This window comes from Saccopteryx leptura, chromosome 7 (genome assembly GCF_036850995.1).
Source record: "Saccopteryx leptura isolate mSacLep1 chromosome 7, mSacLep1_pri_phased_curated, whole genome shotgun sequence".
Lineage (NCBI taxonomy): Eukaryota > Metazoa > Chordata > Mammalia > Chiroptera > Emballonuridae > Saccopteryx > Saccopteryx leptura.
In genome coordinates, this window is record NC_089509.1 from 118,376,233 (window position 1) to 118,515,721 (window position 139,489).

Consider the following 139,489-nt stretch of genomic DNA (forward strand, 5'->3'; position numbering starts at 1 on the left):
AAACAATAAAGAGAGCAGAATAAACCTTCAGAGAAACGGGTTCTGCCACCTCGGACAAGTAAGATCAAATCATGTGTTCGTCAAACAAGGACACTATTTTTTTTAACTTTAAAAAAAGTAATAATGGCCACTGGACACATCAACATGTGAGGATGGCAACAGGAAAAAAAAGTGATAGAAAACAAAACAGAATGAAACTCCCTAAGCATGCAGAACAAAAACCCAAGAAATTTCCAGGGAAGAAAGAGAAGTAACACCCTTTAGAGCAGGGGTCTCAAACTCAACTCAGCATGTGGGCCGCAGAGCAAGATCACAGCCGTTCGGCGGGCCGCACTAGGTCTACAAAAGGCAACTGTTACGCAACACTTTTCTCACTGCAGTTGAAAACAAAAACAAAAAATCAGTACAACAAGCACAATCGTACATGCAGTTTACTCAGTGTCACAAAACGACCAGAAACTGTAGTTCGCATCACAACTGCTGTTAACTAAGCTAATATCTAGCTAGGATGCTAGAGAAATGAAAAATACAAGTAGGCCCCTAGGCTTACTTAATTTTATCCAAAATATTTTGAACTTCGTGGATTAGTCGGCGGGCCGCACAAAATTGTTCGGCGGGCCGCGTGCCGCGAGTTTGAGACCCCTGCTTTAGAGAATCAGTCGGTCTTAGCGGCGCGAGTGGAGAAGGGAAATCACAAGGAAATGAGACGAGAGAACATTCCAGAACTGGGCGACTTGCGTCAGCAGCGTGAGGGGCTGACAGCCATCGCGAGTCCCCGGGGGAGACTCCTGGACCCCCCACGTTGTGAGGACAGGGTGGGCTTCTGTCTCCCTCTGCCCATCTATCTCTTCACCCCCTACCACCCCAGCCCTGTGTGAGGAAGCCTCGCTCTTATTTTCTCATTTTATAAAAAAAATGGTGACACTTAACGTTTGATGACGTTTCCACATTGAGTAGACGACACAAAAATTGAATCTGAATGTGAAACGCACACCCACACACGCAGTGTAAATGTTTTTCACCCCGTAACTGAATAACGTGCTGAGATCACGTCCCTTCCTCTAGACGACCAACAGCCCACTGTAAAGAAACTCTCTCTGAGGCCCTTTCCACGCTCACCAGTTGCTCTGCCGCGTCTGGGAGACCCTCCAGAACCTCAACTCTTTCCCCCTCGACCACCGACGGCCTCCTCTCCCAGAGACCCCCTTCCCAGAGCCTCTCCTCTGGCCCGTGTTCGGGCCTGCCCACCGCCGTCCTCCTCGGAGGGGACGCGTGCATGGCCTGGGGTATGACCCGCACTGGCTCCTAGGATCCAGGTTCTTGGAGGGGTCGGCGCACCTCGGTGACGCCCTGCATGGCCTCCCAGAGTCAGGTCGGCCTCTTCTTCCTCTGGGGGAATGGCTCTCCAGTAACTTCCCAGGGGCGGGGGGCGCCCTTCCTGAGCTCTTGAATGTAAGACATGCCGCTGTTACTCGCTCATACTTCGCCAAGGCACCGAACTCACCAGGTGTGGAGACAAGGCGGGGTGACAGGCCTTTCTTGGCAGAATTTGGACGACTTGGCTCCACCGTCTTCCGGCTCCCTGTGCCGCTGGTGAGAAGTCTGGGGGCAGTCTGCTGCTGACTTCTTGTAGGGTAACTCCCCCCCACACACACACACACACACACACACACACCGCTTTTTCTCACCACCACCTCCGAGTCCTTCCCTGCCTTCCCCCTGCTCTTACCAGGCGGCTTCCAGAGGTCAGGACGACCAGCTAGGGACACACTGGGAAGTGAGGGACAGGCGGGCCAGACGGGAGGTCAGCGACCCCCCACACACACACCCCCGAGCCCGTGCAGCCGGGCTGAGTGACGTGTCTGGCCGTGAACGCTGTGGGCCCAGACTGGGCCGACGTGCCCACCCAGGGGCAGTGACGGAGACCACAGCAGAGCTCCGGAGAACGTGCACCCTGCCGGCTGCTCCCTTGCAGAGGAAGGAAGAGGGGGTTGCCGCACTGAGAACTGTCCCCGGTTTACCGGTCAGGAAGGTCAGAGAGGAGCAGACGGTCACGCCAGGGGAGCCCCCCGGAGCAGAAGGCGCTGAACCCGACAGCTGTTTCTGAGACTACTCCTAGTCTGACCCGAGCACCCTAAGTTTTCTCCGTTTCTTTGTCTCTCGTCTTGTTTTCCAGCAGATGATCTTCTGCTTCCAACACTCGTACTGAAACTTTCCCCGTGTTTTTAAGTGCACAGCACGCTCTGGTTGGGCCACTCTATTGTCACAGACCTGTGCTCCTGTGTCATGGGTGTGCCATCTCCTTTTTTGGGTTTTTTTTTTTCAATTCTTTGAAGACACCAGTGAATCGAGGTCTAGGTTTGAGTTTCCGGTTGACTTGTTTTTTACTTTTTCTGTTCGTGTTTCGTGTCTCTCATCGTGCCGGTCGGGTCATCTGCGAAGCAGATGTGAGGGTGGGGAGAGTCGCGAATGAAACCTGTCGGCAGGGACGCCTGGGCCGACTCGAATCAAAGGGGACCGGAGCGTTCCCATCTGGCCTCCGGGGGCCACGCTCCGCCATCTGGGAAGCTGAGCCCCTTCCTCCTCCCTGGCAGGTCCTCCCTGACACGTGGCGGGAGATGCCAGCTGGGGGGGCACCGGCCCAGCTGCGGTGGGAGACGCGGGGGTCTGGACACTCCCTCCCCATGCCCTGGTTCTGCTCAGGATCCATCCTGGACTTACCGTCTCCGCGACAGGATGGACTGCCCTGGGCACATCCAGCATCAGGACTGGTGGGATCTAAACAGAGACAGGGGAGGGGCCACCAACCCAACATTCCCACGATCTTCCGGGGCAGCGTGGATTGGGCCGACCCACCCGCCTTCCGGAACATGACGTTGGTTTAGACCCCCTGTCTTGGCGGAGGCGGGAGGCACGTATCCGAAGTCTCCGTTCGGTCTTTGCTCCGTGTCAGCTCTCACTGGCCACTCCCAGGTCCAGCACGGGGGCCACACCGCACCGTGTATGTCGACCCAGGGATGTCCTTGGGAACTGAATGCAGTGTGGACTGCGCCACCGCCATAACCAGCCACCTCCGGGTCCTCCTCGGGGTCACTGCCCCCTGTTGCCAGTACTCGAAATGATCATACTCGTCCGGGCATCCTTCCCCGGAACATTCTCCCAAGTCACCACCTTTAAAATCGTCGGCACCTGGACCACCTTCTTGTGTCAGGGAATACCCACTTCCCACATGCCACTTGGGGGTGGGGTCCCCCTTGCCAGCCATGTGGTGAACGATCTAGTCCCCCAAACCCAAATTCTGGGTCCTCCGCCAAGTAAAGGCAAAGACGGACAAGCAGGACACTCGCTGGGCATCACACCTCTGAGGGATGAAGGGAGGGGGCACAGGGAAGGGAGTCATCGACGGCGATGCAGGTCTGGGTCCTGTGAGAGGAGATGAGGAAGGACAGAGGACGGGGCAGGGAAGCCAGGCCGCCATGCGCCCTAAGGATGTCCCACTGGCCTGTGGGAGAGCACGGGGCAGCCATCATCCACAGAGGAATCCCTCACTGGGCGGAAGTGGGGAGCCTGGCACCCCGCCGTGCTCTGTCACTGGCGGGCGGGGGGCTGCAGGTGGACCACTCAGCATCAGCCCGGAAGCAAGGAGGGCCTGAGGCCCCAGCAAGACTGCTCAGCGGTGCGGCCACTCCGGGAGGGCGTACAGACGGCACCTCTACCTCCCGGCTGCCGCATCTCTCTCAGTGCTCTTTTCCTCTGCTATTTTTCCTGAGGGCTTCTCTTCACTCCTCTCCTCCACCTTGCCAGCTTGCCTTAAGTCCAGGAAGGGACAGGGGTGTCCACCCCGGCTGTGCGCCCCAGGGGGGCATGGCGGTAGAAGCTGTCCCCGGAGAAGGAAGGGGCTGGCAGCCGCAGGCCTCCCCCTGGGTGATCAGCTGGGACAAGCTGTAACTAGGGACCTCGGGACAGGGTTCGGGGCAGGGGTCAGTTCATGTCCGGCGGCCAGCTTGGCTCTGAGGTCCCCAGAAGAGGCCGTGCCGACTTCCAAGCCTCCCAAAATAACTGGGTGAATTTCCTCCGAGCAGAACCTGCAGTGGGTTGACTGACTGGTTGAGTTTTCGGGTGGAGGTGAGACATGCTGGCAGGGGGAGCAAGGTGTACATGCCAGGCACGTCGGGGAGCTGTGCTTCCCCTCCACCCCTCCATTCCAGGGCCCCGCCCCTATTCCAGGGCCCCGCCCCTATTCCAGGGCCCCGCCCCCGCCACCCCGCCCCTATTCCAGGGCCCCGCCCCTATTCCAGGGCCCCACCCCCGCCACCCCGCCCCTATTCCAGGGCCCCGCCCCTATTCCAGGGCCCCGCCCCCGCCACCCCGCCCCTATTCCAGGGCCCCGCCCCTATTCCAGGGCCCCGCCCCTATTCCAGGGCCCCGCCCCCGCCACCCCGAGCGCTCTGAGTCTGGGGCTCTGTGCGTGTCTGGGGTGACAGACCCTCCTCGACCTCTTCACCTCTGCAGGTGCCCACATCGGGCTCCTCCTCCGCCTCCCAAATCCGTGTTCTCTGAGCTGCCAGCTGGAGACAAGAGGAAGCCACTCTGTCCATCCCCATCCTGACCCGGGGGCCAGAACGCACCCCCGTTAAGCACGGTCATCAATCATACGTCTGCTCAGCTCCTGCTTAGAAATAAACACATTGTAGCATTTCTGCTTCTAAACGGCACTGATGGAGCTCGCAGACTTTCCCCTCCCCTGGCCGCTTCCTCCGGCCTCCTCCTGATGTCACCCTGAGCTCCGGGCCTCACTATCGGTCCCCACCTCCTGACCGAAGCGGGACGGGAAGCCCCGTGCGCCCACAGGCGGCCCCATCCAGAGAAAGGCGCCAGTCGCCAGGGCGTTCCCGGAAGCAGCTGTGTCCCTCCGACTTGCTCAGAACAGTCCTAACTCCCAGAAAACTCCCTAGAAAGTCGCTCGGTCCCCGCAGTGGCGCCCTCGGGGTCTCCTGCCCTACATCCCGTCCACGCAGGCTCCTCAGCGATCCCCCCTTCGTCCTCGGGGTCTGCCTCCCGGGACCACCCTCGGGCTGACCAGACATTCACCTACCGGCATGAGCACCGAAGCTGGCCCGCCCCACCCGTCCCTGAAAGGCGGCCTGGCTGGGGGCACCTTGGGGACACCAGAGATGGTGGACCATGGTGAGACCCACTCGTGTGTCTAGTCAGAGGTGACCAGTGAGGTCAAGATGACCAGTGTCCCCAGGAGAAGGCTGCGTCAGGGAGGAGGAGACGGTGTCCAGCGGAGGCCTCCATCCCCACCCCGAGGCAGGACCCGAGGAGGTGAGAACACCGAGCGGACCCTCAGCGCCGTCCCTGCCCACAGCGCTCCCGCTCCCGACGTGGGCCGCGGTCAGCCGCCCAGAGACTAGAGTCACACACACAAAAACTTAAGTGTACTAGGCTTTTGCTGCCAGCCCTGGAAGGGGTGGCACCCCGAGACTTGTGTAAATCCCCCGGATCTGCTTATAACCGTACAGCACGTGACCGTCTCCTCGCCCGCGCGGTGATTCACGCGGACATTTGAGCGGCGCCCTCCGATCCGTCCTGACGATTGGAGAGGAAAGTGGTTTGTGAACACAGCTGGCTTGGTTCGAGGCCCTGGATTCCTGAACTCTCCTCACTCTCGGGCCATTTCACGCCCCAGGCCAGCAAGCTGCGGAGAGCTGTGCCCCGGCCTGGGTGCGGCTGTGGACCCCGGCAGGAGAGGGCAGGAGACGGGGTGGTTCCCAGCCCAGGGCAGGCAGATGCCCCTCGGGGGGACTGGGCGGGGTTTGCCCTGCGTTCCTGCACCGCTTGGCCCCTCTGGACCCCCCCGCCTGGCGGGCAGCGCCCCTGTGTACCAGGCCTCTTGCTGACTGTGGCCCAGCCCTGGACCACCACCCTCCCTCCTGGCCGAGTGGGTGAGGCTGCCACAAGCGAAGGCCCGGGAGCAGCAGAGTGTGGTGCCGCCACGGGGTAACCCACAGCTGGGAAGAGGTCAGCGGGCAGGATGAGCTGATCCCAGCGGGGCCTCAGCCCGGCTGCTGGACTGACCACCATGTGGCTCCTGTTCCATGGGAGAAGGAAACACTGCATTTTTTCCACATATTAAGCAACACCCAGTCCTGAGTCTCCAGCTAAAACTTCCCCAGATGTTCCTCTGGGCAGGGCTGTTCAAGGGCTGGGAAGGCAGCTGAAGTGGAGCAGAGGTATTCAGGAGTGTGGAGAGCCTGCTGGTGGCCCCGCAGAGAAAATGTGAACCCTAGTGAGACCAGCTTGGCCAGGGACCGAGGGGAGGGGAGGGGAGGGGAGGGGAGGGGAGGGGAGGGGAGGGGAGGGGAGGGGAGGGGGGACGGGAGGGGAGGGGAGGAGGGGAGGAGGAGGGGAGGAGGAGGGGAGGGAAGGGGAGAGGGGGAGGGGAGGAGGAGAAGGGGGAAGGGAGGGGAGGAGGGGAAGGGGAAAGGAGGGGAGGAGGGGAAGGGGGAAGGGAGGGGAGGAGGGGGGGGGAAGGGGGGGGGGAGGAGGGGGGGGGGAAAGGAGGGGAGGAGGGGAGGGGAGGGGAGGAGGGGAGGAGGGGAGGAAGGGAGGGGAGGGGAGAAGGGGAGGGGAGGGTGAGAAGGGGAGGGGAGAGAAGGGTGAGGGAGGAGGGGAGGGGAGGGGACGGGAGGGGAGGAGGGGGAGGGGAAGGGACGGGAGGAGGGGGAGTGGAAGGGAGGGGAGGAGGGGAGGGGAAGGGAGGGGAGAAGAGGGAGGGGACGGGAGGGAAGGAGGGGGAGGTGAAGGGAGGGGAGGGGAGGGGAGGAGGGGAGGGGAGGAGGGGAGGTGATGAGGAGGGGAGGGGAGGGGAGGAGGTGGGGAGGGGAGGGGAGGAGGTGGGGAGGGGAGGGGAGGAGGGGGGGAGGGGAGGAGGTGGGGAGGGGAGGAGGAGGGGAGGGGAGGAGGGGAGGAGGGGAGGAGGGGAGGAGGGGAGGAGGGGAGGGGAGGGGAGGAGGGGAGGAAGGGAGGGGAGGGGAGGGGAGGAGGGAAGAGGGGAGGAGGAGAGGGGAGGGGAGGGGAGGAGGGGAAGAGGGGAGGAGGGGAAGAGGGGAGGAGGAGAGGGGAGGGGAGGGAGGGCAGAAGGCACAGGAGGGGTGGAGGAGGGAGGGGAGTGGGAACGAACTAAGAGGTGTCAGCCTGAGAATACCAGGCAACAGGGAAGCAGCATTGAGCAACCCCCATGAGTGACCTTTGGGACTGGACAGAGGGGTCAGATATTTTCCAGCCAAGGGAGGTTTTTATTACGTCCCTGTCCCAGGACCCTTCTCCAGATATTCCTATTTCATTCCAGCAGGCTCTGTGGGTTCAGCCCTTTCGAGAAGCTGAGTCCCAGAGAAGAGACTAGAGTCCCGGGTGGGTGCCCAGGTGGGACCAAGGGAAGGGGGCAGGAGGAGGCGGGTGGGCCGCAGGGCGGGATGCTGGGCGGACACCCGGGGATGGAGCAGGGGAGGGAAGAGCCTGGGCCCCCAGCACAGGTCCGAGGAAGTTTCAGTCGGGCTGGGAAGTCCCGGAGCCAAAGCCCGCGTGGTTGGAGGGGTTCCCACAGCACCCGGGAAGGGGCCAGCATCAATGCCCCAGGGGTTCCATCATGGGCCGGGAGCAACCCGTGGGAAGTGAGACTCGTGGGAACACCCTCCCCATGGCTACTGCACCCCCTCCAGCGTTCATCCCGTCAGAAGGGACCTCCCTGACCCAGCTTACTTCCTGATCCCCAGCGTTCTCCTCGGCCAGGGTATCAGCTCCCTGAGGGCCGGACGTCATCATCATCATCGTTGTATGGAGTTCCGGCCCCTCACACGTGGCCGGACACGTGGTAGGCCCTCAGATATTTGTGGAAAGAAAGAATTCGTGGAGGCATATCTTGGCTTGACAGAGTATTATATTGAAACAGGGACTTTTGAAACCATAGACACTTAACTCATCAAGTTAGAATAATAAATATTCACATTATTTTTTCCTTCAGTGACTGAAAAAAAATCATTAATTTGTATTAAAAAATAAAATTGGGCCCTGGACAGTTGACTCAGTAGATAGAGTGTCAGCCCAGCATGTGGACATCCCAGGTGCAATTCCCAGTCAGGGCACACAGGAGAAGCGACCATCTGCTTCTCCCCCCCCTCTCTCCCTCTTCTTTCTCTCTTCTCCTCCCACAGCCAGTGGCTCAGTTGGTGGGAGCATGGGCTCCTGGCACTGAGGATAACTCGGATAGTCCAAGTGTGTCAGCTTCAGGTGCTAAAAATAGCTCAGTTGATTCGAGCATCGGCCCTAGGCGGGGGTTGCCAGGTGGATCCCGGTTGGGGCACATGCAGGAGTCCTCCCCTCCTCTCACTGAAATAATTAACTAGTAATGAATTGATTAAATAAAATTGTCTACACACCCATGAGGAGCATAGCCCTCACAACCACAGTGCTGGGGACGCCTGCGGTTGTATTCCTTTCGGCCAGAGGCTCGTGATACGCAAAACTACACATGGCATTGTTTTTATGCCTCTGGTAGGCTTTCCAGATAAAAACATTCCTCAATCAGGGAGGGGAACAAGAGACTAGATGTCAAGCCAGGCCGCCTGATTTTCGGCTAACGATACGGAATTCGGGTAGATGAAAGCGTAATAGCAGCGTGCCCTCACCACCTCCGGTATCGAGGCGCGCTCCGACCAGCAGAAAGCCGCTTTTACCTCACCGTGTTATACAAACAGCCCTCTCCGCGCCAGGGCCAAACATAAACATTTAGAGCAGAGTAATCAGAAAATCCTGAAGCCTGTGTAATCAGAAGCAGCCCCGGGGGGTGGGCCCCGATGTGAGGACAGTGGTACATTATGGGTTTTACAAGTAGGCTTTACTTTTCAGCTGGGGGTTGGGGGCGGGCAGGATGGGGACTCAAATGCATGTGGTACTAACGCTGACAAAGTTAAAAGACATTCTCATGACACCTCAGGATGAGAATGACTCCAGATGGGACAGGGAGCCTCTTGAAATGCAAACCACTTGGACGAAGCCCAGGTCTCGCTGTCTCTCTCTCGAAGGCCCTGCCGCTATTCTGAGTGGGACCCTTCTGAGTGGCTGCCAGGTGTGGGAAGCCAGCGAGGGCCAGGACAGGCTGAGGGTAAGCAGGATGTCCCAGGCCAGGCCCAGGAAGGGTGTGGCTGGAGACAGTTCTACTGCTGTGATGTGACAGTGACCATCTGAGTCCTGGTCTCCAGTGGATAAAGTCTTTTTTTGTTTTCAGCAAGAAGAGGGGAGACAGAGAGACAGACTCCTGCATGCGCTCCAACTGAGATTCACCCAGCAACCCTTCTCTGGGAACAATACTCTACCCATCTGGGGCCATGTACACAACCCAGCTATTTTTAGCACCTGAGGCAGAGGCTCCACAGAGCCATCCTCAGCACCTGGGGCCAATGAGCCTGAACCAATCAAACCATGGTTGCAGAAAGAGAAGAGACAGAGATAAGGGGGAGGGGGAGAGACGGAAAAGCAAATGGTTGCTTGTCATGTGTGCCGTGACCAGGAATCAAACCCGGGACATCCACGTGTCAAGTCAATGCTCTACCACTGGGCCAACTGGCCAGGGCCAGATAAAGTCTTTAAATCTCAGACTGAAACACACTTGGGCCACTTTGAAACCACACGACAGTCAACATAATTCTGCTAGAAACATTTCTGCACACAGGTGTCACGGGTGGGAAGATGCGGAGATTGACCACTGGACGGGCCCAAGGAGGCTACAGGGTCCAGCAGAATCACGAGTCGGGGGCGGCAGGCCAGCAGGCCCAGCTCCTCGGCTCTGAGGAGGGCGATGAAGCCAGCGTCCAGGGTCTGGAAGGGGCTCTTTGGGGACCTCATGACGGAGACCAGGGAGAGAAGGGTCTGGAAGGGGCTCTTTGGGGACCTCATGACGGAGACCAGGGAGAGAAGGGTCCGAAGCCCCAGAGCCGGCTGACATCGGAGTTCACAGCAGGCACCCAGAGCCTCTCCCACGTCTGCCTGTGGAGCCAGCTGGTGTCTGTCGCTCTGAAGAGTCACTTCCCAGGGCCGCACAGCTGGGCCTTTTCAAATGGCCTCCTCTTGTGGTCACAGAGGAGAACCAACCTACACAGAGATGAGGGGGTGGCCCTGCGGGGGGGGGGGGCTGCTCAGCCCCTACTTAGTGAGCCCCTGCCCTGTGCTGCGGCCGCGGAGGTGCCTGGGACATCGTGCACCCTCCCCCCACCCTGGAACTGTGCCCACAAGCCGCCAGGCCCGGGTGCAGTGCCTCTGACAGCAGGTCAGGGGGTCTAAGGGCTTGTGGGGGCAGGGGGGGGAATCAAACCCTATGGGGACCTGGGGAGAAAAAAGAGGGACCGTCCTGTGGGCTGGAAGACCCAGGAAGATCCTGGGGTGGACCTGGTGCCAAGGCTCCCACAGGGAGTGTTCTCTGGTGTCAGACCTCCAGGAGAGAGAAGAAAGGAACCAGGACAGGGCGGGGGGGAGGGTGGCAGGGCCCCCTCCAAGAGGGAAACTCTTCAGTGGAAGCTGAAGAGCCCAGACCCCTCCCAGCTTCTCAACCCTTTGATGAGGGCCCTGCTTGTGACACCAGGGTCCTCGTCCCCCGGCAGGACAAGGCGTGGCGAGACAGCACGGAATGAAGGAACCGTGGCCGTCACCCTGGAGTGTTCCTGAACTCACAGATGGGGTCTCGGAGACAAACGTCACTGAAAACATTACTTCATGATCAATGAAATGGCAGTGGACTATGTCACAGACGGCGAATTTTACCTGCACTTATTTAAGAATGGATGACAAGGCATCAAAGAGGTATGTCACCCACCCAGCCCTCCAAGTCCAGACCCCTGAGGTCCACGTGGCTTGTTCCCTGCTCTCCCCAACCAGGGCTATTGGGTGGAAAAGTGTGAGAATTCCAGAGAATTTGCAGAGAAGCTAGATGTGCCTCCAGGGAGAGGCTGCCTATGAAGTCACCAGCGAGAGCTGGTTCCTCAAGGTCTGGGAATGAATCACAGGCACCGGCCAACCTGAGCATCCGTGGGGCACGTGGGCAAGGAGCTGTGGAGGGTCCCTGGGAGAGTCCACGGGCAGGGAGGGCCCAGGGCACTGGGGTGAGAAGGGAGGATCCCAGCTAACACGTTGCAAAGACTCCGCCTCCATACCTGAGGCAAATCCGGCTGACGCGGACCCCTCCCCATCCTGACGTCTGACTCTGATTGGTCAGTGGCTGCTCTGAGGGTCCTCAATGGCAGCAAATACAACCCAGCCAGGTCGCCATCCCTTGCCAACCTCCCTTTCCTGAGTTAGTAGGGTTCTTGCTACAAAGAGCAAATATCCCAGTTCCAAGGGACTAAAGCAAAGAGACTTAACAGGTATAAATAACACTGGGGAGCAATTTTTTTTTTTCATTTTCTGTTGCATGAGGTTTTAGAACTGTTTCTATATATTTCTGCATCAGCTGATTGCAAATCTGAAATCCGTTTTTTGGTGCATGCTCTAGTTTTTATGCAATATTAATTTCTTTTTGTTACAGTTAATGGCATGCATTGGTTTTGAAATTGGAGTTAAAAGGGCAATGACTCTTGGATTGAACATAACCACAAGGCAATTAATGTTTTACAAACATCATTTTTACATAATTGTAGTTGTTTTAATATGTAAAAAATTATTATCTGATATAAACACCCTCTTATTTTGTTGTAAGATTGAATCATGGCTTCTTCGAGTAGGCGTAAATGTAAGAATAGTCCTAACACCTTCTGTTATATTTGTGGCTGTTACATACTTCAATGTCAAAGACACAATATTTCATCATTTGTGACACGTGCGTGTATTGCCTATTTTCACGTTCCTCTTGGCGATCAAGACAAGAATTGGGCTCCTCATATTGTGTGTCATAATTGTGAGGAAATGCTTCGTGACTGGACAAAAGGAAAACGCAAAGGAATGCCTTTTGGTATTCCCATGGTTTGGCGTGAACCTAAGGACCACAGCAGTGACTGTTATTTCTGTCTGATCCATACAAAAGGCATCGGCAAGAAAAAAACGGCATATGATTGCATATCCTAATATTCCTTCAACAATATGACTTATCCCCACACTCTGAGACACTCCCGGTTCCAGTTTTCAATGGTTTTATTTCTTCTAAGGATGAAGAAAGTAAACATGGTGATCAAATGTATTTTGATAAGATGTGTGAGGAAATGGTTGTAGAATCTGAAGGGTCTTCTTCTAATGCCAAGTAGTCATTAACCCCTCAGCAGTTTAGCCAACCCGAATTGAATGACTTAGTAAGAGATTTGGGCCTATCAAAGAAAGCAGCTGAGTTATTAGCCTCCAGGCTTCAAGAAAAGAATGTACTTCACTGGTCAGCTAAAGTATCCCATTTCAGGAAGAGTGAACAAATTTTTGTGGACTTCCTTTCCAAAGACAAACACTTTGTTTACTGTCATGATATCAGTAGTCTTCTCAGCCAGCTAGGTGTTACCACTTACAGCCCAACAGAATGGCGGCTATTTTCTGGACACAAAAGGAGTGGCCGAAACGTGAAGCTCTGGAAGTAAGGATGCAAAATATTGTGAATGAACCTGTAGCTAATCGAGACAGGATCATTTTTCCCCCACTTCACATCCAACTTGGCTTAATGAAGCAGTTTGTTCAGGCTTTGAATAGAGAAAGTGAATGCTTTCAACATATTATTTCTGCTTTTCCTGCCTTGTCTTTTGAGAAGATAAAAGCAGGTGTATTCGATGGACCTCAAATTTGAACCCTCATACGTGATGAAGAATTTGCCCAGAAGATGAATAAGGAGGAGAAAGAAGCATGGCAGTCTTTTGTGGCAGTTATAAAGAACTTCCTTGGCAACAAAAAAGCAGAAAACTATGAACTTCTGGTTCAAAGGATGCTGTTTGGCTTTCTGCAACATTGGATGTAACATGAGCATTAAGATTCACTTCCTGAACAGTCACCTTGATAAGTTTTCTGAAAATCTTGGAGCTGTTAGTGATGAGCAGACTACTTCTGGAGCATCAAATGAGATTGTCCACAAGTACACAAAACAAACGCAAGAGCTACAAATGTAAATTTTCGCCTGAATAGAATTTAAATAGGTTTTGCGCAAATTTTACGATTAAAATGTTTTAATATGTTCTATTTAGAAATTGTAGACAAATTCTGATGCAATCATATCTTTTAGTGTATTTACTGCATTATATAAATTATTATATTTTCACAAAGATGATGCCCAACGAGACATTCTACTTCGTTATGTCAAACTAAATGTTGAAAATTTTACAATAAGATGAAAACCTAAAATCTTGAATTGCAAAATAACTGTAGCTTGCAGAGAAAAACTAAGGTCAGATTTGAGATCAGCACACTTGAATTAGGGAAGAACAAGTGTTTTTGTGGATGCAACAAAAATTTTGTTCCCCAGTGTAATTAGTAAAGGAGACCTCAACCAAGATTGGAGTCAGGAGGACCTGTGGGGTGGGGGTGGGGTGCCTGCCACTCATAGTGGGTTGACCCAAAACAGGAAGACAAGTGCTTTGCATCTTGAACAGGAAGATGTTTTGTACTCTACTTCCCCAACAGGAGGAAGGATGATTTTCTCCTCCCCGACAACAGCCCAGCCAATGAGAAGCCAGCATTCTCCTAACTCCCAGTTTTCTCCATCTGTTTTGTTTATAAGAGCTCCTCCTAACTTCCACTTCCCTCTATTAAAAAAAAACAACAAGTTCCTCTCCTTTGTTCTCTGGACAGGCCCAGATCTTGCCATTGTCTAATGCCCCAAATTGTAATTCTCTGCCATAGACCCATTTCTGCTGGGAAAATAACTTTTATTTTTAGCTCAACACAGGAAAGTTTAGGAACGGCACCAGTTTGAGTCACAACTGGATCCAGGACTCAACATCATGAGAGTTTTCTCTTTCTTTCTCTGCCTTTTCTCTGCTTGACACCATGCCCACCAGCAACCCCAGGCATACAGCCTCCAACGAGAGAGACGAGAGGTCTTCTTCCTCCCGGGACCCACACACCAATCCCAAGGAAGACTCACATTGGCCCTGCGTGGGGCACACACGTAGCCAGGAGGGCGGGGCACTCCCTCCGGCCAGCTTGTCTGGGTGGAAAGTGAGGTTCTAATTAGCAGTTCCCCAGAGTTCCATGGAGGACAGGACTACCAGGAAGGGAGGCAGGCAGCCAAAAATGATCTTCACACAGACTCTCACAGAGATCTTTGACATTAGCAAAGCAGTGTTGTAGACAGGACCCTAGTCTTGCAGCCAGCCGTGGAGGGAACAGGGCAGGAATGATGGCCAGCAGAGAGATTGGGTGGCCAATCCAGTGCCACCCGGCGAAGAAGTGCTAGTGTGAGCCCAGACCGCGTGGATCTCTCCTGCTGTGGCACCGTTCAAACAGCAGCCCTGGAGAAGCCACTCTGACCTGCCTGTGCCCAGGGCACCCTCCTCCCGTTCTTCCCACCACCACCGGCGGCTCTCAGCCTGAACGAGGGCTCTCTCTGGACACAAGAACATGAACGCCCCCCACACGAGGGCAGGACAAAGGTGCTGAGGCTGTCATGACCGATGATGGACCCTCCATCAATGACAGACTAAAAAGGCGGACTAAATACCCTGCCTCCTTGCTTCCAGATAGGGACAGCTCTGGAAACATCCAACCCGGTCCCCAGAGGCCCTGGGGTAACCTGTGCCTTCACACACCCCGTCCTCACTGTCCCACGGCAGCAGGGTTCCTCTGGGTCACCTCCCAGTGAATGGCCTGCTCTCCAACTCTATCTCAGGGTCTGGTCTGTCTGCTTCTGAAGAATCCCAAATCAAGGGGCTCTGGCCTTACCAATAAACTAGTAGTGATACAATGGATATAAGTAAGTTACACAATAACTCAATGATATGCCAGTACCCTCCAGCCCTGCCACCATGAGTCCCTCCCCACGCGCTAGAAACAGACATAGCTAATGGATCATGGCCCCTTTCTGAGGCCGATTCCCAGCACAGGGAGAGCAAAGCATCCTGATCGCTTAGTCATGTCTGTCGCTGGTAGAATAAATGGGGGGTGGGGGCAGAAAGTTCCTCCTTCTTTGCCACCCCTGCCCCAGCCCACTGGCTTGCAGGGCCCATAGAGCCATTCAAAAACTAGCACTGACATCATGTCACCGGTTCCCAAAATGGCACATTTTCCTTCCTCCACGGCCAGCCTTGCTCAGAGTCACATGTACAGAAACGTCGGCTGGAAAATGCGAGTCCCTGGCTGTCCAGCCGCTCCGCAGAGGGAGCAGAGATGCCAGTGCAGAGCGCCGTCAGCTGAAACCTGGCCCACCTGGGCCAGCGGGCCGGCTAAAAATAGGGATGACTCACCGAGGGCTGGGAGGGCCAAGCGGGCTGGGAGGGCCAAGCCGCAGTGCAGCGAGCCGCCCGCCCTACACGCCACCTAAGGCGTCCAAGGGGCCAGGCGCACGTGTCCTGTGTGGAGAGCTCGGCATGTGCCCGTCACGCGGGCGCAGGGACGCCCAGACCCCCTTCCCACCGAGTCACGTGGCTCAGGGAGGGCCGGAGGGGGGCCGGCTGCCCCTGCTACGCCGCTGAGCACGGCCCCGCACCATCTGGCCAGGCCGGGAGCCCACTCGGAGTCCCTGTGTAAACACATCCCGTCACTTAGGAAAACACAATTACATTTTCCATAGCGATGAAATACATCTCTTGTGAGGGGTGGGGGCAGGGGGGACTTCCAGAAATGTACGCTTTGTGAAGGAAGAGACGGCGTGGTTCTTGCCGCTTGGCTAGAACGGGAAGTCTTTGCACCGCGTCATGAACAGCAGAAAAGTGAGTAAAAGACGGAACTTGCGTGTGGACAGTCCAGCGAGTCCACGTTCAAAATAAAGAACGTTTCGAATCCTAGGCAGCCCCTGATCTACACGCAGGCCGGGCTCCAGGACTGCGGTTCCAAGTCACCCGCTGGGAGTCTGGGATGTCTTTTCCCACGGACCCCGTGGTCAGCGGTCACCGAGTTAACCGAGCTGTCTCTGCCCCTGACACTGCCGGTAGCCTCCGCCAGCGCCCCTCAACGCCCTCGCTGGCATTGCTTCCGTGCGAAAGTAAGTCCCGGTGTCCGGAGCGGGACCACGGAGCTCCTCTCTCCTGGTGGGTGTGGAGGTGGGGAGAGATTCCAGGAACACGGGTGGGGCAGGGAGACTCGGTGGGTGGCATGTCTTTGGGTGAATCCCGGAAGCCCCTCAAGTTCTGGCAAGAGCTATAATGATCTCGCTTAGCCTTGGTGACCTCACCTCAGAGTATTTCCCAACCTATGTTGTGGTCGGGAAGGTTGAGTGGCAGGAAGAATGTAGAGCAGAAGGTACACAGGGCTTGGCCCCAGCCAGAGCGGGACAAACAGTGGCCATTATCTTCACTCCTACGTTCCGTGTCCGGGAGAGAACTTGATCACCGAACCTGAGCATCTCACTCAGGGTTAGAGGGGTTCACTAAGTGTTTCCAGCAAAGAGCGGGACTAATATGATCTTGTGCCTGACTCATGGCTGGTTCTAAGAAGGGCCAGATGGATGGATGGGTAGGTGGGTGGATGAATGGGTGGATGGATGGATGGATGGATGGATGGATGGATGGATGATAAATGGATGGATAGACGAATGAATAGACGAATGGATGGAGAGGTGGGTGAGTCGTGGGTAGGTGGTTGAATGGATAGATTTATAGGTTGATGGGTAGATGGACAGAGAAATGGACAAATGGATGAATGAATGTATGAAGACTACCTGCTGCCTTCTTTCTGTTCACCACTGCCTCTGGTGTGAGTCCAGGTCCCTCTCCCAGGCCCGCACCCCTGAGCACTGCCACAGGCTTTGATGCCATTGACTCCCACCGAGTAGTTGAAACTCTCTGAACCAAGGCTCTGAGGAATCACCTCTTTGTAGCTGCTGTGTGCAAACCATTCCAAGATTCAGTGGCCATTTCATTTTCACTCGTGACTCTGGGGATTGACTGGGTTTATCTGGGCGGTTCTTCTGCTCCACATGACGTTGTCTGGGGATTGACTGGGTTTATCTGGGCGGTTCTTCTGCTCCACATGACGTTGTCTGGGGATTGACTGGGTTTATCTGGGCGGTTCTTCTGCTCCGCATGACGTTGTCTGGGGATTGACTGGGTTTATCCGGGCGGTTCTTCTGCTCCACATGACATTGTCTGGGGAAACCATCATCTATGGCAGGGATCCCCAAACTTTTTACACAGGGGGCCAGTTCACTGTCTCTCAGACCGTTGGAGGGCTGGACTATAAAAAAAAAACTATGAACAAATCCCTATGCACACTGCACATATCTTATTTTAAAGTAAAAAAAACAAAACGGGAACAAATACAATATTTAAAATAAAGAACAAGTAAATTTAAATCAACAAACTGACCAATATTTCAATGAGAACTATGGGCCTGCTTTTGGCTAATGAGATTGTCAATGTGCTCCTCTCACTGACCACCAATGAAAGAGGTGCCCCTTCTGGAAGTGTGGCAGGGGCCAGATAAATGGCCTCAGGGGGCCGCATGTGGCCCGCGGGCCGTAGTTTGGGGACCCCTGATCTATGGACTGAACTGGCAGGAGCTTCCCGCCTGGCTCATCAGATGTTTGGCCCCTGAGGAGAAATGGCCAGACACTGGGCACCTTTCTCTCTGTGTGTAGAGCACGCATCTCCCCCTCCACCTGGGGAACTCAGAAGAGCAGAAGGGCACCAGGACGTCTTATGTGGCATCTCAGGGTCCCCCAAATGGACAAGCACCAGCTTCCGGGCCTTCCCAAGCCTGGGTCCATGACAGCCACCGCACCCTTCTGCCACATTTGCTAACTGAAGGAGGTCGAGGGGCCTCCCAGACTCAGCATGGGGGAGGGCATTGTACAAGGACAGTGCTGAGGACAGAATGCCTAATCCTCGATGTGGTGGGATTTGGTGGTGAGCCCTCTGAGGGGGGATGAAGTCATGAGGACAGAGCCCTCATGACGAGGATTCGTGCCCCTCTAAAAGGGACCTTAGAGCTCCCTGGCCCCCTCCCCCATGAGAGGTCACAGCAAAAAAATAAATAAATAAAAGAAACTCTCACCAAACACCAAATGTGCCAACACCTTGACCTTGGACTTCCCAGCCTTCAAAACTGTGAGGAATAAATGTCTACTGTTTATACGCCCCCGCCCCGTCTGTGGTATTTCGTTAGAGCAGCTCGCATGGACCAAGACTGGCATGAGGAACAGCAGGTGTGGCCGGGAAGGGTCAGGACTGGCTGTCCGTGCGGTCGGTCCTCATCATCTCTGCCCTGTCACGGATTTCCTCCAAGGATGGGACCCCCTGTGGGTGGGCACGGCAGAGGCTCCATTCACTGCCCGTGGGTGTGCAAAGGGGCACGGCCGCTGCTGGAGGACAGTGTCACCTGCCCCGCTTCCTGCTTGCTCCTGGCCGGGCGCGGAGACTGTAAAGCCAGAAGCCAGGGCCACCATCACAGCAGCCTTCTGGCCCATGCAGGTTCGCATTGGATTCGGACAGTCGGTAAAGAAACAACGGAGCCAAGAACTGATGGGCCATAGTCTTTAATCCTAGCTTGCACCCGGCGGGCAAGTAAAAACACACACTGGGCTCCAAAACCCACTCACATTCAGTGCTCACAAAGCTACTGATTTATCCGAGTTTCCTAGAATCAAAGGTTTCTAGCTCACCAGCCTTATTCTCCTCAGTTCCCCATCTCCTTCCTTATCCCAGATACAAACTCTACACAAACTGGTATCTCACTCAGCACTCCGCCATCTTGGCTGCTTCTCCTGGCCTCCTCCACATGGCCTTTCTCTGCTCTCCTCTGCTCTCTCTTCTACTGATAATCTCAGAAACCAAGAGGGCAAGCTCCCGTTCTACCCCTATTTTATAGTGTAGCTTCACAACCTCTAATCCAATATACAAAATAGGGAAGTCTCTAATACAAAGTCACTTCTCTGAGGCATGATTGGATTGTACCGCCCTACATCAAAAAAGGGTAGGAAAGGCTTAATCCCAAAACCAAGCCCCAGGCTGCAAGGATTCTCAACACACATTAATATCACCTGGGCGGCGGCCTCCTCGTGGGCAGCACCGTCTTTAACAAAGTGAGCATAATATATTTTATCTGCCCAACAGAGACCGTGTCGTGTGCTGGGCCCTCTGGTTCTGGACTCAGTGGGCACTACTCAGCCACAGACGACCGGGGCTTGGTGAGAGCGGAACACCAACACCCGCCCCCCTCCCCACCGTCCTCCTTCCAGAGTGTTCCGTGGTATTGGCCGGAACAGAGAGGAATGGATTCCTCCCAAGGGTGGAGGTTGCTTGTGTGACTCTGCTGGTCCCACCTAGCTAAGCAGGAGAACAGAGTGTCACTGTGAGGCGAGCTGGGCCACACCGGGCAAGGTGACCTGTGCAGCCTCTTCACAACACTGGGCCCAATTCAGGGTGCCATGTTAGTGCAAAGATGGCGGTCCGGAGAGAAAGCCAAGAGCAACAACGGTACTTAACCAGCACGTGAGGGTGGAAAGGACTTGGACTGATTTACCGAGAGAACGAGAAGTGACTTGGCATCAAACACCTGAGAACAGCCAATCACCACGGGCGGGGCCCGGGCTGTCAAACGGACCTGGGTTCCAGCGCTGGCCCCATCACTTACCGGCGGTGGGGACTCAGTCACCTTACCTAGCCTCTCGGGATGTCACCTTCCTCATCTCTAAAGCGGCCACAGTCAGAGGAGCCCCCTCACAGTGTTTGTATGACCAGTGAGGTGAACCGTGTGTGTGTGTGTGCCGGGCCCGTGGGGAGCGCTCAGGAAATGTGGGTGGCATTCCTGCCGCTGTTACTCCCGTTTCCAGCTGTGCTGGAATAACACGGCGGCTTCTGCACGTGACTGGTGTAGCGCAGAGGGGAGGGCACTACCAGTTGGTCTATGCTGCCGTCAGATCCTGCATGCGGCAGGGCAGGATGTCCCTGGTCCCTGTCTCTCTCTCTAGTGCGATCCTACCTCACACCACACACTGCATTCCTGGTGAAGGACTTACAGTTTGGTTTAGGGTTCTTCTGGGTGAACTGGAGTGAACTTGAGCAAACCAGAGAAGTTCTGAAACCCAAAAAGGCACCAAAGCAGCAGGAGTTGGGAGGGCCGGAACCAGTCTCCTGGAAGAGAAGACGTCAGAGGGGCTTCTACGCCCCCGGAGTTTCTCATTCCCGGGAAAGGCAGTGGGAACTCACAGTGCGAATGGCCTGGAACCACTCACGTGTAACTCAGAGGAGAGGCTCCGCTGGGGCCAGGAGGACCCCCTAACGAGGTGGGGCCAGTCTGCCTGGAGCCCTGCCTTAGCACAGCCACATCGGTGTTGCCTGCAAGGGGCGCGTGTGTCCTTAGAGTGCAAGCCGTGACCTCCAAGGGTTTAGGCACAAGTGTGTCTCATTTTGTGTTAGGGGGAAAAACCTGCTGAAGACACCAAACTCTTGCTTTTGCAGGGACCCCTACTTAGGAAGGGTATACAATGGGCCTTCACTTTAAAAGGATCCGTTTTCAAGTTCTAAGGAAATGGAGGTGACGCGTGGGCGTGGAGAGGCGCGGAGGGGCTTCCTGGATCCGGGGGCGGAAGGAAGGGAGCCGCGAAGGGCAAGTTGTGAGCGATCATGATTCAGAGGTGTGTCCGAGGTCCTCAGTGCAACCGTTTTCAGGGACAAGACAGGGGACCTAAGTGACAGAGTGGGCCAGCTGGGAGGCAGTGGGGACAGCGGAGGTTCTGGGGACCTGGGACTGGCGCGATCCACCGGGCGCGGCTCCATTCCGCGGTCACCGTGGAGAGGTGCGGGCCAGGGGCTGCCGCGTCTTCTGGTTTCAGAGAAAAGTGGGACATCTGGACTTCCGTAAGAATTTTCCAGATGTTTAAATGTGAGTGGCTAACACAAAAGCCGCAGAGTCCTGCACAGGCCACAGATGGTTTGTCGTGGATTGAAGCCTGCCTGGGGGGTGGGGGGGTGGCGAGAGGTGGGGGGAGGTTTGCAATCAGCCCTGCCCCCATCCTAACCAGGAATGGACGAGGTCACAGGACCGGACCCCTCACTGTGGTCCCAGCAGGAGGAAGAAAGGGCTCCTGGCAGAAAGAGTTATGCTAGAAACTTCTCTCCTCTCGCCCCTGAAAGATGAATATTTTACCTGAAGAGGGTATTTTCTTTACAACATTTTATTAAATCTCCCTGGATTGGTTTTATCATGCAGGGAGCCACCCACCCATCCCTCCGGCCACCCACCTGCACCCACTCGAGACGGCCTTTCCGGTAAGTTGGGGGGGGGAGGGGGGGTTGGAAGGTGTCCTGGTCCTCTCCTGTCTTCTTTCAGATTCCGCCCTGACCTCCCTCTCCGCTCTGTGCTGAAGGGAGGCAGAAGCCTAGGACCCCGTCCTTCCAGCTTCTGGGGCCGGAGAGGCAAGAGCAGACACTGGTGAAGGGGCAGGAGGAGAAGTCAGGGTATGCCTCCCCACCCCCCTCAAGTGGCCTCCAACTTGACTACCAGTAAGGTGACCAATCGTCCTCCTTTAGGGAGGACAGTCCTTCTTTTGTAAGTTCTGTCCTCCCTCGAAAAGTGTCCTCCTTTTTGATATTGGGAGACTCATCTGTAAATGTCCGTATTCGATCCATGCAGAGTCGATCCATTGCGTGTGATGTGACATATCTATCTGTATTTGACATGACGGATTAGTCAAGGATCAGTACAGTGCGGCCAGATGCGATTATGAGACGCATGCGCTCCGCACGGGAGACCTTGAGAGAGCGTGTGATATCCCGAGCGTGCAGATGGCTTTGTGTACTTCTTACTGAAACATGACACAGCACATACGATGTTGTAGACTCGCGATTATTTCTTTCTCAGTGAATATTCAATCATAGACAGCAAGCACAATTCATCTATTAATTCATTATCTAATTAATAATTTCCAAATACGTATAATTTTATTTACAAGTATTTTCCTGAAATTTGAGTTTTAAAGTGGAAATCTAACCTCAAACCATATCTATTAATAATGCATTTTGATGAAATAGTTGCATAAAACATGTTTTTTAATCAGAAAATGATAAATACACCCGAATATCACTCCAAATTAGTGGTTTTGTTTGATATTTAGTTTTACTAAATGAGTACTTTTTCTTACAATTATTATTTAAAATTAATAGGCATATAAGCATATACAATATAAGATATTGCAAATGTTTTATTATGCATTTATCATATTATAGTGTATTATTGTTGCAATGAATAAAATGTTTCTTTTATTTATGATATTGTTTTCTTCTGTTTATTATGGTTCTCCATTTTTATTTATTTATTTTTTATGTGTTTTTTTTCCAAAGTTAGAAGCAGGGAGGCAGTCAGACTCTTGCATGCGCCCCACCAGGATCTACTCGGCATGCCCACCAGGGGGCAATGCTCTCTCTGCCCATCTGGGGCGTCACTCTGTTGCAACCAGAGCCATTATAAAATGGAGCCTTGGCTGTGGGAGGGGAAGAGAGAGACAGAGAGAAAGGAGAGGGGGAGGGGTGGAGAAGCAGATGGACGCTTCTCCTGTGTGCCCTGGTCAAGAATCGAACCCGGGACATCCACATGCCGGGCCGATGCTCTACTGCTGACGCAACCGGCCAGGGCTATTGGTCCTCCTTTTCATAGTAAAAAGGTTGGTCACCTTACTACAAGGAGACATGCCTGAAATGACTCCAGTGTCCACCAGGTGGCCTGAGATCCTGGGCTCCAGCAACACCACCTCCTCCTCTCTGTCCCTTGAGGCCCGGAGAGGCAAGTGACTTCCTGCTCTTGCCAATGTCTTCATTGCCTTATCATTCCGTGTCTAGTCTCTTAGCTCCTCCCACGACCTGTGGAAACACTCCCTGCCCTGTGCTTCTGTTTGGAACAAGCAGCGTGGATTCTGTTGTCTTGGTTGGATCTCGCTGAGACAAGAGGTTAGCCAGGACGTGAAGTCCAGTCCCCTGTGAGGCACAGGCCCTGCTGCAGGTACCTGTGCCAGGGGTCTGGGGTGGGCGGGGCCTGTGAGAGAAGGGGCGGGGCCAGCCGGTGTCAGGGAGAAAGCCTCGGGCTGAGATGAGGACCAGACCGGGGACCCTGACACCAGCGAGGAAGGGGAGAAGTGGGGCTGTGCTGAGATCACACTAGCCAGCCCTTCAGGGTCCCTCACTGGGTAGAAATGACCAGACTCCAACCCCCTCACCATGGCCTGAACTTCCAGAGCTCCCGGGATGGATCCCACCGGCGCGGAGCCAGAGGCTGCCCGGGAACGCCCCTCCGGGAGATCCCAGGAGCCAGCCACCCCCATATCCTCAACAGCAAGCTACCCTTCCGTAAAAATTGTCCAAACTGAGTCTTGATTTCAGCCCTCAGGAACTCGGCCTGAGTCATGAAGCAAACGAGAGAGAGAGGCTTGACCACAGGACCTGAGGCATGTGGTCCAGACGCCAGAGCCTCCTCCCCAGGGACCCTGCTCTGAGCGGAGGACACATCACAGGAGTCACGGGGAGGGGCGGTCAGGGCCCAGCTGGGCTGAGTGACTGTCTACAAAAGGCAGAGAGATGTTTTATGAGACAAACTTCATCCAGCTGTCAATCGGAACAGGGTCACCACCCTCTGAAAGGGTCGTCTGTAACCAGCTCCAGCGCCTGAGCCAGAAACCCGCTCAGACCTAGGAAAACCCATTCTTCTGAATCAGATACAGTTTACATTCAACCGTCTGTACTGTTTTACATGCACACTTCGAGGAGGTGTGAGACACGTGCACACCTACGTGTACTGAGTGCACGTTTTGATGAGTTTCAGCAAACGCCTACAACCGTGTAGCCACCACCGGAACAAAGACAAGAAACACTTCAGCACCCAGAACGGGCTCCTGTGTCAAAGCCCCCTGTCAGCGCCGGACAGCCTCTGACCTAAACTGAGTTAGATTTGTCTTCCCCGGAGTTTCACGTCCACGGAACCGCGTTCTGTGCGCTCTTTGGTGCCTGACCTCCTGCACTCAGCGCGGTGTCTGCGAGGGACACTCGGGTAGCGCTGTGTGTGGTCAGTTTGTCACTTTGCATTGAGGAGGAGTCGACATTCCACTGTACAGAATGCCACATTTTCTTTTCCATCCACCTGTTGCCAGGCTTGTCCAACTCTGGGCAACTGTGCTCTGAACGCCTGTGCACAAGTTTTCTTTTTTTCCTTCTTTCTTTTTCTTTTTTTTACAGAGACGGAGAGTCAGAGAGAGGGGTAGATAGGGACAGACAGACAGGAACGGAGAGAGATGAGAAGCATCAATCATCAGTTTTTTGTTGCGACACCTTCGTAGTTCATTGATTGCTTTCTCATATGTGCCTTGACCACGGGCCTTCAGCAGACCGAGTGACCCCTTGCTCGAGCCAGCGACCTTGGGTCCAAGCTGGTGAGCTTTTGCTCAAACCAGATGAGCCCGCGCTCAAGCTGGTGACCTCGGGGTCTTGAACCTGGGTCCTCTGCATCTCAGTCCGACGCTCTATCCACTGCGCCACCTGGTCAGGCCTGGTCAGAAGTTTTCATTTCTCTTGTAACCCACTCATGTCTTCTTCCAGCTTTCCCCTTTGAGGCCATTGTAGATTCATGTGTCGTTGGGAGAAACAATACAGAGAGACCCTCAGATGCCCTTTACTTAGGTTCTACCAGTGGCAACAATAACCATTGCACAATAACACAACCAAGAAACTGACCGTGAGGCCCTGGCTGGGTGCTCAGTGGATAGAGCATCAGCCTGGTGTGCCAAGGTGGCAGGTTCAATCCCCCGTCAGGGCACACACATGAAGCAATCCATGAGTGCACAACTAAATAGAACTGAGTGGAACAACTTCCCCCCCTCGAAATCAATGGAACATTTCTCTTAAAGGTAGAAATTGACCTTGATACAATCCATTGACCTTATTCATAGTTTACCAGTTTTATATGCACTCATACGTGTGTGTCTAACCCTATGCCATTTTATCGTATGTGCAGGTTTAAGCGGCCACCACCCCAGTGAAGATACAGACATGTCCATTGCAAGGATATGCCTTTATCACCACAGCCACTTGGTTCTCCGCCCCATCCCTACCCCTGGCAACCACTCACCGGCTCACCTCTATAAGCTTGTCACTTTCCAGGGTGCTGTTCAAATGGAGTCATATAATTTGTGACCTTTGGAGAGTGACTTCTTTTCAGGCAGCACGGGTCCCTGGAGGTCCACCCAAGTGGTTGCCCGTTCCCTGCTATTGCCGAGAAGTATTTCAAGATGTAAGCGAGTCATCGTTTCCCTTTCACCCACTGAAGGAACGGGAGCTGCTTCCAGTTTAAAGCTAACACAAGGAAAGTTCTATGAATGTGGGTGCATACGTGTGTGTGTGTGTGTGTGAGAGAGAGAGAGAGAGAGAGAGTAAAGATAAATTTTCACACTTCTGGAATTAACACCCAATGGTGTAATGCAGAGCCAGGTGCTAAGGGCGTGTTTAGTTTTGAAGAAAACTGCCATGCTCTTTTTCAGAGGGGTTTTCCTACCTCCCACCTTCCATGTCTGCCAGCAAGTGTAAGCGATCTAATAGTTTCTCCTCATCTTTACCAGCATTTGGGGTTATCACTCTTTTGGGTTTTAGCCATTCTCATAAGCCGTATGTCATTGTGGTTTCATCTGCATCTCCCTAATGACTAATGATGTGGAATACCATTTCATGTGTTTATTGTTCATCTGTGTGTCCTCTTTGGTAAAAGAAAAAAAGTCTGTTCACAGTTTGAGTTCTTTATATATTCCAGACGCTAATCCTTTATTGGGTGTGCAGTTTGCAGACATATTCTCCCCGCTTGTACCTTCGCTTTTCACCGCCGGAAGGGAATCTTTCACAGCGTAAGAGCTTCTAGCGTTGATGCAGTTCAATGTATCCATATTTTTTCCTTTTATGAACAACATTTTTGGCCAAATCAGGCAACTAACACCTTGGTCCAAAATATTTTCTTGTCTTTTTCCTAAATGTTTTATATACTGCTCACAAAATTTAGGGGATATTTCAAAATGAATATGAAGCAAAAAAATATGCCTTAATTTCTATGTACAGAATTAGAGGCTATTTCAAAATGAAAATGAAGCGATAAAATATCCTCTAATTTTTGTGAGCAGCGTAGTTTAAGTCTGTGATCCACTTGGAGTTGGTTCTTGTTTAATGCGTGAGGTTCAGGTCAAAGTTCATTTCTTTGTCCATGGATGTCCAGTGGCTCCGGCATCATTTGTAGAAAAGATTCCTTTCCTTCCGTAGGTGGCTTTCACGCCTTTGTCAAGGATCAGTTGGGCATTTTTGTGTGGATCTATTTCTGGTGTTTCTATTTTGTTTCATTGATCTATTTTGTTTCATTGCCTGCCCATCTACATACAATACAGTCTTGATTACGGTAGTTACATTGTAACCCCTAACATCATCATCCATCCTTTTTTTTTTTTTCTTTTTTGCATTTTTCTGAAGCTGGAAACAGGGAGAGACAGTCAGACAGACTCCCGCATGCGCCCGACCGGGATCCACCCGGCACGCCCACCATGGGGCGAAGCTCTGCCCACCAGGGGGCGATGCTCTGCCCATCCTGGGCGTCGCCATATTGCGACCAGAGCCACTCTAGCGCCTGGGGCAGAGGCCACAGAGCCATCCCCAGCGCCCGGGCCATCTTTGCTCCAATGGAGCCTTGGCTGCGGGAGGGGAAGAGAGAGACAGAGAGGAAGGCGCGGCGGAGGGATGGAGAAGCAAATGGGCGCTTCTCCTGTGTGCCCTGGCCGGGAATCGAACCCGGGTCCTCCGCACGCTAGGCCGACGCTCTACCACTGAGCCAACCGGCCAGGGCATCATCCATCCTTTTTTAAGAAAACAACGTGCCCTGGCCGGTTGGCTCAGCGGTAGAGCGTCGGCCTAGCGTGCGGAGGACCCAGGTTCGATTCCCGGCCAGGGCACACAGGAGAAGCGCCCATTTGCTTCTCCACCCCTCCGCCGCACTTTCCTCTCTGTCTCTCTCTTCCCCTCCCGCAGCCAAGGCTCCATTGGAGCAAAGATGGCCCGGGCGCTGGGGATGGCTCTGTGGCCTCTGCCCCAGGCGCTAGAGTGGCTCTGGTCGCAATATGGCGACGCCCAGGATGGGCAGAGCATCGCCCCCTGGTGGGCAGAGCTTCGCCCCATGGTGGGCGTGCCGGGTGGATCCCGGTCGGGCGCATGCGGGAGTCTGTCTGACTGTCTCTCCCCGTTTCCAGCTTCAGAAAAATGAAAAAAAAAAAAAAAAAAAAAAAAAAAAGAAAACAACGTAAATTGAACGAAATGTCTATGTAACTTTCTTCATAGCCTTTGAAGATCCTGCTGGAGCTGAGACACAAGTTAGAGACGAGAGAGTAGCCTGAATGGTCCTGATCCTGGTCACACCTGGAGAACAAGGGGCGGGTCCGATCCTTGGGGGGGGGGGGGGCTCAGCAGGTTCCCACCTTCCACCTTCCCTAGTCACAGGGAGCTGGAGATCTGGCACCCAGGGCAGGACGTTTCAGCAGAGGCCCCCGCCACTGAACCCGGGGACACAGAGCACACAGAGGATCTAGAGCAGAGGAATGTCGTCAGTCCCTCATTTATCTCTAGGCTGCGCTACTTACTGTTAACCCAAGAGACTCTATACCTGAGGCGTCTCTCCTGCTGGTAGGAGCCTCCCCCATGATGGACCGGGAGTTGGTGGATAAAATCCCAGCTCCCTCAACCCAGGCTGGGGTGACTCTGGGGCATGTCTGCCCTCACTTCCCAGTCTCCTGGCAGGCAGGGCTCCAGTCGCCCTGGGTGGTAACTGGCTTGATGATACACTCTATCACCTCGATTCCCGGGCTTAAGTCCCCTGACCCTCTCGCAGGTGCTTCCCTGGGGTGCGCTCCAAAAATAGATTATTTTCATCAAGTGTACACGGCGTACACAACCCGGTACAGCGACCCAGAGTTGACGTTGGGCTGGTTGCCCTCGGCCCACACTTCGCACTGACAGCTTCGTGCCTTCACTGAGAGTCTGACTCTCACCCACCAGCCGCTCCTCGCAAGGCGGACTCTCCCGTGGTGAAGCTGCCCTCTCGGCCCACAGCACCGGCATCTTCTCCCGGAGGGTCGGGGCGGGGGCGATTATTGGAATGCTTTATTCTCATCTTAATGACAAATGTATAGTGTTATGGACTGTAAATATGTCCCTCCCAAATTCACATTGAACCCTAACCCCCAGAGGGGCTGTATCTGGAGACAGGGCTTATAAGGAGGCACATAAAGTTCAATGGGGCCGTAAGTATGTGGGTTTGATGTGACAAGAAGAGGGAGAGAGACCACAGGCCTTCCTCCACACAGATGCACCGAGGAAAGGCCACGGGAGGGTGTCTGTCAGCCAGCAAGGAATAGGCGGAAAACTTGACCTTGGACTTCTAGCCTCTAAACCAGTGGTGGTCAACCTGGTCCCTACCGCCCCCTAGTGGGGGTTCCAGCTTTCATGGTGGGTGGTAGTGGAGCAACCAAAGTATAAATAAAAAGATAGATTTAACTATAGTAAGTTGTTTTATAAAGATTTATTCTGCCAAACTTAGCAAAAATCTGACATAAAGTACTTGGTAAGTAATTCTTATGATATGCTTTAACTTGCTGTAACTCTGCCTTATAAATTTTATAAAGTAAAGTTACTTCCCTACTTTATAAATCACCATGACTGTGGCACCGGTGGGCGGTTAGAAAATTTTACTACTAACAGAGATACAGAAGTGGGCGGTAGGGATAAAAAGGTTGACTACCCTGCTCTAAACTGTGAGAAAATGAATTTCTGTTGTTTAAACCCCCAGCCTGCAGCCCAAGCGACTAATATGAGTAGTATATAGAAAAAAGAAGTAGCGGGTGGAAGGGAGGACAGGGGGAAGGACAGAGGGAGAGAGAAAGGAAGGACGTTCATCCTGGTGGTAAGTCATCTTTAACTCAGTTCGGCTGAGGCAATGGTGGAAGTCTTGGGAAAGGCCAGAAGCTGCCGCCAGCTTTGATAACACTCCTAGGACCGAACAAAACAGCAGCAGCTGCAGTTCACTTAGGACGAAGCCGTGAACAGGCCTGGCCACCCCGTTCCCTTTTGGAGTAAACTCTCAACAAGTAAGCGTCTGCTCCACTTGGAAACAAGCCCTAGTCGGAGCTGAGGAGAGGGCTGGACTCGTAGGTAGGCCAGGCCGAGCTCGCTGGGGATCAGCCGGCCGCCGAGGGACACTGACCCGCCTGGCGGGCTGCTGCTTCCCTGACCGGCAAACGTCCACGCACCCCAGATGGGACAGCGGGGATGCTTGGGCAGAACTGCTGACTCCAGCTTCCAGACGTCTGAAATCATTCTGCTTGTGAAATCAACCCACCCTAGACGTAAGATCCCCCAAGATCATCCAGCTGAAACCAGACACCTAAGGACGGGCAAGCCCTCTGGCATCAGAATTTAAAAAACATTCAAGCGCTCAAGCCACCACGTAGGTCTGCCCGGGAGAAATCTGTCATCAGAGCTGCCGCAAACACTTCATGGCAATCAGATGGCGCCGCCTGACAGCCACCCAAGCTCCTGGCGGTGGGCGCGGGCCAGGCGGTGCCCAGGTCAGTAGATCCAGGCCTGCGCAGCGGTCGCTCTTCCTGCGCGCGCCCGGGATCCTGGGTCCCCCGGTTCCCCTGGCTCCGCCGGGGCCTCAGGGTCAGCCGCAGTAACAGTCTCTGGCCAGTAGAGGGCACTCGAGGGCAGCAGGACTGAATGGGTTGCACAGGGAGTCAGGCTGACAGGGGGGTGGATCGTCATTAAAGGCGGGGGGGGGTGTCCGAGTGCCCAGGCTCAGCCGGAAGCTCTCCCAGGAGCCCGGTGAAGCAGATGGACAGACAGAGGAGCTCCTGCAGACTTTGCCCCCTGGGACAATGGTTTTTCCCCTGGGTTCCAGGAGGAGCGCCCAATAGACACAGATCTCAGGGTCAGACCTGTGACCCCCGCACTCTGAGGGGAGCTCGCAGGGCAGTGCCCGCTGCACTCCAAGGGTGGAGGGGTATGGGGGGATGCAGAGGGAGCCCTGCACTGGGTGGCCAGCTCACAGAGCCAGGGGCTGAGGGGGGGGCTCAGATCACAGAGCCAGGGGCTGAGGGGGGGGAGGGGGGCTCAGATCACAGAGCCAGGGGCTGAGGGGGGGGCTCAGATCACAGAGCCAGGGGCTGAGGGGGGGGCTCAGATCACAGAGCCAGGGGCTGAGGGGGGGGCTCAGATCACAGAGCCAGGGGCTGAGGGGGGGCTCAGATCACAGAGCCAGGGGCTGGGGGGGGGCTCAGATCACAGAGCCTGGGGCTGTGGGGGGGGCTCAGATCACAGAGCCAGGGGCTGAGGGGGGGGGGCTCAGATCACAGAGCCAGGGGCTGAGGGGGGGGCTCAGATCACAGAGCCAGGGGCTGAGGGGGGGCACAGATCACAGAGCCAGGGGCTGGGGGGGGGCTCAGATCACAGAGCCAGGGGCTGAGGGGGGGGCTCAGATCACAGAGCCAGGGGCTGAGGGGGGGGGGGAGGGGGGGCTCAGATCACAGAGCCAGGGGCTGAGGGGGGGGCTCAGATCACAGAGCCAGGGGCTGGGGGGGGGGGCTCAGATCACAGAGCCAGGGGCTGAGGGGGGGGGGGGGGGGGGCTCAGATCACAGAGCCAGGGGCTGAGGGGGGGGCTCAGATCACAGAGCCAGGGGCTGGGGGGGGGGCTCAGATCACAGAGCCAGGGGCTGAGGGGGGGCTCAGATGACAGAGCCAGGGGCTGAGGGGGGGGAGGGGGGCTCAGATCACAGAGCCAGGGGCTGAGGGGGGGGAGGGGGGGCTCAGATCACAGAGCCAGGGGCTGAGGGGGGGGAGGGGGGCTCAGATCACAGAGCCAGGGGCTGAGGGGGGGGAGGGGGGGGCTCAGATCACAGTCAGGGGCTGAGGGGGGGGGGCTCAGATCACAGAGCCAGGGGCTGAGGGGGGGGGAGGGGGGGCTCAGATCACAGAGCCAGGCCAGGCAGCAGGAGGGCACAGAGACCCCAGGGAACCATGGAGGTGGCGGGAAGGAGCTCGCTGGGCAGAAAGTAGGACATGGGGCTGGCGGGAAGAGAAAGGGCACAGGGGAGTGTTTAGGGGTACGCTCCAGAACAGGTCTGTGTGAGGCCCCAGGACCACTGCAGGGACACCAGTGGCCGGGTGGCCCTCTGGGAGAAGCCATGTCCACTTAGCAGGGTGGCAGAGGCCAGGCTCAGCTCTCAGTGGGAACCCCAGCTCCAACCACACTGCCCAGTGACCTCTGGAAAATCACTTAACTGACATTCAACCTCCCTGAGCCGTCTCCTCACCCATGCAGTGCCCGTCCCACGGGAGTGCTGGGGACTGAGTGAGGACATGCAGGCGGTGCTCAGCACAGGGCCCCACACAGTGACGGCCATTGCTAGCATCACCTGGTTGTCACTCAGGGTGTATCGGGGAGCAGGTGACTGTCAGCCGGGCCCTGGGCACTGAGACTGGGCTTCACCAGAGGACCAGGGAGCCCCAGGTCACCCTCCCCCACTCCTGACGCAGTGGCCTGGCTCTTAGAATTAGCAGCGGAGACCCAGGACACCACTTACTCATTCCCTCCACAAATACGTGCTGAGCTCCAGGGCGGGCAGGTGGACACCACCCTGGGTGCTGGGCAGAGAGGGGGCTGGGAAGAAAGTCAGGCTGGGTGGAGAGACCAAGAGGAGGGAAGGCTCTGTCCTCTCTGGGGGTCCCTCCTTGGAGGCCCTGCCCTCCAGATTCCTGCCCCAGGACCCTTGTGGCCAGAGTGGTCAGGGGGCCTGGGTGTGGTGGACAGCCTGTCATATATCAGCTGCTGCTTATACGGGACCCCCCAGGAGCCTGGGCGGAAGGGTGAGGGGAACCAAGGGGAGGGTGGGGGCAGGCGATCTGCTCCCGAGGCCCCGCCCCCCCCCCCTGTGGCTGGGACACTGGCCAGGCACTTGCACCAGCAGAGCCCTGGCCTCTGCCTTCCCAGTGGGCTAGGTCCTGAGGGGGTCAGCCAGGCCTGGAGACTGGGGGACAGGCCAAGGCCCTCCCCTTCCCTGTGCGGTGGCCCTGACTGGCCATACCCACAGCGCTGGTGGCAAAGCTTTCTGCTCCTCTTTGTTCTGGAAACTTCTACCTCATCTGTGTCTAAGGTCTGAGGTGCCATGGCTTCCGCAGTGGCCGGCGCTAGGAGCAAGTCACCCTGCTCTGCTGCCCGTGTCACCCTACTTTGCTGGTTCTCTGCTCACACCCCTGTCCCCAGGCAACCAGTCTGTTTCCTGCCCAGCCCCTGGCCAACGAGAGGGAAGGACTCCGGGAAGTCCATGGGGTGCAGGGCCTGGAGCTCCCATGAGGCCAGGATAAGAGTGTGGGCTTTGTTCTCAGCTGGGGGCCCCTCACTCTGTTGTGGGGCTAACAGTGTCCCACCGGGTGGGGCTGGAGCCCAGGACAGACCAGATGGAGCAGAACCAGGGTGTGGGGCTCAGGTCCCAGCGACCCCCAGGCCTCAGCAAACCCCTCAGGTCGTAGGTGTGGGGTGTGCACAGACAGTGAGGAGAGCTTCTGGACTTCTCTGCAGAACACTCACTCGATTGCCTGGAACCCAGGACACATGTTCCCACAGCCACAGAACCGGCCCGGCTCCAGAAACCACACAACCCACGGATGACTCAGCCGCCATCACAGCCAGCCAGTTCCCACTGTTTCTTGGGAAACGGCAGCTCCCATCCATCCGCTTCCAGGAGCTAGAACAATGCCTGGACCCTTCCCCTACCCAGCTCTCCTGGCCCACCCACCCACTCACTGTCTGCCCTGAGTCTGTGGCCTAAGTGACTCTACCCTCTGGTCTAGCCCAAGGCAGACACTGGGCCACCTCCGGTGTTCAGGCCAGCGCCTCTTCCCAGCAGTAGCTGCTCTTTGCGGGTGGGGAGAGAGGGCGCAGCCCTGGCCTGGCTGCAGAAGAGCCCCAGCGGCTGTGGGAGGGTTCCTGGGGGCCTCTGCAGCCTCCTGGTCCTGGGGCTGCAATGGGCAACAAGCCAGGATCTTGACCTTGTGCAGGGAGAGGGAAGTCCCGGTGCTTCCGATGCCCATGTCCTGTGAGGTTCAAGGACTCCCTTAGCTGGACTCTGGGGCAGAAAGTCAAGTGATACAACATGCTGGCTGGTTCCGGTAGGTCCTGAGTAACAGCCCAGCTGGAAGATGACTTCCCAAGGGACCCAGCCTAGGGGACTTGGGCCACCGACAAACCAGGCAGGGGCACCAAGAGATGAGATCTTTAGGTAACATTTGTTATTAAAACCGACTCCCCCACCTAAAAAAAAACACATTCAAGTAACGAGGGTGGATAATAGCTCTTCTGGAGGGGCCAGGCTGGGTTTCCATAACTTACATCTGGCTCCATTTTGAAATCACACGGGGGGGGGGGGGGGCAGGGAGTGAGAACAGCCCCCCCCCCCCCCCCCCCCCCCCCCCCCCCCCGCTATGCGCAGAGTTCCGGGTTTAAAGGCCCTAATCTCCACCGATTGGGGTAGCGGCGTGAGCTCCCTGGGGGTCTCCCAGAGAAACGGCATGGGGCTGGGGGCTCCCCGGTCCGAGGAGGAGGAGGAGTTCGGTGCATCGCAGGCGGGTGTCAGAGGCCTCCAACCCACCCCCCACCCCTGAGGGTCCAGGGGAGATGGGCTGGGAGCTGAGGGCGAGGATTCCGGGTCTTCCTGCCGCCCTGCGGGCTCTTCCCGGGGTGGGGGCCCCGGGATCAGCCCCACCCCAGGGGACAGACGCGGAGGCCGGGCGCCAGCATGCTTGTGGGGGACGCGCCCGCCAGCAGAGACCGCATCTCTGCCTGTAATTATGCGTTTGAGTTCAGCTCTTGGGCCGCAAACGGAAAGCCTTTGAGGCCGGAGCCAGGCCCAGATGGAAGCGGTGGGCAGAGGTCGGGGGCGGAGTGGGGGAGGGGGTCCCGCTGGGGGTGGGGTGCGGGGGGAGGGGCTCGCCCCGGGCGCGCAGGCTTCGGAGCGCGGGAAGGCGCCCCGGGTTAATAAAAGTGGGGGAACTGAGACCGCCCGGGAGGAGCCCCGGCTCCGGGGTCAGCCTCAGGGAGGTTCAACGCTCCGATCCTGCCGCCTCTTCTCGGGCCGGAGGGTGGGCACCGCGGCGCCCGGCGATCCTCCCGCCGGCGGCCTCTCTCGCCCCCTGTCGGTGCGGAGGAGTCACGGCGGGAAGTGACCCAGAGCCGGCCTGGGGCTGTGCCGCCCGCGGGTCCTGACCCTAGAGCTTCGTCCGTCCTGCAGGGTCCATCCTCCCTGCGCGTTCTCAGGCCGACCGACATCAGGGCCGGGTGTCCAGAGGGATCAGGCATCGGTCCGGAGGCCGAAAGCCAGTCCTGGTGATGTCGGGGACCCGCCCGGGAGGATGCCTGCCTCCCACCTTCCTCCCTCCCTGTATCCCCAGCACAGCTAGACACGTGGTCAGGGTGCAGGAAAGAGGGACGAGAGGAGAGGAGGTTTCACTGGGATGAGTACTGTCCTGAAGACAGAGGCTGAGGCGCACAGCGTGTCTGCTCGCTCCGTGTCCCCCCTCCTGCGGTAGATGACCTCTGGTGAGCGTTGACAAGACCCACCCATGGCGCCCACTCCCCAGGCCCACGCACATGCCTCTCTGTCCCCCGTCTTCCCATCCGCGTCCCTCCCTGACCTGCCAGAGATGCTTGCGTCCTCCCGTGCTCTGAGCCCCACGCTCGCCCGTCCTCCCGTGCTCTGAGCCCCACGCACGCCCGTCCTCCCGTGCTCTGAGCCCCACGCACGCCCGTCCTCCCGTGCTCTGAGCCCCACGCACGCCCGTCCTCCCGTGCTCTGAGCCCCACGCACGCCCGTCCTCCCGTGCTCTGAGCCCCACGCTCGCCCGTCCTCCCGTGCTCTGAGCCCCACGCACGCCCGTCCTCCCGTGCTCTGAGCCCCACGCACGCCCGTCAGCCCTCCACATCACTCGCTCGGTGGATGAGGGGGGGAAACGCCCTCGGGCCCCTCCCAGGCAGCAGAGCCCTGGAGGAGTTCTCTAAGCTCTTCCTCCAGGCTCCAGCAGGCACCTGCCGCGCCCGCACCGCCTCTCCCACGCGCCCACGCTTGGAGAGCAGTCTCGGTGATGTATTGGGACAGTTTCCAAGGTCCTTGCCCAGAAGTCCAATCCTGAGACGAGCAGATTGCTAAACTCAATTCAACATCTTCGAGATCCGTCCCCACACGTCCCCCTGTGTTCGGTGATACACAGTAGCCGGGACACGGTTGTATCAGTGAAGGTGTCATCTATACTCACAACAGGAACTTTATTTTCCCATTTGGGCTTTGCTGAGATCTGGCCTTGGCCATTGTTCTGGAAGAAATAGGGACACGTGGGGACAGGTCTTGAGAACAAGCATGCTGTTGTAAGACCTGCATCTCAGATAAAGTCTTCACATGCTGTCCCGACCCCAGCACCTCTGGGAGGAGGGGAGGGGCTCCTCTGTGCCCAGAGGGTTCTGGGGAATCCAGAGGTTTAAACCCAGACTGACCCACCCGGATGCCCCTCCCCAGGACACAGGGTTCCCCCACTTCCCCACCAGGGCCCCGACTTCCAGGACACAGGGTTCCCCCACTTCCCTACCAGGGCCCCGACTTCCAGGACACAGGGTTCCCCCACTTCCCCACCAGGGCCCTGACTTCCAGGACACAGGGTTCCCCCACTTCCCTACCAGGGCCTGACTTCCAGGACACAGGGTTCCCCCACTTCCCCACCAGGGCCCCTCCCCAGGACACAGGGTTCCCCCACTTCCCCACCAGGGCCCCGACTTCCAGGACACAGGGTTCCCCCACTTCCCGACCAGGGCCCCGACTTCCAGGACACAGGGTTCCCCCACTTCCCCACCAGGGCCCCGACTTCCAGGACACAGGGTTCCCCCACTTCCCTACCAGGGCCCCGACTTCCAGGACACAGGGTTCCCCCACTTCCCCACCAGGGCCCCGACTTCCAGGACACAGGGTTCCCCCATTCCCTACCAGGGCCCCGACTTCCAGGACACAGGGTTCCCCCATTCCCTACCAGGGCCCCGACTTCCAGGACACAGGGTTCCCCCATTCCCTACCAGGGCCCCGACTCCCAGGACACAGGGTTCCCCCACTTCCCCACCAGGGCCCCGACTTCCAGGACACAGGGTTCCCCCATTCCCTACCAGGGCCCCGACTTCCAGGACACAGGGTTCCCCCACTTCCCTACCAGGGCCCCGACTCCCAGGACACAGGGTTCCCCCACTTCCCCACCAGGGCCCCGACTTCCAGGACACAGGGTTCCCCCACTTCCCTACCAGGGCCCCTCCCCAGGACACAGGGTTCCCCCACTTCCCCACCCGGATGCCCCTCCCCAGGACACAGGGTTCCCCCACTTCCCCACCAGGGCCCCGACTTCCAGGACACAGGGTTCCCCCACTTCCCTACCAGGGCCCCGACTTCCAGGACACGGGGTTCCCCCACTTCCCCACCAGGGCCCCGACTTCCAGGATACAGGGTTCCCCCATTCCCCACCAGGGCCCCGACTTCCAGGACACAGGGTTCCCCCACTTCCCCACCAGGGCCCCGACTTCCAGGACACAGGAACCCTATTCAGGGTGCTCCCTTTGTAACTCTGGTATCAATATGACCTGCCCAGTTCAATTTGAATTTCAGATAAACGACAAATAATATTTTTGGATAAATAAGTATACCCCATGAAATATTTAGAACATGCTTATACTTTAAAAAAAACAAATCATAGACCCTGTTCATTGTTTATATAAAATTCAAATTTACATGGAAACCCTACAGTGGGCATGCTTGCAATTAAGTCCTGGGTCTGGGCATCAGCACCCTCCGCCCTGAGGAGCCAGAGAACAGATTTCCGTCAATGTCACCAAGGAGGCCCTCTGGCTTCCCCAGCGGACCCCATGGCAGAGACCTGGGCCTGCCCCTTCGCTTCCCAACTGTAAATACTTTGGATTTGGATCAGGTGTCTCCACACCTGAAATGTGCGCACAGAGCCCGTTTCAGAGGCAGCGAGCTAGCCCAGCCTCCCAAGCAGGTGGGGCTTGAGCCGTTTGGAAGGTGGCGGAGAAGAGAGGGGTGAGGAGGGGAGGCAGGGAAGCTCAGTGTGACCTAAAGAGTCCACCCTGACCTGAAGGCCTGTCTTATGCTCCGGGAACAAGCGTGCCCCTGTGGGACGTGAGGCTGGAAAGTTTCACTGGATTTGGGGTCTGGGTGGCGGCGAGGGTGTGGGGAGCAGGGCGGTTAGTTGACATGGAGGTTGGGGTGTGCAGAGAGGAGGGTGAGGTGAGGCTTAGTGGGCTAAGCGTGGGCTCTGGGGACATTTCTGGGCTGGCCGTGGTTTGGGATCTGGCCGTGGGTGGGGGGCGGGCTGGGTGAGGTGCTGTTGGAAGCTCACTCTTGGTCTGGGTTGGTTCCCATTGGGCACTGATCCCCGAGTCCTGGCGTCGGACTGACCCGAGAGGGTGAGGGCCCAGCAGCTCAGGCGGGAGAACTCGTGACAGCTGTCACCGCGGGAAGGTCACTGGTGGCTCTGCAGGGTGTTTATACGAGAGCTTAGGGTGCAATGTGCAGTGCAGCTCACACAGCTGAACCCAAATGAGGTCATTCGGTGAATTATGGCCACCCAGGAGAGGTGGAAACAACTGTGACAGTGACGCCTACCTGATTCAGCCGTGGTGACCACCACCTGGGGTAGGGTGGGGTGGTTCGGGGACCCCCTGCTGCTTCCCGTGGCTTGCCAGGCAGGTGGCCTCCAAAGGGCTCTGGTTTCCACATCTGCTCTGCCCCTGGCTCTGCGGGCACCCCGGAGCTGTCAGTGTGCCTCCCGCTCTGGGCCTGGAGAAGTCTAGGCTTTGAGGCACTCACACCTGGGCTCGAACTGGATCTTTCTGGGCCACCTCGGGCAAGTGTCTCAGCTGCCTGACCTGCACAGCCCAGTACTGTCGAGGGCAGCGCCCAGTGCAATACTGTAGAGGGCAGCGCCCAGTGCAATACTGTAGAGGGCGGCACCCAGCACGCCAGACAACGTGTTGGTCCCGCACCCAGACAGGGCTTGCTCAGCACACAGTAGGTCTTCAGGGAGGACCGGTTCCCTCACGCTCCTCGCTTCACAAACACACAGCTGAGGTTTCGCAAAGTGGGTCTTCTGAGAGTTGAGCATAAAACTTCCCTACCTGGGTCCTCTCCCTTCAGTGTGAACCACCTCTGCCCCGTTCCCGACTCCCTGGCAGTGACACCTCCCGAGTGAGCTGATGCGGGGACAGACGAGCGCTCGCTGGCCCGTGCCTCACGGGAGCTGAGGCCCCGGTACCCGGTACCCGGTAGCTGGAGCGGTCTGATGCTTTTCGGGTCCAGGGCTCCGCTCCTCAGGAGACCCCCTGTTCTCGGCTGGCCCCTCTGGTGCTAGGGGCTCCGTCCAGCACTTATCCGAAGCGAATCCCTCTGTGTGCAGACGTGGGGAGAGCACGCTGTCAAAATCAGTTTGAGGGCCCTACGTTTCTGAGCACCTGAACACGTAGGTAGTGGAGACGTAGGGTAGCGCCGGGCGCAGGGTAGTGGAGACGTAGGGTAGTGCCGGGCGCAGGGTAGTGGAGACGTAGGGTAGTGCCGGGCGCAGGGTAGTGGAGACGTAGGGTAGCGCCGGGCGCAGGGTAGTGGAGACGTAGGGTAGTGGAGACGCAGGGTAGCGCCGGGCGCAGGGTAGTGGAGACGCAGGGTAGTGGAGACGTAGGGTAGCGCCGGGCGCAGGGTAGTGGAGACGTAGGTAGTGCCGGGCGCAGGGTAGTGCCGGGCGTAGGGTAGCGCCAGGCACAGGGTAGTGGAGACGCAGGGTAGCGCCGGGCGCAGGGTAGTGGAGACGCAGGGTAGCGCCGGGCGCAGGGTAGTGGAGACGTAGGGTAGTGCCGGGCGCAGGGTAGTGGAGACGCAGGGTAGTGCCAGGCGCAGGGTAGTGGAGACGCAGGGTAGTGGAGACGTAGGGTAGCGCCGGGCGCAGGGTAGTGGAGACGTAGGTAGTGCCGGGCGCAGGGTAGTGCCGGGCACAGGGTAGCGCCAGGCACAGGGTAGTGGAGACGTAGGTAGCGCCGGGCGCAGGGTAGTGGAGACGTAGGTAGCGCCGGGCGCAGGGTAGTGGAGACGTAGGGTAGCGCCGGGCGCAGGGTAGTGGAGACGTAGGGTAGTGGAGACGTAGGGTAGTGCCGGGCGCAGGGTAGTGGAGACGTAGGGTAGTGCCGGGCGCAGGGTAGTGGAGACGTAGGGTAGCGCCGGGCGCAGGGTAGTGCCGGGCGCAGGGTAGCGCCGGGCGCAGGGTAGTGGAGACGCAGGGTAGTGCGGGGCGGACGGGGCTGTGTTGAGCTTGGTGGAGTCGAGGACTGTCTCTTGCCCTCGAACGCGTTCTTCCGGGGGAGAAGAAACAAAAGGTGATCTCAGACCCACTTGAGAAAGAGAAACAGGCTGAGCCCAGCTGGAGCCAGGTCCCCGGGCACAGCGAGGACCCACGCACCACGAGAGCAGGAGGGCCCAGCGGAGGCGGAGCTCCTGGGGGAGGGCGCCGTGCAGACCCCTGTTTCAGCTGGCGGCCCACTGCCCACAAACCCTTCTCCCCAAGAGGGGGCGTGAGCTAGCTCCCCCTGGGTGGTGGGAGGCGGAGCTCTGTCTGAGGAATGCCCATTGGTCAAAGTGACAGTTAAGGGCAGCGTCAAAATAGGTAATAATGCTTGTGAATAATATTTATTCAATAAATAGTTATCAAAGGCCCGCTACGTGCCAGGCACTGTGGACATGAAAGTGAGCATCCCAGTCCCAGGGTCCCCAGAGCCCCGTCCGTGAGCCAAGGCGGTGACCAGGTCGTCAGACAACCTGGCAGGTAACCTGTGAGACGGGTCCTGCAGGGACTCTGAGGCTGCGGAGGGCTGGACACGGGAAACGCTCCGTTGCGGGGAGGGGAGTTGGGCCGCCATGTAAACAGGGAGCCCGCTGGGCCGGGGAGGGGGCGGGCGGGGTGCCATTCAGAAAAGGGCCTGAGCGCAGAGCAAGGGGCCAGGCTGAGGGCAGGAGACTGCAGACAGGGGCGGCCGCAGGGGTGCTGACCCCCACCTGAGGGGCGCCGCTCACTCAGGGCTCAGCGTGTGTCCTCGGATGCATGAAGTCACCTGGCCCTGTGCCCTGAAGGGGGAGGTCACAACCCCTCTGGACCCCCTCCTGCAAACCCTGACTGTGGTTCCCTGTCCAGCTAGACCTTTTTTTTTTTAAAGAACACTTCCAAAAATGAGATTTTTTTCAATTTTCCAGATTCATCGATTTTTTAAAAAAAAATCATTCAGGCCCTGGCCGGTTGGCTCAGCGGTACAGCATCGGCCTGGCGTGCAGAAGTCCCGGGTTCGATTCCTGGCCAGGGCACACAGGAGAAGCGCCCATCTGCTTCTCCACCCCTCCCCCTCTCCTTCCTCTCTGTCTCTCTCTTCCCCTCCTGCAGCGAGGCTCCATTGGAGCAAAGATGGCCCGGGCGCTGGGGATGGCTCTATGGCCTCTGCCTCAGGCGCTAGAGTGGCTCTGGATGCAACAGAGCGACGCCCCAGATGGGCAGAGCATCACCCTCTGGTGGGCGTGCCGGGTGGATCCCGGTCGGGCACATGTAGGAGTCTGTCTGACTGCCTCCCCGTTTCCAGCTTCAGAAAAATGAAAAAAAAAAAAAAAATTCATTCAGTCTGATGAAAACATATTTTCTTGTAATTTACAGTGTTTACTGAACAGGGCTGGGACCTGGGGCGATATCTTTTGTGTGTCCAACTTCCTGGATGTTCATCTCAAAAATCCCAGGGCCTCAGCCAGCCCATTTCCCCTGAGGACTTAGCCGGGGAGAGTGAGAGATGGATTTCACCTGCTGCCTGTGGTGAGCGAGGGGAACCAGGCAGGGCGGTGCGCAGGGGGCAGCAGGCCTCTGGGCACTAATCCTGGACTCTGCCATCTCAGAGGAAGCTGGCACCTTCAGACGTGGTATGACACGACATGCGCTGGTGGGCAGGGTCCTCCTCTCCCCTGGGGTCCCCCTCCTATAAGTAGAGAGGAGGTAAACCCATGCTCAGCACTCGGTGGGACTTGCCTGCCCAGGTATATTGGGAGATAGAGGGCTCCCAGACTGTGAAACTGAAAAACCCTCCCCTAAGACCCATCCTCTGTGCTGAGCCTCCTTCTGGCATGGCTCAAGAGATAGATCCTTGCTCTGCCCCTAAATCCTAGCCAAGGTAAGTTCCCCCAGCGGCTTCCGACAGGCCAGGTAGGAGGTCGGGAGGAGTGCTCTATCGCCCTCTGGTGTCCACTCACCTACCCAGACCTCTCCAGGGTCCCTCAGCTCTTGAGTGCCCTGAGGCTGTGTTGGAGGTGTTAAGTTGCCTCTTACTCGCTGGGTGACCTTGGGTAAAGGTCACTCCCCTCTCTAGGCATCAGTTTCGTCATCAGCAAGACACAGGATTGGATTGGACCACAAAGTCTTGAGAAAGAGAAAGAGCCAGCCCCAACCATGCGAAGAAGAGAGGACAGTCACAGGGGCAAGGGCAACAAGTTAGGGAGCCCGAGGGTACCAGTGAGGGGCTCGCTGGGAGCCCCGAGAGACGGGGCAGGGGAGAGGGTGGCAGCGGCCCCAAGGCGAGGCCAAGAAACAACGGTAAAGGGGAAACAACCAGGCCGGGAGCCACACTGTCACCTCTCCTTCCCGCTCCTCTCGTCTCTGTCCCCTCCCAGTTCCTCCTGAACAGCTAAACTAAGACATCAGATATTCTAAACCGATCCTTTTGAAATAAAAGATGTTATTGCGACAATTAGCAGAATGTAAGAGGGCTCACATGATTAGGTGATAGCAACACATCATCCAGCTGTTTTGATGGTCAGGTAGTAGTTTGGCGGAAGATCATCCGTGTTTGGGCAAAGTATACGCATCATGTCAGCAACTTATTCACAACTGGGTGGGGAGAGATCTGTGTACCTCACTTGCAAATTGCTGTAATTTTGACATTGTTCCAACAATTTCCCTTTTTTTAAATTCTATAATTATCTCTTGAAATGGCATACATCCTTTGATGCAGCAATTTCAGTGTCAGGGTTTTTATTCTACAGATATATTGGTATTAGTATGTGTGTACAATGATACTTATGTATCAGCATCAGCATGTCTCGTCAATGATAGGAGTTATTAAATACAATGTACATATTTATGGCAGGTATTTAAAAGAGCGTAAAGGCAGAAGTTAACTGATCATCAGATAACTCCTGATAGTCTTACAATGGATACTTTGTAACCACCACTGGACAGAATGTGTTGAGTCTATACTCACAGCAGTTAATATTTACTGAGCTGGTCTACAGACACCGCAGTTTATAGTTTACCTAGCACTCCCCACATGAGTAGGTCCTCCTACTATCCCCGCCACGCAGAACAGAGAACTGAGCGGCGGGGGGGGGGAAGGGGGGGTCATTAAATAGCATGCCCAAGGTAACACCGCGAGTGGATAACACACCCAGCCCAGCGTCCAATTCTTGCGGTTGCTTGGAGAGTCCCGGTGCTTCACCACACACAGGAGAACGGGAGAAGGAAGGATACACAGACACCATTGACACGATTGACTTTGAGGAGTAAGACTAAGCCGATTTGACTTCTCATTTTATCCTGTTTATATGCTATACCATATATCTTTATCACCTATCGCCACATTATTCATGTCATACATTTTAAAAACATGCTAATTTAAATGAATAATTAGCAAAGTACAAAAAACATTTGTTTTTTAAAATCTACCACTAAGGAACTTACAGTCCCCACACCAACTTTGGGGGGAGGGGTAATAATTTTACAAGCAGTTGTCCAGTGTACAGGAAGGCTTTGGAAAACCCAAGAGCCCGCTCACATGGGTTGTGGAAAGTGTTGTAAGGGTCATTCGCACCCGTCTCCAAAGTCTGCACACTCCTGTTGGTTGATGGTGTTCGGTGAAGAGTCCCCACCCCAATGTAGCCCAGGGACCTGAAATACCCCAACTCACCGCCAGGGCTGCGGTGGGCGCACCTGCAACCAGTTCGCTAACCCGAGTAGCGTTTTGTGGCTTTTGAAAGCTCCTTACAAACTATCTCAACGATCCCATAAGCTTTAATTTCCTCTATCATAAAATGGAGATAATAACTGTTCACCTGACAGCATTGGCTATTTATTTATATTCCTATCCCCAACATGCAGATATGGAAACTGAGCTTCAAAAGTAGTTCCAGGGGGAAAGAATGTTTTGTTTTGTTTTTTAATAAGTAAGAGAGAGAGGAGGGGAAAGTGCTCTTGTGCGCCCAAATCCGGAGGCGAGAGGGGAGGTGGGAATTGGGAAGGACGAGCGAGCGAGCCGGGTGGGCAGGAGAAGATGCTGGCTGCCCCCGGAGAAGGGCGCGGTTCGCGGCGCCCGGGAGCAGAGGCGCAGCCGGGAGGAAGGTCCCCGCACCTGCGGGCGTCCCGGCGCGCGCCCCGCCCCGTCAGCGCGCGGATCCCGACTCCGCCCGGAGCCGCCCCCGTGTGACCCGCAGGACTCTTCTCGGTGGGCGAGGACTCGGTGCCCTCGCCGTGGCAGGGGTGCTGGCGCCGTGGGCTTCCGGGTCCAGGGGCGTCCTGGTGCCGGGCAGGATGGGAGGCGGTGAGGGCCACGGGATCTGCGCGAGGAAACCCTGGGTTCCAAATCCCACTTTCCAGTCGGTGTTCCCACTTAGCCTGTGGCTTTGGCTATGGCGCTACGCCAAGCCTCAGTTTCCCCAACTGAAAAGCTGGAGTCAAGAGCGTTCTCCTTGCGGAGCTGGGACGCGGAGTGAGCGAGGGACCGCGCGCTCCGCGGCAGAGCTCAGTCGGGAAAGCGGCACCGAGGGCAGGGCCGTGCGGCAGCGTCACCTGCGAAGCCACGCGCCTCGCCAGGTGTGGGCTCAACCCAGCGTTCCCCGCCGCCGCCTTTCTCCCCGAAGCTGGCGTGGGGCGAGGAGCGAGGGGTTCTCCCCTGCACGGGCGCCTCCCGCACGGCGCCGGAGTGCTCGCCCCTCCTCCCGGCCGGCCCAGCACCCCGAGGTGCCGGCTCCCCGAGCTGGGCGGGGCGCGGCGCACGTGACCCGGGCGGGCAGCCCCGGGACCTCGCCGCTGCCCGCAGGCCAAGGCAGTCAGGAGTTTCCGCCTCGTGCCCCGCGCCCTGCTGTCCCCGTGCGCCCTGACCAGACCCGCAGCCTCGTCCGAAGGAGGGCTGGCGCCCCGGGGAAGAGCCGGTGAGTACCGGGAGAAGGAGGGACGGTGGGCCACCACGGAGGGACCGCGGACAGGTGTGCAGCTTTGCTGGTGGGAAGACGCCCCCCAGGAACCCCCGGCCTCGCTCCAGGCTGGTGAGGAAATCGCATTTAGCTCCTAGAACCCCGAACCTCAGACTTCCCCGGGTCCAGGCCCTCAGGCAGCCCACTGGGAGGAGAAACGGTGCTTTTCATCGGAAGCCCACTTGCGTGCGAGTCTGGGTCTGCCTGCCGTCTCCGCGGAGGCTGCGGACCTCGGAGGGTTTCACGGGGCTGGTTGCCCAGTGGCCCAGGGCTCTTTGGGTCAATACTTCCTCCTGGGCATCTTGCCCTGCAGATCTTGGGGACAGAGCCCTGAGGGTGTCCCGGCCTCCCTGTGGGTCTGCAGAAGCCCTGGGTTTATTGGAGTTAACATTTGTTTGCTGCCAGACCTCTTCCTGGACCGCCCACCCTGTCGTGGGGACAGGTGCAGGCCAGGCTCTGCCCGCCATGCCTGAGCTAAACCTCCTTATACATCCCCAAAGGTTTCATAGGCTCAGCTCTTGACCAAATATTAAAAACCTCTCTTCATTTTCAGTTGGATTGGAGCCCTTTTTTTTTTTTTTAATGTGTTGGGTTTTGTTTTTATTTTATTTTATTTTATTTACATATTTCTTTCTGAGAGGATGAAGTGGTGATGGGGGAAGGGGAGGCCCTGGGTAGCCCAGTGACTGCACAGGCTGACCCTGCCCATGGCTGTGAGGTCCAGGGAGAGGGCCAGAGCATGCAGACCACGGGCAGCTGAGCAGCGACGCTGGCACACGGGCCAGGACAGTGCCGGGCACACAGCCGAGCGGGCAGTGGTCTCACTGAGGAAGGCGTTAGGCACTGAAGACTTGCCACCAGCTGAGTGGGCCCGGTGGAAGGACTGGGGTGAAGTCGACTTGATGGGAAAGGTGACTCCGGTGGCCTCAGAGGACAGTGTAGTGACTGCTCAGGTGGTTGGGTCAACCTTCGAGATGGGACTGTCTCGTTCTTTTCAGAAACAAGCTCTGGAGGAAAACTCTCCCCATCCTCCCACTTTGTAAACCCCCCACCGCCACCTTTAGTTCTAACATCTGGGCTTCATGCAAGCCTTGGAGAGGGCCAGAGAGGCCATGGAGCCCGACAGTTGTCTGTGGTAAAGATGGAAACACTGAGACCCAGGGAATTGTCCCAGGTCACAGGGACGCCTGCTGACTCCCCCCCCACACACACACATACACACATACACACACCCACAGTCCTAGCCTGGGACCCGGCCTTGCTGTGGGCAGTGGCGCTGAGGCCTTTGCTGCAAACGCAGGACCTGTGTCCGTGTCTAAATGAGGGACCAGGGTGGCAGAGAGAATGGGTAGGCGGCAGGCAGGCCGCAGAGTGCCCGCCCAGGGATGCGCCTGCAGGGGCGGGGGGCTTCCTCGGGAAAACGTGCTCAGGGTGCAGCTGACGAGGCCTGGGGGGCTTGTTCCTACTTCCCCCGGTGGGCAGCAGGTCCGGCCCGTGGGGAGAACCACCCAGGGCAGCTCTGGGGGCAGCATTGGGCAGACAGCCACGAGAGATGCAGGCAGAGTCCCCACAGCGGGCATCTGTGCCCTCCCTCCCTCAGGAGTGTGCCTCACCTTTGTTGGCAAGAACAGCGCCTCACACCTGACTCTGAGTCAGCCGGCTTCCCGCAGTGTTAGCTGGGCGTGCAGGGAGAGACTCGGACTGGCTTCCCAGTTGTATTTGCTCCCGGTGACCGCCATTAATCACCATGGTTCCGAGGCTCAGGGGTCGTCCCGCCCACAACGCGGTCAAGCCAGGTGTCGTGAAGGAACGAACGCCCCCGCCCAGACTGCTCTTTAATTTATTTGGCCAAAATACGAACTCAAATATTGAACAATAAAGGTGACACACCACACTGAAATTCAGCAGCTTGGGTCCAATATACTCATGTTATAAACCTGGTTCTGGTGAGTTCTCCCCGCCCCCCCAGGCCACACCCCCTTTTCTCCCTTCTGACTGTGAAATGACTGGGGAAGGGGGGCAGTCTCGGTGACTGAAGCGTGATTAGCTCTGAGCAGTGGGACGGGCACAGACCGGAAGTGTTTTCGTTCAGGAACCTCATGACCAGGAGGAGTTATCTACACCAGGACGGGGCGTGGCACAGAGCCTGGTGGATGGACTCTGCCCTCCCCACACTCGCGCCCTGGGGGCTGGCTCCCCCCTCACCCCGGGCCGGGCCAGGCCCGGTGCCCAAGCAGCCCTGCGCCCTCCGTGGGCAGCCCCTGACTGCTGTGGGTGAGGGGTGCCCGGAGGAGATCAGGCCTCCCTGAGCCAGGAAGCAGAGAGTGATGAGCGCGGAGAAAAAGGGCTGAAAGGCGGTCCCCTCCCTGAGCCCGTGTGGGTCCCGCAGTGTGACTGTTCCGGGGTGGAGGGGCCGGCCCTTCCACCTCCTTCCAGTACTCCCCTCTGTGTCCCAGCCTGAGGCAAGCCAGCCAGAGGGGCTGCTAGCCAATGTGTCCCCAGAAGGCCAGCGGCTTTGGTGTGTGCCTTTTAAACGCTGACATCAAACATATTCTTCACATTCAACTTGAGATTATTTTCTAAATATCAGTTTTCAAAAAAATGTTAAGCCTTTTGCTGACCCACTGAATGGGAACATTCAGTCACAATAGGCAAAGACCCTGTTGTGGACCGGGACCCTCAAACCCCGGCTGTCCCCAGAACAGCTCCTGCCCTCGGCAGCATCGCCTTGGTTGCCTGGCACAGCCCCCTGCGAGGCCGGGTCTGAACGGGGGTCCCTCTCCCTCCCGCCCTCTCCCTGCCCCTGTCGTTGGGCTGGAATCAAAACTAAGCACTGGGTAACGTTTTTCAGGTAACATCCGACCCAGGAAGCGGCCACATCTCTCTGGTCTCGGTTCAGCTATGCAGGGTGTTGGGCAGCTAAAATATATATATTATGCTCACTTTGTTAAAGATGGCGCTGCCCACGTCAAAGCCGTCGCCCAGGTGATATTAATGTGTGTCTCTGTGGGTTGTGGGCAGGATCCTTGTAGCCTGGGGCTTGGTTTTAGGATTAAGCCTTTCCCACCCTTTTTGATGTGGGGTGGTACAATCCCATCATGCCCCAGAGAAGTGACTTTGTATTAGAGACTTCCCTATTTTGTATATTGGATTGGAGGTTTTCATTTCTACACTATAAAATGGGGGCAGAATGGGAGCTTGTGCTCTCAGTTCCTGAGATTAACATTAGAGAGCAGAGCAGAGAAGGGCCACGTGGAGGAGGCCAGGAGAAGCAGCCAAGATGGTGGAGTGTTGAATGAGAGGCCAGTTTGTGCAGGGAGAAGGAAGGAGATGGGGAACAGAGGTGAATAAGTCTGGTGAGCTAGAAACCTTTGATTCTAGGAAACTCGGATAAGTCAGTAGCTTTGTGAGCACTGAATGTGAGTGGGTTTTGGAGCCCAGTGTGTGTTTTTACTTGCCCACCGGGTGCAAGCTAGGATTAAAGATGATGGCCCACCAGTTTTTGGCTCCGTTGTTTCTTTACCGACTGTCCGAATCCAATGCGAACCTGCATGGGCCAGGCTGCTGTGATGGTGGCCGTAGCTACTGGCTTTACACAGGGTGTATATTTCAAACTATGTCTCTGCTCACCACCGGCTTATTAAACGGAGCCCAGTGGACACGTACCACTCTCCTTGGGAACTCGGGGTCGTCAAGAAGCCTCCGAGGGAGAGCCCAGCTGGATCACCACGGTCCCTGTGGCCTCCCGCTCCGCGGCCTCCCCCGCTCACATCTCAGTGTGCTGCTGGCTGGCCTCTCTCCACACAGCCGGGAGTCCACGTGGGCCTCCCCCGCCCCCCAGGAGAAGGGGTGCCACGGCTCAGCTGATGGTCACGGTGTTTTCATCTGCTCTGAAAATAGAATTTCGATGAATGTGCTTCTTAGGATACCATTTTTTCTCAAATGTGGTAAAAAAAAAAAAAAAAAGAAAGAAAGAAAGAAAGAGAAAGAAAGAAAAGAAAACTGAATAAACACCAGTCATGCATCAAATAACTTTTTGTTCCGACTTTTTAAAACCCAGAAACTGTGTATGTACTCCAGGGAGCATCAAAAGTCAATTCTGACTTAATGTTTTCTTGTCCAGGTCTAAACGCAACTCTAACGAGGGCAGTTTGGACGATGCTGGCGCTCGGGTCCCCTCCTGACGCGGCTTCACTGTCGGGCCGCGCTGGAGGGTGGCCATGCTGAGGGGTTGGGCAAAAACATAGATATAAATTTCTTTCCACCAATTTTAAGGCACAAGCCAGGGAACTTTCTAGTGGACAGCCCTGGGATCTCTGTGGAAATTTCCATCTCAAATGCTTTCTGAATGCTGTTCAGAAAGTGTCACTTTTCGTAATTAACCGCTCGTGCCAGAAAAAAACGGAGACACCTCGCTGGCACAAGGCACGTTTTCTTAATGCTTCCGCGGTGGGCACTTTCGGGTGCTCAGCAGCTGGCAGTGAGGGGACCCTCCCTGTGTTCAGGAGCGTGTCCCTGGACACCTCTGGCACTTGTCCACAGTGGAAAGAGCAGAAGGAGCCAGTGCCCCAGAGGGTGAGGTCCAGGGCGGGAAATCGGTCCCTTTCACTAGGGAGTGGGCATTCTCCACAGAGGTTCGTTCATTTCCCTGTTCGGGGAAACCGCTTAACTCCGGGTACAGACATGGTGCCCGGGAGTCCGGGGCTCTGGGTGCTGCCCGGGAGTCCGGGGCTCTGGGTGCTGCCCGGGAGTCCGGGGCTCTGGGTGCTGCCCGGGAGTCCGGGGCTCTGGGTCCTGGCCGGGAGTTCGGGGCTCTGGGTGCTGCCCGGGAGTCCGGGGCTCTGGATGCTGCCCGGGAGTCCGGGGCTCTGGGTCCTGCCCGGGAGTCCGGGGCTCTGGATGCTGCCCGGGAGTCCGGGGCTCTGGATGCTGCCCGGGAGTCTGGGGCTCTGGGTGCTGCCCGGGAGTCCGGGGCTCTGGGTCCTGCCCGGGAGTCCGGGGCTCTGGGTCCTGCCCGGGAGTCCGGGGCTCTGGGTCCTGCCCGGGAGTCCGGGGCTCTGGGTGCTGCCCGGGAGTCCGGGGCTCTGGGTGCTGCCCGGGAGTCCGGGGCTCTGGGTGCTGCCCGGGGCCTCGCGGGCTCCCTGGGCTGACGCTGCGACTCTGTGACCCTCCAGGTGTGACCCTGACGAGGAGCAGAGATGGGGAGGAAACTGGACCTGTCCACGCTCACGGACGAGGAGGCCAGGCACGTCTGGGACGTGGTTCAGCGGGACTTTGAGCTTCGACGGAGAGAAGAGGAGAGACTGGAGTAAGTGTGAGGCTGAGCCCACAGGGCCGCGTCCTCCCACGGCCGGCCGCCGAGGACGGGCGGGCGCGGGGCTCGCAGGGCGGGGGCGCGGCGCCGGACGGAGGCCAGGTGCTGGGAGACGCTCCACCTTCGGGCCTCAGTTTCCTCGCACTTAAAGCGAGGGGACCCTTCAACCTGACTTCCGGGTGTTCCCTGAATTAGCTGTATCTCCACTTGACCCCGCCTCCCGGGTGACATCGCCAAACTGGGTGATACGTGGGCCCCAACATTGCAGATGATAAAGGGGTGAAGACTCAGTCTAGTCTGAAACACCCCGTATGTTGGGGTCGGGGTGGGGGTGTTTAGGGTAAGGCTGACTTTCCGCCTGCCTGTCTGAGAGCCCCTCCACTCTCCATCAACCGAGCTGAACCCCCTCCCCAGGCATTCCTAACCCCCTTCTACCTTGGGCATTATTCCTCCCCCCACCTCTGACGTCTGGTTTCCCCCGGCTCCTCGTTACCTCTCTGGGAGTCTCTGTGGGTCGGTGGGCCTGAGAGAAGGAGACATTGAGCAGAAAGACCCGAGGAGGTGAAAGGGGCCCCAGGCAGGGAGGGGAGGTCCCGGGCAGCAGGGGTGGGTCCTGTGCACCTTCACGGGGCCTGGGCCTGCCTCTAAGTCCCTGCAGGCCGCTGAGCAGAGGAACGGCAGGACCTGACCTCTGACCTCTGCTCTGCCAGCCGCGGGTTACGACACGCGGTCAGTTGTGCTTAGAAGGCAGAGCCGGCAAGTTTGCCCACAGATTGGACGTGGGGTGGAGAAAATGGTGGGGGGGGATCACAGGGGGCTCCAAGGTCGCGGCCTGAGTAGCTCGGAGGATGATGGAGCTGTCCCCTCACCTGGGGGAGGCACCGTGAGGCCGGGTCTGGGGGACAGTGGGGAACGGTTGAGACACGCCCAGGTGGGGTTGGACTGCCTGCTCACCGCGGCGTGCGCAGGGGGGCCACACACAGGCTGGGCTGGAGCCGGGGGGATGGGGTTACGGGCGTTCTCAGCACGCGGATGTGCCTGCCACGGCGGCTCTAATTACTACAGACTGAGTGACGAGCGTCCAGCCCGGGTCTCCCGGTTCTGGGCGTCAGAGGTCCTACTGCAGACTGAGTGACGAGCGTCCAGCCCAGGTCTCCCGGTTCTGGGGGTCAGAGGTCCTACTACAGACTGAGTGACGAGCGTCCAGCCCGGGTCTCCTGGTTCTGGGGGTCAGAGGTCCTACTACAGACTGAGTGACGAGCGTCCAGCCCGGGTCTCCCGGTTCTGGGGTCAGAGGTCCTACTGCAGACTGAGTGACGAGCGTCCAGCCCAGGTCTCCCGGTTCTGGGGTCAGAGGTCCTAAAGCCCAGGTGTCAGCAGGGCTGCTGCGTTACCTCTAGGGGCAGAAAGGGAAAACCCGTCTCCGTGCTGTTCCAGCTCCTAGGAGCGTCCACATCCCTCTGCTGCTGGCCCGGCCTCCTCCTCTGAGGCCAGCCTCACCCTCAGCACGGCCCCTTCGGCCCCCTCTGTTTCCGACTCCCTGCCCCCCTTACGAGGACCTGTGATGACATTGAACCCCCCTCCCCATCATCCAGGATAACCTCCCGTCCCAATAACTTAGTCACATCTCTCAAGTCCCTTTTCTGCCACGTCAGGTGACATGGCCACAGGTTTGGGTGATTAGGATGTTGACCCTAGAACTTAAAACCACAGACCGAGGAGACCACCCAGGGCAGGGGACACGGGTAGAGAAAGACCGAGCCGGACAGAGACAGAGGCGCAGCAGTGAGGGGCCCGGGGCCCGGGGTCTGACACGGACCAGAGTCCACGGCAGACTCACTGGTCGTTAGGTGGCCCAAGTACAGAGCTTAGCACCTCTCGTGTCTGGGGACCGTGTGGGTCAGTGACGTGCTCTTGACCACCTGCCCACCCCCTGGGTTTCTGTCATGAACCCACCTTCACCCCACTGGTCTCTGGGGACCGCCTGCCCCTGAGTGACCTGCACGGACCTCGAGGCTGGAGCCCCCAGCAGAGCTTGACCGGCTCCCAGGTGCTGGGCAGGGACCTCAGCCGGCCAGCAGCTGTCAGCCCTGTGCCTCGGAGGATGTGACCTCCCAACCCTGCCCCCTCCCCCTCCCCCACCCCCACCCCGTCTCCACCTCTGACCACCCCACTGCTCCACATCCGGAGGTCCCTCCTCTGGCTTTCTCACTCGGGGAAAACTCCCGGTGTTCTCTCACTGATTTCTCCGGAGCAGCTCTCTCTGCCTCCGCCCTGGCCTCCTCCAGCTGTGCTGAAGGCCCTGGGCCACACGCTGGGCCACATGCTGGGCCACTCGCTGGCTGGCTCGCAGTGACAAAGCCAGCCTGGCCTTTCCTCTGGGCAGAGGGACCTGTCTTCCCAGGGACGGGTCATACCCTGCCTCCGGGCAGCCCAGCTCTTGTTGCAGATGGCGTGGAAGGGAGGGGGGGGCCCAGCTCTGGGGGGGCAGAGGGAGGGGGGTCCAGCTCTAGGGGGGGGCAGAGGGAGGGGGGCCCAGCTCTGGGGGGGCAGAGGGAGGGGGGCCTAGCTCTGGGGGGGCAGAGGGAGGGGGGCCCAGCTCTGGGGGGGGCAGAGGGAGGGGGGCCCAGCTCTGGGGGGCAGAGGGAGGGGGGCCTAGCTCTGGGGGGGGCAGAGGGAGGGGGGCCTAGCTCTGGAGGGGGGCAGAGGGAGGAACCACTGCTGGGCCCCAGGCAGCCACTCTCTTACCCAAGACCCTCCTTCCGTCTGGACTTAGTCTAAGGGGGTTTCCCACTTGGGACTGTCAACTCCCTCTGATGTCCCTGCGTTTCCTGTATCTGCTGTCATTTTGCATTGCAAAGAGAAGAAGACACGCCCAGGTCACCTCTGAGTTCTGTCCCGATAAGAGGTCTCCTGTTAGGAATCACCAGACTGTGATAACCCTGGGCTGTGAACAGCCTGTCACTCCGCCAGGTCCCTAGGCCGCTGGGTCACAGTCAGGGCAACTTCTGGGTTCAGAAACGCCTGAGACGCCTTCTCAGATGGGGCAGTGGGGGGGAAGGGGGGGTAATCGGATTCTGTATCTTCCGGCCTGCCCTGTGCTTGGGGGTGGGGCTGTTAGCTCTCACTGTGCACACAGGGTTCTGGCTGGTGACCCAGAGTCCTGAAAACAGTGGGGGGGGGGGGGGAGAAGGGTTTTTAGTGTGTTTTCTTCTGTTTGATGTTTTTGTCTCTTGTTCACTGTGCTGTTGTTGGTCGAATACGCAACAAGAGGCAAAGCTGCCTCTGTCCATGAAAAACCTTTCCTGCACTGTCCCCTCACACCTCCCCGGGCCCCCCAGGCGGCCGCGGGGCCCAGGCACCGGGGAAGCGGCCAGCTGAGACAGAAAGGACGTGTTGGAAATGAGCTTAGCGTTAAGACTGATTCTTGACACCAAACCTGGTTCTACGGGGTGAGTCGCCTGAAATACCGGCAGTTCATTCTTATAACTGAAGAGAACTTTTAAAATACAAACCCCTCCTTCCCATCCTCTTCCCAGTGCTCATCTGCGCGTTTAACCGCATTCGACGCAGACGCTCACCCCTTTCTGGTCCCCCGCCCCACCCCCGTGGTTCCGGTTCTCCGGAGCCCGTCCCTGGTTTCCTCGCGGTCTCCTCGAGGAACAGCCTCCTGTCTGCTCCCAGCTCCCGACTCTCTGATCTGTGAATCAACAGCAGACAGAATGGAGACACCGGTCCTCAAGTGACCGCTCCCTGGGAGGCCCGGACAGACGTGGCAGTCCAGGAATTGTTCAGATGAGCTTTTGATGTCTTTGTCCTGCTCCGAAGGGGACGCCAAATGGACGGTCCAGCACGACAAGCCTGCCCAGGTCATTGACCACACAGTTAGCAGGGGAGGCCTTGGGAAACCCAGAAACAAGCTTGGCCCTGACGTGGAGACCGCTCCCTGTGGGCTCAAGAGCAGATTTCGCCAGAAGGCAACCTGCTCAACAGACTACGCCCATTTGGAAACAATCAAAGAACAGCCACAACAAACATGTGTTTCTTTTCATATTTTACAAAGTTAACAGCAAGGTGTGTTAGGCGGGTTTCTCCCCAGATAGGAGTGTCCGTCCACCGGAAAGGATGTTGATACAATCCGGGTGACAACCCGCCATCCCCCAGCACTGCCGCCCAGCTCTCCTCCAGGCGGCCTCCGTCAGAGCCCGTGACAGAAGAGCGTCCATCCACTGTGACAGAAGAGCGCCCACCCACTGTGACAGAAGAGCGCCCGTCCACTGTGACAGAAGAGCGTCCGTCCCCTGTGACAGAAGAGCGTCCGTCCACTGTGACAGATGAGCGTCCGTCCACTGTGACAGAAGAGCGTCCGTCCACTGTGACAGAAGAGCGTCCACCCACTGTGACAGAAGAGCGTCCGTCCACTGTGACAGAAGAGCGCCCGTCCACTGTGACAGAAGAGCGTCCGTCCCCTGTGACAGAAGAGCGTCCGTCCACTGTGACAGAAGAGCGCCCACCCACTGTGACAGAAGAGCGTCCGTCCACTGTGACAGAAGAGCGCCCGTCCACTGTGACAGAAGAGCGCCCGTCCACTGTGACAGAAGAGCGTCCGTCCACTGTGACAGAAGAGCGCCCGTCCCCTGTGACAGATGAGCGCCTACCCACTGTGACAGATGAGCGCCCGTCCACTGTGACAGAAGAGCGTCCGTCCACTGTGACAGATGAGCGTCCGTCCACTGTGACAGAAGAGCGCCCGTCCACTGTGACAGAAGAGCGTCCGTCCCCTGTGACAGAAGAGCGTCCGTCCACTGTGACAGAAGAGCGCCCGTCCACTGTGACAGATGAGCGTCCGTCCCCTGTGACAGAAGAGCGTCCGTCCACTGTGACAGAAGAGCGTCCGTCCACTGTGACAGATGAGCGCCCGTCCACTGTGACAGAAGAGCGCCCGTCCCCTGTGACAGATGAGCGCCCACCCACTGTGACAGATGAGCGTCCGCCCACTGTGACAGAAGAGCGTCCGTCCACTGTGACAGAAGAGCGCTGTGACAGATGAGCGTCCGTCCCCTGTGACAGAAGAGCGTCCGTCCACTGTGACAGAAGAGCGCCCGTCCACTGTGACAGAAGAGCGTCCGTCCACTGTGACAGATGAGCGCCCGTCCACTGTGACAGATGAGCGCCCGTCCACTGTGACAGATGAGCGCCCGTCCACTGTGACAGAAGAGCGCCCGACCACTGTGACAGAAGAGCGCCCGTCCACTGTGACAGAAGAGCGCCCGTCCACTGTGACAGAAGAGCGTCTCCACTGTGACAGAAGAGCGTCCGTCCACTGTGACAGATGAGCGTCCGTCCACTGTGACAGATGAGCGTCCGTCCACTGTGACAGAAGAGCGCCCGTCCACTGTGACAGAAGAGCGTCCACCCACTGTGACAGAAGAGCGTCCGTCCACTGTGACAGAAGAGCGTCCGTCCACTGTGACAGAAGAGCGTCCGTCCACTGTGACAGATGAGCGTCCGTCCACTGTGACAGAAGAGCGTCCGTCCACTGTGACAGAAGAGCGTCCACCCACTGTGACAGATGAGCGTCCGTCCACTGTGACAGAAGAGCGTCCGTCCACTGTGACAGAAGAGCGTCCGTCCACTGTGACAGAAGAGCGTCCGTCCACTGTGACAGAAGAGCGTCCGTCCACTGTGACAGAAGAGCGCCCGTCCACTGTGACAGAAGAGCGTCCGTCCACTGTGACAGAAGAGCGTCCGTCCACTGTGACAGATGAGCGTCCATCCACTGTGACAGAAGAGCGTCCATCCACTGTGACAGATGAGCGTCCATCCACTGTGACAGAAGAGCGTCCGTCCACTGTGACAGAAGAGCGCCCGTCCACTGTGACAGAAGAGCGTCCGTCCCCTGTGACAGAAGAGCGTCCATCCACTGGAAAGGGTGTTGATACAATTGGGGTGACGACCGCCACCCCCCAACACTGCAGACCAGCCCTCCTCCAGGTGGCCTCCGTCAGAGCCCGTGACAGATGAGCTTGCCCAGGTCCCTGATTTTCACCAGGATCGAAGACCTTCAGGCTGTGAGACAGGATTCACTAAAACCGGTGTGACCAGGCTGTCTCCGTGACACCAGAGCCTGTGACCCTGGGGGCCAGGTTTCAGCCGCCCCGCAGGCTGTGCTGAAGACATCCCAAGTCCCCTGTCCCCGGCTGTGGAACTGCGGAGGCTGGAGGTCTTAGCCCCTCCCCCCACCTCCCTCCACCTCCCCGGGAGCCTCTTCAGTGTCATTCCAAAGAGAAGTGTTTGTTCCAGGGAACAGGTTTGCCAACGGCCCTGATCTCCTGCATGGCTTCCCTCTGAACTGATGGGAAGGAATCCCCTCAGGGTCTGGCTCCCCAGTGGCCAGGACCCCCACCCCGCCCCCCACAGGCTGTTTCAGACACTGGAGGAGAAGGAAGGGGCGGGGGAGGCCATCTCACCTTTGAATCACCCCCCCCCCCCCCCCCCGCAGATGCAAATCCCTCCCTGAAGCTGGCATGTGTGACCAGGGACTTGGGAGTGGGTTGTTTACTGAACAGGGTGTGATGTTATTCCTGGCTTCCGGTCAGGAGCCGGAGCTGAGCGCAGAAGAACTGGCCAGGCTCAGGTGCACAAAACTAGGAGTTAACAACCTGCGTCAGGAGGGGCCTTAGAGTGGCGTGGGGGGCGGGGCACTGCCACGAAGACGTGGGTCTTGCTCCGGAAGAACTCGGAGCCTCAGAATAGGGTCGACGCTTCTGTGAGAGAACCCACGTCCTGATGTCTAGTCTGCTGCCCGTGCAGGGCATGGCCTGTGAGCCCATGGGTGTGGCCCCCGCCCTGGGTGTGGGGAGGGAAGGTGAACAACACAGGCTTTGCTCAAAGGGGCACCTCCGTCTTTGACGGACACTCCAGCAGCATTGGCCCTCGCGGTCCTGGAGGGCCCCCTGGGGTTGGGTGATGTCCTCAAAGGAGACCAGAGGGAGGTGGGGGGCAGCAGAGGCTCCTGGGAGGTGGGTCCAGCCTCGGCTGTGAGCAACCAGCTCCTGAGGCCAGAGAGGCATTTCGCTGGGAAGGCCGCTGTTTCTTACTGCTTGTGTTCCCTTGAAATCCTTCCTTCCCCCCCTGGGATTCAGTCCTTGTGGAGAATATCAGCTAATCTGTGCACCAGGGGCGCGAGAGAAACCGTGAGAAGGAACAGAGTGGCAGGGAGCATGCTCCCTGGTTTCAGGCTATACTGCCAAGCTGCATGGTACCGGCATGGAAACAGATCTATACATCAATGGGATAGAATGAGTAAGGAGCCCAGAAATAAATCCCCACTGACATGGTCAATTAATCTACGATGACGGAGGCAAGACTATACTGTGGGGAAGTGACAGTCTCTTCAATGAGTGGTGTTAAAACAACTGGACGGATCAATGCCCAAAAAAAAAAAAAAAAAAAGGAAACTGGGCCACCTTCTTATATCATGTACAAGAATAAACTCAAGCCTGACCAGGTGGCACAATGGATAGAGTGTCAGACTGGGATGCGGAGGACCCAGGTTTGAGACCCCGAGGTCACCAGCTTGAGCACGGGCTCATCTGGTTTGAGCAAAGCTCACCAGCTTGGACCCAAGGTCGCTGGCTCAAGCAAGGGGCTACTTGGTCTGCTGAAGGCCCGTGGTCAAGGCACATATGAGAAAGCAATCAATGAACAACTAAGGAGCTGCAATGAAGAACTGATGCTTCTCATCTCTCTCCCTTCCGGTCTGTCTGTCCCTATCTGTCCTTCTGTCTGTCTCTCTCTGTCTCTGTCACAAAAAAGAAAAGAAAAGAGAACAGTAAAATTAAACAAACACCTCATGTAGTCCTCAGTCCACCTCACGATGTGGCTCCTGTTACGCTCAGCTGCCGATGAGGACAGTGCCAGTGAGGCCCGTCTCCTGGCCATGAAGATGTCGGGTCCTTGCTAACCGTGGGGATATAGGCGGGTGGGGACCTTGCTGTGTGCTGTTCTGTAGTGTTTACCTTCCAAGGGTTCTACGTCCATTCATGGTACTTGGGTATTAAAGAGGCTCTAAGTACAAACAGGATAATCTCTTTATTTTCCAATGTCCCATAAATACGAGGAGCACCGAAGGAAACCTTCTTGAAGGGACGTCCAGTCAATAGTCACCAGCTTCTTAACTCCCTTCCTCGGGAAGGGAGCAGTGCTCCCTGGTCACCCGTCAGCCTGGACAGAGGGACCGATGCCCGGTGTGGGGAAGGAGTCGGCCCCCACCCTCGATGTGCTGTGGCCGAAGTCCTGGTGGCTGACCTGTCCCTGCCTTCTCTCTGCTCACCTGGAGTCCTCTCAGCCACTTTTCCTGCATTACTGAGGGGCCTCTGAGCTGTGTTTGGGGTAGAATTACTGCGTTTTCCTCAATTCAGAGCCGGAGCTGGGGACTCACGCCCCTGGACGAGGACGGCAGCGTCCTTAAACAGACGCCCTGTTTCAGAGGCACGGCCCACAGGGCAAATATTAGGCTTGGGAACCTGCCCCAAAAAGGCAAACAGGTGGTGAGGGACCTTTGTCATGTCTGCAAACAGACCTGAATTCCTGAGAAAAAATTCTGTGAAACGCTGCCCAGCGTGAGTCGTGGGAGAACCAAGGGTTGCCCTAAAAACGATAATAATAATAATAATAATAATAATAATAATAATAATAATTACAATCACGAGGAATTGGAAGGCTCCTGAGGCAGGCCACTTGGCACCCAGGCACGACTCCAGGGCTGAGCAAACGCTGGAACGGGGAGTGAGCCGCCAGCCCGGCCCGGGGCCTCTTCTGTCTGGCATCTCTCAGGGGGCCCAGCGGCTCTGCCCCACCTGTATTTCCTCCTCACCACTTTTGTCGTCCCGTGGTCATTCTCTCCAGAGGCCCTCAGAGGACATCGGCATGTGTCCGTTCCCCCCACCGTCATTCCTGACGTCCGCTCGGACAGCCGGGATGCTGGGCTCCCCTAACGGCTCTCTCGCAGCCGTTGCAACAGGGTGGTCTGTTCGGGCTGTTAGCCTCTGACATTTACGCTCAGTCTTTGAATAACGTTGCCTCCTCGTTCTGCGACCCCTTGGTCCTCTCGGTGACAGCCCCCTCCATGGGGTCGGGTGGGCTTGACCCGCATTCCCCGGCCTCTGGAGTGTGCCTGCAAGCCGTGCTCAGGAGTGGCCCCGGGGACATGGGTTTTATGTTTGTGCGTCTGTCTCTCCCCTCAGAATTCTGGCAGAATAATGAGCCCCACCCTCCACAAAGTGTCCACCTCCAGATCCCCCCAACCTGTGAGAACGTGAGGGTATGTGGCAAAGGGGAATTCAGGCTGCTGAGCAGCTGACCAGGTCGTGGGGAAGTGACCAGGGTAATCCAGGCGGCCCAAGGTTGCCATCCACAGGCGCCCGACACCTGGGAGGAAGGAGGAGGCCGGAGCACCTGAGAGCCAGAGACAGTGGCCGTGAGGAGGACTCCAACCGCCATGGAGGCTCTGGAGACACAGGAAGGGGCCAGAGCCCGCGAATGCAGGCGCCCCCTCACAGCTGGGGACAGGAAGTGGACAGATTTGCCCCAGAGCCTCCAGGAAGGGTCACAGTCCTGTCGACAGCTTGATTTCAGCCCAGTGACACCCCGGTCGGACTGCTGACCCCCAGAACTGTAAGATAATGCATGGGCGTGGCTGTAAGCCCCTGAATGTGTGGAACGGTGTTATTGCAGCCACAGGAGCTTAACCACCGCCCCCTCCCCCACCCCAGCCTGGCAGAGGAGCCCCGAGCCAGCCGGACCCGGTTCCGTCAGACGGACGTAGCCCGTGCTGCTCTGCTCAGGCGGGCAGGGATGCGCTCCCGCCTGGACCTGTGTGGTTCTGTCCACCTGTGTGGGTTCGCTGCCCTCATCTGGAGGGCCGGCTCCTCTTTGCTCCCGGGTGGGAGAGCGTTTGTGTAGCTTTAGGGTGATCTGTGGCGGCGTGGTGAAGCCCCCTCCCGCCCAGCCAGGCTGCGCACGGCAGGGGTGGTTTAGTGGCCACCTCCCTGATCTCAGCTGTGAATCCCCGCCCCTCCGTCAGCAGGAACGCGTCAGCTTGTGGGTTCCCGTACCCCGCACTCTGCTCACTTACCTGATGTCTTCCTGGGGCTCAGCCTTCCCTTCCAGAGCCCCTCGTCCCCCGCCCCGTCCCCTGCTTCCGGCCAAGTCAGCAGTGGATGAGAGGGAGGGTTTCTGGCCCTCACGGTGACAGAGGTGATGGGGTCTCGACTCCACACCCTGTCCACTGGCTCCGGCCGGTCCCTGGTGCAGAGCGGAGGGTCTGGTCTGCTTCCAGGATGGGGACCGGCGCTCATGTGTGAATGGTCATGGCCGGGTGTTGAGAGCAGCTGAGATCCCTGACCGCTGCCTGTCTACCCCGCGTGCCACGGCCCCTTGTGCCGACCTCCAGACCCTGCCCGCCCGCCCTCTGGCCCTCTCGGCACCTGATGCCGTCCTGCCGGGGCGTGGTCTTGGGGTAGGGATTCACCCCAATGCCCAGCACAAGTGCAGGAGCACAGGAGCCCCACCCGGGCTGGTCTGGGAGCTGTGGCCACTGCACGGTCCTCCCCAGCTCCCGCTGCGGGGGTGCGCCACCAAGCCCCGGTGTCCTGGGCTGTCCCGAACCCTCACGCATTTCCACCACACTCCCCACCGGAGTCCACCCCAAGAGCGGGAGAGCGAGGACGCTGGGGTGTGACTTCTCCACGCCCCTCCAGCCCCTGCCCCCTCCCTCCACATCCAGTCACGTCCTCCTCCTGTCCTGAAAAGGGGGTTCCCTCCATCACATCCGCCGTGTCCTCGGAGGACACGGACCCCTTGACCCGGACTCCTTCCTTCTCAGCCTGGTTTCTTCTTTTTTTTTTTTTTTTTTTTTTCATTTTTCTGAAGCTGGAAACAGGGAGAGACAGTCAGACAGACTCCCGCATGCGCCCGACCGGGATCCACCCGGCATGCCCACCATGGGGCGACGCTCTGCCCACCAGGGGGCGATGCTCTGCCCATCCTGGGCATCGCCATGTTGCAACCAGAGCCACTCTAGCGCCTGAGGCAGAGGCCACAGAGCCATCCCCAGCGCCCGGGCCATCTTTGCTCCAATGGAGCCTTGGCTGCGGGAGGGGAAGAGAGAGACAGAGAGGAAGGAGAGGGGAGGGGTGGAGAAGCAAATGGGCGCTTCTCCTGTGTGCCCTGGCCGGGAATCGAACCCGGGTCCTCCGCACGCTAGGCCGACGCTCTACCGCTGAGCCAACCGGCCAGGGCCGAGCCTGGTTTCTTCTTAATCTCCCGTCCCTCCCCCCCCTTGTGCCCCAACCAGCACACCAAGCAGACTCGTTTCAAGTCTCCTTCTGTGTCGGATGGTGAATCACATTCCAGGTGTCGTCTATTCCAGAAGGTGACTTTAACTTGCGGCTGCATAGTGGCCTTCTGCCTGTCGATGTCCCTGTGATGCAGAGGCATCTGGCCCACCGGGGTTGGCGGCTGGGTGTCTCCAGGTCAGTTGATGTGCCCCGTGCTGCAGGCATCACCTGGGGCTACTCTGCTGGACCCACGTGGGGTCTCCTCTTCCCTCCCCTCCTGTTCTCCAGCTCAGAAGGAAGAAAGTGATGCTCGAAAAAGCCTGAAGCAGAAGTATCCTTCCCCCCATATTCTACGCTGGAAACAGATCAGTCTCCAGCTACCCCTGCCCCGCCCCCAGCCTAGGGTTCTTCTGTGCTCTTACTAAGAGGACTTCACATTTTGGGGTGCAGGGTGCCTCCCTGGGCCCTCATCTTTCTTTCTGCTGTGATGGGCCCCAGGGGCAGGGCACTCGTGGGGACAGGTGACCTCTCTGTCTTCTGGCTGACACAGATACAGCCAGAGTGGAGATGGAGGAGATGGGCCTTCCCAGCTGGCTCCCCATGCTTGTGCTCCTCTGTTGGAGGCTATGACTCTGCCTTGTCCGTGCAGCTTTACCTACACTGTAGTCAGTGGCTGACAATATTTCCCCTAGTTTCTACAACCACTTGGCTTTTTTTTTTTCCCCCAAAGCTGAGACAGGAGTCTTATTTTCATATCTACCTTGGTGAGTATTTTCATAAGTAATTGGGAGAGGAAGGTCAGTGAGGTGCGGTCAGTGGGGCTTGAATCCAGCGTCGGCCCCCCCCAGAGCTTCTCAGAACCCCTCCATCGCCCGCCGCCTCACCCGCACCCTCAGGACCCTGTCGTACGCTGCAGGGTCGGCACTCTCAGGAGACAACGGCACCGAGTGTCTGTCTAATTTTGTCACTAAGAGTAGATTTCCTTGATCTCCTCTGAAATGAAAAATATTACGTCTGGCAGACGTTCTTTGAGGCGGAACAAGGGGCTGTGTTCATTGTCTGGGGGCGCATTTTCCAGGCCGTGGGATTGGGCGGTTCACCAGGAAGCTGCATGTTACTGAGGACTAGGGCTGTGGTCTTCCTGGGTCTGCGGGAGCCGGGCGGTTCCTGCTCTGGACGCCCTCCCAGCCGAGCCAGCCGAGCCGTGCCCTGTGGGGACCCAGGAGGGGCGTCAGCTCATCCTCCCCGTGCGGGGAGGGAGCCCAAACCACCTGCTGAGGAAATGCCCCCTGGCTGGCTTGGCCCTCGGAATCTCTGACCGCTGTCTGTCGGGAGGGCGCAGCAACCTGTCTGCTTCCTCAATGGGGGGGCCCAACCTGACGTCCCCCGACTTGGGGTGGCTCTCGGCTCAGGGTCTGCATGGTGGAGTGAGTGTGACTGGCCAGGGCTTCCCAGGGAACCGCGTGCGCCTCACCTGGCGTCTCAACAAGCGTTTTCTCCGCATGCTATGTGGCCTCTGCTCTGGCCAGCTGTGCAGCCGCCTGGGCCTCCCTCTTGCTCTCTCACCTTCTTTTAACCAATGGCCCTGGGAACAGACTGGTTCCAGGGAACCATGTGGCCCAACGAGGACCGCCCGGCTTGGTCTCAGCTGGGCTCCCAGAACCACCAGCCCCACCCTGTCTGAGGCAGGTGACACACCAGACGCTAGTGACGAGGGGGCCACACTCCCCCAGCGTGGCAGGAGACCTGAGCTCAGTCTCCCAGCTCTGAGTCCTGCCACAGAGACGACCCGGGTTCCGGCCGGCTCGGAACTGGAGAGAGAGAGAGAGAGAGCGGTGGGCCTCAGGACCCCTGCCTGTCCTCCTCCTGCTGCGCTGAGCAGCGTGAGGTCGTGCGGGCAGCGGGAGGAACTGCCCCAGGCCTGAGACTCTGGACCTTCATGGTTCGTGGCCCCCCTGGGCAACGAGGGTAAGTCATGTTACACGATCACCAACGACTATGGAAATGTTCAAATGCCATTGTACTTCCGGAGAAACCAAGCGCTTCGATGCCAGCCTACTCAAACGGCATGTCTAAACCCGGTGTGGTGGCGCATGAGAAGGTTCCCGTGCGGGTCTGGCTGTGCGCGTGTTCACACATTTCAAGCCTGTGGCGAAAACGGGAGGTCCGACGTATTCCCCGTTTCTGCTTGTTCCCCAAGGGGGCTGAGGGGCAAGATGAGGAAGGACAGCTCCCAGAGAGAGCTGGTGTCCGACGCCACCCACCTGAACGAGACCCACTGCGCCCACTGCCTGCAGCCCTACCGGCTCCTGCCAGCCGGCCGGAGGCGATGCCGGGACTGCCGCCTCTTCGCCTGCCCAGGCTGCAGCCACGCCCACCCGGAGGAGGCGGAGGCCTGGCTCTGCCGCCCCTGCCACCTGGCCAGGTGAGCCCCGCGACCCTGCCGGCTTGGGGGCGTGGCTCATCCTTTCGGTGGGGCCCGCCGCCGGAGACGGGTGGGCAGGTGGTGTGTGCGTGGCGGTGGGGCACACCTGCGGGGCACGCCCTCGGCGATGCCGCAGGCCTGAGCCCCTTCCCTCCGCAGAGTCGTGAAGCGGGGCTCCCTGGAGTGGTACTATGGGCACGTGAGGGCTCGCTTCAAGCGGTTCGGCAGTGCCAAGGTCATCCGGTCCCTCTGCGGACGGCTGCCGGGCAGAGGTGAGGAGTGGGCGGGGCGCAGGGTGGGGTGGGGGGGTCTTGGGGAGGGGATGACTTTTCTTCCCAGGTGTGTTTTACTATCTCGGGACCAAGCAGATGCCTTTGGAACATGTGTGTGTGAGCGCCTGTCTGTCATTCCCAGTCTCTGGTGTTTTTTATGAGGCCTGCTGTCGGTTGTGTGAGGTGCATGCAGACTTCTGCACCCCTGGCCCAATCTGGCCCCATGGGAAGTCCTGCATATTGTCACCCCCCACTCTCTGACATCGTATTTTTTCAGAGCATCAGAGCAAGTCGAGAACTCACACCCAGGTTCTCAAACTTGGCGGCTAATGGACTGACCGAGCCGCGGTTCACGCTCTGTGTTCCCAGGTCCTTCCTCCTGGGATGGCAAGTTCAGGGGGTGACTCACAGGTCATTTGAGCTGGGACATCTTTTTTTTTTTTTTTTTTTTCCTGAAGTTGGAAACAAGGAGGCAGTCAGACAGACTTCAGCATGCGCCCGACCGGGATCCACCCGGCATGCCCACCAGGGGGCGATGCTCTGCCCATCCGGGGTGTCGCTCTGTTGCAACCAGAGCCACTCTAGCGCCTGGGGCAGAGGTCACAGAGCCATCCTCAGTGCCCAGGCCAACTTTGCTCCAATGGAGCCTTGGCTGCGGGAGGGGAAGAGAGAGACAGAGAGGAAGGAGAGGGGGAGGGATGGAGAAGCAGATGGGCGCTTCTCCTGTGTGCCCTGGCCGGGAATCGAACCTGAGACTCCTGCACTCCAGGCCAATGCTCTACCACTGAGCCAACCAGCCAGGGCTGAGCCAGGACATTTTTTAAGAGTAAAATGACCCTCCTGATAAGCACAACAGAGACCACAGACATGACAGGGGTGCCCCGGCGACCTGGGGAGGGACCGTCACCCTACTCTTGGTGGCCGTTTCCGCTTTCTTCCCCAGGCTGCTTCTTCGAGGTGGATATCTTTATCTCGAGCAGAAGCCCATAAAATCCCCACCTCCCATGCCCACTCGGCCAGCCAGGAGCCAGCCAAGGGGTCCTCCTGCAGCAGAAGGAGCTTGGTCCGGCCCCCTCTGCAGGGCTTGGGGGTGGGAGCCACAGGGAGCCCAGGAAAAGTCACACTGTAAACCGTCTGAGACTCTCAGCCCCACAGTCAGCTGCTCACGGCAGGAAACCGCCCACCACGTCAGAGCCCCAGGACCTGAGCCCCGTCCTTGGAGGTGCTGATTGCTAGGGACCTGGCTGGGCTCAGAAGTCTGTGTTACACCTTGTAAAAGGCCACAGGGATCTGATGCCCCTCCAGGGTCCAGAGCTGGTTGAGACAAGGGCTGCCAGGGAACCTGCCAATTCCAAAGCTGTCACCACCGGTAGCCAGGAGGTGGCGCTGTGGGGGCAGCAGGAACCTGATTCCCGGCCAGCTGAGGCTTCCGCCCCGGAGAGGCGGGTCTCAGGTCCCTGGAGGGACGTCCCAGGGGCTGTGTTCCCTGTCTGCCGAGCGCCCACAAACACGGTCCACTGAGAGAGGGTGCAGGGAAGGGACACAAAAGCTGGTGAAGTTGTGCTGCTAAAAAAAAAAAGCATCTCAACAAACAATGGCTAATGTTTTGAAACCTGGCCCAGCCAGGACCTAATACAGCTAGCTGGTGGGGGCCCCGGGGTCTTCCGAGCAGCCTTCAGAGTGGTGGTGCGCCTCCCTAAAGGCTCCGTAACGTAACTGGTAAAGGGACTGGCAGGTGCTGCGGGAAACGGGGGCGGGGGGGCGTGGACAGGAGGAACCCTCCCTCCTGCCCCTGAGCCCACAGGCTCCCCACAGGGTGTCTGTCTCAGCGCCTCTCTTTGGTTGCAGGTCTGTCTGACAGGGCGCATAGCTCACCCAACGTCCACAGTAAGTGTCTCTTGCTCAGATGCCCTTTCCTTCATTTCCTCCTCCCCATCAAGAAATCTCTGTCTGCCCCGGCTGGATGGCTCAGTTGGTTAGAGCATTGTCCCAAAGCACAGAGGTTGCCGGTTCAATCCCGGGTCAGGGCACATACAGGAACAGATCGATGTTCCTCTCTCTCATTCTCTCTCTCTCTCTCTTCTCTCACTAAAATCAATAAACATAAATTTTTTAAAAGAATAAAAAGACACCTCTGTTCTACATCAGGAACATGGGAAATCCCTTGGGTTTCTTTAACCACGGCTCAATATCTAGAGATGGGTTAATGTCACCCAAACCCTTGTCCCAGGTAGAGAGGGAGACCTGAGGGGCTGATGACCAAAGGGTCAGGGAGATCCTGTTCATATTCAATCACAGGGGCAAGGTCACACCCTGACCAGTTACGCGCGCGCTCGCCCGCACTCACACACACACACTCGTGCGCACGGAGCCTCTGGAAACCCATGTCCACATTCCCTCAATGCAGACAGGGTCCATGTCTCAGTACCCTCTGTCTGGCTGCTTGACGTGAGTTTCCTCAAGACGGTCACTGTCCAGGGAGAATACAAATAATGACCAGGTCTGTCCTCTGAGAAGGGGGCACCGGCTGGCTGGCACTCATGTGGGGGGGGGGGTAGAGGAAAGGGGGCAGAGAGAAGAGAGGGAAGAGCCCTGGGGCTGAGCCTGCCTCCCTCCCAGCTGGGCCTGAGGCTGCACCTGCTGAGAAGCAGATGAAATGAGACGATGGGGGAGCGTCCTGTTTCTGGAAACAAAACTCAGCTCTCGGGCTCCCTTACCGCCCACAGTTCCCATGTGTTCAGATTGTCTGATATGGACGATGTCAGCGTAGGGTGAGTACCTGCAGGTGTGACCATGGAGAGAATTGATGCAGAGCACTAGTTTTCTGCTGCGATTAGGACCAGTTTTAAGTAATGTTTGGAGAGGTCTTTGTAAGGCTACAGAAGACCTTGCCTGGGTGTTTGGCAATGGATGATGGATGGATGAGTGGATGGATGATGGGTGGATGGTTGGATAGATGGGTGAATGGAAAAGGGATAGATGGATGGAGAAGGAATGGATGGATAGATGGATGATGGATGGATGATTGGGTGGACGATGGGTGGATGAATGGATGGATAATGGATGGATGATGGATAGATGGGTGAATGGAAAAGGGATAGATGGATGGAGAAGGAATGGATGGATAGATGGATGATAGATGGATGGATGATGGATGGATGGATAGATGGATGGATGGTGGATGGATGGATGGTTGATGGATAGATGGATGAATGGAAAAGGGATGGGTGGATGGAGAAGGAATGGATGGATGGATGGATGGATGGATGGATGATGGATGGATGATGGATGGATGATGGATGGATGATGGATGGATGATGGATGGATGGTGGATGGATGATGGATGGATGGATAATGGATGATGGATGGATGGTGGATGGATGGTGGATGGATGATGGATGGATGGATAGACAGGGTTTGCCTCCACTCCATCTCTCCCTGAATAGAGTCATGCAGGTGTCTGTTGCAGGTGGGCCTGAGCCAGACCCTGGAGAGGGAAGTGGAGACAGTGAGCAGACAGATACGGATGGAGAGCCGGACACAGTGGCCCAGGCCCAGCCCCTTGGCCGCAGAGTGAGTCTTCCTCAGCCAGCCCTCCACTCCCCCAGCCTCAGCCTTGCGCTCTGATTCCCTGAAAAGCTCACTCGCCATGACTCCACCACAGCCTGCGCACAGAGGCCCCGCCTCCCCTGGCCACGCCCAGACCATCTCTGAGGTCACCAGGCTCCAACTAGGAGAGTGCTTTCAGCATATGGTCGGAGTCAGACACCCAGAGCAAGCTGAGGGGTGGGCAGAAGCCTGCAGAGAAGGCTGCCTAGACCACCAGACCTGCCTGGCGCAGTTCCCACGTCGGGAGGGAGACGGAGGTCCCAGGGGACACACTGGTGGCCTTCTACGGTGGCCCTGCAGACTTCAGGGCAGTAAACCCCTCCGTCTCTCCTTCATGAGCTGTTTTGCTTTTTTTCTAGGGCCAACCATGAGCCTTGTTGTTCACTGGTGTTTGTTTCTGTTTTCACTTATGTGAAAATTTATTTTTGGTGATAAGGACAAGCAAAGTATCCGGCAGGGTGTCTGGGTGGGATGGCGGAAGGGGAGCAGGTTGGGGGCGCTAATGAGCATAGCAGACGGAGCCCCTTGGGGAGTGACGAGGTCTGTCAGACACAACGCTGGCCCGGTCTGCCCGGATGCCCCATGGGGAACACATGCATCTGTTTATGACGAAATTGTGTCCATGCCACTTACTGAGCTTCCAGAATATTCTCCAGGGTCCGCACTATTCCCTACACATGCATCTAAGGATGAACATCATCGTGGGGGGTGGGTAGAACTAACCCTCTGCTCTTGCATCTAAAGCACATGGGCTGTCCCTCCCACCTCTGCCCCCCAGCGGGCACACCCTTCCTGTGGCTGAAACCCCAGGGGTGGGAAGCACCTCGCAGCCCTGTGGAAGCCTGCCTGCCCCCCAAGGCTGCAGCCTCCCGGGGCCTGTGCCCATCAGCATGTGCTTATCAGAGGCCTCTGCTCATCCGAGCCAGGGGTGCCGGGCCTGCAGACCGGCGAGGGTGGAGTGGGCGCTGGGCGGGCCCCCGGTGCAGCCCTGGAGCTCACCCCTAGCACCCACCCCGCCTCCCGGGACAGGGGCATGGGGGTGGAGGTCACCCGGCCCACCCCGTCCACTGACCCTGACTCTCCTCCTGCCCAGCCCACGCCCGCCAAGAAGAAGCGCCTGCTCCCCATTCACAGCGTGGACTTCGAGGCCGACTCTGATGACTCCACCGGGCCCTACAGTCCCCGCCCGAGGCCGTCCTCAGTCCCGGCCACCCTGGACAGCCTGCAGGTCAGTGGGCTCTCGTTTCGGCCCCAGCCCTCCCGGGACAAACCGAGCCACAGGTCAGGGGCAGGACCCGGACACTTCACACCTTGCAAGGACCAGAATCTCTGGAGGGGCTGAGCTGGCAGCGTGGACGTGAGGGGTGCAGGGCAGCTGAGTTAGGGGCACGGGGAAGTCAGGGTGGGCGCCTGTCCCAGAATTAAGGCAGGACCCGTGACTCAGGAGGGCAGGGCAGAGAACTGCGTCCACCCAGGACTCAGACTGGGCTGCCACGTGGGGACCTCCGTCTTGGTGGAAGGAGCCACAGGCTTTACTGTCCACAGTGGGGAAGAGGCCGCCCCCGGTTGTCACCAGCACACATGGCATCCTCAGGGGCCCCCAGCAGCCACGCCCTGGGGTCCCTCTGCTCCTGAGCTTTGTGACCTTGGTCTGGGGCTCCGTGAGGCTCCACCCCTGTCCCCCGGGAAGGGGTGGTGGTCACTGCCTCACAGGATGACTTTCAGGGCTGGAGACTGTGCCCGTCACACACAGGGCACAGGCAGCAACGGGCAGCTTGGGCACAAAAGCCAGAGTGACACCCCGTTTCAGCCAGACCCCTGAACTCCAGGGGTCCCCCGGGCTCAGGTGGTGCCTGTCCAGAGCTGGGTCAGGGCTGCGTCTTCCCAGGCTGATCTACAGACGTCTTATTTGGGGGACAGGTCACCAGGGTCAGGAGCTAGCACCCAAGATGGTCCTGCTCCTACTGCAATTCCAGGCCATGGAGTCCCCACGTCCTGTGGGCTCCGGGCCTGGGGACGACTTCCTTCCTGCCCCAACCCCAGCACAGCCGAGCTGGAGAGAAGGGGGGACATGTGGCTTCCTGGAGCCCTTGGCACTTCCTTTCCTTGGGGGACGATGGCACAAGAGGGGGAACCCTCTGCAGGCCCAAGGAGGAAGGGTGGAGGAGGTGTGGGGGCTGCAGGTGAGGGGCCGCCCCACCCCCACCCACTGGCCTTCAGGGATTATTAAGATAGACACAGAACAGTGTATCCCCCATGCCCCCCAAATGACTTCCCACCCACTTCCTCAAGGCTTGGTCTCTGGGTGGGTCTAAGCCCTGAGGCTGTAGGACGTGTGTCTGGCTCCTTGTGAGACATGTGACTCTTTTGGAACCCGGGCTTCTTCCCTGGGGACAGGAAGCAGAGTGGGCAATGGGCACAGGAGTTCTGAAACTAAAGGAAACTGCGGGCGAGGGGCTGGAGGAGGGGACAGGGCAGGTGTCCAGTGCTCGGTCAGTCAGAGGACGCCTGGGAACGCTCAGGGTGTGCACTGGAAAGGCCCCCACGCCAAGGCGCTGTCCCCAAATCTCAACCTCTGTGGCTGACAGGCTCCGTGCGCTCAGGCCCTCACAGAGGAGCCCTGCAGGGAGGAGGCCCCCTCCCGGGAGACCCTGGTCCTGCAGGCGGCTGGTGCTGGGGCCTCTGGGTGCCACCCCCATCCAGAAGAGCAGCCGGACAGCCTGCCACCTGCCGGATGGGATGCCCTCGCCGAGCTCTGCTTGCCAGTAGAGTCCGGCCCAGCCGCCCCGGGGGTCGCTGCCACTCCTGGTAGGTGCCCTTGACCACACGGTCTTCCCACTGGGCTCTGCGTGGGGGGGAGGGGGGCTTTCTGGAAACCCTGCCCACCAGCCCAGGTTAGAGAGACACACCGGCACCTTCCTCCCATGTGACCATGTGATCAATGGGCGTGAGCCGTCCTGGCCGACACCACGGGTGCACGCCTGCTGTCCCTGAGCTGGGTGCACCCCGGGGACCCCTCAGAGAAACCAGCGCCGATGCCCGGCCTGGCCACACAGCTCACCGCCACCTTCCAGAGAGGACGTTGGGGCAGGATCGGGGCGTGCAGATCTCCCTGAAATGCCTAAGACCAGTGGTCGCAGGACCACCCATCCTGATGGGGACAGGGCATCTCCACAGCTGAGGACCAAGCGTGCCCCTGCGGGTGCCACCCACCCTGGTCCCCCGGTGGGCTCCCAGCTGTGAATCTCCCAGGAGGCCTGTGGGCGCTGAGAACCCAGGCTTGCCCGGCTGACTCTTGTCACCAGACAGTTTGCTTCATAATGAAATCCCAAAGTGCTCTCTTTCCCTGTGCCCTGTGGGCGTGGGCATGGTACACTGCAGCCCAGGCTCCCTGCTGACGCAGGCGCCGAGATCCCAGACACCAAAGCCTTCCCCTAACAGGCTGCGAAATGTGGTTAAGACGCTGGTCCCCTTCTCCTGCTCCCTTTTCATTATGTTATAGACCGTAATCTCATGAGTCACACGCCCATTCGCATCCTGGAGGCGTTGGGTGGGGGGCGGGCCAGCTTTTTACTTTCCCCCTAAATCATGACTAAGTCAATCTGTATTGACTGAGCATCCAGACTTGGACACCCTCATTTCCTCCCGTGGTCCTTAATCAGCCACGTGGAGGGCCCGGTGGCGGGGCGGGGGGTGCGGGGGTGGGGGCAAGGTTGGGGGAGGCAGAGAGAGACTGGCCCGCGGAGCACAGGCACTTGGGAGGCCTGCAGTTCTGAGCTGCAAGCCCGGCTCTGCTGACTGGCCACCATATCTCGTTGATGTTAAGACACATTTTTCACCCCACCTTTTATTTTTTTTTATTATTATTATTTATTTTTTTTTGTATTTTTCTGAAGCTAGAAACCAGGAGAGACAGTCAGACAGACTCCCCGCATGCGCCCGACCGGGATCCACCCAGCACACCCACCAGGGGGCGATGCTCTGCCCATCCTGGGCGTCGCCATGTTGCAACCAGAGCCACTCTAGCACCTGGGGCAGAGGCCAAGGAGCCATCCCCAGCGCCTGGGCCATCTTTGCTCTAATGGAGCCTCGACTGTGGGAGGGGAAGAGAGAGACAGAGAGGAAGGAAAGGGGGAGGGGTGGAAAAGCAGATGGGCGCTTCTCCTGTGTGCCCTGGCCAGGAATCGAACCCGGGACTTCTACACGCCAGGCCGACGCTCTACCACTGAGCCAACCGGCCAGGGCCTTCACCCCACTTTTTAAATTGGGACTATGTCGCTCTGTGTGAGGTAAGACAGGAGTGTGTTGGGGTGTGATCGGCAGCTAAGGTTTGTGGTCTGAGATTTGATGGCAGCCGGTGTGCTACTCCATCGAGCCGCTTAACCCCTGTGCCTCAGTTTACTCATTTGCAAAAGGGGTTTTCAATACCTAACTCACCCCACCATTGTAGACATTAAGTTGTACCTGTTACCTGTGGCTGGTAACAAATGATCACAAAATCACCAGCTTAAAACAAATACGCATTCAGTATCTACCCGTGGCCAGGAGTCCAGGCACAGCTTAATTATGTCGTCATCACAGGGTCCCCCAGGCTGAGACCAGAGTGTGACCAGGGCTGGAGCCTCACCTGGAGCCTGGGCCATTGTCCAAGCTCATCCAGGTTGTTGGCAGAACTCATGCAGCCTGACGCATAGCAGGCACAGAAGTACCTGGTCACGCGTGACTTTCCCGTGCAGGGTCACATGGGCGGTACCCTCCACGGGAGGGTCAACCCTGGGGACTCCTCCTTCCCCCGTCTCCCATGCGGCTGTGTGCGGGTGGGTACTCTTTGGTGGGGACGTGGGGATGGTGAACTTCCCCACTGGGGCCCAGAAGTAAGCATTTGAAGCCACGTTGCAAGTGACTCATGTCCCCCAACATCTGCCCATCGCTTCCGGCACAAAAGCAGCCCGCAGTGACCGGTGTGGAAGGACTTCCAAAAGTCACCTTCACTCTTGGAAACTTCCGGGACCCACGCCTGCCACGTTTCACGCACAGGGAACTCAGCGTGGGGTAGTTACATGCCACTTGCCTTGCCAACGTGGCTTGGACATCACCCAGGCCCCCGTGCGTGCCCGGGCCGGGCCTCTGTTTCCGGAAGTGCCTTTTGTGGGGCTTATTTTGGTTGAAGGATCTTGTCCCCATAACATCAAGAATATAATCATGTCTTTTTTTTCTTTGATCTGTCATCTTTTTTTTTTGGAAAAACATGTCCATTGGCTTCATTCTCTCACCCCAAATAATCCGAGCCGACTGTCACTCCACAGAGACGAGTGTCGTGGGGAGCAGACAGCCCCCCTCCCAGGCCGTGACCAACGTGGACGCCTCCGATGAAGAGAGCGCCCGGGCCCCCAGGGCGGCCGCCCCGCATCCCAGACCGAGAGGCTGGATGTCGGCAGAGAGCCAGGTACCCTAACCTGGGGAGACTCCTCTGGGGAGCGCCTGTGGGTGGAGCCTTCTCACCTAGACACTGAGTGGGATCAGAGAAATGACAGTTTTCCCTGGTTTAAAGCTATAAGGTGGCACACGCCTACTTCACAGAGGTTAAGTGATGTCATCAGAATGTACGTTTTTTTTTAGCAAAGTGAAATTCACATGCAAAACGAACCGCTTCAAAGGGAACAGCTCAGTCGCGGGTGGTACGTTCCCTCTGTGCGTTCCAAAACATCTTCGTCCCCCCAAGGAAAGCCGGCGCCGTCAGCAGTTAGCCCCAAGCCCCCGGCCCCAGCCCTGGCCACCTCCTTCAGCCTGCCTTCTCTCTCTGTGTCTTTGCCTAGGCTGATGTTTCCTCTAATGAGATTCTGGAATCAGACAACATGTAACCTTCTGTGACCAGCTTCTTTCTCTTAGGGTAATGCACATGGTTCATCTACTTTGTAGCGAGCGTCAGATCTCCATTCTTCTGGGTGAAAATCTACATTTTATACTCTATCGAGTATCATGCCTTTTACAAGAGGAAACAATAGCTTGTTGTTTTATACCTTTGACAGACTTGATACCAGTTTTAAGAAAATTCATCTTAGAGGGCTTGAGACCTGTTAATCTAGTGAGAACTGGTCTCACACTGGAGACCCTGATTTGTGACATAACTCATCCCAAGGTTCCTTCGCATTCCACGGGCTCCTGCCCCTGGATATAAACCACACGCCCGCTCACAAGCAGTTAATTAGATCCCAGCAAGTGCATTTACTGGGGGGAAAGGCAATCTTGTGTTATGCAAGAGCAACGTGACCATGAGGTTGGTACAGACCCACCAAAGTCTGCGCTGGGACCCTGACTCCAATGGATAAAATTGTGGCATTGGGGCTATTTTGTAACTGATGACTCTTGAGGCATGGAGCCCAGATGAGGCTGAGAATCCTGAGCCAAAGCTGTGCCAATGGCTGGTCTCACGCACGTTTGCAGGGGCCTGGAGTAGTGCCGGCAGGTCCGGCTTCCTCCACAGGCCGGTGCCTGGCATGGGGCTCCGGCCAGGACCCCTCCTGGGATATTTGGAGGGATGCATTTGTGGGGCTCCCTGCCCAGGGAGCCACAGGCCAGACGGTGTCAGGTGGAGAGGCTGACCAAATGTTAGCAGGATAGAGAACTCCCCGGGATAGAGACCTCCCCAGAATAAAGACCTCCCACCCCCACTGAGATAAATACCATCCTGGGTTAGAGACCTGCCAGCATAGAGACCTCCCCACGTGGTAGAACCACAGTGGGAGAGGAACCCCCTGTGCCCTAGTCAGGAGACAATGGGATGAAGACTAGAATTAAACTGTCGGTTTTTAGTAAGTTCTTAATTTAACACCTCTAGTAACTCTTAGTAAAATACATATCCCGGTGGATACTAATTGTCCTGTCCGTGTCCTTGAATTTTCTGTTTCACGCTTGTATCTTATCCCTGAAATCTTTATCCTTCATTTATTCCTACCGACTCTCTTGACTCCGACCGGCATCTCACCTAGACTGTGCCCGTGCGGGGCTTTCTATGGGGAGGGGGGCGGTGCCGTGAAGAGCTGCGTCTACACACACACAGCAGGGTCTCCGCGTGGCAGTGACGACCAGGACAGACGCTCAAAGGGTCTTTGTGGCGGGGCTGCTGCCCCGGGGCGGGGCGGGGTGGGGCAGGGGAGGACACGCCCTGAGTTCTGGAGAACAGGGTTTTATTGGGGCCAATCCGAACGGCCCTCCTGTTGCCAGCCTCTGCTTTTGTACCCCTGGTTAGGACTTCCTGGGGGAGGAAAGACTTTCTAGAAAGAATTGCTCATGCCAAGAAAAAGCCAAAGATGGCCCGGTGTGCCACCCAAGGGCAGGGACGGAGCCCTGGCACGTAGCCCTCACTGAGGTGAGCGGCGAGCCCGTCACTCCCGAGAGACAGCCCCCCTCCGGGGCCATCGATGCTGTGCTCGGGCTGCAGACAGTGACTCAGTTTCCCCACAGAGCCTCACCTGTGCCAAGTGGTGGTTGTGCGTTTCAACACATGGCCTATGTCTGAATCGTGTTTGTAAATTGTAAATTTTGCACACACGCGTTGAAAGCACCCGTTCCTACTGAGCGTGATGTCCGCACGTGTCTGTCTGGCGGCATGGTAATCCTGACAGCTGGCGGGGGGGGTCACACGGGGACAGATGCCACCACCAGAGCAGAGGGAGAGACACAGCCAGTGTCATGAAGGTGGCTCTTGAGTACCTGAGAAGCAGGCCACTCTCGACACCAGGTAGAGAACCAGGGTTGTGTTGTGTCCGCCATGTGCATGTCATCCTGGAGGGCTCCCTCCTCCTGAGGGGCCTGGGTGCTGCCCTGGCCTTGCTCAGAGTGCCAGCCTGAGCCCACAGCCCGGTGCCCACAGCCCGGTGCCCGCTGCCTGGTGCCCACAGCCTGGTGCCCACAGCCCGGTGCCCGCTGCCTGGTGCCCACAGCCCAGTGCCCACAGCCTGAGCCCACAGCCCGGTGCCCACAGCCCGGTGCCCGCTGCCTGGTGCCCACAGCCCGGTGCCCACAGCCCGGTGCCCGCTGCCTGGTGCCCACAGCCCGGTGCCCGCTGCCTGGTGCCCACAGCCCGGTGCCCGCTGCCTGGTGCCCACAGCCTGGTGCCCACAGCCCGGTGCCCGCTGCCTTTGCATGGCTCGGTGCTGCCCACGCCCCTCCCCCAACCCCAGGTGAGAGTGCTCCCAGTTAACATCATGGGATGTTTTCCTTTCTTTTCACTCCAGAAGTGACATTTCACAATGACTCCGTCGGGCCCTGGAAGGGTCAGGCTCCTTCCTCCTCCTCAGGCCTGAAGTAGCAGCCAGATGCCCTCCTCCTCGGGGGGACGCGGCTGTTCGCAGGGCACCCGCCCCCACGGGTGTTGATTGATCGCTGTCTCTTTAGACTTCTGAGAGCCACCAGAGGGGGGGTTTCAGTTACCGGCGGCCACTCCAGAGCGAGACCCTCGCTCCTCTCTTCGGGCAGCTCCGCCCGCTCAGAGCTCTCAGCGCCTTGAGCGTCCGACTAATTCCCTCCCGAACCGCCCGAGAGCGTGTCCCTGTCCCTGAGCCAGCAGGGCCTCGGGGGAGGTGACAGCAGGAAGGCCACCTCTGCCGGGCTGGGAGGACACCAGATGAGAATAGATCTTCTCGTGTCCCCGTCTGGGAGCTAATAGCTTCCGATGACTCAGGGGTGAGGAAGCTGCACAGTTAGTCACTTCAGGTGGTCACCTTGTGTGGCTCCCGGGCCCCCGAGTGACCCGAGGCTCTTGCCAGGTAATAGCTTTTTGTTTGCTGAGCCGGGTATGGTAAATGCACGCCTTCCTGTGCTGTCGGGATGGGACGCCAGAGTTTTCCGGGTCCCGCTCCCCGGTCTCGGCGAATGCGTCTCCTCTCCTGCCCTGGTCGTCCTCCCAGTGCGCGCCCCCAGCTCCTGCTGGGGGTTCCGGGACCCGCGGCATGGCAGATGGGTGTCAAGGGTCCCCTCCCCGCGTCGTGGCCTTGGAGGCGGCATCAGCTCTGCACCCACAGGTGGGGGAGTCTGGTGTCTCCGCGGCCGCGCTGCTGGGAGCGGGCTGTGTCCCAGGCACGGTGCCGTCTCTCGCTGCAGAGTTTTGTGGTGACTAAGCGCACGTCGGCGGTGGGGAGTCTGCTGACCCGCCTGATGACAGGGCCCCACAGCCCCTTTGTTAAAGGAGGTGGAGGTGCCAACAAGGCACAAACGAAAGAATAATAATAATTAGTAAAGATACCTGCAGTGTTATTTACACCAGCCCCGGCAGGGAAACAGCGCGGGTGCTCCTCCATCGATGAGGGGGTAAAGAAGAGTTGGTTCGGGCCCCGGGCGGGTACTGCGTTGGGCAGAGCGACGTCCGGACATACAGAACCTACCAGAACCAACCGCTGGGCTGGCGGCATGAATAAGGGGGGCGACAGGTCGATGTGTCTCTGTGTCTGTCTGTCTCCCGTCCTCTCTCTCTGAAAGTCAACCCATCAGTCAATTCATTAATAATGGAAATTTTTAAAAAAGAGGTGTGGTTCGTAGACACAGAGGAGCCTGACCCAGCCATCGTAAAGGATAAAACCTTGCCGTTTGCTGCACACGGATGGACCGAGAGGGTGTCAGGCTCGGTGAAAGAAGTCGTACAGGGCCCTGGCCGGTTGGCTCAGCGGTAGAGCGTCGGCCTAGCGTGCGGAAGACCCGGGTTCGATTCCCGGCCAGAGCACACAGGAGAAGCGCCCATTTGCTTCTCCACCCCTCCGCCGCGCTTTCCTCTCTGTCTCTCTCTTCCCCTCCCGCAGCCGGGGCTCCATTGGAGCAAGGATGGCCCGGGCGCTGGGGATGGCTCTGTGGCCTCTGCCCCAGGCGCTAGAGTGGCTCTGGTCGCAATATGGCGACGCCCAGGATGGGCAGAGCATCGCCCCCTGGTGGGCAGAGCGTCGCCCCTGGTGGGCGTGCCGGGTGGATCCTGGTCAGGCACATGCGGGAGTCTGTCTGACTGTCTCTCCCTGTTTCCAGCTTCAGAAAAATGAAAAAAATGAAAAAAAAGAAAGTAAATAATAAAAAAAAGAGTCGTACAGAGAAAGACCAGAGCCACCCGATGTCATTTATCTGTGGGATCTTAAGTAAATAAATAAATAAATAAATCAGAAACAAACTCAAGAGATGCAGGGAACAAACCGATGGTTGCCAAGGGGGAGGTTGGAGGGTCGGGCACGAGAGCGGAAGGGGATGAAAAATTACACGCGTCCACCTGTAAATTAAGTCACGGGGCTGTAACTATGGCAGAGGGGATGGGGCCAGTGATACCCTGACAACTACGTCCGGTGACAGGCGGGCACTCGACTGATCAGGGTGACCACTTCGTAAGGTATGTGTCACATCACCATGCTGCACACAAGGGACTAACAGAATATTGTATGTCAACTGCACTTAAAAATAAATGTCTAAAGAAATGAATGGTGGGTCTTTGATAGCCCAGTCTGTCAGGATCACCAGGAACAGCTCACCCTGCAGAGCCCGGTTCTGGAAGGCCAGGACTGGGCCCAGCATGGGCACGTGGGGCTGGCTCACGTGGGGACCGGGTGGAGCCCCCGGCCTCAGCGGGAGCCTCGGGTGGGCTCGGGGGTGGGGCCGCAGAGCGTGGTGCTGACGGGACCCCCAGAACCAGACCGGCTCCCCTGCTTGTTCCAGTGTCCGGGCGCCAGCGAGCCCACTGCCGCCGACGTGGAGGAGGAGACCCTCAGGAGAAAGCTGGAGGAGCTGACCAGCAGCGTCAGTGACCGGCGGGCGTCGTCCGAGGAGGAGGGCAAGGATGAGGGGCTGGGGCTGGACAGGAGCCCCCCCTGGGAGGACCGTCCTGGGAGGACCGCAGAGGTAAGGCCGCCCCGGCAGTGACCGGGGACCGGGCAGAGGCGGCCTGAGGGGTCAGCGGTCTGCGGTCACCGTGGGACCAGGCGGAGGCGGCGTGAGGGGTCAGCGGTCTGCGGTCACCGTGGGACCAGGCGGAGGCGGCGTGAGGGGTCAGCGGTCTGCAGCTAAGCCAGCCGCCCAGCCCCAGGCGGTCACGGAGGGTCCCGTTAGGAGCTGCCCGGCCCCTGCTGACCGCCTGGCCGCCCCGCTCCAGGCCCGAGGAGAAGAGGACCCTGAGGGCGAGACCCTGGCCGGTGAGAGCCCGCGCCCCCCTGCTGTACTCACGGCCAGTGCCCCCCCCAGGTGCACACCTCGGCGGGCCGGACACCCAGGTGGGAAGAGAGGCCCCCCGGCCCTCGGGACCCCGCCCAGGCCGCCCGGACGCCGGACGAGGCGCTGTCGGAGCTGGAGAACAGGGTGGCCGTGGCGGCCTCCGAGGTTCAACAGGCGGAGAGCGAGGTAGCCCCGCGGCCGCCGGGACCAGAGGGCTCCCCAGGATGGACAGTGGTGGGGCCCCCAAGGGCTGACGGCCGGGGAGGGTCCCCCAGCGGCTCCCCCACAGCAGCGCCTACCGGCTCCAGAACAGGAGCGTGGGGGTCCCCGTGGGAATCGCACCCCACTGTCCCCACCACACCCCCACCCCGAGGGGCGGACAGCGTTTGAGTGGCAGCAGAGAGAGGCGGGCTCTCACCACGCCCCGCCCCCAGGGAGGGGCGCCCCCCCCCCCCCAGAGGCAGGGGCGGACTCTAGGACAGCCCCGGGGCCGGGGCTCAGGACCGCTGCTCCCCACCCGGACACCTGCACGAAACGGGACCCCCAGGAAGTGCATCTGGGTGGGACCCAACCTTCAGGGGAAACACGGTGAATCAGACGGCTGCTCTCACGGCACGGTGACGCCGAGATGGGACGTCCTGGTGACGTCTGTCTGTCCTTCACCGTTCCCCTAGGTTTCGGAGATCGAGTCCAGGATCGCAGCCTTGCGGGCCGCTGGCCTCACCGTGAGGCCCTCAGGAAAGCCCCGCAGGAGGTCCAAGCTCCCGGTGAGTGGACACCCGGCGCCCTGGGGGCTGGGTGACACCTGGCCAGGAGCCCACGGCCACCCACGGGCCTGAAACTGAGAGCCCCAGGCCGCCACCTCCCCCTCCTTGAAGTGGCAGCCTCAGCGTCCTAACAGCCTCCAGCCACCGGGGGACTGTGCCCTGTGCGAGTTCTTCTTCGTTTATTATTGTTTTCCGGGAGAAAGTGCTTTATGAGGGGCCCTGGGAGCACGCCCACACGCACACACAGTTTCAAGTGCAAAGGAAGCCACCGAAAGATGACACCTTGTGTTGGCAACTCACTAAACTGCCAGTGGTGACATGGGTGTGACCAGAACAAGGGGGGGGGGTCCCCACAGCATCCTCCTCTCCTGAATCAAGTCGGGGATGTTCAGATGGAATCACACTGGTGAGGAGATCTGGCCGAAATGAAAGAGGGGCCCAGACAGGACTGCCGGGCAGCACGCAGGGTCAGGGTGCCCAGTGAGAGCCAAATGTCGCATGAACGACCAATCATTCTCCAGTGTCCGTGTATCCCGTGCAGTACTGGGCACAGCCACTGAGAAACAATTTGTCGTTTGTCTGGGATTCAAAGCGAACAGGGCCTTCTGTATGTTGATTGGCCAGACCTGGCCGCCCTCGTCCCAGAGCACGGGGTGGTATGTCTGGCCGGGCCCACGCGCCTTCCCCACCTCTCTGCCCGAGTGTTGGAAGAGGACGTCCCTCCTGTGTCCAGCGACCCCCACCCCCCCGTGGCTGGGGTCACACCGGGCAGTCAGAACACCGGCTTCTTCCCTCTCCTCCAGATACTTCTTCCCCGGCTGGCTGGGAAGGTTAAGCAGAGCCCCACGGAGGAGCTGCAGGTGTGTGATTCCCTCCGCCCTCCAGAGGCCACACGAAGGGTAAAAGGTTGACACGCCTTCTCCAGACACCTGACAGGTCCACGGGGTGGTCGGGAACTGGGCAAGTCTCACGGGTCAGTGGCCTCAGAGACGCCCTGAGCCGGGGGGGGGGGGCGGGAGTGGACATGGGTGGAAGCCCCGCGCCCACAGCACCTGAACTAGGCAGCCCTCCACCCCCGAAGCTAACCTGTCTCTCACATCCTGGCACTTGGTGCTCGATTGATGGATGACATGGCATCAAGATATTGTTAAAAGTTAGAACATTGCCAAAGAACAGAAAATAGCTCCCCGTGCTGAATTAGAATCTGGAAGAATGATAAGTCCCCAGTGGCTCCCCGTGGTTTCTGAAAACCACAGCTGAGTGAAGCCAAGCCCAGCGGTGTCTTCTTCCTCCCAGGTGATGGCCATGCCCTACCTTCTGAGGAGGGGGGTCAGTGGTTCCCCTACAGGTCAAGGTAAGTGTCCCCTGCTCCCCTCATTCCCGCCACGAGCTGAGAGATGGCCCTGAGACATGGGGGGGGGGGAGCTCTGCATTTCTAGTAAACTGTGGAACCCACATAGAAGCTCATGCTCTGCACCCGATGTGGTTAATTTCACACCCAAAGCCCCGGAGAAAGGCCCTCCTCTGAGGGTCAGAGGCCCCAGACCCCTCGGACCCGCTGTCCAATCACAGCGGTAAAGAAAACAGCGGGCGTGCCACACATACTAGTGCAAGGACGTTTCTGTTGTTTTGCCCACCGTGAACATTTTTGGGGACCCAGAGAGGTAGGGCTTTCATGCCTGCTCCAAAACCAGGGAGACAGGGTCAGACCCAAGTGTTAATTTGCACAGCGGCTAAAATGCAGATGCTTGGCTGAAACTCTTGAGTGCTGAGAAAACTTCTGCAAAGGCTACTTTGTTCATGTCTTGGGAGGCGAAGACACTTGTTTGGGGTGAGTTTGTGATTCATAAGCTCGACCCCTCTGTTTCCCCCACCCACCAAAGACAGAGATGACGAGTCCTTCGATCGGAAGTCGGTGTACCGCGGGTCCCTGACACAGAGAAACCCCAGCGGCCGGCGGGGGACCGCCCACCACAGCTTTGCGGTAAGTTTCATCACGCTCCCCGCGGTGTCTTCAAAATGCTGTGGCTGGTCAGAGAACTCACTGATAAGTACTCTGAATAAAGAAAATTGGGGTAAAGTTGGCAAAAGATTGAAACAAAAATGGGAAGCTTTTCTTAAAGTTACAAGATACATCAATCATGGGTCTCTGCTTGCCCTGGGGCAGGTCTGAACTCAGGGAAGGGGACAGTTCATATGACAGTGAGGACACTCAGAGAAAGGGATAGTCCATGTGACACTGAGGACATTCAGGTGACGGTACAGTCCATGAGACAGTGAGGACACCCAGGCGAGGGGACAGTCCATGAGACAGTGAGGACACTCAGGAAGGGGACAGTCCATGAGACAGTGAGGACACTCAGGGAAGGGGACAGTTCATGAGACAGTGAGGACAGTCAGGGAAGGGGACAGTCCATGAGACAGTGAGGACACCCAGGGAAGGGGACAGTTCATGAGACAGTGAGGACACTCAGGGAAGGGGACAGTCCATGAGACAGTGAGGACACCCAGGGAAGGGGACAGTCCATGAGACAGTGAGGACACCCAGGGAAGGGGACAGTTCATGAGACAGTGAGGACACTCAGGTGAGGGTACAGTCCATGAGACAGTGAGGACAGTCAGGAAAGGGGACAGTCAATGGGACAGTGAGGACACTCAGGTGAGGGTACAGTCCATGAGACAGTGAGGACACTCAGGGAAGGGGACAGTCCATGAGACAGTGAGGACACTCAGAGAAGGGGACAGTTCATGAGACAGTGAGGACACCCAGGGAAGGGGACAGTCCATGAGACAGTGAGGACACTCAGAGAAGGGGACAGTCCATGAGACAGTGAGGACACTCAGGTGAGGGTACAGTCCATGTGACAGTGAGGACATTCAGGTGAGGGGACAGTCCATGAGACAGTGAGGACACTCAGAGAAGGGGACAGTTCATGAGACAGTGAGGACACTCAGGGAAGGGGACAGTCCATGAGACAGTGAGGACACTCAGAGAAGGGGACAGTCCATGAGACAGTGAGGACACTCAGAGAAGGGGACAGTTCATGAGACAGTGAGGACACTCAGGGAAGGGGACAGTTCATGAGACAGTGAGGACACTCAGAGAAGGGGACAGTTCATGAGACAGTGAGGACACTCAGGGAAGGGGACAGTCCATGAGACAGTGAGGACAGTCAGGGAAGGGGACAGTCCATATGACAGTGAGGACACTCAGAGAAAGGGACAGTCCATGAGACAGTGAGGACAGTCAGGGAAGGGGACAGTCAATGGGAAAGTGAGGACAGTCAGGGAAGGGGACAGTTCATGAGACAGTGAGGACACTCAGGGAAGGGGACAGTTCATGAGACAGTGAGGACATTCAGGCGAGGGGACAGTCCATGAGACAGTGAGGACACTCAGAGAAGGGGACAGTTCATGAGACAGTGAGGACACTCAGGGAAGGGGACAGTCCATGAGACAGTGAGGATAGTCAGGAAAGGGGACAGTCCATATGACAGTGAGGACACTCAGAGAAAGGGACAGTCCATGAGACAGTGAGGACAGTCAGGAAAGGGGACAGTCAATGGGACAGTGAGGACACTCAGAAGGGGACAGTTCATGAGACAGTGAGGACACTCAGGGAAGGGGACAGTTCATGAGACAGTGAGGACACTCAGGGAAGGGGACAGTTCATGAGACAGTGAGGACACTCAGGGAAGGGGACAGTCCATGAGACAGTGAGGACACTCAGGGAAGGGGACAGTCCATGAGACAGTGAGGACACTCAGGCGAGGGGACAGTCCATGAGACAGTGAGGACACTCAGGGAAGGGGACAGTCAATGGGACAGTGAGGACACTCAGGCGAGAGGACAGTCAATGGGACAGTGAGGACACTCAGGCGAGGGGACAGTCCATGAGACAGTGAGGACACTCAGGGAAGGGGACAGTCAATGGGACAGTGAGGACACCCAGGCGAGGGGACAGTCAATGGGACAGTGAGGACACTCAGGAGAGGGGACAGTCAATGGGACAGTGAGGACACTCAGGCGAGGGGACAGTCCATGGGACAGTGAGGACACTCAGGCGAGGGGACAGTCAATGGGACAGTGAGGACACTCAGAAGGGGACAGTCCATGGGACAGTGAGGACAGTCAGAGAAGGGGACAGTCCATGAGACAGTGAGGACACTCAGGCGAGGGGACAGTCCATGAGACAGTGAGGACAGTCAGAGAAGGGGACAGTCCATGAGACAGTGAGGACACCCAGGCAAGGGGACAGTCCATGAGACAGTGAGGACACCCAGGCGAGGGGACAGTCAATGGGACAGTGAGGACACCCAGGCGAGGGGACAGTCCATGAGACAGTGAGGACACCCAGGTGAGGGGACAGTCAATGGAACAGTGAGGACACCCAGGCGAGGGGACAGTCCATGAGATCGTTCAGCCACGTCTCCGGGCAGACGCCAAGGTCAAGACTGTCCCCAGACTTCCTTCCGTAGGAGAGGGCTCCCCCCAGAACCATCTTCCCAGCTCCTCTCAAACCCAGGACATTTCAGGCTGTGTCCAGCAGAGTGGTGGCCTCAGCTCCTACAGAGTGCACCTTGAAGGCCCTTTTCTGGCCCCGAAGTCCCTGTTTTCAGCACCAGGACAGCCACTTTCCTCAGGCGGGTCCCTCCTGTCTGAGGCAACCCCAGCACCTTCTGCAAACGCAGCACTGGGACAGCTTGAAACAGCTGCCCTCTGGGGCCACAGGGTCACGCCCACGTCCTCGGGATGCTCATGGTGACTCAGGGTCTGGTGGCCACGACCAAGGTCTGCACACCTCAGTCCCACAGCCCTCACACCCACGTCCCTCCAGCAGCTGGCCTGCCGGCTGCACCTGCCTCCCATGAGCCAGACATCACAGCAGCCCCAGGAGTCTGCACTGGTGCCTTCTCTTTCCTGTGGACCCCACTTTTAAAAAGGGTGTCAGGGTATCTCATAAGAGAGACGCACAAAAGCGGGGATACTGCATTGGTGGCTGTGTGAGTCTTGTGTTGGCGACGGAGGTGGGGCGTGCGTGCTCAACACGGCCATCATTAGTCCAGCCCAAACAAGGGACAAGTACGCAGGGACTTCCTGCATGGCCCACCATAGCCAGGAAAGGGGCTATCTGGACAGTGGCCAGAGGACGGCCATCCCCATGGATGACTGATGACAGAGGATAAGAAACTGTCCATGGGAACCTGAGGATCCAAATGCTTTCGGCTGAGCACGTACCTTCGTGTTCCAGAATGTTAAATGATCAGCTGGGAACAGAGGCAGGGAGGGGTTGAGTACTGCCTTCTGGCCAATGTCTGTGTGTGTGTGTGAAGCTTTGTGCACTCCTGTGTGGTGTGCACACTCATTCACCTGTGTGTGTCTGTGCACATGCTCATGTGTTTCCACATACAAACCCATAAGTCCAAGTTTGTGTCTCCCTGTGTGCATGCCTATCTGTGCACGCTTATGTGTGCATATGTGCACATGGCCATCTGTGTGTGCATGTGTGTGTATCCCTGTGCATGCTTATGTGTGCATGCATTGTGCATCTCTGTGCACATCCATCTGTGCATGCTTATGTGTGCATATGTGTGCACATCCATCTGTTCATGCCTATGTATGCATCTATGTGCATGCCCATCTGTGCATGCTTATGTGTGCATGTATGTGCATCCCTGTGCACATCCATCTGTGCATGTTTATATGTGTATCTGTGTGCACACCCATCTGTGCATGCTTATGTGTGCATGTACGTGCGTGCCCATCTGTGCACACTTATGTGTGTGTGTGTGTGCCCATCTGTGCATGCTTATGTGTACATGTGTGTGTGTGCCCATCTGTGCACACTTATGTGTACGTGCATGCTTGTGCTTTGCAGAAACCTGTGATGATCCACCCGCCCTAAGGGGGCAGAGGTTCACCGGAACAGGACATAGCAACGGTGTGGCCCTGCCCTGACTTCCCCCCACACACAGCCATCGTGTCCCCCACCATCTGCCCTGCGCTCTCCGCTCTGCGCCATCCAGTGAAGAAACACCATCCCTGATGGGACCCCACCTGCAAAACAACAATGGTCCTCAGACCGGCAACCGCTCCCCCACATTCACGGTCAACTTCTCAAGCCAGCCTGCTCCCATCTGCCAGAAACGTCTCAGCTGTGTCCTTCCTTCAGGACAACACTGTTCAAACTTTCTGAAGGACACACAGAAGACCTACCTGGTGTGACCTTTCACCCCTCCCACTGCTGCCTTTCTTCTGTGGCTGTCACGAGTGGAGCAGAGGGCCAGCAGTTATGCACCAGCCGTCTGTATGTTCTTGCCATGTGTTGTGTGTGGGTGTGACTGGAGAAGGAAATTGATATCAACACAAGTAGCCACTCAGACCAGCTGAATAACAAGAGGAGAATAGAGCCCCCTTCCCACCCCCAGCACATACCTGGTCTGCAAGTTCATCTGGGGGTCCCTGGGAGACATTCCCCTGCGGTCAAGGACAGAGGTGCACACAGTGTGAGCGAGCGTTTGATCAGTGAACAGTGCAGATGCAGAGGACCCACAGGGGTTCTCGGTGGACCGGCAGCGGCCTGGGTCCCAGAGGGCCAGCACCGATGGGTGGTACCCACCGGCCACCTGCCGTCAGTTCCGTGGATGAGCCCTAAGTCCTCCATCTCAGACAGACTAGGGTTTAGGGCTTCTTCTGGGTGTCTGTGAGGCTCATCCGGCTTGAAGAGGAGCCCGCTGGGACCCCTCCAGAGCTGCCTCCAAGCATAGGAACAGTCGTCACATCCCCCTCCCTGAGCCCGCTGTGGCTTCCTACGTGGGTTCACTGGTTTTGTTTAATGTTTAGATTAAATTCAAGCCTGCCGTGCATGCAACGAAGGACACGGAGCCCTTGGTGTGAGGCAGCGTCCCCTGAGCTCTATGCAATTTCTATCCTCTGTGAAGTGACTTTGGGTCAGGCTTTAACTTGTCTTTATCAAACGGGCCGACCGGTACCGCAAAGGGGGAGACGGAGAAGTGAGGCCCGAGGGCCGTGGTGATGAGCCGTCTTCTGACCGGACGGATGGCACCAGCCCCGCCCACAGGCACCTGGATTCCACACCATGAGCTCGGTGCTCCCACTGAGCCTGTGACGTCACGGTCCCCACAGGGGTCTCGTTGTCCACGGGCAGCTCCCAGGGCAAACGCAGCGTTTCACGGTCAGGTAGCCCCCGAGGGACCGGCTGAGCGCCTCAGACTGTGCCAGGACTTGTGGGAAAGGGGACTCAGTGCCCCTTCTCAGAATGGAGGCTGGTTAACGGGCGTCTCTCCCAACTCAATGCTGCAAATGAGTCAAAGATTCCTGTAAACGAGAAGGGGGTCGATTTTTTACGTACAGCCTTCCTTAGTCTCCAAGTGCATTAGAGTCGATGTGAGCCCCTAGGAGTCAGAGAAGAGACAGTCCTGGCTGCCTGGACAGGTCCCTGCATGTTCCCATCATAGGACGGTGAGTGCTGTCCCCCAGAACCTGTTCACGCCATGTTCCATCCATGGCCATGGTCTCGCTGAGGAGCTACACACAGAGCAGCCCGTGGCCGTCCCTCAGCTCTCCAACCCCTGCCACCTCTGAACGTGTCACGTCCCCCACCCACGAAGCTCCCAGACGAGCCCACCCAGCTCGGAGCTGGACCCCTGTCCTCTGTGTCTCCCAGACCGCCTCGGAGCTCATGTCTCACCTCAGACTCCTCCGTGACTTTTCCTAACACGAAAAAACCCTTGCTTTCCTGGGATAAACCTTACTGGTCAAGAGAACTAGGTGTTTTCATACATTGCGGGATTTGTGCCTTTACTGCTTTATTTAGAGGGGAGGTGGAAGCAGAATAAATGGTGATGGAAGAATATGTTTTATTTAGGATTTTTTTTTCTCATCTGATGCCTTTAATTTTCTTTTCTCACACTGCCTGCAGCCACCCACTGGTGAACCGTCAAAGGGGCAGGGCACCCACACTGTGACGAAGCTACTTTGCTGAACAGGGGTGCATTTCCCCCCGCTACACATACAGGCACATATGCCCACACATGTACACACAGGCACACACATTACACACAGGCACATGCATACACACATACACAGAAGCACACGTGTGCATACGCATGTAGACAGAGACACATTACACGCTGGCACATACATGCACACATACAAGCACATGTGCACACACATGTACACAGGCATATTCATGCACATATACACACAGGCACACGTGCACACATGTATACACAGGCACATGCATGCACATAGGCACACTACACACAGGCACATGCATGCACACAGGCACATATTACACACAGGCACATGCATGCACACATACACACATTGTACACATGTACACACAGGCGCACATATTACACACAGGCACATGCATGCACACATACACACAAGCACACATGTGCACACATGCTCCCATGCTTATACCCTACAGTCTCACAGTCCCATTGCTCCAGGTGGCCTGACTGCACACACATTCGTGAGGACCACCCAGAAGACCCACCCCCCAGACTGCAGGGCACCTCCAGACAGCGGTCCATCACCTCTATTCGTAAGAAACACTTGGGAGCACTTGGCCACTGCTAACACTGCCCCCCCCCCAGGACTTCAGACAGAATACGTCCCCAGTGACCTCCCTGCAGCCACCACCAGAGCCCTGCACCTGCCCACACCCCTGTGCTCCTGCCGCTGGTCCCCTGCCCAGTGCCCCGGCCTCCAGACCCCCGGGGAGCCCACCGCCATCACCAGGAATGGTCAGCCGCTCCCTCGGAGGGGACAGGGTGCTGCCCTGAGGTTTTCCTAGAAGTCTGACAGAGTCACATGAGGTTCGTGTCACAACCCTGCACATCCGGGAGGGCCACCGAGAGGTCTGTCCCCCCTGGAGAGGTTCCTCTTTGTAGTGACCTTCGACATAATCAAATTATTCGGAAAACACGAATAACTTGGGTTCTTAGGTTCAAGTATAATATCGTCACTCATTCCAAGTGGCGTCAATAAATAATTGTGGACATGACTGTTAAATGGAAAAAAAGAGAGAGAGAATCAAAACATAAACATGGTGATTTGACCCAGAAGAGACGTGGAAGCCCATGAGAAGGAATCACATCACCTGTGGAAAAGGGTCGCTTCTTTGACTTGATTGGTGTATTTTTTTCCCTATTTTTCCGTGTGCGTTCAATTCTTTCCAAACGTACAGAAATGGCTTTTCTAATAAAAGTCAACATATTTATTTTGTGACGATGATAAACTTGTTTATTTTACACACTAATTACGAGGACTTGTCAAAGCCTAGAGAGGGACCTGTCCTAAGTCACAGAAATAGGACGAGAGTCGTCTGCCTGTAAGAATGTCCCCGCAGAAAAAACCGCACCGGAGACGGGACAGGGCAGAGCCGGGTCACGGGGATGTGAGACTGTCGTGCGGGGCGTGGGCGCCTCCTCCCTTCAGCGCGGCGCAGAGGACGGCAGAGGACGGGCCGAGGACGGCAGAGGACGGGCAGAGGACGGCAGAGGACGGCAGAGGACGGCAGAGGACGGGCAGAGGACGGCAGAGGACGGGCAGAGGACGGGCAGAGGACGGCAGAGGACGGGCCGAGGACGGGCCGAGGACGGGCAGAGGACGGCAGAGGACGGGCAGAGGACGGGCAGAGGATGGCAGAGGACGGCAGAGGACGGCAGAGGACGGGCAGAGGACGGCAGAGGACGGGCAGAGGACGGCAGAGGACGGCAGAGGACGGGCAGAGGACGGGCAGAGGACGGGCAGAGGACGGCAGAGGACGGCCAGAGGACGGGCAGAGGACGGCAGAGGACGGCAGAGGACGGCCGAGGACGGCCGAGGACGGCAGAGGACGGGCAGAGGACGGCAGAGGACGGGCAGAGGACGGCAGAGGACGGGCAGAGGACGGCAGAGGACGGGCAGAGGACGGGCAGAGGACGGCAGAGGACGGGCCGAGGACGGCAGAGGACGGCAGAGGACGGGCAGAGGACGGGCAGAGGACGGCAGAGGACGGGCAGAGGACGGCAGAGGACGGCAGAGGACGGCAGAGGACGGGCAGAGGACGGCAGAGGACGGCAGAGGACGGGCAGAGGACGGGCAGAGGACGGCAGAGGACGGCAGAGGACGGGCAGAGGACGGCAGAGGACGGGCCGCCCCCGTCTGTGCGGGCGGCAGTGTCTCGCGCGGCTCTGGCTGTGAAGTCCGCCCCAAGGCCAGCACGGAGAAGGGAGGCTAATGTGTTTTAAAACCACTTGGCCCAAATGAAATTATATAGCCCAGGAAGGGACAAATCACATTGCTGATGAGAGTTTTAAAAAAATGGAAGAAAAAATTGACAAAGACTCTGATGCTGCCCCGTGAGGGAAGGGGGGGACGGAGGGTGGGGGGTCGGCTGCTTCCTCCTGGGGCTATAAAAGGGGTGAGCTGGCTCCCGACTGGGGACTGAGTCACCGCTCAGGACAGCGGCAGCCAGCGCTCGCCACCACCATGGGGAAGCACAGTGAGTAGCCTGGGAGGCCGGCCACCCTGCCCTCTGTCTCTGCCGATCTCCCTGTGTGGGTAGGGGCTCTCCAAAGGCCATGCTGGCTCTTCCGGCAGCCAACGCTAGCGCTGGGCACGACGGGCAGGGCAGACAGGGACGGCCACCGCACAGTTTTGTGTCCGAGGGCCACTGCTGCCCCCCCCAGGGCTCCCAGTGCTCTAGTGCTGCCCATGGTGGAGACACAGGGTGACGGCCACTCCTGTCACCCTACTGAGAATACAGCCAGGAAACCTGCTGGACTGGCAGCAACAGCCACCTGCTCGGAGGAGTGGTCCCCGGAAATCAGAAGATGGGCCCTGCTAGCAGTCTCCACGCAGCCTGACTCGGGTCCCCACACCTGCTGGTTCCTTCTGATGACAGCGTCTCACTGTACAGGGGACAGACAGGGTCCGGGGAGGGCGCAGGACTTTGCCAGGGCACTCTGCCACGTGCACACTTGTGCGCACCCCGGCACAGAGCAGAGGAACGCACGCACACACACACACTCCCACATACACGCGCCCTCTCACACGTACACAGAGGCACATGCACGCACACGTGCCCCTCATACACGTCTGACACACACACATACCCTCATGTGCATGCACTCTCACACACACACACACGGCGCTCCCGTTAGCCAAGGCTCCCAGCTCTATGCACATGCCCCCTCACACGTGTTTAACGCTGCCCCTGCCCCTCTGCCCCAGGCTGCGCCCTCCTGAGTGGGGACCCGCCGCACGCAGGGCCTCGGCGAGGAGCCACGGGGATGACGGTGTGGCAGGCCTCGCTCCTGTGCCTGCTGCTGCTCGGGCTGGTCCTGCAGGGCACTGCCAGCCGGGCGCGCCCGCACACCGTGGAGATCCACAGTGAGTGCCCGTGGGCTCCCCACGCCCCCACTGCCACGGCCGCCTCCTAGACTGGGGCACCGTCCTTGCAGAGGGCCCGGGGGACTGGCCTGACTGTCAGTGACCCTGCCACCTGCGTCCCAGTGTCCCTGTGCAGCACACATCTGAGGGGCTCACTTCCCGCCACCAGGGCGGCCTGGGGCCCAGCAGACTTCGCTCTCCTCTGGCACAAGAAGGGGGGAGGCCAGGAAGGGGAGCTGGTCCTGGGTGCTGCTGTGAGTCTGCATTCCTGTTTCCCAAAGTCCCGGCTCGCCAGCTGCTCTGGATGCCGCTCCTCTGCGGGTGGTCTCCCGGCCTGGGGGACCCGGCTGCAGGGAGCTCAGAGCCCCCAGGGGGAGCACCGAGTGTGTATGCTGGGCCCTGCCACCCCCACCCCCCAGGTGGGAGCCCAGAGCTCCACGGGGCGGGACACTGTCACACCCGGGGACACGAGTTGTGGCGGCTCCTACTCTCCTCTGCAGCCCCGGACATCGATCCCGCCTGGTACGCCAGTCGCAGAATCAGGCCTGTGGGTCGCTTCGGCCGGTGGAGAGAGGCCCTGAGGGACTCCCAGAGGCCGCTCCTCTGGCACCAGCGGGCAGCTTCCCCCTGGAAGGAGGCGGGGGACAGCCCAGCGCTGGAGGGGTGACCCCAGCAGCCTCCTGCTCCCCGTGCGCCCCTCCCCCTCCGCCAGGGGCCACTTTCCCTTCAACCCAAATAAAAGCAGCTGGTCGAGTTTACAGGCGTCTGTGTGGTGACAAGCAGGGGGGACACTCAGGGTTCAGGGGCACCTTCAGGGAGGAGTGGAGCTGGGGCCATCCTAGTCACGGGCATCCCGCAGTGCCGTCCCCAGTGCTGTCCAGCCAGAACGGCCACTCAGGCCTCTGCCACCTGCCCCTCCCCCAGCTCCGGTCCCTCCCTGGTTGGTACTTGGAGGAGAAAAAGTATTGAGCTTCTTGTTCCCAATCCACAGCAGGGAGACAGAACCTAGCTTGCGTCCTGCCCACACGGGTCCCTTGGCTGCCTGCCTCAGGCCGCTCAGGGGGTGTCCCCCCCCTGCCCAGATGTAACCTGCTTTGGGATGAGGGGATGCTCAGCCCCTTGACTTCTCTGAGCCTCAGCTCTCATACCTGAACACCCCGGGACAGGACCACCCACCTTGTTCCTGAGCTCCGGTGGGCCGCTGGCCAGGGGGCGCTCGGGGCACGTGAACCCCGTCCCCCGTCCCCCACTCCTGGGCACGGGCGGTGGGGAGGAGACAGCTTCAACCACCTACTGCTAAGCACAAAGCTCAGATCTCGGCCTGCACCCTGCTGTCAGGGCCTCTGGACCCCACCCTGACCGCAGGACTCCTGGTCACCCACACTCCGGAGGGCCCAGGGCTCGGAGCTGCCCGCAGGACCCCAGGCCCCGGCTCTCCCTGCTCTGTTCGAGGAAGGTGGGTCTACAGCTCACCAGCCGAGGAGAGGACCCAGAGCTGGCCCAGACCACCCAGACGGGCTGCACCTCTTCTCGTCAGGGGGGGCAGTGAGAGGGTCAACCGTGGTGACCTGCCCCCTCAGAGGGTCTGAGGGAAGGACCTTCCCAAGGTTAATCAGTTGTGGCTCAAGTCCGGCTCTGCCTCTGACCCGCCGGGAGAGGGCAGCAGTCAGCCCCTCTGGGCTCTGGGAAGCCGGCAGGCTAGACACCAGACAATCCCAGGCTCTCGCCTTGTGTTCTGAGCTGAATGGCGTCCCCAGAGTTCATATGTGAAAGTCCTGAGCCCCCACAATGTGTCCTTCCTTGGAAACAAGGTCTTCCAGTAAATGGTTAAGATGAGGTCATGGGGGGGCGGAGGGGGGCGCTAATCCGATACAGCGATGCCTCGTGAGACACATGTGTGGGAGCCGTGATGTGAGGATGGGGGCAGAGGTGGGTGACGTTCCGCACACCAGGGAGCACCGAGATGGCAGGACACCCCCAGAAGCTGGGCGGGGCTGGGCACCTTCCCTCCCAGCCCCCGTGGGGACCCCATCTCTCCAGGCTTCCAGGCTCCACAACACCGGAGGAACCACAGGGTTCCACTGTTTGCCACACTTTGTGAGGGCTGCCCTGGAACTAACTAACATCTCTGTGCCGGGGAGGCAGATGGGTCTGTGTTCTCCACATCCCCTTGTTATGAGCAGTTTCCAACACACGGGACACGGAAACATGGGACACGGGGACACGGGAACACGGGACACGGGGACACGGAAACATGGGACACGGGGACACGGGAACACTCGGACATCATCACGAGGAGCATCTCATTCCCGCCCTTGGGATGCAGCAGTCACGCCCGCGCCTACTTTCTCACCGGCCCCCTTCTCTCTCTGCCCTTCACGTCCCCCCCATAGCTCAGCACGTGTCTCCTCAAAATAAGGACGCTCTTCCACATAACCACACTATTATGAGCATGCCTACAATTTGTGATAATTTTGTACTGTTTTTTCTGCAATCGGAAATCCCCAAATATGGCAGGGAAGTAAGTCTCAGTTGTCGTTTTGTTTTTAAGCCAGTCTCCCTCCCACAGTCATGGCTGCCGTTACTCACTGCTCTTTCATTTCTGACTTCTTTGTTTGGTGGTGACGTTGGCTTTTACTGGAGCCGAGAAGCGACAACTGGTAGAATGATCCACACGTGGGATTGTTCCCTGGTGCTGCCGTCACCCTGTCCTGCGGTCCCCTGGTGCTGCCGTCACCCTGTCCTGCGGTCCCCTGGTGCTGCCGTCACCCTGTCCTGCGGTCCCCTGGTGCCGTCACCCTGCCCTGCGGTCCCCTGGTGCCGCCGTCAGCCTGCCCTGCGGCCCCCTGGTGCCGTCACCCTGCCCTGCGGTCCCCTGGTGCTGCCGTCACCCTGTTCTGCGGTCCCCTGGTGCCGTCACCCTGTCCTGCGGTCCCCTGGTGCCGCCGTCACCCTGTCCTGCGGTCCCCTGGTGCTGCCGTCACCCTGTCCTGCGGTCCCCTGGTGCTGCCGTCACCCTGTCCTGCGGTCCCCTGGTGCTGCCGTCACCCTGTCCTGCGGTCCCCTGGTGCTGCCGTCACCCTGTCCTGCGGTCCCCTGGTGCCGTCACCCTGTTCTGCGGTCCCCTGGTGCTGCCGTCACCCTGTTCTGCTGTCCCCTGGTGTTGCCGTCACCCTGTTCTGCGGTCCCCTGGTGCCGCCGTCACCCTGTCCTGCGGTCCCCTGGTGCCGCCGTCACCCTGTCCTGCGGTCCCCTGGTGGTGCCGTCACCCTGTCCTGCGGTCCCCTGGTGGTGCCGTCACCCTGTCCTGCGGTCCCCTGGTGCTGCCGTCACCCTGTCCTGCGGTCCCCTGGTGGTGCCGTCACCCTGTCCTGCGGTCCCCTGGTGCCGCCGTCACCCTGTCCTGCGGTCCCCTGGTGGTGCCGTCACCCTGTCCTGCGGTCCCCTGGTGCTGCCATCACCCTGTTCTGCAGTCCCACGGCCCTGTCCCTGGAAGGTGGAACCTCTCACTCACTGCGCGCAGGAGTCTTCTGCCTGCTTCCTGTTGCATTTTGTCTGATGCTGGGGCCCCGGCCACTCTGACCAATGCCGAGTCTGATCGTTGAGTTGAGGTGGATCTCCTAGCTGCAGGGGTCCACCTTTACCGCCGGTGATTTAAGCGCCCGCTGACTTCCTCGTCCTCGCTGGGGGCCACAACCGCACCCCGGTGGCACGGTGGGGTTCTCACACGCCTCCCACACATGTCAGGCCAATTCTTCCAAGGAAGATGTTTCTCTCTTCTTTATCAACACCTTGCAGGTAATTTTCGATTCTCAAGTTGTCCTAAGTTGGGGTAGTAAATAAATTTTCTAAGAAAAGTGGGTCCCTGAGTCACCCCTCTGGGCAAAGGGGGCTCTTCCAGGGCAGTCAGAGGGGACACGGTCACCAGAAAGAGAAGAATGGGAAGGACAGCAGTCACGGGCAGGTCAGCGGGGTGACTCTAGGTGCCCTGGGCACCTCCTCCATGTCTCCCGCCTCCCCCACGTGCACACACACACACACACACACGCGCGCACACACACACATGCACACACACACGTGCACACACACACACGTGCACACACACACCAGCTCTGGGAGGACCCAGGGCCACACCCAGGCTGAGAAGGGCTGGGGCGGCTTCCCAGGCTGCAGCAGGACGGTGGGCTCACAGACTGCCCCCCGCCCCAGGACCCAGTACCGTCCTGGGACCGTTTATCCTGAAGCCTCTGAGCCGTGAATGCCCGCCGGCCCCACCCCTCAGCGCGCGGGCTCCGTGCCCACTGGCTCCTCCCACGCCGTCTGGGACGGGCCGAGATCAAGGTGGGAGAGCGCTGGCCAGAGGGTCTTCCGTAATCATCCATCAGCTGCGGTGGAGACTGTTTCGAGAAAAGCCAGCCTTTCCTTCAGATTCCTCGGGCAGGCGGGGGGGGGGGGGGGGGACACGGTTCCCAGCCTCAGCGTTGGACACACTATCCCGGGCACTGGACACCCCCCAGAGGAAGGACAGACAGAACCGCCCTCACAGCGGTCCTCCACACGCCCGAACAGCCGGTTCACTGCGGAGGGCTCACACTCGGGCTGCGGACCAGTTTAGTAAAAGCCTCATCAGGCGGGCAAGGGTGCTGCTTGCCTATCTCCCGGGCGACCCCAATGCGGGGTGGAGCCCCACCTGCCTCGTGGGGGCGCAGGACAGGGAAAGGGCCCATAGTATCCCAAGCGATGGGGAGCCCGGACTCCAGGTGTCCCTGAGAGGCTGCCTGGTGGCTCTGAGTCCAGGGACGTTTGAATCACACGTCCTAACCCGGCGATGCTAGCCTGGCAAGACGGGGTTCCCACAGGCTTGGCTCTATCCTGACCTCCACACGGCGAGTCCGTCCACCAGCTCCTCCGAGACGCCTCGGAAAGCCCTGCCTTCAGGGGTGAGGACTCCCAGGACCTGGGAGCAGCGGCGCGGGTCTGCATTCTGCGGTGGTAGATCGCCCTCTAGTGGCCGGAGGGCGACCCTGGCCTTCCGCGGCCTCCGAGGTGGGTCCCGCCTGGTTGGTGCAGGGGTGTCCACGGGAGTGGGAGCCGTCAACAGAAACAGTGGCAATGAGAACTTGTCCGGCTCCACTACGGTCAGAAAGTGCGACACACGTGGCAGAGAGTTGTCAGGGTCCGCCCGTGAAGTCGTGCAAGGAAAGGGTGGAGTGAAACCCCAGGTGGCCTTACATCTTCCTAGGAAACTCGCGGAAGCTGTTACATAGTTTCTGTAGCTATCCCGGCACCTTTCTCAAAGGTCGTGACAAGGAAGCCCTGAGAACGCTGCTCTGCTTCTGTCCAGGACGGTCCCAGGGGACGTGTCACTTGGAAGAGGCAGCGGAAAGTCTGCATGGTGGAACACCTGGGCTGTCCCTGTCTCCCCAGAAGAGCAGCCGGACCAGCCAGGACCCCAGCTTCCTCCCATTAGGGTCACGCCTGCCCAGGTGCGGCGAGATGCGGGGAGACTCCGGGCACCGGGCCTGACAGCTGTGGGGGATGAGGGGGAGGAGCAGCCAGAGCTGGGAGGGAGGATCCTGCGAGGGGAGCCACGACCTTTGGCAGGAACACAGCCACGCTGTGCCGATCTCACCGAGATGGAACCGAGACAACACCAGGCCTCTGTCCTGGGCAGCCCCCTGTCAGGGCCCCTCATTGGCGAGCCCCCGCTGAAGTTCCGGGCCTGGGGGCCCAGCCGATGTCCCCATACACGATGAATGAGCAGAGAGAGGATAGGAGGGACCCCTAGAAATGCCGGTGACCTTCGGATGCCAAGAAGTTCAAAGTCAGCAGGATTGGAGGCTCTCTATCTGTCCCCTGTCCATCCTTAAGGTCAATATAGCAAAGATGCCCTTTAAGATGCTCACAGCATCTTATTTATAATGTCAAGCCTGGGCCCTGGCCGGGTAGCTCAGTGGTAGAACATCAGCTCGGCGTGTGGAAGTCCCGGGTTCAATTCCCGGCCAGGGCACACAGGAGAAGTGACCATCTGCTTCTCCACCCTTCCCCCTCTCCTTCCTCTCTGTCTCTCTCTTCCCCTCCCGCAGCCAAGGCTCCATTGGAGCAAAGTTGATCCGGGCGCTGAGGATGGCTCCATGGCCTCTGCCTCAGGTGCTAGAATGGCTCTGGTTGCAACAGAGCAACGCCCCAGATGGGCAGAGCATCGCCCCCTGGTGGGCGTGCCAGGTGGATCCTGGTCAGGCGCATGCAGGAGTCTGTCTGACTGCCTCCCCGTTTCCAACTTCAGAAAAATAAAATAAAATAATAATAAAATAAATACATACATACATAAAATATCAAGCCTGCTTATCATAAACCCAGAGGCAAGGGTGAAAACCCACACTAACTCCCCCAAAACAGCACCTCTGACACTTAACCCTTCCACTGGGGCTCACCTCCTCAAGCGACCCGTCTGGCAGGGAAAGCGTGAAACGTCACCTTGGAGACGTGTCCGTGCCCACCTTAGTCACCACCTGCTGCGTGGCCTGACTGCTTAGCTACTCACCGTGGGCCCCCACCCCCTAGAATGTATGCAATAACATCCGCACCTTGCTAACTCACCCAAGACTGGGTGACAGAAAGCAGTTTAATTTTTGGAGAAAAATGCATAGATGGGGCAATTTACACCTCAGGCTCAAAGGCTGCGTCCTCCCGTGAGCTCACTGGGCACAGCATGGTGTCACCAAGTTCACACCCAAGAGAGGGTCCCCAGCGGCCCTCTGGCAGCCGCCACGCCTCCTGGGAGAACTTCACTGAGCCCCAGTGAGGACAGGCCCAGCCCCGTGACGGTCCCTCCATGTCCCCCGGCACGGCCGCCACCACCCCCCACCCCAGCGTGCTCCGCCCTCCGCCCACTCCCAGGAGCCGGTGGGCCGTACCCAGCACCAGGTGTAAGGTGAGCATCCCTCCACCACAGCCACCCCATCCCGGTGTCTCCCCAGTTCCTGTTTCCCCTCTGGCTTGTTTCATTCCTCTGAGTCCAGAGCAGCAGAAGGGGTGACAAGTCAGGCAGGGGCAGGCACACTTGGGGACTCAGTGTGTGCCCGGGTATAGGAGGCGAGGCCACACGTGGCACCAATCCTCTCCTGCACGACTCCCACGGGCTTTGCCAGGTGGGTACTCTGAGGCGTGTCCAGCTCCCGGTCCCCTCCAGAAACCAGCCGGCGTCAACAGAGGGTCAGAATCAGGTGTCACCGTCCACACGGAGCTGGCAGTGGCTGACCCTGAGGACCCGCCGGGACCGGGCCTGGGGGTGGGGGCGTCTCCCTGGCGGGTCCTCCCGGAGGGGCTGCTTCTAGCGGGCGCAGCACTTGGCCGGCCCCGTGGGCCCCTGGTTCAGGCCCAGCCGGGCACCTCCCCGAGGCCCCTGGCTCTCCTTCCTCTCTGCCCTCTGCAGCAGTTCCCGGGCTGTGGGCACAGAAGGAGGGCGGTTGGGGTGCAGGGTCTGCTGCACGCGGGCACCCCCAGGGCTCCGCCCCTCCCTGACGTTTTCCGGGAGACACGAAACCAGGTCCCGACCCTCCTGCTCACCTTCCCATCCCCAGTGACCTCCTGCTGGGTCCCAGGGTGCCCGAAACGAAGACCGGAGCAGGCAGAGCAGCGATGCCCCCACCCCCCACCCCCTCACCCCCACCCCCGCCCTCCTGGGCCCGTCACTCACCCAGGGCGTTGAAGACCTCGGTCACCTGCTGGTTGAGTCGGGCCGAGGTTTCCATGAACAGCAAGCTCTGACTCTCGGCAAACTCCTTCCCCTCCTGAGGAAAACGGCCATGGAACCCCCTCATTACTCGTGGGAAGGGTTTCCTGAGAATGCTCGTGGCCGCCTCTTTCTCCTTCAAGTGCGCAATAGTTGCACGTGGCTCTAGTCCTTACATTGCAGGCCCCTGGCCCCTCCCCTGCCAGATTGTCCTCGAGGACCCGCAGGAGGGGGTCCACGGTGACCTCACCCCCCACCCTCCACCCCGGAGAATGAGCAGAGGTCTTGGCTTCTAAATTCATTCTCCAATTGAAGGAGCCCTTGGGGGGGGGGGGGGCTGGTTCTGGGCCGGGGCGCAGGAAGGACAGATTGAGCCAGGAACAGCGCGGCGGGCCAGGGAGTAACAGGCACGCTGGAGGGAGCTCGCTCAGCGGCCAGACCTGCGGGCAGACCCCTCAGCCCCCAGGAACATCCGAGCAGGATCCAGGGGCACCTCGTAGTGTTGTAAGGACTTTCGTTTCGGGATTTGGTCGCTGCCCTGGGGTTATGTAACATGTTAACATTGGGGGAAGGGCAGAACGGGACTTTCTGTACTATTTTTGCAACATTTTATTTTTTGTAATTGTGAATTTATTTTTAAATGAAACGCCAACGTAATTCATTTTTTAAATGTGCTGGCTCAGGGCAGCTCGCCTCTGCCCCAGCCCAGGGCCCTGCTGGCTCCCGACCCGATGCCAGCTGGCGTCTGCAGCAATACGCCCGCCCCCCATCCCAATGCCCGGCGGTGCTAAGTGGGGGCAAAAGATGAAGAAGACAGGGTGGTGACCTGGGGCCGGGGCCCTGGGGGGACCACAGCCCAGGCCCCGGAGTGGCTGCTCCCGTGCAGTCTAATCACCAGGTCTCCCTGTCACAGGCGGCTGGGAGGGGCCAAGCGCAGGGGTGCTGGGAAGGCAGAGACAGAGCTGTCGCTGCCCCGGGCCCCTCCCACCCCGAGAGCTGAGCTGCCGCCTCCGGGGCTCTCTCTGCCCAGGCCCCGGGGACCCAGTTCCTCCTGACCTTGCCTCCCAGGGCGCTTTCTAATCCATTCCGGTCCCCAGGGACGCAGAACCCACCAGGGACTCACTGCTACCCAGAATAAGGGCCTCGAGCCTCAATGCCCCACATGGGGTCTCCGCCTCCAAGCCCGAATGCCTCCCAGGGAGGCCTCCTGCCCTCCCTCCCCCCAGGGAGCCCTGCACCCCCACCCCATCCCTCCGCCTGTCACACTCCTGGGCTCCCCTCTTTCCCTGACCAAAGCCTTTCCAGAAATCCACCCACACGTGCATCTAATACTCAGACACACACACACACACACACACACACACACACAGACACACACACACACCGACACACACACACACACAGACACACACACACACACACACACCCCTCCAGAACCCTTGCCCCCTGCCCACATCTCCCTGAGCACTTTCTCTGCTGTAGGTCCTTTCACAGAATAATGACAGCTTTTTTTTAATTCAGTGAGGGGTGGGGGGAGGCAGAGATAGACTCCCACATGCACCCCAACCAGGATCTACCCAGCAAGCTCACTAGAGGGCGATGCTCTGCCCATCAGGGGCGTTGCTCTGTTGCTCAGCAACTGAGCTCTTCTTAGTGCCTGAGGCAGAGGCCTTGGAGCCATCCTCAGCACCTGGGCTAACTTTACTCCAATTGAGCCTTGGCTGCAGAAGAAGAAGAGAGAGATGGAGAGAGAGAAAGAAAGAGAGAGAGAAGGGGAGGGTGGAGAAGCAGATGGGCTCTTCTCCTGTGTGCCCTGACTAGGAATTGAACCTGGGACATCCACATGCTGAGCCGACGCTCTACCACTCAGCCAACTGTCCAGGACTCAGCTTTTTTTATTTTCTGTCCTTGCTCAGTTCCTAACAGAGAAATTCTACACTTCTTCAGTGACATCCTGAACACAAGGGGAAAGATCTGAAAACCCACATCACTCAGTGCGGAATGGAGGGGTGGAAAGGGTCGTGGCTTCCTCATGACCCCGCGGAACCTGGGCGGGCCCCCCGTTTCCCGTGTGACGCAGGTGAGACACTTTGCCAGCCCTCAGGACAGTGTCTGGGGGCCTCCCCACTCCCCACACCTGGGAGTGACTGTCTCTAGGTCTGACCTTTCTGGAAAAGACTGGAAGTCTCTGCCCAAAAAAGAAACCAAAGCAAAAGTGTATGCGTAAGTGTTGGTGAACGGGCGTGTGCGTGCGGTGCTGGGTGTGTGGCAGGCGCATGTGTGGGTGGGCGGGGCTGTGCACGCACACGTGTTGCATGAATGTGTGTGCCTGAGTGGGTGTGCATGTTTCGAGGCCACTCTCTTCTCCTGGTGACGCGATGACCCGCGCCCGGTCCTACCTCGAACGTCACCTCCCGCTCCTCGCTGAGGTCCGTCTTGTTGCCAACCAGCACCACCACGATCTCCCCGGGAGGGAACTCCTTCTCCAGGTCCTTCAGCCACTGCTGAGCCCCGAGGAAGGAGGCCTGGGAAAGGGGCGGAAATGGACGTCAGACCAGACGGACGGGCAGCTCCCACCAGCTATCCCGGGAGAGAAAAACCGGATGTTGGTAGCCACGTTGTCTAAAAGGTCACATGATCCCATTGCCCATATGACAGCCCGCCCACCCCCGAGGGCTGCTTTGTCCCTTGAGGGGGGCATCTGTCCTTTTTCTGACCTCGGGGGGTCTGGGCCACTAGCAGTGCCCAGGAGGCGGGACAGCACCCGGCAGATCAGGAAGCAGGGCCCCTGGCCTGGGCCCCACGTAGCCCCCTTCCTGCTACAGCAAAGCTGACCAAGTCCGCCTGCTTCCGAGAACCCCCTTCCCTTGCTGCTCACCCGCCCCACCCCGCCCTGCTCCCACCGCACCGCAGCAGGGCTAACCCCTGCTGCTGCCTCCACCTCTCTGCAGCCTTCCTGCAGGAAGCCCCACCACACACACACACACACACACACACACACACACACCCTCAGGGCTGGTTCGGTGGCCTTCCCAGACCGCCCTTCCCTTCCACTCCAGGTGTCTGCTCACTCGTGTTCGCTCCTGCCCGGTGGTGCTCTGTGTGTGGGCTGTGCGGCCAGCGGCTGCGTCCGCCCTGTTTCTGTGACACCCCCTCCCCAACTCAGGGGGCACTCACGGAGTCCTAACGGGGGTGGTTCAGGGTATTCTGGGAAGGCTACAAACCCAACCACGCAGGAGAAGGAGTTGGTTGTCAGGGAGGGCTTCCTGAAGGAGGTGACCCACTTCCGCTGCACTGTTCTCTACTGGTGGTCGGGATGTCACCACAAAGCGCTGGGACAGGCCAGTCACACAGTGCCCTCGGCAGACAGAGGCTGGGAAGGGGGCTTGGGAGTGGAGACCCGCCCCGAGGTGAGCCTCACCTTGCTGGTGATGTCGTACACCAGCAGGGCAGCGTGGGCGCCCCTGAAGTAGAGGTGGCAGATGCTGTGGTACTTCTCCTGGCCAGCTGTGTCCCAGATCTCAAACTTCAGAGACGTGGCGCCCAGTTCCAGCTCCTTTGTGAAGAACGCACCTGAGACGCGGGGCCCAGAGGAAGCTTTATGGAGCGGACCAGTCTTCACCCACCGCTCAGGCCGGGCCAGCACGAGCCCCGGGCCCAGCAAGCCCATCAGAGACACGCGCTCCCTGTCGCCCACGACCGATCGGGAAGGCTGAGCAGACACCTGCTCTGGAAGGTGGCAGTTCCCACCAAAAGCCAAGTGTCCACAAGTCATTTGCTGCAGACCCTTTATCGATTATGCAGAGGCTTTGGGTGGGAAGGTCAAGTCTCTGGGTCCTAATTCTAACATCTGAGCTTTCTCTGCCAAAACAGTGTGATTTTCAAACCGTGGTTTGGTAGCACCAGGATGCACCACCCCCATAGTGGGTAGGGTGTGTCACACACAGAACAAGACAGGGGACGAGGAAGGGACAGGAGAGGGCCACAGGTAGGGCTCCAGTTAAAGCTGATGCTGGTTTATATTGTGGCCCCAGTTACAGCACAAATCAGGTATCCTTCCCCCTCTGGTCCCACCGCAAACCTCAACGCAGGTGGCCCGGCCACAGGGGACACTTCCAGCCCTGCTCCCTAGCTGAGAGGTCAGCTCATTCTCTCTCTCTCTCTCTCTCTCTCTGGAGGCTTCCGAAAGCCACAATGCCTTCCACTAGGTGAGCGGAATAGACCCTGCCTGGTCAATGAACAACATGGAGTTAACTGGAGGAGCCCCAACGGGATAGCTCGGTCAGTTAGAGAGTCATCCTGAGATGCAAAGGTTGCAGGTTTGATGCCCGGTCAGGACACATAGAGAAATAGATGGATGTTTCTGTCTCTCTCTCTTTCTCTCCCTCTTTTTTCCTCTCTAAAATTAATAAATATTTTTTAAAGAATTAACTGGGGTATTTTATTGCCCCAAATTAAAAAGTGCCTCTAATATATGTTAACAAAATCCTTTTTTTTTTAACTAATTTAAGCCTACTTGTAGCAGTCATTACAAGCAGAAGGGAATGCAAAATGGATGACTTCCCGGGGGCACGGTGGGTCAGTAAGTCCTTAGTTTGGAGGGGCAGGGGGCCAGGGGCAAAGTGGGCCACGTTTGTTAGCGGTTTCCCTTCCCACACCAGGCCCCGTCCAGCTGGGGTTCATTCTGGGCTCCACTCGCAAATACGCAGGCGACCACTAGATGTCACCATCCCTCCAAAGGAAGTCACTAAGAAAGCGTCGAGCGGAGATGGGCACAGCTCCCCTGCAGGGACGGGCTGCCTTCCTGGTGACTGGGGGTGCCCAGGAGCTCCGAGGTATTTGTGGTCTCCCCCCAACACGTGGTTGAGTCCCCGGGGCTGCGCTCACTCAGGGTTCCCAGTCTGACTCAGCTTCGGGTCTGTCTGCCACAATTCCAGGTCCTCCACCTGCTTCCGAACGGGGTACTCTGCCCAGCCCGTGAACTGTTCAGGGGAGCCGTGCCCCGTGCTGGTCGTCCCCCACCACGGAGCCACCCCCAACAGTCACCCACGCATCCAGACCCTCTGGAGGGGGCCCAGGGACCCCAACCTTCCAGAAGGCTGGAGCATCTCGGAGCTGCCCGGCCCTGAAGGCCCCACCCTGCTCCCAGGAGTGTGGGGTGGGGGGTCTGAGGAAAAGGGGGTCATGACACGGTAATTCATGACTTAAGACATCCCTAAGTCCGTCTTCACGGAGAGGCCGCCACAGGGGCGCCCCCACCCCAAGGCACAGGGGGCAGCGTGGAGATGTAGCCATCAGTTCCTTCAGCTCCCATTTACCCAGCGCCCCTGCTGCCCGGGTGCTTGGCCCCCACCCCCTCCGAGACCTCCCAGCAGCCTCTCAGGGAGGAGGGGGCGCCCTCCTCGCTCTGCCGCTCTGCTCCCCCACTCACCCCCACCCCGTGAACAGACGCAGGTTTTCTTAGTCAAGCCCACACCGTGCCTGAGAGGGAAGCCCGGGGCGTGCCGTCGAGGGGCTTTGCGTTGCACGGACTTTCACAGGCACCGAGGGGAGGGAGCGACTGTGGTCCACTTCCTCATCTGCAAAGGGGGAATGTCCACGTCTCTAATGGCACGGTCACTAAAGTAATATAGACTACATAAAATAGAGTGCTAATCAACATATTGTGATAATAGTTTTATATGCATTTGATGATAAAGTAATAACCATAGTGTCCACCTGCGAAGGTTGCAGCATCACACAGGTGCACAGGGGGACACGTGGAGCAGACCCCGAGATGTGAGGAAGTGGAGACCGTGAAGGTTGCAGCATCACACAGGTGCACAGGGGGACACGTGGACCAGACCCCGAGATGTACGGAAGTGGAGACCCTCGCCCCCACCCAGGACTCAGCTGCTACAGCAAAGGGAGGTCGCCCACCTCCACGTCCCCAGTGCCCAGCACAGCTCCGGGCACAGAGCCAGTGCTCAGTAAACCCGTGCGGGCCCCGTGGGGGGGTGTCAGGCTGAATTAAGAAGGGGGGCTGGAGTGCTGAGAGCCACCGGGCTGGTCTAGTCTGGCTGTCCTCTGCCTCCTCCGTCCACACTCCCCGCTACGATGCCGGAGACACCGGAGTGGGAGCCAGGGCGCAAAGCACCAGCCCAGGGCAGAGGCAGAGCCCCGGCTGTGGGGCGGGGTCTTCCCCTGGGAGGGAGGAGGTGGGCTCCAGGGCTGGGGGAGGACCTGTTTCAGGGGAACGGGGTGGGGGTTGAGGGGGGGACACGGCTGTTTGACTCGCTACAGAATCCTCCACACCTCCCGGGGGCCTGGGACGGGCCTCGCCCAACAGATGCCGGACCAGCCAGTGAACGATGGAGCTCAGACCAGCAGGGGCTCCTCCATTCACCTTTGAACAGGAAGCCGGGATGCACAGCGCGGTGCCTTCCCCCACGCCGCTGCTGCCCCCCAGGAGGCCTGGCACAGAGAGCACGCGGCGTTTTCCTATGCTGGGTGGGAAGGCGGCATTTTCGCCCCCTCGCTGGACGTGAAGGAAGCCGACCGCCCAACAGACTACATGGACTTTTACCTCCGGAAGCCCAGCCCTGGGGTCCTCTTTAACAAACAGGCACAGTGAGGGGGTCCCCCCGCTGCCCCCCATGCCCCATCCAGGCCAGGCTGGCAAACCGGGTCCGGGCAGGAAGGAGACTGCTCAGAGGGAACCTGCCCAGGGAGGGCTATTAGCACAGGGCGACGATGAGGGTGAAAGGCCAGCGTGGCCAGGTGGCTGAGTGTCAGAGCCTGTGGGGACTTTCTGAGCTCCCGCCCCCGGCACCATCTCACCCCCCCCCCCCAACCAACCACTGTGAGCCAGAGTCGCTGACCCTGACGTCCACCCCCGCAGGCTCCGCTGAGCTCCAGATGCTGCACATGTCTGCCCAACAGAGACCTCATCCCCGCCCTGCCCGGCCGGTGACGCCCAAGGCTGCAGGCCAGTGTCCACCCCCCGTGTCCCCCCACCTCGATCGCTGCCCTGGTTCCTCCCCTGGGAGACTAACTGAGGCTGCAGGCCAGCGTCCGCCCCCCGTGTCCCCCCACCTCGATCGCTGCCCTGGTTCCTCCCCTGGGAGACTAACCGAGGCTGCAGGTCAGCGTCCGCCCCCCGTGTCCCCCCACCGCGATCGCTGCCCTGATTGAGACTAACCCCGGCCGTCAGCTCCCGTCACTTACATCCCACGGTCGGCAGGATGTTCTTGAAGTCGTTCCTCACGTAGCGGAGAGCCAGGCTGGACTTGCCCACAGAGCCACTGCCCAGGAGGACCAGCTTGAACACGTAGGGCTGCCCACCCTCGGGCCGGGGGGCCCTGTCCACCTGCGCCATGCCCTGCGGAGACACACAGCAACCGAAGGAGGTCCACCCTCAGCCGCCGACAAACCTTAGCGCGTGCACCCGGGAGCACTGCTTCCCAGGGCAGACAGCCTGGGACAGACCGACGGACAAACGGACGGGGCTCCACGTCAGAGGCCCAGCTCCACTCTGTCCGCCGCCGCCTCCTCTGCAAAGCGAGGCCCCAGAGCTCTGCGGTGGGCAATGCCGTGCGCAGCTGTGCGGGGGCAGCATCTCGGTGCTGTCGGCAGGGACAAGGGGACAACCAACGGCCGCGCCCCCTGAGCAGCGACCACGGCGGGCCTGTCATAACATGGGCTGATGGTCCTCACTCCACTAATCCTTCCTTCTTCCAAAAAGTATCTGAAACACACGGGAGGTAACGTGTTCCCTCTGTGTGGACGTGGATTAAAGTGGGCATTTCACCAAAAAAGGAAAAAAATCTACCTAAAAAGGTTGGTGTTCCCAGGATGTCAAAGCAGGTCAGCCTTCCCAGGGTACCCCCAGCCTCAGACCCCACCCTGAGGCGCCCTGGAGGAAAACCCTCTGTGAGCAGAGTAACCGGGCACACCTTCAGGATGCGATGTGTCCATTCTGGAAAATGTCGGGCTCAGAGCACAGCGGAGAGAAAGGAGGCCGTCCCACGGGCCTCGTGCGTCCCCCACCACAAAGGTCAGTTGAAAGCCAGTCCCAGACACAGTTATTTCGTCGGTGAATCCCAGTGCACGCCTATTCACTCTTTCTCCCTTACACTGCGCTCATTGGAGGAGTCACAGCGGCCTGGGGTGTCCTGGTCTGGGTTTGCTGACTGCATCCTGGTCGTCACTGACCGTGTTCCCGCGAACCCTGTCTCTGCTATCGCGTGGTGGTTCAGAACAGACGTCCAATCCCACACGGGCTGTTGTTTTTGACACGAATGCTTCATGAGTGTGGTGGGAATTTCTTGGGAGGCAAACCATACCCAGGGGTGAAGGAACAAGAGAGGAAATCACACGGTACAGTGGAAACGAGTGGAAAAGCAAATGACCCATGGAAACATCGGTGTTTTGACATTTTTTGCCTGAGCAGAGGACAGATTTCTTCGAGCCACAGACAGAAGAGGAGTGACTTGGGAGGGAGGCAGGGTCTCAGCTGAGAATGAGCTGGGGTTCAGGCTCCGGGAGCAACGTGGCCGAGACCCACCCAAGCCCGCAAGGTCCTGTCAGCTTATCAGTGTCGGGGTGTCATGAGCGCCCTGGGTCCCTGCCTTCCACAGAGCCACCGCCACCCAGCGAGGGTCCTGGAGGGGCCCATCTGCTCTGCAAGAACCCACCCACCCGTGCAAGAACCCGAAGCCTTTCATTCGTTCCTCAGATTTCTGACCCACTGGTAGAAAATTAAACTCCGAAGGCAAAGTGAAATGAACAGTACAAAGAACCAGAAAAACACCTGAGTGGGGCCTCCAGGGGTGACGTTTACAGCCCTGGTGACTCAGCAAGTCCAGAGCGCCAAGCGAAGCCCCAGCTGCGATAACAAGGTGTCCTCTCAAAGTCCAGTGTCGCCAGAGACTGTCTACAACCCACTGCAAACAAGCGGGGGGGGGCCTCCAGGGAGGGGGCCTGTGGGATCTAGATCCCGGTCCAGCCCAGCAGCCCTCCTTGTCCTCGATCACATGTCCAGTCCCCAAAAATAGCAGCTAACAACATAGACGTCATGGGGCCGACAGTGCCCGGTTCCTCTTCCCCAGGGACATTGTCTCAGTTTTAAACTCCACCTTCATCCTTAGAACCTTTTCTTTTTTTTAATGACTCACCTCTCTCCATGAAATCATAGAGATTTCATGTCTATGATTATTTTGTTAACATTGTATCTCTCCCGCAGGGCTGTAGCCACAAACGAGCACAAGGACTGTATTCATTGAGCATACAGTAGGTGCCCAATAACGAGGTCATAAACGTGCACGGGACTGACTTGGCAAGAAGCCCCCACAGGACAGACACGTCGTTTCTGGGGCGTGGTCGGCACAGCCAGGCGCACGCACCCCCGCTAGCTCGGCAAGCGGCGAGCCGGTGTCGCAAAGACGCCAAACAGGACGGCCTCTAGCTGCTCAGCTGGGGTGGCGGGACGAGCAGAAAGTCTCTCACTTTACGGACACCTTGGGCGGGTGCTCGGGCGAGGGGTGGGCGCCGTCACCACCGGGGCTGCACAGAGCCTCCTATGGAAGCTGCGCTGGAGGTCTCAGGGGCCCCCCCGTGTGACCACCCCATTCCTGAGAGGCCCGGCAGGGCTTTAGGATTGGCAGGACAGGGGGCCAGACAGCCACCTTCACACCCACACTGGACATGCCAGACCCGGCGGGATGTCAGCCACTTGAGATTCCCACACCCAGAGGTAGATTTAACGGCAGGAGCATCGGGCTCACGCCCTGGGCCCCGACCTCTGAAGGGCCCCGCAAAACCCCAACTTGACACTTTTTTCTAATGTAAGGGGCCCAATATTTTCTTCTGCGCCCAGGTCCTCAACCGACCTTAATCCACCTCTGCACACACCCACACTGCAGTGTGCCCCCCTGCCCAGGAGCCACAGGCCTGGACCCATCGGCCAGAGGACCGCCGCCTCTATCGCATGTCCGGATTTATAAACTGCTTCTCCACTCCACCCCCCACCCCCATCCCCTCACCCCCCACCCTCCCATCCCCCCACCCCCCACCCCACCCCGTCCCTGAGCTCAGAGAAACAGGAAGCAGTGTGATGGTCACCGGAGGCTGGGAGAAAGGGGGAGATAGGGTCAAACAGTAGAAACTTCCAGTTATAAGAGGAATAAATTCTGGGGGAGGGGGTCTAACAGACAGCATGGAGTTCATGGCTAACAATACTGTATTATATACCTGGAGGTTGCTAACAGAGTGGATACTAAATACTCTCACCACAGACAAAAAAAGAAAGAAAGAAGGAAAGAAAGAAAGAAAGAAAGAAAGAAAGAAAGAAAGAAAGAAAGAAAGAAAGGAAGGAAGGAAGGAAGGAAGGAGGGAGGGGAGGGAGGGAGGGAGGGAGGGAGAGGGAGAGAGAGAGAGAGAGAGAGAGAAGGAAGGAAGGAAGGGAGGGAGGGAGGGAGGGAGGGAGGGAGGAAGGAAGGAAAGAAAGAAAGAAAGAAAGAAAGAAAGAAAGAAGGAAGGAAGGAAGGAAGGAAGGAAGGAAGGAAGGAAGGAAGGAAGGAAGGAAGGAAGGAAGGAAGGAAGGAAAGAAAGAAAGAAAAAATAGCAATTAAGTAACAGGTTTGAAGTGTTAGTTAATGCAATACATAAATGTATCGGATCAACATGTTACACACCCTAACCTGACACAATCTTACAATTACATCCACCTGAAATGAAGCCAAGAGAAGGGAAAACTCTTCAGAATGGAGTTTCCCAGCTTTCGGTGCCAAACCGGCTCACACCTTGCTTCTGGCTGGAAGGGCTTAGTCCCTCAACTTGTACTGTGACTTCATTAGAAAGTTCTGACACCCCCACAGCGATGTGTCCTCGCGTGCTGAAGACACTCCTTCGAGTTTTCCTCGCTATCTTTGAATCTCGATTAATAAAACCCTTCTTGAGTCCAGAAACTCATGAGCCTCAAATGTGTTTGAATTAACCAAAATGGGTAAGATATGAATGCGTGTACCACTCCTAAAATGCCACACGCCAGTGCCTTACTCCGTTGGCAACAATACATCTCTTTGTTTAAAAGCATTATTTACTCTACGACAAACATATCACTGTCGATGTGAAAAATTAAATCACTCATAATCCTATACCCTTAATACAACGAGGAAAAGCATTTTGCCTACTTTCTACTAGTTTTTTTTTTTAATGAATCTTAAACACAAACAAACCAAAGCCCAGAGTTTTAACACCCGCTTTGGTCTCCCACCTTTAGAAAAACATGGGTCGAAGGCAGTTTCCACACTGCTCCACCCGCACCTTCTACACGTTTAGTGACCGCGGGACATTCCCACAGCTATTGCAAGCTGCCGAGCCATTTTCTTACTACTGGATCTCTATTAGGTTTTAATTCTTTTTTTTTTTCTGTAATGAATCAGGCTCAGTAAGCATTTTTTATGTGTAATTTGTGTGTGTGTGTGTGTGTGATTACAGGTTGTAAGCTTTCAATTATCAGAAGTTGAAGCCCTCTGTTCAGAAAGAAAATGGAAAACGTGAAGCCTGACCCCACCTCCAGCTTTTAATCAAGGTGGGCTCTTTGAAGTCTTTCTAAAGACACAGAGACGCTCTCAGGGACCCGGTGCTCGTGAGTAGGGTTCACAGACACGCCCGCTCTAGCACCTGGATGTGGACCTTTCACTTCTGACCAGTCCATCTCCCGTCCACAAAGGAAAAAGAAAGGACTGCAAACCCTAACTCACCTTTTCGGGGCTGCGGGGCCTCCCAGGGAAGGATCTGGCTTGCTGACTCTATTGTCCCTCGTGTGTGGGGCCTTCCCCAGTCAGTGAAGCACGCTGAGATTATGGGGCTGTTCACTCCGACGTTACTTTATTGACAGAACATCTGAACCCTTCCTCACTAAAAGCACTTGACCTGCAAGGCCTGTCGCTGGAATTTAAACATGAACCTCCTTCCAGGACCCTGACCTCCCAAGCCACCTGAGTCCAAACTGGGCATGGCGGCCCTCATTAGAACTCCTCCCCCCTCCTCACGGTGCCCTTTTGGTGGGTACAGGAACAGACACACCGACACACACTAAGAGACACACAGTCACTCACACACAGAGATATACACAAACATGCAGACACAAACACACACTAACGCAAACAGGTGCACACATAGGCAGACACGGATATGCACACACACACACACACACAGAGACAGACGCAGACACTCGGCCAAGTGCACAGAAGTTTAAACAATGACTCACGTGTTCTCAGGCCTGGTCACTTCCAGGGAGCTGGACAGCTCGTCATCACCAGGTCCTGCAGGGCCCCTGCCTGTCCCCCTCTGTCCTGGGGAAAGGTCAGCTGGCTTCCTCACCGGGCCGCTGGGCGGAGGCCGAGGCAGCTGGGCGGGCGGAGGCTGGGCTTCTGCAGAGACTGGGTGGGAGCAGCCCAGTCCTCGGCCCCCAGCCCCTGAGTCAGACCACGTCCTTCTGCCAGGATTCCCAGGGCAAGGTCCTCCAGTCATGTGGTCTCCTGGGGTAGGAGCCGGGTGGAGGCTGGACCTTAGAGCCGCCCACAGGAGCACCTGGGCACTCAGCCGGAAGTGAGTTCGCTGTCACCCAGCGCTGCTGTGTTCCTGAGCCTCGGAAGGGCTCCTTCCAGCACCTCCCCCTGCTCCATCCTGGGGCTGCGGGCAGCTTTGCCCGCCGGATGCTGGCAACCCAGGAGAGAAGGTGTTTCAGGCATGTGGACGCAGTCCTGCCAGACAGCTGGGAGCCAGGCCCTGCAGGCCTGCACCTGGGAACCAAGGCCAGCCAGCGGGGCCGGTTCAGAGTCAGAGGACAGGTCCTGGTTGGGTGTCACTCAGGGGCTGGGCGCTGTGGGTCTCTAATGCCATCCACCATCTTTGTCACCCTCCAACCTGTGTTCCTCTGAAGAGCCACCACAGGCAGGATCTCAGGAGCCACGGCAGAATCCTGCCTGCCCAGGACCTGACCCAAGCACCCGGGGAGGGAACACTGGCCAGGTGACACACAGTGAGCCCGCACAGGCAACCTCGGCGACGGCCGACCCCAAACCACCGCATGAGACATGAGACCTCCCACCTCCAAGGGCCCAGGAGCACCAAGGGGGCTGAACTCAGATACTCAGGGGTCCTGGGGCTCATCACTGCTGTGGTCTCAGGGACACCCTGCCCAGCCTGTAACCTGGTGGGGCTTTTCCTTGTAATCTGCAAGTCACTGCCCCTCTGTCTCCTCACTCCCAGGCGAGGGCATTGGACCAAAGGCTGCGTGCCTCCCTTCACCGCTGGCCACAGTGACCTGGCCCCAGCACACGCGGAAGGAGAAACCTGAGACCTCACGTTTAAATCAGAAGATTCCTTTCCTGTGGCTGTGTGTGTATGTGTGCGTGCATGTGTGTGTGTGCGTATCTGTGTGCATGTGTGTGTGTGTGCGTGCATGTGTGCGCATGTGTGTGCATGCATGCGTGTGTGCGTGTGTGAGTGTGTGCATGTGTGTGCACGTGCATGTGTGCGCGTGCGTGTGCATGTGTTTGTGCGTGCGTGCGTGTGTGTGCGCGCGTGCGTGTGCGTGTGTGTGTGTGTGTGCATGTGTGTGAGAGCAGTGGGGTGTGGTCAGGCTCTGGCACAGACAAACCACCGGGCAGGGAGGATAGAGACACAGCACAGGCACCCTGGCCATAAGCCCACCTGGACGTGGGAATGTCCACACCAGAAACTCACTGTGGGAGTCAGGCAAAAATGATACATAAGCAATCTCCTTGCATGACCACAGCAGCATCATTTGTGCAGGGCTGTACCAACTTCAGACTTGCTCTCTGGGCACTTTACCAAGGCTCCAGTGTCAGCGTCAACAGGGAGCGTTCCCCCCGGGCCCTCAACCGAGCTGCGTGAGCAGGCGGCCCACTCATGCTTCCTCCACTTTCAAAAGAGATGAAAATGAACCCTGGCAGGTGGCTCAGTAGATAGAGCACCATCCTGGAGCCCCCGAGGTCACGGATTTGATGCTTTTCTCCCTTGCCCTCCTTCTCTCTCTCTCTCTCTCTCCCCCCCCCCCAAAGAATGGGGGAAAAAATTTTAAATGCAAAATTACAAATTTTGGAGCTGGGAAGGCCCCTGGAGAGTGTCTGGTCTGAACACCCACGCAGCGTCTGGAGAAGCTCAGCAGAATGCCCCACCAGTGGACTCCTTGCCCCTTGCCAAGAGAGTCCGGTGTGGCTCAGATTGGCAACCCATCTCCTTCCCAGTGGACGTGCCCAGCGCCCAGCGACTGCACTCGGTGGATCTGGGGGTGGGGGGGGCTCCTCTCCCCCTGGGGCTCCCCTCCCCCCGCGGGACTTCCCAGCGGAGAGCAGAGTGTGGCGACTGCACTGGGTGGATCTGGGGGCAGGAGGGGGGGCCTCCTCTCCCCCTGGGGCTCCCCTCCCCCCGCGGGACTCTTCCCCCTGGGGCTCCCCTCCCCCGCGGGACTTCCCAGCAGAGAGCAGAGTGTGGCCAAGGCCCGAACGTCCAGTGTGCTCCTTATCTGAGGTGCAGATCTGTCAGAATGCTCTCCTCTCCCGAGACCTTGGAGATAAGCAGGAATGGTTGCCTGCCTTGCACGAAACCTTCACCCGCACTTATCTCGATGGAAAATTCCAGCAGGGGTTTCTGAACACCGAGTTCTATTTCTCCGCTCAATCCTCAGTGTGGGGCTTGGCTGCTGGCCAGGCTGGGCAGAGCAGGGCAGGGCGAAGTCCTGCCTCGGGGCGCCCAGGGCCAGCAGTAACAGGAGGGGTGCCCACACAGAGGCGGCCACCCCAGGTCCTACAACGCCCTAAAGAAGACACGGGATAGCCTGACCAGGAGGTGGCGCAGGAGGCAGAGCATCGGCCTGGGACACCGAAGACCCAGGAGGACCTCACGGTTAAACCCCGAGGTCGCCGGCTTGAGTGCAGGCTCATCTGGTTTGAGCAAGGCTCACCAGCTTGAGTCCAAGGTCGCTGGCTTGTGCAAGGGGTCACTCGCTCTGCTGTAGCCACCCGGTCAAGGCACATATGAGAAAGCAATCAATGAACAAGTAAGGTGGGACGATGAAGAAGTGATGCTTCTCATCTCTCTCCGTTCCTGTCTGTCTGTCCTTATCTGTCCCTCTCTCAATCTCTCTCAGAAAAAGAAGAAAGAGAGAAAGAAAGAAAGAAAGAAAGAAAGAAAGAAAGAAAGAAAGAAGGAAAGAAAGAGAAAGAAAGAAAGAAAGAAAGAAAGAAAGAAAGAAGAAAGAAAGAAAGAAAAGAAAGGAAGAAAGGAAGAAAGAAAGAAAGAAAGAAAGAAAGAAAGAAAGCAAGCAAGCAAGCAGGCATGGGGTAGAAGAGACCTGTTTACCTGGCCAGGTGGAAGAGGAAGGGTCAAGGGAGGCTCTTCCAGGAGGAAATGCTGACACAAGAATGAATGCAGAAGAAACTTGCCTAAAGGCCGGGAGGGGGAAGGGCTTTCTGAGCAGTGTGAGTGCAGTGTGCGGCCCTGGAGCAGGACACTGTCCCCAAGGGCGTCTGGGGTCGGTGGCCAGAGGGGTGAGGGCAGAGAGGCCTCGTCCAATTCTCCGAAGGTAAGAAACAACCAACAAGAAAGTAAAGCAGCTAACCTTTCATTGAGCACCTACTATGTGCCAGGCACTGTGCAAGTCATTGACTTGGAGCACCTCTTCCTCACAGCCACACCCTGTGGGCCACACGGGAGGGCCCCCAGCTGGCCATCGACCAGCCACGCCCCTCCTTGTGGGTGAGGTATGCGTGGACTCTGCCCTCCTTCATTTCTGCATTGTATCCTGAGACCGCAGAATTCCCCCCCACGGAGCCCGAGCCCACCCCCAGGGCCTGCACGGCCTCCGCACAGGGTCCACCTTCCAGAAAATGCACCATGGGTGTGCAGACCCAGGCCCGCCGGGCCGAGAGGCAGCTGGCAGACAGTGGGCGACATGCTTGGAGAAACAGGAAGACGTGATAAATGAGGCATTTAATATGTTTCCAGACCAGAGCTCGGACACCACGAAGCTGACCCTTCCGCTAACTCAATTTAATGCAACATGAGTTAGCATGCCACTAACATGCCTGATAACACACGGAACAATCTACCCGTACAACACCGGCTGTCTGTCGTGGCCGGGCCTCATTTCTTGTCTCTGTGCGGTAATACGTCTCTAACTTTACAAGTACAGCACTTAGGGATCAATGTTTAGAGCAGAGCCTACGATGGGGTGGGGTGGGGGGACAAACTTGACCATTGTGAGCACGTCCCAGCCCTCCCCACCACGTGCCTTCCGAAGGGACCCCGTCTCCCTAGCCCCTCCCCACCACGTAATTCCGAAGGAACCCCGTCTCCCTAGCCCCTCCCCACCACGTGCCTTCCGAAGGAACCCCGTCTCCCTAGCCCCTCCCCACCACCTGCCTTCCGAAGGAACCCCGTCTCCCTAGCCCCTCCCCACCACCTGCCTTCCGAAGGAACCCCGTCTCCCTAGCCCCTCCCCACCACCTGCCTTCCGAAGGAACCCCGTCTCCCTAGCCCCTCCCCACCACCTGCCTTCCGAAGGAACCCCGTCTCCCTAGCCCCTCCCCACCACCTGCCTTCCGAAGGAACCCCGTCTCCCTAGCCCCTCCCCACCACGTGCCTTCCGAAGGAACCCCGTCTTCCTAGCCCCTCCCCACCACGTAATTCTGAAGGAACCCCGTCTTCCTAGCCCCTCCCCACCACGTAATTCTGAAGGGACCCCGTCTCCCTAGCCCCTCCCCACCACGTAATTCCGAAGGGACCCCGTCTTCCTAGCCCCTCCTCACCACGTGCCTTCCGAAGGAACCCCGTCTCCCTAGCCCCTCCCCACCACGTAATTCTGAAGGAACCCCGTCTTCCTAGCCCCTCCCCACCACATAATTCTGAAGGAACCCCGTCTCCCTAGCCCCTCCCCACCACATAATTCTGAAGGAACCCCGTCTTCCTAGCCCCGCCCCACCACGTGCCTTCCGAAGGAACCCCGTCTCCCTAGCCCCTCCCCACCACGTGCCTTCCGAAGGAACCCCGTCTCCCTAGCCCCTCCCCACCACGTAATTCTGAAGGAACCCCGTCTCCCTAGCCCCTCCCCACCACGTAATTCCGAAGGAACCCCGTCTCCCTAGCCCCTCCCCACCACGTAATTCTGAAGGAACCCCGTCTCCCTAGCCCCTCCCCACCACGTAATTCCGAAGGAACCCCGTCTCCCTAGCCCCTCCCCACCACGTAATTCTGAAGGAACCCCGTCTCCCTAGCCCCTCCCCACCACGTAATTCTGAAGGAACCCCGTCTCCCTAGCCCCTCCCCACCACGTGCCTTCCGAAGGAACCCCGTCTCCCTAGCCCCTCCCCACCACGTGCCTTCCGAAGGAACCCCGTCTCCCTAGCCCCTCCCCACCACGTGCCTTCCGAAGGAACCCCGTCTCCCTAGCCCCTCCCCACCACGTGCCTTCCGAAGGAACCCCCGTCTCCCTAGCCCCTCCCCACCACCTGCCTTCCGAAGGAACCCCGTCTCCCTAGCCCCTCCCCACCACGTGCCTTCCGAAGGAACCCCGTCTCCCTAGCCCCTCCCCACCACGTGCCTTCCGAAGGAACCCCGTCTCCCTAGCCCCTCCCCACCACGTGCCTTCCGAAGGAACCCCGTCTCCCTAGCCCCTCCCCACCACGTAATTCTGAAGGAACCCCGTCTCCCTAGCCCCTCCCCCACCACCTGCCTTCCGAAGGAACCCCGTCTTCCTAGCCCCTCCCCACCACGTGCCTTCCGAAGGAACCCCGTCTTCCTAGCCCCTCCCCACCACGTGCCTTCCGAAGGAACCCCGTCTTCCTAGCCCCTCCCCCACCACCTGCCTTCCGAAGGAACCCCGTCTTCCTAGCCCCTCCCCACCACGTGCCTTCCGAAGGAACCCCGTCTCCCTAGCCCCTCCCCACCACGTGCCTTCCGAAGGAACCCCGTCTCCCTAGCCCCTCCCCACCACGTGCCTTCCGAAGGAACCCCGTCTCCCTAGCCCCTCCCCACCACGTAATTCCGAAGGAACCCCGTCTCCCTAGCCCCTCCCCACCACGTAATTCTGAAGGAACCCCGTCTCCCTAGCCCCTCCCCACCACGTAATTCCGAAGGAACCCCGTCTCCCTAGCCCCTCCCCACCACGTAATTCCGAAGGAACCCCGTCTCCCTAGCCCCTCCCCACCACGCGCTTTCCGAAGGAACCCCGTCTCCCTAGCCCCTCCCCACCACGTGCCTTCCGAAGGGACCCCGTCTCCCTAGCCCCTCCCCACCACGTGCCTTCCGAAGGAACCCCGTCTTCCTAGCCCCTCCCCACCACGCGCCTTCCGAAGGGACCCCGTCTCCCTAGCCCCTCCCCACCACGTAATTCCGAAGGAACCCCGTCTCCCTAGCCCCTCCCCACCACGCGCTTTCCGAAGGAACCCCGTCTCCCTAGCCCCTCCCCACCACGTAATTCTGAAGGAACCCCGTCTTCCTAGCCCCTCCCCACCACCTGCCTTCCGAAGGGACCCCGTTTTCCTAGCCCCTCCCCGCTGCCCCGTCCCAGGAGCAGTCTCTGCAGCCCAGCCTGGTTCTGGGCCTCCTGGGGCTGAGCTGACTTGGGGGAGTGGGTGGTGAGGCAGGGATGGAGAGGAGGAGGGGGCGGGGGACCCCCAGGGCAGAGGGCCAGCACCTGTTTCTCCACACGGTGCTGCTCAGTGGGTCTGGGGCCTTATGCTTCATGTGCCTCCTTTGTAAAGGGTGCAGAGGACCGACGTCTTCATCCTGTCTGATGTCTCGGTCCGGGCGTCTGGGCCATGTGGACTTACAGTGGTTACGGATCCGGTTCCGCTGGAGTCCACCCTGCCCGGTGGACTGTCTGTCTGCTCCCTCTGGTCTCTGTTCCTCTCTCCCCACTCTCCTTCTCCTCGGGATTCCATCGAGTCTGTCTGGTAGTCCATTCTGTCTCCTTTACTGGCTTCTTAAGTCTGTCATGTCACAGTTTTCAGTTTGTTTGTTTGTTTGTTTTTAATTTCCATTTGGTTCTTATTTGGAATTTCTAGCCTCTGGCAAGTTAGGGTGTCATCTCAACACCCTACCTGAGGTTACAGGTTCGATCCCCGGTCAGAGCACATACAAGAATCAACCAACGATGGCATGAATAAGTACAAGTCATTCTCTCTCTCTCTCCCTCTCTCTCTCTCTCTCTCTCTTTCCATCTCTCTCTCTCTTCCTCTGTCTCTAAATATCAATAAATATTTTAAAATATTTTAAACTTCTGAAATTCGCCACTTCCGTGCCCATCGTCTGTGCCTTTCCCTAGAGAACCACCATCGTATTTATCACAGTATGTTAAACTACTCAGCTACCGATTCCAACATCTGGCTAGTGTGTGGGTTTGATTCTATAGATTGGGTGTTCTGTGGTTTCCTTGACCACAGGTCACATTGTCCTGCGTCTTCATCTACCCGGGACGGTCACTGGGTATTGGATATTGGGAATGATGTATTTTGACAAAGGTTTGCAGTACACTCAGTTTGGCAAGAGAGGGGGCCCACGGCCAGAAACCACTAGTGAGCGTGTAGACTGGGCCATTTCTGGAGAGCACACTGGAGATACTTGTCCATGGGCTCAAGGACAACGTAGCCTCTGCCTCAGCTGTGGCCCCCACACGCAGGACCGCCTAGAACCCAGGGGGTGGAGTCGAGGAAGTGACTCAGGGCTTTCATTCATCGGCTGCTTTTAGCCACTCAGTGCTGACAGTGAAATTACTCACCCGCGTGCCCAGTCGGCTGACACAGAGAAATCAAAGCTGAGTGTGATGGGGGGTCTGGGGGGGATTCAGCCCCATTTAGGTGAACATCTGAGACATGACATATTTGTATCCAAGGATCATCCAGGCGCTTACTGTCTACGGCAGAGGTCAAAGAAACCTTCACAGAGTTCAATGGTAATATAAAATTAAATTATTCGCATGGGCAATACCTAAGTGCTACAATCAGAGCATGTGGGTAAGCCCCTGGGTATAGAGGACAATCAGAATCAGGAAACGCACTTCACGCCCACTCCCCTCCCCTTGTGGGAGAAAGGCCCACCGGAAAGCCAGGCACCTGCAGGCACACACCCTGTCAGCTGCCTGAGGGGGGGGGGCATCCTTCCTCCCTACTGCGGCCTGAGGGGACGACTGCCTCCCTGTCCCCAGCAGGATGCAAAAACACTTCTCCATCCCGCAGAACGGGGAGCAGAGGCTGGGGAGTGTTCTTTCCTCTGGGAATGGCGACTGTGGGAGCCCCAATAACCACAAGAAACTCAGCAACCGCGAGAAGAAGGGTGCCTTCCAAGGTGTCCGGAAAAGGTTTGGTTTCACCTGGCTCTCAGGGAAAGGGGGGATCCCCGCATGCCCTGTTCCCAGAGGACACCCAGTAAATCTTTACAGAGATGGTGTGTGAACAAGTAAATGGCGAGTAAATGAAAGAAAGAAAGAAAGAAAGAAAGAAAGAGAAAGAAAGAAAACAGACAAGTCATGCTTCCCACCTGAAGCCCAGCACAGAATTGAATGGCTGAATGAATGAGCACTTTTCCTCTAGGGACTGAAATAATTAGAATATAAACTGCATTTTAATGGGCTCCCTTCCCCCCAATCCATACCATCAACCACCCAGAAAGACAAAAGCAAGTTCTTGCCCAAGACTGGGAAGCAGCAAGTCAACGACGCCCCCTACACGTGTGTGCAGACACAGGCTCAGACAGACACAAACACACAGGTCCTACCCTGGGATGTGTGGCCGGGGCTCGCTGCTCCTCCATTCTCCTCTCTCAGTCGGGCACCAACATGTCTTTGTCCCCTCAGCTGGGCTTGTTCTGCAGGACCACCCTCCCTCCTAGGACCAGCCCTGGCCCATCCCTCAACCCTGTCCTTGTCCGTCCCTCCACCCCCACACTCCTCCCCAAGGCCAGAGGCTCTCCTCCATCTCTGGAGGGTTGTCTCATCTCTGTCCCCAACAGGGCAGCCTGGGGGCTTTGGTCAACAGCTGCGGTCTGGTGCCGAGCCAAGGATCACAAGTCCCCTTGGCAGAGCAATAGGACGGGAGTCCTCGGAGAGGACACAGAGATGGGCGTAAGGGAGAAAATATAATTTTTCCTCTACTCTTCTGAATTCTGGGCTGAGGCCCTCCCCCCCCCCCCATGATAAAAGAGTAATAAGAGAGCAACAAACAGAAGTTTATTGACACATATAACTCATGTTTATACAGGAGATGTGGAGGGGACATGAGTCACTCCCCAGGTGGCTTAAAGTCACCTGCTTAAATTCCCTCTTCAGCCAAAGACAGAAGACAGAAGGAGCTCAGTTGTGGCAGGTGTGCAGGAAAAGCACAGGTGACCAGCGAGCTGCGGACCCGTGTGCCTTCTCCGTGGGTAAGGGTCTCGAGCGGGTTCAAGTCGGTTTTGCTTCCTGCTTCGGGGGAGACACTCTTACACATGAAGATATCCTTTATCTGTGTACATTGCGCTTACAAAAGGGCAACTTCTACTGTCTTCTGAGCCCTCTCCTGCGTTGGCTGTTTCTCAGAAGTAATCGGCTCAGACTAGTCCTCATGCCAGAGGCATGTTTTGGTGTGGCCCATCCTGCTGCCATTCCCGGTTGAATGAACCCTTTCTCCCTGAAGGCAGTGTAGTCAGGACACCGGGCCATCCAAGAAGAGCAAGGCGGGCTGCTCAGCCTCCTCTGCTACAGTTTCCCCCCCCCCCTCAGAATACAGTGTATCCATCCATAAAGCCACGTCCCTTCCCGATTGTCCCTGTGACACACTCAGTTGTTAATGTATGTAACTCATCACCCCGCACCCACGTCGGCTGCCTGGAGACGCACTGAAGACAGGAACAGCGGTCTGCTCATCCTCGGTCTATCCGGCCATGCGCTGCGCCCAGCAGGCGCGCTGGTGGGCATTCCCAGCCTGCCAGGGGCCGCACGGGGGGCGGTAATTTCCCTTGGTCGTTTCAAGGCTCCTATCCTGCCTGCCTTGTGATTCCATTTTCAGTAAGGAACACGTTTCACCGGGAGGAAACCAAGTAATCTTTGTTCTGCTTGAGGCCAAGCTGAGTTTCATAAAACCGCTTGTAGCAAATTTTTATAAACTGTTCTTTGTCTGGGGGTGTGGGCCACAGGAAGCAAATGAGTAAGTAGCAAACTATGTTTCTATTATGTTCCTAAAATAGACCGGAGGCTGGCACCCGGGGCTGTATCTTGGCTCAGATGCCTGAGCACAGTTACAGTTTACCGCTGAGGGCAAAACCAGGCAAAGCTGAGGCCCTTCCACCATGTTTTCAAAGGTTCGGTTCTATCTTAATGTAGAGAAAATAATTTCTCTACATTTTTTTTCTCCCAAGAACGTCCTCCCAGCATTATTCAGCATAATGCAAGCGTGGCGAAATGTTTCTTCTATTTAAAAATTGGCAAATTGAGGACACAGAGTGTTCTTAAAAGCTGCTGCCAAAAATATGGGAAGTATCTTCCTATAAGAATGGAAAAGATCTGAACCGTCTGTGCTCGATTTCCGCTTTGGGGGGCGGGGGCTGAGTCACTGAGACGGGCGGTGTTTGGCTCACGGGTTCAGAGACTGCTCCAGCGGAGAAGCCACACTAGCTCACTGGTGCCTGCAGGTTGCTCCCGCGGCTCACCGGAGGCACAGCTGTCTGCCCACTGTCAGGCTGCACAGGAACCTGCCCACGACTCAGATCACCTACCCGAGTGTGATCCCAAATGGAAACAGGCAAATCCAAACAGAGCCCAGAATACCCAGGTTCTGTGCTCTGGGTTCTAGACACCCAATGACCATGAGCAGAGAAGAGCTTTCAGGGAGCGGGGACCCCAGGAAATGTGATTATCTGTCAGGAAGGGGGAAAGACTTAAACTTCACAACCCTTCTCACAGCGGCACAAGGAGCCAACCCGGGCTGCGGGCCGATCACCTCCTCATCTTCAGGTCCTGGTGTTCCCTGTGGTCGTTCTGCAGGAAAACAGCGTGTCCTGGGTGTCTGAAACCCCACAGCAAACGGTAGGGTGGGACTGACGGAACTCCCCCAGGCTCCTGACTCTCCCAGCGGACAGTTGCCAAATACGCTGACCACAAATACCCCTTCACGGCATCTGTTCACCCAGAGTCTCCACGTCCTGGAGGAAGTGATGTGTTTGTCAACCCCTCGGCCCCTTAAACCAGTGGTTCTCAAAGTGTGCGCCAGGGCGCACTGGTGCGCCCTAGAAGATTTCCAGTTGTGCCCTGTGGTATTCCAGAGAAATATGTGCCTGTTGGGGACCAAAAGACCAACAAGGTTTTTGGAGTTTAGATTTTGGGGGGACAGAGGTATGGGGAATTGACTGGAAGCTGACAGTCTGCCCAACTCCCCACCTCACTTGCCTGATTAGGTTGCAAAAGGCTGTTAAGCTGTGGTGCTGGATTGTTTACACTACCCCCCATGTTCCCCAGAAAGACTGGAGGCAAGTTTCTTCTATGCTTTGTTTGGTGTAAAGTTAAGATGATATGTATGGTGGGGGTTTTCTGCACTCAACACAATTAAGAGTAAAAAGAGAGGAATTCTCCAATGTATTGATGAGGAAATGAGAGTTTGCCTTTCAAATATATGCCCAAACATTGAAGAAATTGCTAGGACACATCGGGCTCATGTTTCTCATAAACACAAGAATGAAAAAACTTAACACATTTGCACCAGGACCTGCCAAATTTACTAAATCTTACTAAGAATGTATCTATATATATATATAAAAAGATAACTTTTTTGTCATTTTTTAACCCCTCTTTTTTATGAATTCTAAAAAGCATAACAAAAAAATGTAACATAAAAATGTTTTTTAATGTCAGAATAAATTTAATTTTGTCGTATTTATTTCATTTAATTACCATAAAAGCATGTTCGGGCTTTATATTTTTTTCTTTAATATTGGACTAATTATAATATATTTCTCAGAAATTTGTATATAGTGTGCTTACAGTTATTTGTAGGATTTTAAATATACCCGACTTCAAAAAGTTTGAGAACCACTGCCTTAAGCTGTGGTCCTTCCAAAAGTTACTACATTAGAGTTATGAGTTTCATGTGATGCCTGAAGGGCAAATGTTCTCTTTTGCTGCCGGCTGGTATTTTCATTGGTTTGGTTGTTTTCCCATCATTACTCTTTTTTTAAATACTCTTTATTATTGGAGTATTATTCACACATAATCAGAAGCACAAAATTTAAATGTGCACAGGCTTGGACATGCATGTATACATGCTTGCCAAAACTCTATGAGTTTTAACAAACATGTACATTCCTGAAACGCAGGGCAACCAATGGTCCCAATTTTCCTGGAACTATCCCTGTTTTAAATGCAGAAGTCCCACCCACATCTCGGGAAACCCCTATTCCCAGGTCAACCTGGACGATTGATCACCCCACATAGCAACCACCTCACTGAGGAGAGAGAACGTTTCCATTACCCTAAAAAGACTTCTTGGTGGCTGCTCTGTAGACAGTCCGCCCATACTCAGCGGCAACCTCTGCTCTGACGCCATCACCATAGCTTATTATTGCTTGTTCCAGAGTTTCATATAAATGGAATTATTCAGGCCGTGGCCAGTTGGCTCAGCGGTAGAGTGTCGGCCTGGCGTGCGGGGGACCCGGGTTCGATTCCCGGCCAGGGCACATAGGAGAAGCGCCCATTTGCTTCTCCACACACCCCTCCTTCCTCTCTGTCTCTCTCTTCCCCTCCCGCAGCCAAGGCTCCATTGGAGCAAAGATGGCCCAGGCGCTGGGGATGGCTCCTTGGCCTCTGCCCCAGGCACTAGAGTGGCTCTGGTCGCGGCAGAGCGACACCCCAGAGGGGCAGAGCATCGCCCCCTGGTGGGCAGAGCATCGCCCCTGGTGGGCGTGCCGGGTGGATCCCGGTCGGGCGCATGCGGGAGTCTGACTGTCTCTCCCCGTTTCCAGCTTCGAAAAAATACAAAAAAAAAAAAAAAGAACACCTTAAATGGAATTATTCAATATGTAATTTTTTTTGTTTACTTTTTAAAAACATTCTTATTGATTGAATTTAGAGAGAGGGAAAAGGGGGGAAGGGAGAGAGAGAAAGACATTCATTTTGTCGTTCCACTTAGTTGTGCATTCATTGGTTGCTTCCCGGATGTGCCCTGACCAGGGATCGAACACCGTGTTTGGTGTCTCCGGACTTGGTGTTTTGGGACGATGCTCTAACAGATTGAGCTAACCAGCCAGGACCTCAACATGAAGGTTCTGTGTCTGGCTTCTTTCACACAATATAATTAATGCTTTGGAGACCTACCCGTGTGGTTGGTCGCCTGTCGCAGGGGGTTGAGGGTTTTGATCGCTGAGTGGTATGAACTCTGCATGCACAGTTCACCTATCCATTCATCTCTTGATGGTCATGGGACTGTTTGCAGCTTTTGGCTGTGAGGGGTTATTCTTGTTCTTATCTTTCTGTAGACGTGTTTTCATTTATCTCGGGTGAACGCCAAGGAGTTGAATGACTGGGTCACAGGGCCTGTTTCTAAGAAACCCCCAGACAGCATTCCAAAGCGGCTGCACCATGTGACACTCCCACCAGCAACGCATGCGAGTTCCGGCTGTGTCCTCATAGGCCTTCAGTCCCATCAGTCTTTCCTCTAGCCGCAGACATTCCAACGGCGGAGGGGGTGGTGTGGTGTGGGGGAGGTGGGGTGATGGGGGGCTGGGAGGGGTGGCTATCTTACCGGGGTTCTACTTTGCGTGCCTCTAAACGAGAAGGATGTGGGGCACCTTTCCTATGCTTACTGGTCGATTCTATATCTTCTCCTCTGAAGTGCATTCAAGTTTCTAAATCTCACACCCTTGATTTAAATGACTCATTTATCTTTTCCTTACTAACGTGTAGGAAATCTTGATGTCTTCTGGATAAAGGTGCCTTGTCCCCGTTATCGATGGTGGATATTTTCTCCCAGTCTGTGGCTTGTGTTTTCATTTTCATAAGGGAGTTTTTAAATCATTTCGATAAAATCCAACTTGTCCATGTTGTGTTTGGTGATTAATGCCTTTTGTATACTAAGAAATCTTCTCCTATCCCCCAAGGTCTCAAAGATATTCTACATTTTCTTCTAGAAATGGTATAGCTTTAACTCCTGAACTTAGGTCTAAAATCAATTGTGATTTAATTATTGTGTACGGTGTGAGATAAGGGTTGAATTATATTTTCTCCAGTGAATTATTTTGGTGCCTTTGTCAAAAATGAAGTGACCGCTGTGTTATCCTAAATCCCTGGAACCTGGTCTCTTTTTTTATTTTTTGATGTGGTTTTTTTCTGTCCTTCAGTTTGGGTAAGTTTATTAACCGTCCTTCAAGGTCACTGATCTCTTCTACATTGTCCAATCTAGTGTTAATATTATCCAATGAATATTTAATTACGAATATTGTGTCTTTCAGTTCTACTCTTAGAGTCCCCAGATCTTTCCTAAAATTCCCCATCTCTTCATCTAATCATTAAATCCCTCTTTCCAATACAACCCGTCTGCTAATTTCAGCGTCTAGGTTAGGTTATCTGGGAATCTTTTCCAATTGATATGTTTCCTCTTGACTGTGAGTCTTATTTTCTGATGCTTCTTATGTCTAGCAATTCTTTGCCGCATACCAGTCATAGTGACAATAGACAGTATTTCAGAGATTATGGATTCTGTTCTCTTCTTTTGAAGACTTTTGAATTTGGTTCCAACAGGAAGTTAGGGTACCTTGATCCTGTTGAGACTTGGTTCTAGGTTTTGTCACAGTATGTGTGTGTGTTGATTTTTCTGTCCTTGTGATTTCCAACCTTTTTCATCTCACGGCACACATAAGCTCATTACTAAAATTCTCCAGCACCTAAAAAATATATAAGGTCTACCGGAAAGTTCTGTCCGTTTTTGGAATAAAACAAAATACAAATTTTTCTTACCGTCAATAAACTTTATTAAATAATATAATTGCCATTATTATTAATGATTTCTTGCCAGCATGAGGGCAATTTGTATATCCCATTTTTGAAAAATGTTTTATCTTTTGATGTGAAAAATTGAACCAGGGCTTGTGTGATATCGTCTTCATTTTTGAATTTTTTGCCCTTCAAAAAATTTTGTAAATACAAAAACAAGTGATAGTCGGAGGGTGCTAAGTCCGGGGAATATGGTGGATGCGACAGACATGTTTCTGTAGCATTTCTTCCTTGTTGAAATTCATATACAATACAGTGGCGTAAATGAACATTATCAGTAGCCATGGGTACACTATGGCTTCACACATAAGACTAACGTGAATCAACTTTGTTTTAGTTAATTTGCTACGTCAGTATGTATACATTAAGTGATAAAAATAGAGAGGCAGGCCCTGGCCGGTTGGCTCAGTGGTAGAGCGTCGGCCTGGCGTGCGGAAGTCCCGGGTTCGATTCCCGGCCAGGACACACAGGAGAAGTGCCTATCTGCTTCTCCACCCCTCCCCCTCTCCTTCCTCTCTGTCTCTCTCTTCCCCTCCCACAGCTGAGGCTCCACTGGAGCAAAGATGGCCCGGGCGCTGGGGATGGCTCCTTGGCCTCTGCCCCAGGCGCTAGAGTGGCTCTGGTCGCAACAGAGCGACGCCCCAGAGGGGCAGAGCGTTGCCCCCTGGTGGGCGTGCCGGGTGGATCCCGGTCGGGCACATGCGGGAGTATGTCTAACTGCCTCCCCGTTTCCGGCTTCAGAAAAATACAGGGAAAAAAAAAAAATAGAGAGGCACACATGCGCCAAATAAACATGCTTACGTGTCGAAACTTGTTGTGATAGAAATGGACAGAACTTTCTGGTAGACCTTATAGTTTTATCAATCTGACTCACCTACAAAAAGGTATAATTTTGATTCATTCACATCAGATAGCTATTGTTGTGTTGGCTGCTGTCATTTTTTTACTTGACAATCTAAGGGGAAAGACGTGAGTAGCGTACCCTTGACTAAATAGTCAGGTATTGCATGTTTTAAAAATTCTTGCGGCACAGCGGTTGAAAATCGCTGCTCTAAGGTGTCGTTTTTCTGGGGTTTCAATGAAAGACTCAATTCCTAACTTGATCTCCCCAGCCCTAGGCAGCTGCTGAAATCTCTGCTCAACTCTCCCAGGCTCCCAGTGGCTTTCCTCTGCCTTTCTGGGGGTCTTGTCCCCACACGCACAGTTCTAGACTCAGCCAGGGATTCTGCCTGAGTTTAGGTGTGCAGGGGATCAACATTCTATGCACCCCCCTTTCTGGGATTTCTTCACTAAACTTCCAGCTGAGTTTATTTACAGGCCCAGGCCCTAACATCTAACTTCTCGGTCCGCTCAGACTTGAGTTCGATTCCCAGTGCACCTTGAGGACTGAAGGATGCCCCTTCATTCAAAGGTTGTGCCCCTCCAGTACACATCTGCTTTTGATTCCTCTCTGGCGCCTGCAAATAGTTACTTTGAGGTTTAGGACTGTTATCATCAGGAAGGTTACTTTGAAACAAGTTTCATCTCCACCCGCTAGAAACTAAAACGTCCTTTGTCACCTGTTTTTTAAAAAAACAATGGAATTAATGGTTAATAATACCCATGCCAGGGGGAAAAAATTGATCCCATTGCTGTACAGTGTGTCCGTAAAGTCATGGTGCACTTTTGACCGGTCACAGGAAAGCAACAAAAGACGATAGAAATGTGAAATCTACACCAAATAAAAGGAAAACCCTCCCAGTTTCTGTAGGATGATGTGGCAGCATGTGTGCATGCGCAGATGATGATGTAACACCATGTATACAGCGGAGCAGCCCACAGCCATGCCAGTCGAGATGTGGACAGTACAGAGGAAAATTCAGTGTGTTCTGTGGCTCGATAAATTCGAATCTGTGGCTAAAGTGCAACGTGAGGCCCTGGCCGGTTGGCTCAGTGGTAGAGCGTCAGCCTGGTGTGCGGAGGTCCTGGGTTTGATTCCCGGCCAGGGCACACAGGAGAAGTGCCCATCTGCTTCTCCACCCCTCCCCCTCTCCTTCCTCTCTGTCTCTCTCTTCCCCTCCCGCAGCCGAGACTCCATGGAGCAAAGATGGCCCAGGCGCTGAGGATGGCTCTGTGGCCTCTGCCTCAGGCGCTAGACTGGCTCTGGTTGCAACAGAGCGACACCCCGGATGGGCAGAGCATCGCCCCCTGGTGGGCGTGCCAGGTGGATCCCGGTCGGGCACATGCGGGAGTCTGTCTGACTGCCTCCCCATTTCCAGCTTCAGAAAAAAAAAATGCAAAAAAATAAAAAATAAATAAAAAACAAAGTGCAACGTGAATATCGACGCATTTATAACGAAGCGCCACCACATAGGAATAACATTACTCGGTGGGATAAGCAGTTGAAGGAAACTGGCAGTTTGGTGGAGAAACCCTGTTCTGGTAGGCCATCAGTCAGTGACGAGTCTGTACAGGCTATACAGGATAGCTACCTAAGGAGCCCTAAAAAAATCTGTGCGTGAGCCCACATCGAACTGCACTGAATAGGTATGAAACTGGGAGAGTTTTCCTTTTATTTGGTGAAATTTCGCATTTCTATCGTCTTTTGTTGCTTTCCTGTGACCGGTCAAAAGTGCACCATGACTTTACGGACACACTGTATTTGTAGCACTTCTTTCCCATAAGTAAAAAAGGAAATTGGGGGTGTTTCATGTCCTACTTTTTACAGCACCTCATAAAAGGGCTCTAGTCATTTAAGCCATATACATTTTCTAAGCGCCCATGGGTCCATAATCCTGAACAAGACTCTCCGAGGGACGAAAAGGCCGTGTTGGCCCCGAGTCTCAGGAGCGCTGGGCTGAGATAGCTGCTCGGGGCTGCTGCAAGGGGCTGGCTGCGGAGCTGGCACTGCGCACGGGAGGCCAACGCCACCCTGGGCTGCTTCTCCGCAGAGACACGCCCGGCATGTAATTATCCCGAGTGTGACATCCTCCTACCCATCGCACCTTGTTCATGCAAATTCCCTGCCACGGGAGCAGCGCTCGGCAAGGATAGAATGGCTGTGAAAACAACACGTACAGCAAATAATTTCACAACCCTCAGCATTTTCGCTGTCACTCGTCACAAAGCTCCGGTGGTGACACATCTCACACCTGCTGGGGATCTCCGGGGCTGCTGCAGCAGCACTGTGGAGCCACTCGGGTCTGGAATGCGCATGAACGTGACAAAATGTATTTGGAAGATCATCCTGGCTTTGCTGAGTGCAAAGGCTCAAATGGAGACAGTGTAGAGTGGAAGTCAGAGGGCCCGTGGGTGGACTTCAAACTGTCACCTTCTAAAACTGTACTTGAATTTCCTGTTCGTACAACGTTTTTTGGGGTTTTTTTTTCGTTTTTTTTCTGGAAGAGAGATTCAGCTTCCATCAGATTTTCCAAGATGGTCACCATCCCCACAAAGTTAACAATCATAGAAAAAAAAAGAACAACCCAGAGTTCTTTTTATTATTATTATTATTACCATGGGCTCTCTCACTAAATATTTTTAAATAGCCCCCACATCCATCTTTAGACATTGAGTTATGTATAAATTATGTCATTATCTAATCATCACCAGTTACTGTATCATGGCACAGTATGCACATACTATTAGGTTAACACTAAGGACAGGCAATGTGAATTCATGGTTCCAACTGGTTTTGATGCTCATTGATTGTTCTAATGCGATCACCTCATCGTGAGGTCATCGAAGAGCTCCTCCCAGGAATAAGAAGCCGTCTCACTTTCTTGTCTGTGATTTGGAGGAATATCATTTGGAGAGCCCTTTCAATCTTTTGAAGCCATTTGTCTACTCTTTTTGAGTTTGGGCTAAAACTAGGTTGCATAAGCATAACTCCATGTAACGTGGTTTATTTAAATACATCAAAATAGGTCTGACCTGTGGTGGCACAGTGGATCAAGCGTCAACCTGGAATGCTGAGGTTGCCGGTTCAAAACCCTGAGCTTGCCCGGTCAAGGCACATATGGGAGTTGATGCTTTCTGCTCCTCCCCCTCCCCTTCTCTCTCTCTCTGCCTCTCTTCTCTAAAATGAATAAATAAGAAACAATTAAAATAAATAAACACATCAAAATATTCTGAAAGTGACCCAGTGAGAGGAAATGCCATCACACCCCCAGGAACACCTTGTGTATCACTGTGACATGGCATGTGGTCCCTTAACCTGGGATTATATAGAAATGTTAATATTTGCTACATAGTATTTCTATTTAAAGCTTGAATACATATTCATGAGAGTTCTAGTATGTTCTTCCTGTACCTCCACAGACATGATGGCGATGGCTTTGTAAACCTTACCAGATTCTCCGGTTTATTTTTAAACCCACAGTTACAATGTGGAAGGCAAATTCAATCCTTTTTTAACAACTATTTCTTGAGAGCAGCTGATGTGATGTGTCAGGCCTGTTCCCAGCAGCTGGGGACTCGGGAGCGAAGTGACAAGTCACAGAGGACACGCATGTTAAGAAAGAAACGTTAGCCATCAACACGCCGATTCTGAACCCGCCTCAGGCTCCAGGGGCTGGCCAAGGTCACAGGGCCCGGTATCTGGAGATGGAAATTCCTGCTCCAAGCGCTGGCCGCTGCTCTCACCAAATCAGCCCCCGGGCCAGCCCCAGACTCGCGGGCGCAGGTCTAAAGCGCGTCCTTGCGCCCAACCTCGCGCGCAAACCCCTCTCTGCAACCCAGTCCCCGCGAGCCCCCCACGCTCCGCGGAGGTCCTCGCTCCACGGGCACCCGCGTCCCCGGGGTGGGTGGCTCCCGCAGTGGTCCACCCTGCAGCGCCCGGGCGTCCCGGGAACTTGGAAGCCTCGCACGCAGGCGCCTTTGAACCCCGACTGTCCCTCGCCCCCATCCTCACCGGCGTCCCTGCGCCCCGACCCTCAGCGACCCCAACCTCCCGGCGTCTCCATGCTCACGGTCCCCGTCCCGCCCGCCGTGTCCCCGTCCCCCGCGTCCCCGCGTCCCCGGCCCGCGCCCGCTGACGCCATGACGCCGCGGCGGAGGGAGGGGCGGGGCTGACCGGCCGGAGGGGCGCGAGCGGCGGGCCCCGCGGCAGCAGCGGCGGCGGCGGCGCGGCCGATGGACATGGGCACCCAGGGCGCGGGGCGCAAGCGGCTCCCCAACCGGGAGCGGCTGACCGCGGAGGACGAGGCGCTGAACCAGATCGCGCGCGAGGTGAGCCGGCGGCCCGTTATGCGGGGGCGGCGGCGCGGGCGGGGGCGCGCGCAGCTGTCACGCCGTGGTCTGTCGGTGCGTTCGCCGGGCTGGGGCGCGGGAGGTGTCGGGGGTCTCGGCAGGCGGGGCGCGCGTCCTCCGGATCGGGGACAGGCCTGCGACACTGACCCCTCCCCGCCTCCGGCTCTCTTAGGGTGCTGCCCCTTCAGCGCGCAGAGGTGGGGCGCCGCCCCTGGCGCGAGGTGGCCCCGGGCCGGAGCGTGGGGAACAGGCGCCCCGCTTTGTGGTGCCGCATCGTGGGGGTGCTGTAGGCCTGACCCTGGAGGCCCATGGACGTCCCCGGAGGCCACATGGTCCTGCCGAAACGGCCCGGTGCCTGTCAGTGAATTGTCACACACGGTGCAGCATGGGCATGGACTTGGGGTCACGGTGACTCTGGCTTCTGGGCCCAGGCTGGAAACGGGCCCAGGTCGCCCTGCGGTTTGTATCAAAGTTTCCTCGGCTGAGTTTATCCTAATGAGGTGGGCGCCGCACTTTCCGGCAATGGATGAAAGGGAGCTCCGCGTGCACTGCTGTACACGTGCCTCGTGTCCAACAAGGACCCGACCTGGAGGTTGGACGAACCGTTACATCCGAAAAGACGCCCAGCCGATGGGTAGCAGCAGCTCCCCGGGGAAAGACAGCCGTGCCTGGGGCCTCGGGTGGGCAAGGAAGCTTGAGTTTGCTGGTACGCCCTGTCATACCTTTTGAGTTGTGCACCGTGTGTGTGTGTGTGTGTGTGTCCGTGCGCGTGCACACATCACCTGTAAAGAAGACACACGCAGATGCAGCACGACCCTCGGCGGCGTCCTCTCCCCGGGGCATGTGGGCGTGCAACTGGGAGTCAGTCCACAGAGCATTGTTCTCACAACGAAAAACTTCCCCTTCTCGCGGCTGCGGCAGCTGGGGCTGGGGCTGCGGTGTCGGGTTGCACCCGGCAGCTGTTCGTGGCCTCTATTCTGTGACCAGTCCTGAGGTGTTTTTACTTTAAATTTTGCTTTGAGGGACACCCTGTGGTCCAGGTCCATAGGTAGTTGTTGAATATTGCGTGACTACAGGCTTTTGTGTTTTCTCTGCGTGAAAAGGGAAAGGGCCCTCCAGGCAAACTCCTACGCGTCCCTTCAAGCCCAGGGTAGACTTGGTCCCCTCTGAGACCTCCCATTGCCGCCCAGGCAGAGCCTGCCTGTCCCCATGGGTACTCAGCTGTTTCTTCCACACTTGCTGTGATGGTCACATGGACTTAGAGTTATTTCCACCTGTCTGGCCCCCTGTAGAAAGGTAACACCTCTCCAGGCAGCATCTTACTTTGTATCCCCAGAGCTCAACACCAAGCCAGGCACAGTGTAGCTGCTCCTCAGTGTCCGGTAGGTGTGTGAATTTTTTTTTTCAAGTACAAGGCATTTAAAGTACAGTTGGCTAAATATAGCCATTTGCTAAGCGCGGTCGCTGGAATGTAATCCCCCCCCTTCAAAGGCAGACATCTGGGTATATGTTTGATCAACACGTGTTTTCCAGGAGGCCGGAGGTGGCCGAGGATCACGGCCTCGTCTTCCCATCCGTGGTTTTGGGACAAAGGGACGAGACTAACGAGAGTTCCCAAAGTCTTCCCGGTACCTGCTGGTTTTTATAAAAAGTAGATTGACTGGAAAAGCCTTGAGTTGCTACTCCCTGGGTTGATACCCTCTGGGTCCTGTGTCAGGAAGAACAAGGGGTCCCGCCCCCTCCCCTGCCCCCAGCCGGGGTGACGTGGTTGGAGGCCACACAGTCAGACTTGGGAACAGGCGTGTGCTTTGAAACTGTACACAGCTCCATGGGTGGAGCCTTCCCAGGGAAGTGAGGTCCCTCAACATCCATTTCCCCTTTTCTAAAGGGGGACAATGAAGTGACCCCCCCTTGACGGTCAAGATTAAAGAAAGTGAGCACAGGGGGTCCTCGGGTTACAACAGTCTCAACGTACAACGCTTCAGGTTTAGGATGCTTGCTGCTGTAAAAACTTTAAAAAGCTGAGACGGGAGTGTCTCAGCCTATGGTCGTTAGCATCGTACATATGGACTATGTGGGCAAACTGGTTTGGTTGTGCCTGGTGGAGGAACACACAGTACAAGGGACGGTGTCATATATTTATGTCCTTTTTCTTTTTCTGTGGCTTAATTGTGTTTTTATGTTCTAGGTTATGATTTGACAACTGTGTTAGGATAGGTAAGTGGCTTAGGCTAGGGTGTGTTTCGACTTACACCAAAATCCGGGTTACGTCACTGTCGTAGGAATGGAACTGTGTTGTAACCCGAGGACCCCTTTACATACGTGTAGCAAGTAAGCAGGTAAATAGAGAGCCACCCCGATGCATGGTCAAACCAAGCACAGATCTGGGCGTTGCCACGGCTAGTTGGAGGGAGCAGATGCGGTATTTTATGCTTTACAACAAATTGGATTGTGCCCTGGCCAGTTGGCTCAGCGGTAGAGCGTCGGCCTAGCGTGCGGAGGACCCGGGTTTGATTCCCAGCCAGGGCACACAGGAGAAGCGCCCATTTGCTTCTCCACCCCTCCGCCGCGCTTTCCTCTCTGTCTCTCTCTTCTCCTCCTCTCTGTCTCTCTCTTCCCCTCCCGCAGCCAAGGCTCCATTGGAGCAAAGATGGCCCGGGCGCTGGGGATGGCCCTGTGGCCTCTGCCTCAGGCGCTAGAGTGGCTCTGGTCGCAACATGGCGACGCCCAGGATGGGCAGAGCATCGCCCCCTGGTGGGCAGAGCGTTGCCCCTGGTGGGCGTGCCGGGTGGATCCCGGTCGGGCGCATGCGGGAGTCTGTCTGACTGTCTCTCCCTGTTTCCAGCTTCAGAAAAATGAAAAAAAAAAATTAAAAAACAACAACAACAACAAAAAAAAACAAATTGGATTGTATTTCCCAACGGTGAACGTTAGAATCACTATTCAAATGGCAAACACACACCATCAAGTCCTTGTAAAAATTAACAGAACGGTCTTGAGTTCAGTACTTTCTTATTCGCTTGGTGATTCAGAGACTGCCTGTCATGCTACCCACATCCCTGTCCTGGGGACACAGGGAGGCAGGGATGGACCTCGGGAGGGTCTGTCCTCGGGGAGCTGGACACAGGGAGGCAGGACGGACCTCGGGAGGGTCTGTCCTCGGGGAGCTGGACACAGGGAGGCAGGGACGGACATCGGGAGGGTCTGTCCTCGGGGAGCTGGACACAGGGAGGCAGGATGGACCTCGGGGAGCTGGACACAGGGAGGCAGGATGGACCTCGGGAGGGTCTGTCCTCGGGGAGCTGGACACGGGGAGGCAGGATGGACCTCGGGAGGGTCTGTCCTCGGGGAGCTGGACACGGGGAGGCAGGATGGACCTCGGGAGGGTCTGTCCTCGGGGAGCTGGACACGGGGAGGCAGGATGGACCTCGGGAGGGTCTGTCCTCGGGGAGCTGGACACGGGGAGGCAGGACGGACCTCGGGAGGGTCTGTCCTCGGGGAGCTGGACACAGGGAGGCAGGATGGACCTCGGGGAGCTGGACACAGGGAGGCAGGATGGACCTCGGGAGGGTCTGTCCTCGGGGAGCTGGACACAGGGAGGCAGGACGGACCTCGGGAGGGTCTGTCCTCGGGGAGCTGGACACAGGGAGGCAGGATGGACCTCGGGGAGCTGGACACAGGGAGGCAGGATGGACCTCGGGAGGGTCTGTCCTCGGGGAGCTGGACACGGGGAGGCAGGATGGACTTCGGGTGGGTCTGTCCTCGGGGAGCTGGACACAGGGAGGCAGGGGTGGACCTCGGGGAGCTGGACACAGGGAGGCAGGGGTGGACCTCGGGAGGGTCTGTCCTCGGGGAGCTGGACACGGGGAGGCAAGATGGACATCGGGAGGGTCTGTCCTCGGGGAGCTGGACACAGGGAGGCAGGGGTGGACCTCGGGAGGGTCTGTCCTCGGGGAGCTGGACACAGGGAGGCAGGGGTGGACCTCGGGAGGGTCTGTCCTCGGGGAGCTGGACACGGGGAGGCAAGATGGACTTCGGGAGGGTCTGTTCTCGGGGAGCTGGACACAGGGAGGCAGGGGTGGACCTCGGGAGGGTCTGTCCTCGGGGAGCTGGACACAGGGAGGCAGGATGGACCTCGGGAGGGTCTGTCCTCGGGGAGCTGGACACAGGGAGGCAGGACGGACCTCGGGAGGGTCTGTCCTCGGGGAGCTGGACACAGGGAGGCAGGATGGACCTCGGGGAGCTGGACACAGGGAGGCAGGATGGACCTCGGGAGGGTCTGTCCTCGGGGAGCTGGACACGGGGAGGCAGGATGGACTTCGGGAGGGTCTGTCCTCGGGGAGCTGGACACAGGGAGGCAGGGGTGGACCTCGGGGAGCTGGACACAGGGAGGCAGGGGTGGACCTCGGGAGGGTCTGTCCTCGGGGAGCTGGACACGGGGAGGCAAGATGGACTTCGGGAGGGTCTGTCCTCGGGGAGCTGGACACAGGGAGGCAGGGGTGGACCTCGGGAGGGTCTGTCCTCGGGGAGCTGGACACGGGGAGGCAGGATGGACCTCGGGAGGGTCTGTCCTCGGGGAGCTGGACACGGGGAGGCAGGATGGACCTCGGGAGGGTCTGTCCTCGGGGAGCTGGACACGGGGAGGCAGGACGGACCTCGGGAGGGTCTGTCCTCGGGGAGCTGGACACAGGGAGGCAGGATGGACCTCGGGGAGCTGGACACAGGGAGGCAGGATGGACCTCGGGAGGGTCTGTCCTCGGGGAGCTGGACACAGGGAGGCAGGACGGACCTCGGGAGGGTCTGTCCTCGGGGAGCTGGACACAGGGAGGCAGGATGGACCTCGGGGAGCTGGACACAGGGAGGCAGGATGGACCTCGGGAGGGTCTGTCCTCGGGGAGCTGGACACGGGGAGGCAGGATGGACTTCGGGAGGGTCTGTCCTCGGGGAGCTGGACACAGGGAGGCAGGGGTGGACCTCGGGGAGCTGGACACAGGGAGGCAGGGGTGGACCTCGGGAGGGTCTGTCCTCGGGGAGCTGGACACGGGGAGGCAAGATGGACTTCGGGAGGGTCTGTCCTCGGGGAGCTGGACACAGGGAGGCAGGGGTGGACCTCGGGAGGGTCTGTCCTCGGGGAGCTGGACACAGGGAGGCAGGGGTGGACCTCGGGAGGGTCTGTCCTCGGGGAGCTGGACACGGGGAGGCAAGATGGACTTCGGGAGGGTCTGTTCTCGGGGAGCTGGACACAGGGAGGCAGGGTGGACCTCGGGAGGGTCTGTCCTCGGGGAGCTGGACACAGGGAGGCAGGATGGACCTCGGGAGGGTCTGTCCTCGGGGAGCTGGACACAGGGAGGCAGGATGGACCTCGGGAGGGTCTGTCCTCGGGGAGCTGGACACAGGGAGGCAGGATGGACCTCGGGGAGCTGGACACAGGGAGGCAGGATGGACCTCGGGAGGGTCTGTCCTCGGGGAGCTGGACACGGGGAGGCAGGATGGACTTCGGGAGGGTCTGTCCTCGGGGAGCTGGACACAGGGAGGCAGGGGTGGACCTCGGGGAGCTGGACACAGGGAGGCAGGGGTGGACCTCGGGAGGGTCTGTCCTCGGGGAGCTGGACACGGGGAGGCACGATGGACTTCGGGAGGGTCTGTCCTCGGGGAGCTGGACACAGGGAGGCAGGGGTGGACCTCGGGAGGGTCTGTCCTCGGGGAGCTGGACACAGGGAGGCAGGATGGACCTCGGGAGGGTCTGTCCTCGGGGAGCTGGACACAGGGAGGCAGGGGTGGACCTCGGGAGGGTCTGTCCTCGGGGAGCTGGACACAGGGAGGCAGGGGTGGACCTCGGGGAGCTGGACACAGGGAGGCAGGGGTGGACCTCGGGAGGGTCTGTCCTCGGGGAGCTGGACACAGGGAGGCAGGGGTGGACCTCGGGGAGCTGGACACAGGGAGGCAGGGGTGGACCTCGGGAGGGTCTGTCCTCGGGGAGCTGGACACAGGGAGGCAGGGGTGGACCTCGGGGAGCTGGACACAGGGAGGCAGGGGTGGACCTCGGGAGGGTCTGTCCTCGGGGAGCTGGACACAGGGAGGCAGGATGGACTCGGGAGGGTCTGTCCTCGGGGAGCTGGACACAGGGAGGCAGGGGTGGACTCGGGAGGGTCTGTCCTCGGGGAGCTGGACACAGGGAGGCAGGGGTGGACTCGGGAGGGTCTGTCCTCGGGGAGCTGGACACGGGGAGGCAGGATGGACCTCGGGAGGGTCTGTCCTCGGGGAGCTGGACACAGGGAGGCAGGGGTGGACCTCGGGGAGCTGGACACAGGGAGGCAGGGGTGGACCTCGGGAGGGTCTGTCCTCGGGGAGCTGGACACAGGGAGGCAGGATGGACTCGGGAGGGTCTGTCCTCGGGGAGCTGGACACAGGGAGGCAGGGGTGGACCTCGGGAGGGTCTGTCCTCGGGGAGCTGGACACAGGGAGGCAGGGGTGGACCTCGGGAGGGTCTGTCCTCGGGGAGCTGGACACAGGGAGGCAGGATGGACCTCGGGAGGGTCTGTCCTCGGGGAGCTGGACACAGGGAGGCAGGGGTGGACCTCGGGAGGGTCTGTCCTCGGGGAGCTGGACACAGGGAGGCAGGGGTGGACTCGGGAGGGTCTTTCCTCGGGGAGCGGGGTCAGAAAGGGCTCTGTGTTCTGGGGGGTTGGAAATGAGAGTTACCACCCACGGACGGGACTAGGAGAGGCGATCAGAGGTGGCATCCTGGAGGAAGTGGCATGGTGAGTTACTGTATTTTTTCGCTCCATAAGACACACTTTTTCCCCCCAAAAGTGGAGGGGCAAATGCCTGTGTGTCTTATGGAGTGAAAAATACGGTATTTTATTAAATATTTTAACACACCATTTGGTTCAGAATTTTTTTTTTCTTATTTTCCTCCTTAAAAACCTAGGTGTGGCTTATGGTCAGGTGCGTTTTATGGAGCAAAAAACACGGTACTCTTGAAGGACCAGAAACCCTGACGCAGACTGGCCTCCGCATTGGCTGGAGTGCGGGTTCCCCGGAGGGCTGGCGTCTCTGTCCACTCAGCCCCTGCCGCTGGCTCTGCTGGGCTGTCCTCTGTGAGTGGCCTCCTCCGCCGGGTGGCTCGCTTCTGGCAGACTGACTGCCACGTCCCCGGGGTGCCCCTGGTGAGCACCCCTGCTTGTCCTGAGCACTGGGAGCAGCTTCCTGCCGTCTCTCCTGGGCTGCTCCTGACGGAGCCCTGTGCCCAGGGGGGTTCACTCAGCGGCCCACACCGGTCCCTGTGGCCAGGGGTGGGGCTAGTCCTACGCTGTGACCACTCAAGCCCATCCTGGGACTGGGGGAGTTGACCACCCCCGAGCACTTGGGGAGGTTTGGGGCCCGAATGAAAACTAGGGAGCTCTGAAGAAAGTGGCGGGCGGGGGTGGAGGTGAGGGTGGGGGTAGGCGCGGGCCTGCCATCCAGGAATGTGTGCTGGGCGCTAAGGGGAGAATCCGGGCGGGGAAGGTCACTGGGCAGGGACACTGGAGCCAGGGTTGGCAGCGGAGACCAGCTCCCTACAAGCGGTACACTCTATTTCTGCGGTGACTTTGTGCTTTAGCGAGGGCACGTCTGTGCCAAACGGGAGTTGCCGTTTTCAGTGACTCGAGATGCGTTCGCGGGAGCAGCGTGCTTCCCACTGTCCGTCTGCGTGGCCTGCGGACCTGACGTTGTCGGACGAAGGTCCCGGAAGGCAGCGCGCTGAGAGCCGCCCCGTGGAGCACGAGCGCTGTTTCTCACAGCCCGCGGAGGGGTTTACAGAGCAGGTGCGGGTTCTCTCTCCCAGCTCGGCTCACATTCTGCTAATGCATCCTCAGAGCACCCCCAGCTCTCTCCCTCAGCGCCTGCCGCCTGGCCTCGGAGGAAAGCGATCGGGCTCTGACGACACCGGGCAGGGCGCGGTGATCCAAAGGGGGGACGCCTCTCCCGGAGCGCACGTGCGAGGTAGCCACGCCCCGTTGTGGCGGGGAGCTGCGCACCCCTCTGTGGCCACACAAGGCGTGCTCCCTTCTCCTCCCGCACCCGCAGTGCAGTGCCCCCCCCCCCGACGGCTGCCACCCCTGGTGTTCTCTGAGCACGTGACCCCGGCAGGGGAGCGGGTGCTGGCCGCCCAGACCCCCTATGGGCAGGGGTTGACTCCCGGACCTGTGAGTGCTGGCTGGCGGGGTCCACAGCCACCCCCTTCACCAGAGACAGTGGCAGGGCCCCCTGGGAGCCACTTGGTGGGGGAGGGGCACGATGCCCCAGCCCTGGGGAGCCTGTAGCTACTGACCGGGGAAGTGAGGGCTCAGACAGGCCCTCCAAGTGGAGACAGCTCTGGGTCCATGGAGGCTCCAGAGCCCCCCAGGGGACGGGGAGAGCAGGAAGGGACAAACCCAGCTGAGGTTGCCACCCCTCCACCCCACCCCACCCCCGGCCCTGCTGCTCCCCTCGCTCCCTCTGCTGGCATCCCCTTCCAAGTCCGTGCCTCGGTACCCCAACTTAGGACAGCCCCCATGCCTCGTTCTGGGGAGTCCCAGAAATACAGGACATTCTAACCCTGAGTCCCCCGTGTCCCTCATGGAGCACCGATAGGGAGACCCTGTCTCCTCTTCCCCTTGGGGACCATTCGAGGACCACGCT

At 57.7% G+C, this 139,489-nt stretch overlaps 5 protein-coding genes across 44 annotated transcripts in view; 4 read left to right on the forward strand and 1 right to left on the reverse strand.

Annotated features, from left to right (window-relative positions):
* Positions 1 to 44,342: 44,342 nt before the first annotated feature.
* On the forward strand, positions 44,343 to 87,309 carry MLPH (melanophilin). Its single transcript, XM_066345570.1, has 16 exons — positions 44,343 to 44,484; positions 49,701 to 49,834; positions 63,383 to 63,607; positions 63,767 to 63,879; positions 65,728 to 65,766; positions 67,349 to 67,452; positions 68,582 to 68,716; positions 70,077 to 70,296; positions 72,795 to 72,934; positions 78,175 to 78,357; positions 78,697 to 78,852; positions 79,341 to 79,433; positions 80,237 to 80,293; positions 80,730 to 80,787; positions 81,317 to 81,417; positions 85,312 to 87,309. The coding sequence occupies exons 2-16, from the start codon at positions 49,725 to 49,727 to the stop codon at positions 85,336 to 85,338; spliced, it is 1,761 nt and encodes a 586-aa protein (XP_066201667.1). The 5' UTR covers positions 44,343 to 44,484; positions 49,701 to 49,724; the 3' UTR covers positions 85,339 to 87,309.
* Positions 87,310 to 90,739: 3,430 nt separating this feature from the next.
* On the forward strand, positions 90,740 to 91,506 carry PRLH (prolactin releasing hormone). The gene is made up of 2 exons (XM_066346525.1): positions 90,740 to 90,839; positions 91,340 to 91,506. The coding sequence occupies exons 1-2, from the start codon at positions 90,740 to 90,742 to the stop codon at positions 91,504 to 91,506; spliced, it is 267 nt and encodes an 88-aa protein (XP_066202622.1).
* Positions 91,507 to 93,504: 1,998 nt separating this feature from the next.
* Positions 93,505 to 94,398, forward strand: LOC136379058 (uncharacterized). Its single transcript, XM_066346526.1, has one exon. It carries the CDS (start codon positions 93,505 to 93,507, stop codon positions 94,396 to 94,398), a length of 894 nt encoding a protein of 297 aa, XP_066202623.1.
* A 3,033-nt stretch (positions 94,399 to 97,431) lies between these two features.
* Positions 97,432 to 111,858, reverse strand: RAB17 (RAB17, member RAS oncogene family). 2 transcript variants are annotated; one of them, XM_066345616.1, is made up of 6 exons: positions 110,828 to 111,160; positions 105,781 to 105,934; positions 101,996 to 102,147; positions 100,974 to 101,099; positions 98,539 to 98,632; positions 97,432 to 98,285 (listed from the first exon to the last, which is right to left on the reverse strand). In XM_066345616.1, exons 2-6 carry the CDS (start codon positions 105,929 to 105,931, stop codon positions 98,173 to 98,175), a joined length of 636 nt encoding a protein of 211 aa, XP_066201713.1. In that variant the 5' UTR covers positions 105,932 to 105,934; positions 110,828 to 111,160; the 3' UTR covers positions 97,432 to 98,172. The 2 variants fall into 2 exon arrangements, with proteins under 2 accessions (XP_066201713.1, XP_066201714.1); XM_066345617.1 differs by lacking the exons at positions 97,432 to 98,285; positions 98,539 to 98,632 and adding an exon at positions 100,064 to 100,295 and having other exon boundaries at positions 110,828 to 111,858.
* An 18,790-nt stretch (positions 111,859 to 130,648) lies between these two features.
* LRRFIP1 (LRR binding FLII interacting protein 1) overlaps positions 130,649 to 139,489 on the forward strand; it is a 141,564-nt gene continuing 132,723 nt past the window's right edge. For all 39 annotated transcript variants that reach the window (XM_066346200.1, XM_066346204.1, XM_066346206.1 and 36 more), the window contains exon 1: positions 130,649 to 130,804. In XM_066346200.1, coding sequence (XP_066202297.1) covers positions 130,709 to 130,804 — 96 coding nt within the window. In that variant the 5' untranslated portion in view covers positions 130,649 to 130,708. The remainder of the gene's footprint in view (positions 130,805 to 139,489) is intronic.

What these genes read in the sequence shown, in the direction of transcription:
- MLPH (XM_066345570.1), top strand. Translation starts at nt 49,725, where the DNA reads ATGGGGAGGAAACTGGACCTGTCCACGCTCACGGACGAGGAGGCCAGG. An exon ending in GTCCTGGGAGGACCGCAGAG is followed by an intron (nt 78,358 to 78,696) that starts GTAAGGCCGCCC and finishes TGCCCCCCCCAG; the next exon opens with GTGCACACCTCGGCGGGCCG. An exon ending in CCGCCCACCACAGCTTTGCG is followed by an intron (nt 81,418 to 85,311) that starts GTAAGTTTCATC and finishes TGTGCTTTGCAG; the next exon opens with AAACCTGTGATGATCCACCC.
- PRLH (XM_066346525.1), top strand. Translation starts at nt 90,740, where the DNA reads ATGACGGTGTGGCAGGCCTCGCTCCTGTGCCTGCTGCTGCTCGGGCTG. An exon ending in GCACACCGTGGAGATCCACA is followed by an intron (nt 90,840 to 91,339) that starts GTGAGTGCCCGT and finishes TCTCCTCTGCAG; the next exon opens with CCCCGGACATCGATCCCGCC.
- LOC136379058 (XM_066346526.1), top strand. Translation starts at nt 93,505, where the DNA reads ATGATCCACACGTGGGATTGTTCCCTGGTGCTGCCGTCACCCTGTCCT.
- RAB17 (XM_066345616.1), bottom strand. Translation starts at nt 105,931, where the DNA reads ATGGCGCAGGTGGACAGGGCCCCCCGGCCCGAGGGTGGGCAGCCCTAC. An exon ending in TGTACGACATCACCAGCAAG is followed by an intron (nt 101,100 to 101,995) that starts GTGAGGCTCACC and finishes CCCCTTTCCCAG; the next exon opens with GCCTCCTTCCTCGGGGCTCA. An exon ending in AGCGGGAGGTGACGTTCGAG is followed by an intron (nt 98,633 to 100,973) that starts GTAGGACCGGGC and finishes CGTTTTCCTCAG; the next exon opens with GAGGGGAAGGAGTTTGCCGA.